The 143638-nt window shown below is 39.4% G+C and overlaps 8 protein-coding genes and 3 long non-coding RNA genes across 11 annotated transcripts; 7 read left to right on the top strand and 4 right to left on the bottom strand.

Annotated features, from left to right (window-relative positions):
- Positions 1-647: 647 nt before the first annotated feature.
- LOC146304504 (cyclic nucleotide-gated channel alpha-3-like) lies at positions 648-7825 on the bottom strand. Its single transcript, XM_084713875.1, has 8 exons — positions 7545-7825; positions 6563-6616; positions 6373-6471; positions 4986-5042; positions 3098-3280; positions 2312-2413; positions 2119-2225; positions 648-2034 (listed from the first exon to the last, which is right to left on the bottom strand). The coding sequence occupies exons 2-8, from the start codon at positions 6610-6612 to the stop codon at positions 677-679; spliced, it is 1956 nt and encodes a 651-aa protein (XP_084570001.1). The 5' UTR covers positions 6613-6616; positions 7545-7825; the 3' UTR covers positions 648-676.
- Positions 7826-18029: 10204 nt separating this feature from the next.
- On the bottom strand, positions 18030-31988 carry atp1b1b (ATPase Na+/K+ transporting subunit beta 1b). Its single transcript, XM_084713337.1, has 6 exons — positions 31803-31988; positions 26886-27014; positions 21661-21816; positions 21334-21518; positions 20351-20434; positions 18030-19713 (listed from the first exon to the last, which is right to left on the bottom strand). The coding sequence occupies exons 1-6, from the start codon at positions 31891-31893 to the stop codon at positions 19453-19455; spliced, it is 906 nt and encodes a 301-aa protein (XP_084569463.1). The 5' UTR covers positions 31894-31988; the 3' UTR covers positions 18030-19452.
- A 21119-nt stretch (positions 31989-53107) lies between these two features.
- On the top strand, positions 53108-58322 carry ddrgk1 (DDRGK domain containing 1). The gene is made up of 8 exons (XM_084713846.1): positions 53108-53299; positions 54295-54450; positions 55084-55235; positions 56558-56659; positions 56745-56867; positions 56953-56991; positions 57096-57201; positions 57917-58322. The coding sequence occupies exons 1-8, from the start codon at positions 53212-53214 to the stop codon at positions 58075-58077; spliced, it is 927 nt and encodes a 308-aa protein (XP_084569972.1). The 5' UTR covers positions 53108-53211; the 3' UTR covers positions 58078-58322.
- Positions 58323-59072: 750 nt separating this feature from the next.
- Positions 59073-65085, bottom strand: cars2 (cysteinyl-tRNA synthetase 2, mitochondrial). The gene is made up of 15 exons (XM_084713847.1): positions 64616-65085; positions 64466-64516; positions 63238-63355; positions 63085-63156; positions 62879-62984; positions 62695-62779; positions 62300-62425; positions 61990-62123; positions 61722-61789; positions 61554-61620; positions 60742-60880; positions 60099-60222; positions 59785-59883; positions 59470-59685; positions 59073-59382 (listed from the first exon to the last, which is right to left on the bottom strand). Exons 1-15 carry the CDS (start codon positions 64825-64827, stop codon positions 59293-59295), a joined length of 1707 nt encoding a protein of 568 aa, XP_084569973.1. The 5' UTR covers positions 64828-65085; the 3' UTR covers positions 59073-59292.
- Positions 65086-65289: 204 nt separating this feature from the next.
- atg3 (autophagy related 3) lies at positions 65290-74570 on the top strand. Its single transcript, XM_084713738.1, has 12 exons — positions 65290-65490; positions 65752-65793; positions 65900-65949; positions 67514-67584; positions 68345-68452; positions 69075-69127; positions 70494-70581; positions 70674-70708; positions 70793-70945; positions 71859-71986; positions 72198-72266; positions 73503-74570. The coding sequence occupies exons 1-12, from the start codon at positions 65419-65421 to the stop codon at positions 73582-73584; spliced, it is 951 nt and encodes a 316-aa protein (XP_084569864.1). The 5' UTR covers positions 65290-65418; the 3' UTR covers positions 73585-74570.
- Positions 74571-76905: 2335 nt separating this feature from the next.
- On the top strand, positions 76906-84714 carry slc19a2 (solute carrier family 19 member 2). Its single transcript, XM_084713598.1, has 6 exons — positions 76906-77092; positions 81108-81668; positions 82093-82339; positions 82503-82695; positions 84046-84187; positions 84526-84714. The coding sequence occupies exons 1-6, from the start codon at positions 76949-76951 to the stop codon at positions 84688-84690; spliced, it is 1452 nt and encodes a 483-aa protein (XP_084569724.1). The 5' UTR covers positions 76906-76948; the 3' UTR covers positions 84691-84714.
- A 5850-nt stretch (positions 84715-90564) lies between these two features.
- On the bottom strand, positions 90565-93590 carry arl6ip6 (ADP-ribosylation factor-like 6 interacting protein 6). The gene is made up of 4 exons (XM_084713757.1): positions 93124-93590; positions 91524-91577; positions 91029-91158; positions 90565-90888 (listed from the first exon to the last, which is right to left on the bottom strand). Exons 1-4 carry the CDS (start codon positions 93380-93382, stop codon positions 90795-90797), a joined length of 537 nt encoding a protein of 178 aa, XP_084569883.1. The 5' UTR covers positions 93383-93590; the 3' UTR covers positions 90565-90794.
- A 1108-nt stretch (positions 93591-94698) lies between these two features.
- On the top strand, positions 94699-114504 carry arhgap1 (Rho GTPase activating protein 1). Its single transcript, XM_084713923.1, has 13 exons — positions 94699-94794; positions 102048-102284; positions 102384-102482; positions 103228-103315; positions 104070-104201; positions 105385-105471; positions 109316-109414; positions 109626-109733; positions 109897-109973; positions 110798-110875; positions 112069-112197; positions 113895-113998; positions 114173-114504. Exons 2-13 carry the CDS (start codon positions 102164-102166, stop codon positions 114338-114340), a joined length of 1290 nt encoding a protein of 429 aa, XP_084570049.1. The 5' UTR covers positions 94699-94794; positions 102048-102163; the 3' UTR covers positions 114341-114504.
- Positions 114505-126549: 12045 nt separating this feature from the next.
- LOC146304496 (uncharacterized) lies at positions 126550-128474 on the top strand. Its single transcript, XR_014769285.1, has 3 exons — positions 126550-126674; positions 127158-127247; positions 128443-128474. It is a non-coding gene; the product is annotated as an uncharacterized LOC146304496 (long non-coding RNA).
- A 2131-nt stretch (positions 128475-130605) lies between these two features.
- LOC146304495 (uncharacterized) lies at positions 130606-132720 on the top strand. The gene is made up of 4 exons (XR_014769336.1): positions 130606-130745; positions 130925-131003; positions 131101-131223; positions 132506-132720. It is a non-coding gene; the product is annotated as an uncharacterized LOC146304495 (long non-coding RNA).
- Positions 132721-133010: 290 nt separating this feature from the next.
- Positions 133011-135618, top strand: LOC146304494 (uncharacterized). The gene is made up of 4 exons (XR_014769335.1): positions 133011-133111; positions 134002-134058; positions 134189-134311; positions 135195-135618. It is a non-coding gene; the product is annotated as an uncharacterized LOC146304494 (long non-coding RNA).
- The last annotated feature ends 8020 nt before the right edge of the window (positions 135619-143638 follow it).

The raw sequence follows: 143638 nt of genomic DNA, 5'->3' as shown, positions 1-143638 counted from the left end.
ATGACAAGGTATGCTATATTTTTTGTCATATACACAGTATACTTGTTAATTTGGAAAGTGTGGGGCAGACAGAAGATCTAGGAAAAGTGGTAGTGATACTGCTGGTAATTTCCCCAATTGCTCTAAATAAACATGGTGCATGTTTTTGTAATTGATCCCAAAAATACTCTAGTAGGGCTGGGCATCATTCAAATAGCTTCATAATCAATTTTAGACCTGATACCAAAATGATACCGTTTTTGATGTCCATTGTTACGCAGTACAAATATTTTTTTTTCTACAAGAAACTTTTCATTTTAATATAACAAAATAAGTCTGTCAACTGCGTCACACAAACGGCTATATTATCAGTAAAAAACAAAGTAAATTATGGTGTAAGTCAGAGAGCATCTCTTTAAAGGACAAGTAAACAGGACTGACAATCTGACAAAGCATTCTGTACACTATTGTGGTACTACACAGTTTTTTGATATTCAGTTATTACTCCTAAAGTATTGAGGTACCCACCCCGATGCATATGTGAGTTTATAAGAATGGTTAACTTTCAAGGCAAGGTTACTATTTGACCAGGGAATAACGAATCAGTCCAGCTGTCCGACAGTACCATGGGATGACCTCAGAATGAGCGTCCTGAAGTGGAAGAGTCCATAAACCCTGACACTGGTAGCACCAGGCTCTACTCAGCGTCAGATCTGAGGGTTCGGACCTGGTTGGACATATTGGTGAGCCGTTGCTTCATTTTACGCTGGGAGGATTCATACTGCTCTGACATCTTTCGAAATTTGGTTGTCATGACTTCCAAACTGGCTTCAATCTCGTTGACTTTGTTCTCCAAGTCTTTGGCATCAGTCGCAGCCATCAGCGACTCATCTATGAGGTTATCTTTCATCAGGATGGCCCTTCCCTTCTCCTCCAGTGCATTTTTAGCATCAGGATACTCGATGAGTGCCTCCATCAGATCGTCTTTGGACAGGGCAAACAGATCAGAGTAGCCCACACTTCGGATGTTGGCGGTTCTTCGATTTCCTGCCTTACTACCCTTGATACCGAGGATGCTGATTTCTCCAAAGTATGCCCCGTCACTGAGGACCACAAACTGGGTGACTCCATCGTCTGCTACTACAGCCAGCTTTCCTTCTTTAATGATATACATTTCCCTGCCAATGTCCCCCTTCTTACAGATGTAGTCGCCAGGACTAAAAACTTGAGGCTGAAGCTTCAGGACCAACTCAACAAGCAAACCTGCTTCACAGTCCTGAAAGATGCGTACTTTTCTCAGGGTCTCCAAATGTACATTGATGGCTATTTCAGCCTTTAGCTTGTCCGGCAGGTTTTTCAGCACCTGCTTCTCATCACAGGTTTTCTCCTCCGTCCACAGGTAGTCGAACCACTTCACCACCCTAATCTCCAGGTCTTTGGTGACCTTTCGAAATTGCATGTACTGCTTGATAGAGTCAATCTTAGCCTGGAACTCTACACGTGCAGCGTTCATGTTGGAAATCATGGCACCAACATTGCCTACAATTGTAGCAAAGATCAGAACCCCAGTGAGGAAGTCAGCTACCACAAAAAAGTATTCTATATCTCGGACTGGGGGTGGTGTCTCTCCAATAGTGGTCAGGGTAAGAGTGGACCAGTAAAAGCAGTAGATGTACTGTCTGGCCAGGCGAGCAAATTCAGGATTCTTCATGTTTGGATATACCCATGTGTCTGAGCCAAAGCCAAGCACCTTGGAGACGGCAAAGTAGAGGCAGGCATTCCAGTGGATAATGATGATGATGTAAAGTACAAGATTACAAATTCGGAAGATGTTGGGGAAATTGGTTCGAGTTTCAGTCCGGTCAAAAAACTCAAAGAGTCGGCCTAACCTGAAGAGACGGTTGAACCTCCATTCTGGGTTGTTGATTCCGATTTTGAGGAATACAATGTCAGTGGGAATTACTGACAGGACGTCTAATTTGAACTGCCGTGTCTTCATGTACCTTTCTTTCAGGACCTTCTCGTCCTTTACAAGCAGTCCTTGCTCCAGAAAACCTGCCAGCACATTAGAATATGATTAGCATTAAAGATTTGTGTCATCACAAGCTGCACACATTCAGCAAAGTTCCCATCACTCACCTGTCCTGGCTCTCACAAAGGTGTCAATGAGGTAGAGGGCGTCTGAGATGTAGTCCAAAACCATCCATGTTGTAGTATTTTTATACTGCAGTTCATTAAAACAAGCCCTGCAGGGAAACAGACAGAACCATGACAAAGACCTCGAAAAGAACAAGAAGGTAAAGAGGAAAGACAGAACGCCATCATTTCAGACCTGGCCACCAGCATCATCAGGTTGTAGAACACTGGGATGGATATCGTGGCCAGCCAGTAGTAGTACATATCTGTGGCAGGGTCCATGATCCATACCTCCTTTCTGAATGAGAAAAAGTTTATTTTTTGATTAAAAAGCACGTTTACACCAAAGTTGTTGATATGCTTATTGAAAGTCAAGTGTTGGTATCAGTATTGAAGAATCTAAATCTAAGTTCAGTCCCACTTTTACTCAGTGTTGCTATTTGAGATTTTCCGTTATTTTTTTCTTTATTTTTAAAGGGACAGTTCAACCAAAAATTAAAATCCTGTCATTATCTATTCATCCTCATGCTGATTGAAAGTCAGGTTTAGGCGTAATCTCCTAAAGGCCTGACATATGGACACCGTCACACCACACACCCAGTTCAGTTGGTGTGCACACGCATGTGAACTTGACTCTAAACTAAGGATCTACAGTGAGTGAGTCAGGCTAAAATCATGGCATAAATACATTTTTTTAGTCAAGTTGGCATGTTGGGACTTGAGGAGACTTGGATTACACCAGATGAGCAGTATGGAGGCATTTTACGTTTTTATTCCTGTGAAACTCCAGCAGTGTTTTGTGGACTAAAAAACTAAACCTGACCTTCAAATGTCATGAGGGCGAGTAGATAATGACTGAATTTACATTTTTGGGTGAACTATCCCTTTAAGGCAAATTGGAGCAAAGATGTCAAAGTTCAATGAGCAGGGTATCTAGAACATTTCCATTTGATATAGAGTTGCAACCCTAGAAAATACTTACGGTTCTTCCTTTTTATCGTCTTTTTTATCATCCTTTTTGGCATCTTTCTTGTCATCCTTTTTGTCGTCTTTCTTTTCATCCTTTTTGTCATCTTTCTTTTCGTCTTTCTTGTCATCCTTTTTGTCGTCTTTCTTCTCATCCTTTTTGTCATCTTTCTTCTCATCCTTTTTGTCATCTTTCTTACTGTAACAAACAGAGGCAGGTCAGGTGAGTGTTGTCCTGCAGTAGTGTCAGAGAGCCTGAGGGGGGCACTGTGACACAGTAGTCACTAGCAGTACCAGTACTATGAGCACTGCATCATCACTGACGTTAACTAACATCAGCTGTGAGATCAGCAGGAGCACGCTGTGTGACCAATGACAGCTTTTACCTGGAAAAAGTCTTTTCTGCAGCCAGTGCAGTGTGTGGCTCACATCACACTGTGTACAAGTAAAGTTTTTTCCAGTTCTCGCTCAGTTTTCCCATCCTTCCCGATTTTAACCTGAACACTATGAATCATGTGAAATTCCCACATCTGTGTGGTTTCACTGAGGGACAGGACGGACTTGTGACTAATCAGGAGCATGTGTCCATGAGTGTGTGTTTCAGTGAGGCTGGACACTGGGACTTGGCACATCGAGAGGTTTTCTGCCATAAATGTGAAGTCTGAGAAATCTGACGATATCATCTGGGCTATTTTCTCAGAAGATAATCCACAGCCACACAAGATATTATACAACTGTTCAAAATGGCGTGGCCCTTTTATGGGGACCAGTGTGTCCAGATTTAAAGAGATCTATTGTCAGAATATGGCAGAAATAGAATATAGAATAAGGGAAGGTGACCTTAGATGTGGATTGTGTTCATAAACACAAAAGAAAATATCTTGCTTTTTATGACAGATATTCAAGTCTAATCTGTAAATCATCTAATGAAGTGTTCAAGAAATGTTTGCAAATAAAAATTATGTTAATAAGTAAAATAAAGCTGTAATGACACCTTGTGTTGGTAAGGAAATTTTAAGCAGAAATGATAATAATATAATATGTGGGACATGAATAAAAGTGGTTGTTGGACCCATAAAATGCTTCATAAATGTTAATAAATCACATCATTTAGTCATTATACATATTTATATTCTAATATATACATATATATATATATACACATATATATATTTCCTATATATCTGTCCAACAATTTGGTCCAGAGTGTCAACCACTGATCAGATTACCATTACATTAATTTACATTTGCTGTTGATATATAATGCCTGGCCCCCCAAAAAAGTCACTCTAATATTTGGTTGGACCTCCTTTAGCTTTGATTTTTCACTAAACTCTTGTATTGATGATGGGAGAGTTGGACCACTGTGTAAAGTCTCTCCAGCACATCTCAAAAACTCTCAGTGGGGTTCAAGTCTGGACTATGTGATGCCCCTATCACTCTGGAACAGGGTAGATCTGGACTCATCAGACCACATGACCTTTTTCCATTGATCCACAGTCCAATCTTTATGTTCCCTCACAAACATTTTTTATTTTTTATCCTCACTAATAAGTAGAAACAGTTTTGGTGACTGTGACCTTTACTCTGTTACAGCAGTGAGGTCAAGATTTCCATTTAACAACACTTTTGCTCAGTAATAAAATATTTTAAAAAGGTCTTTGATAGGCTGCTTTTCTTTGGATGAAGAGATTATCCAAGGGACCCTTCTGATCTGTCTGTACATCTACAGGTCAACTTAAAAATGAACAACTCTTGCATGGACGCTCAGGTGAGGAAACACTGAATCATTCTTGATGGAACTGAATTGCCTCTCATCTCTTAACAGTTTGTATAAATCTACTGGAGCAGATGATCTAAATTAATAATGATGAACGTGTGAGAGGATCCATATTTGATCTTACCCGTCATTGTTGTTGGAGTTGTTCATGTTCTGTGCAGCCAGCGGCCGCAGACCACCACTGAAAGACACAAATAAATAAATACATACATCTGCGACCAAGACACACAACAACACAATATCAGAATATAAGTTTCAGACAACTTTCTAAAAGTGATGATCACAGTCACACACACTTCATCCAGTGATTGGTCAGCTTCTGTCTAAGCTCTCTTTTTTCAGTCTTTACACAATTACTGCTGTCACTTTTCACATGAACACAGTCACTCAACAGTTTGCCTCTTGCTGGAGTCTAAACTGTTGATATCAAGAAACAAATATTTCTATTGTGGCTCACAGTGTTTTGTCCTCTTGTTCTGTAGCACATAGACCAGTGATTCTAAACGTGCGGGACACAGTCCACCAGTAGGACATAAGGGCCCTGCAGGTGGGTCTTGAGAGGTCATGAAAAATACATTTTTAAGTTAATTTTAATAAAACAAGGCCATGAGATTAAAATGATGTGTTATTCTTCTTTGACAGGCTGAATTCAGTGACCTGTTACATTAACATCTGAACGTATCTTAATTCTCAGGTGTCAGTTTGAGTCGTGGCGTTCTTACATTTGGTTCTGACTGATGTAGACAATTGGTGATTAGTTTCCCATCTTTGCTGAATTACTCCCTTTTCTTTGTCTATTCTGCCTAAATCTACACAGCTTGTTATTTAGTGGTGACTTGTTTCCCCTGCTGGACGTTGGATAGCAAAGACGGTGACAGGTTAACCTGCACTTGACCCACGTGTGCACATTCTGAATGACATCAAACACACCTTTCTTCACAGCCATTGGATAAAAGCGTCCTGCATTGGTTTGGATTTTAAAGACTAGAGGCAGTCAAAATGTGGGACATGGTCTCAATACATGGAGCAAGGGACAAAATGCCCTGGTCTAACTGCACTCCTGCTTAATGAAGAGGACTTTCTCTGAATTACCTTAAAGGTAAAATTAAAAATACATATTTTTTCCTCTGGCTTGTAGTGCTGTTTATTCATCTACATAGTTTTGGTGTGAGCTGCAGAGTTTTGGTGATATCAGCTGTAGAGATGTCTGACTTCTCTCCGCTATAATGGAACTAAGTGACACTTGGCTTGTGGTGCTAAAAGACACATTCATCATTAAAATGATTTCATTTTAAAGCTAATGTGTTTCAGAGGCATCTTTTGTAATGTTTGTTGAAGTTCTCTTTACATTCTGACAGCAATCGATAAATAAAAAAACAAGAAAAACATCTGGTCTCTGTGGCTGTTGCAGGCCTGTAAGAAGCCCATCCAATCACGTCATTCGGCCCAAACAAAACCAAACTAAGGTTCAGGTTCAGGGGTCTGGGTGTGGTTGGAGGGGTCCGGCTCACCTGCTCCTGCTCCTCATGTTGTCCTCTGGGCTCTGGCTGCTGAGGCCGGACTCTGCGGGGACAACACTGCCCCTCCCAAAGTGCACCATGTGTGACAACCTGAGAAAAGACATCAGAATGAGCTGAAATCAGTTTATCAGTGGAGACACACGCTGGGGAGAAAAAGATGGACACAATCAGTGAGACTCACCTGGACAGCAGTCCTGTCCCCAATAAAGATGTCTGATTCTGGCTGTCCATCAGCCTGGAGACACAGAGACAGAATGATGAGCTCACAGTCATCAAGAAATACAGGTGTAAAAGGGATAGTTCAGATTATTTGAAGTGTGGTTATATAAAGTATATGAAGCCCAGTGCTCCCACTACAGTCCTCTGTCTTTTAAACCTGTTTGCTCCATCTGATGCTCTAAGAATAAGTAGATCTATATAGAACAGATTCAGGTACAAAAACTATATTTAACAGAATATTTTGCATAGAAGGTTAGGATAAGTGAATATTAACATTAACACAGAATTATAGAATAAAAAAAAGTGTTTACAGTGTGGTACAACGTACTGAGGACGTTTCTAATAAACTTGTAAGCTGAGTTATTATTTTTAACTTTTAAACGTCTAATATCTTGTAATTTCCTCTAAATCTTTTGACTTGAAATGAGTCGAGTGAAGTTACTGTACAGAGTTCAAATCAACCTCCTAAAGAAACATGATCAGCATATTAGACTTCCCAGCATGCACAGTTTAAGACGCAAACAGAGAAAGTACAGTTGAATTAACATTAGATTATTTGACTTGAAAAGTTTATTTGTTTTGAATTGTTACAAATGACACCAGTTTGTCTTTTCAAATTCAGTCAACTTAAATTTGAAGACAGTCAGGACACTAACTGTTTTAAGTTAAAACAAATAGTATTAGAGTGAAGATTCAATATTCGTCCTGCTGATTTTACTGCACACACACACACAGTCAAAGAGCTTGTGTTTGTGTTTAGAGCCATTAGCTCAGCAGGTTTCTTCTTCAGCACTGTTAACTCAAATCCTCTCCCAGATTACATCAGCTAAAATTAGATTTTCAGCCCAGTGTGACATGTTGAGCTCAGGACTTCAGAGTTGTTCTTTTCTTAAAATCACACCGTAACATTAACAGTCACCACCTGCTGTGTGAACTGAGTTTACCTGAATGTGAGTGATGATGACGATGAGCAGCTCAGAGAAGAAGAAGTCAGGGGGAGCTCTGGATCAATCCCATACTGCTCCTCGTTTGTTCTTCCTCCTTCACATCACACATGAGAGTGGCAGGAAAGCCGAAGAAGAGTCATATTCCAATAGAGCCTGCTGTGAAAGAGTTAATATCTGTCCTCTAACACAAGTCACAGGAGCAAACAACACTCATGCTTTACTATGGACAAGATCTTCCCCCTGCTGTGGAGGAGGTCCTGTTCATCCACTCTCCCAACAGAGGATAAGGGAGGAGGAGGAGGAGGAGGAGGAGGAGGAGGAGGAGGAGGGAGGAAAGAATCATTTTCTATGCCTTTAAACTTAAGTCCCAGAGAATCAGCCAGTGTGGGCGGACACAAATAGATCGCAGTGATACAATAAATCAAGATCATGACATCAAAAAAAGATACTGTCCTGGTTTTTGGATATTAAAACATTGTAAAAGTTGTTGTTCACATCAATGGGCCTTATGCAAGAACCAGTTGTACAAACAGATTTGTTCTTACAGGGTGTGAACGAGTGATTTAGGAGAACTTGTCGTATTCACTAATTGTCTTGTATTCTGAATTTTCTTTCAGATACAAACACAACACTGTTTCTTTGCTTTAGCAGGTCTTTTAATTCCACTGCTGATGCTGTTAAAATGACGTCAAAATCAGAAAAAGAAGGAGACCGAGAACGGAGCCCTGAGGAACCCCAGCGGGGAGGCTGCAAGGTTTAGTCAAGTTACCCTGCAAGTTTGGTCCTTGACGTAGGATGTGAAGTTTGTAAGCAAGGTCTACTGAGCAACGTTAACATTACCATGGCAACAGAGGCTGCAGAATTTCTCAATAAAAGCTTTAAATAACATATTGACAGGTTATTAATGCCTGCAGATTGTGTTGGCGATAGGTTCTTGCATTGATTAATATGTGTATATTGTTATGTTATATGTTAATTATCACTGCGTAGATCAGCAGGACTGATTGGGATCTGAGCCTCCTCTATATTTATATCCCTTCCAGTCTGGGCAAATCCTCTTAGTGTGTGGATAGCTAAAGTGAGACATCAGACTCCACCTCCAGCTCTCTCTCAGAGAGGTGCAGGACAATCCCCCAGCAGCCTCAGCTAATCTCAGCTCTGCCTGCACTGCTTCCCTCAGCTGCTCGGACTCTCAGCTCAGAGTGTGACAGCTGGGAGCTCAGGAAACCCTCCGTACTACTGAGAAAGTGAGAGCAGCTGGTCAGGTAGAGGTGCAAACACAGTGTGACAATATGTCTTTTGGTCCGTCTCACTCTGTGAGTTTCACACCGAACACACTGTAATTAGCACTAGTGCAAATCAACAGTTGTGTTTATTTGATGTTTTTTGTGTTTCATGCTGGTGATGCCGACATATATTCAAGCACACTGAACAAACACACCTGCTACACCTGCACACACACAACCTGCAGTACGTCTGGAGAGTTCAGTGTCATAACTCTTCCTATTGACCTAACACTATTAATTTTGATCATTTAGATTGTTAAGTTTTAAACTTTTAAACACAATTTACTTAAACTTAAACTTAAAATATATTGTAAATAAAGTGTCCTCCTTCAGTTTCTTTGGCTTTTAAAAAACATCCCATCAGATAAAAATGTTCTAGACATCATCAGTTCATACACACTTATTATTGGAAACTTTATTCTTCATATATGTTGAGTTGTTTTCTTCCCTGTGAACAAATTTGATATTTTTGTTTTTTTAGCTGAACTGCTGTGCTCTGACTTGCGAACTCTCACTTGAATTACAGCAATTGGAATTGATCAAATTGAAGTGTGCCAAATTGCACTGTTGTTTCCCAAAAATGTCTGAGAATGTATTTGGAAATGATTTGGGGGAAAAAACACAGAAAATAAAGTATAAACAGATCTTCTAGGATTAAAATTGTTGTAAGAGCAACCTGGAAAATGGCTACGTCTAACCAACAGTCATCACACATCAAACTGTTGACTCTCTAATAGTTAACATGGAATGACCTGTGTGTGTGTGTGTGTGTGTGTGTGTGTGTGTGTGTGTGTGTGTGTGTGTGTGATGAGGCTGGACTGCAGCCACACAGCGGTCAGATTAGCTGCTGTAAATGAGATTAGAGTTAATCTGCTGCTGCCTCTTGGTGAGCAGACAGAGAAGAAGTGATGGATCACAGTTCACACTGATCAACACTTGTTAATGTGGCCCAGTCAGCAAATATCTGTCTGATGAACCACAGAGTGCATAATAAAAACCTAATGACAGAGGTGAGCTTTGTCAGTTATTGCTCTATCATGGAAAACGGTCAGTAGGTCAAGTATGAGTGAATGAATCTCTTAATTTACAACTCTGCCCTTAATATTATTCTCATTATTATTATGACTTAAAAAAGCCAGTCATGCATTGAGTGTTTTCAGTTGTATTTAAAGAGCACCCTGTTCTAGAGGGAACACACCACCACCACCTAACAGTACAGGTTTCTTTTGAACAAGGTGGACACACATGTTTAGCAGGGGCTGTTCCACCAGGACATTTTGAGATTTCAAGCATCAAACACTTAATTTCCTGCATCCTGGTGATTTTTCATCAGGCTTGGGAAGTAACTGATTACATGTCGCAGGATTACGTAATCTGGATACCAAAAAAAGTTAACTGTATTGTAAAAAACTGTAAAAATGTGGATTATTAGTGGTATTACAGTTTTAAAATAAAGAATGATATCCTACCATGCACAGTGACACATACAGCTGATAATTCATTATCATGACCTCTAGTTAAAAAATGCTTCACTGGGTGGAAATTTCAACATTTCTGTCTTTAAATCAATCAATCAATAAATTGTGCACAAAGGAAGAAACAGCTGCACAAACTAATAAACTTAACAACCAACATAAGACACTGAGATTAGCTGTTAAATTAATCTGCATCTATTTTGATCATCAATTAATCATCATTTTTTCATAAAAAAAAAAAAAAGTCAAAATCCTCTGATTCCAGCTCCTGAAATGTGAATATTTTCTGGTTTCTTTACTCGTCTCTGACAGTAAACTGAATATCTTTGAGTTGTGGACAAAACAAGACATTTGAGGACGTCATCTTGGACTTCAGGAAACAATGATCACCATTATTGACATTTTATGCATCAAACAACTAATTACACTAAACAATTTCTCCATATTTTATAGTTATGTAATTAAAAACACAAAATCTAATGGAATATAATGCATGAAGAGTCACAGGGAAGTGGTTTATCAAAATAAAAATCCTCTGCTATTTTACAGTGTAAATGCACACGTTCTTATCCAGGAGCAGTCCCTGAACACCCCGCGCCTCCTGAAATCTGCCTCTTTGTCACCGGCCCCCTGTGTGATGACTGCTGCTGAGCTGCTGTCAGCAGTCTCTCCTGCAGGGATCAGATGTGTTGGAGCTGGTCTCCAGGCTGCAGCGCTCACATCATAACGCTGGAGGTCGTCCACAGATAATCACTTCCCCCGTGTGCACTTCTAATCGCCGAGCTGCTCTGGATGAGATGAGTCCCCGGTGTCTCCCAGGATGCACGGCTCATTGAATCACTGAACACAGAATGAGCCACAGACCTGAAGCTGTTCTCCTCATGAAACATGGCTTTAATAGAACAGTATTACTGCTCACATGACTGCTGCTCTGTGAGAAGAACAATTACACTGAAACAGCTGTATTGTTGGTTGCAATGACAACTGAACATATGGGGAGCATCAGGGAGACATTAGACCAGACTGAGGGGACAATACTAAGTAATGAATTGGCCTCCATAATCTAGAAATGTGCAATATCTCCAATCAGTCTAGTAACACTGAATGAAATACTCTAAAATGGACAAACTAGATTTAGTTTGAATGAATCAGCAGTCCAGAATCAGGACTGAACTCTTCATATCAGCAGATCAAACTGTGACATCAATGTGTTATCAACTCCCAGTGCTGCTGATGTGTTAACAAGCTGCTGACAGTCAGCTCTGCTCTGACAATTAAATTCATTACTGCCTCAGTGTCAGCTGTGTCTGCCCCCCCCACCCACAGGAGCAATGAGTCATGGTGGCTCCTGCACCACCCACCTCCGCCTCATACACCTGCTGCAGCCCAGATCAGTTCAGTCCAGCTTCACAGAGACCAAACTAATGGTGCATTCAGGTGATCAGACTCTAAAAATTTGAAAAAAGTTTCTTAGAATGAAAAAAAACCCCCCAAAAAACAAGTTGTCAACAGGGAAGTGCTGACAGGGTGAAAAGTTTGCCTGAGGGGTCAAAGGTCACAGACATTCAGTGTTAGTTTTCAGTCTTGCTCCTTACATGCAGAGATTTCTCTGGATTCTCTGAATCTTTTCATGATATTATGGATTGTAGATGCTGAAATCTATAAATCCCTGCAGCAGTTTTGTGTGGAGAAATGTTCTTAAACGGTTAGACTAGTTGCAGTTTTTCACAAAGTGGTGAATCTCACTCCATCCATGCTTGTAAACCAGTGTAAGCAGACATGTGATATGTTTTTATTTTAAATCTTGTACAAGGATTGTGCAACAACAAATATATTAAAGTAAATATCTGACAGCAGACGACCACAACAGGTGAGCGATCGAGTCTATCCTGTAGAGGTAGATCCTTCTTACACATGCAGCACTGCTGCCCTCTGGAGTCCAGGTGTATCACTGCAAGCGGATAATTATAACCAAATTATTTACTATTCTGTTTTTCTTTTATTTCTCATGCATATTACCATCTAACTGACATTTTACCAGCTGTGGAAATCATATTTCATATTCATAAAAGTACAAGTGCCCAAAAAGACTACTTAATTACAGTAATCTGAGTATTTGTAATTAGTTACTTCCACCTCTGCATTTTACATGAATATAAGTAATAAAATGGACAGCCTCATTATTTTTCTCCCACTCGAGGGGCCGTTACATGACCCGGCTTCAACCACAGGTGCTTTCCATGTACCCATTCAATGTCTGTCGATTACAGAGGGTGATCTGCTCATTTTGCTTTTGTATCTCATTTCTTGTCATGCCAGCTGTAGAGCTTCTGTAGAGGATTTGGCTGCAACACTGTGAACTGGAGATCTTCACCCATCCTCTCATCAGCACAGGGGTGAGTAGATATTGAGTGAAATTTCATTTTTGGGTGAACTGTCGCTTTAATCGTGCCTGAAAAGTTGAGCCTGTCGAGGCCTGATGCAGACAAAATTTGGTCCGGAACTGACCCAATCCTGACCCTCATTAGCATATTTCAGCTTGAACCCAAACAATTACAGCCTGACATTTTTCTTAACAAGCTTCCCTCTGTGTACCAAACAGTAGGAGTTTTCAGTGACAGGGACAATACATGCAGGGAACTGGAATTTACAACAACAAAGGAAAATAGACTTACTGAGGTTTAATTTTTTTTCCACATCATGTCAAAGATCCAAAATAAACCCTGTATGTGATGTACTTGAGAACGGAATGCAGTTTCTTTAAACAGCACTCGTGTAGGAATGATTGAGCTTTTTGTTCCATATAAGAGGCTGATCACTGAGGTCACATTTAAAAAGACAGTGTATGTCTCTGTCCAAAGGGTGGATTCAGAAAAAGTGTTACTTTTTGAGTTTTCTTTTTAAAGATGTGAAATAAGAAGAGAATCAAAAGAGGCCTTGTTAGTGAGTGTGTGGCTGTGTGTTCCCGCAGACAGCTGCAGTCAATCATGTGCATGATATCAGAGTGTGACAGTCGGGAACAAAGCTATCAGAGCTGAGATGACGGACATCCCCGCTCCGTCTGCAGCCCTCCACCTGACAGCCAACCGTGTGTGTGTGTGTGTGTGTGTCACATGATGAAGTGTAATCAGTACAGATGACCTTGTGATGGCTGACAGTGTGTGAACGTGACAGGGGTCAGACTACTCGCTGCCTCCATCTCATCAGATTATGGAGTGTGACTGTGACCCTGCTAACATTAGACAAATCCTCACAGTTGAGCACATTCATCTTTATTTTTATCATTTCATAGGATAAGTGGTTTACATTTCCTTCAAGGCCTCGGTTGTTTTCCTTAGTGTGTTCTCATGTCTGCTCCAATAACCTTCCGCCTGCAGCACTGGGGCTGTGATGTCATTGGGAGTGTGGGTGATGGGCTCAATGTACTCATGTTACATGTGTGGTGGGCCTGGTTTGTTGCCATGGGGATTGTTATTGTTTGCCACACAGGTGTGATCTCAGGTGTGCTGCTGTGCTGTGTGAGCTGAGGCTTTGACCTGCCAGCAGGTGGTGTTGGCTGAGCATCCAGGGTACAGATAGACCGATATGGTTTTTTCAGGGCCAATACCGATAACCGATATTTGGAGCCGATATTCATTTGCAGTAAAAGTGAAAATATTGGCGTCAAAATTTTGAACGATACAAACGCCAACACTTAACTTCGTTTAAATGCCTTTAAGCATATGTTTACTTTTCAGATTTGCAACATGCTAAAGTTTTTGTTTTGTTTTTATCTTAGACAATAGACATCTCTGTTTTAAAATTCTAACAAAAAGTGCAGGGAGCTCCCAGGCTCAGCAGCAGATCTTATAAAGTTAAATGAAAACTTAAACAAATAAATAAACAGCTTCCTGAAGTTTTATAAAGTGAATAAAACAAAATTTGCACAGAAATGTGAGTCCCAAATCAATTAGGAGTCCCAATTGAGCAGCACCAGATGGTGGTGCAAAAAACAGAGCTGTTCAGTGAGACGGCTTGTCTTGCAGAGACGTCACTGAAGACGCGCTCAGTTGGGACTGATAAGGGTGGTGCACAGATGGTGCTGTGGGTGGGACAACGCTGGAGACAGAGAGACAGAGCCAAAATAACTCACTATACATGTGTGATTCCAGTGGATCATTTCCAGGTATAAACATGGAAATTTGGGAATAATTTGTGGTTAATTTCTAAGAAATTTCAAATATATTACTTGGTAATTGCCACCTATTTACCCTGACCTTACAGGACCTGGAAATTAAAGTCTTATCTTACTTTTTAACCACTGATGTTTAATACATTATCAATAGAAGACATCCATTTGTCATTTTTTTTCTCATTTTAAGTTCTAGTTTAGGTTTGAGGTGCAGTTACTGCCATTTCTAGACTACACATCGAGTACTTATTAGTTTTTCATCCATATGTCCTGGTTTTCATTGGCTTGTTTGCAATCAGATCACCTGATTGGCCACAAAAATGCAGATGAAAGGTTTGGACATTAATTCAACTTGTACTCAATTATGATTTGGAAAGTAACCAAGTAGATTACATGGTGTAATAAATACTTAAGTACAAATAAAAGTACAGACTTGTGATTCTACTCATAGATGCACCCTCCAAAAACTGCTTAATTGCAGTAACTTGAGTATTAGTTACTTCCACTCCTGCACAAGTTTTAAATTTGTTCTCATAAAACAAGAAAATGTGAAACAATGTTCGTCCAACATGTCTCAGTGTGGAAGCAGTCAGACAACAGAAGCTTGCCCTGTGTGACCTGTCATGACTTCACACCACTTGCTGCTATTTGAACTCCTGTGAAATCAATCAATCTGCAGTGTTCTGTCAGGACGCGATCAATTATCCATAACCGAGCCGTGGGTTCCCAGGGGGTCAGAGGTGGCTGTGGTGGGATGAAGTTGTTCCTCAGTGTTCACTTGGAGACACTGTGTCCTGACAGCGTGATGCTATCTCACGTCTCCGTTACCGTTATCTGAACCCTGTGAACAGACTCCCCGCTTGTCTCTCCACCACTCCGTCCACACTGTCTTCATCTTGACAAACAGTCCTCTTCAGGGACATTCTGTATTTATCCATCTATCCATTTTCTCCTCCTCCTCTTCAGGATCACGGATGGTTGGTTTGTAGGCACATGTAATCCTTATATTCTTTGTGGCAGCACGCTCACGCCTCAGCCTCAAAATAACTGTTGTTACATGGGGACAGATTCATTTAAATATGATGCAGAGCTCATCACATACAGATTTAGAATGTGGACAGAACATCCCAGTGTTACGTTCCAGTACAGTCCTGTAAGCCTCACACTGTTCGGTTCATCACACACATCACACTGATCACTGATTTTGAAGGTCCCTTCACCTGATGGGAAAAGTAGCTTCTCACCCACATGGTATTTTTGTAACCTGGTTTTTAGGATCCTAGAATTTCTGATGCTGCAACATCAGCTAATGTCCTGTGGGGTTTGCAAGGACACTCATTGTCTTTTGTGTATTTTGTCATCTGATTCAGTAGATTAAGTTAGCTTTTGTTGTGTTTGCTGTACATAACATACACTTAATTTATTCATAAAAAGAACTTTTGTTTGCACTTTTGTCTCAGTTTTCCCTTCTTCCTTTTTCCCTCGTTACTTTTAAATATTGTTACTTCCTCATCCCTTAACCCAGACTTTGGGGGTGGAACATCAGATGTTTAACTCTGACTAGAAACTCTCAAATACATTTCTCCCTTGTGGCCCTAATTCACTCATTCCTTCAAACTCTACCTGCTGATGAAGACCAGAAAATGTGATAGAGGGCTCCAGAAAAAGCTAAAACAAAAAGCAGAAAAGGGGACACTGTTGAGGTTTAGTTTTGAGATATCCAAGATAACACACAACAAAGAACATGAGACTGAACACAGGAGTTCTTGGGTGGAGGGAACACAAAAAGATCCTGGATTATCAAGCAGCTGCTGATTGGTCGGCTGTTGGCCTGCTTGGCTGGCTCCGTTGGCCCCCGTGGCTCCTGGTGACTTGAAACCTGCTCTCTGCTGGTGCCTGAAACAACATCCCTCTGTTAGCGACTACACAGTGGCTTCCTCCTGTAATTACAGAGCCATGCGTCTGCAAGCGATCCAGCAGCCTGGTCCTGGCTGCACTCTGAGAGCTGAATGACTGAACGGTAACAGAAATCGTCCAGTCACTCTGCTCTTCCTGCCGAGCCAACAACAGTTCATTCATTCATTCATGTCCGAGGTCACACAAGAAGACGGTGAGGAGGAAGAGAAAAGGAGGACATTTCTTTAGATTACTGCTGCTGCAGGAGTCTCTGCTTGTCACTGGGTCACAAGGCTGCTCAGAGGAAACACTGTGTACAGCTGGACTCAGAACTGTGTTGACCTCATTTCTCAAGTTCTCAGAACTCAGCTGTGGGGTTTCACTGAGTTGCTGTATTTTTGATGCCAGGGTTTCAGTGCTGGTATTACCTCGAATTAATTTCCCAGTTCTGTGCTTCCTCTGAGTCCACAAATTGGGTACTGGGATGAATTTCATCTGGAACAAAAGACCGAGGATTAAACTTACAACCCTCCCGAGCGAGAAAACAGCTGGAGGAGTTTTAAAGTTTACTACTGGTCTTTTGTACTGTGAACCACAGAACCTTGGTTGAACCCCATGAATTCCACTTCCTGGCGCTCTCTGGAAGGAAATTCAGTCCATGCACACAGATTACAGGATTTTATTTCTGCAGGAGCCCCCCTCAAACAAGCTAAACTGCATTTTGGTCCAATTATTGCAAATGTCATTGCAGCTCTGTTCAGTGCTAAAGGAATCTGTTTTATTTAACGCCTGCAAGGCTGCATGGGTACTTTTAAACTACTGTTTTGGGAATGTTCTGGTGTACAGACATTTTGGTTATAAGTCACTGAATTTTTGTCGTACGTTCTCAGCAAGGAGACTTATAATAAGAATGACCTGCTCACTGTACATTATCCTTTACATGACAATATGTTATCATGTTACAACATTAACATGTCACATCATAACAAGTTATTAATTTATGACATCACACATTTAGCATAACAAGATAAAGACAGTTATAGGAAAGAAGTCTATGACATTATAAGTGTGTATATTATAATAACATGACAATATCTTGTTATAACATACTTTGCATGTTATAGTTTTTTCTTTTTCTTGCATGGCAGCAGTACACTGCTATATATAGTAAATGTGAAGTAAAGCTGCAATGATTAGATTATTAAATTAATCACCAACTATTTTTATAATTGATTATCCTTTGAGTTGTTTTTAAAGTTAAAAAAAAAAAAAGTGATTTCAGCTTCTTAAATGTGAATATTTTCTGCTTTCTTTACTCCTCTCTGACAGTAAACTGAATATCTTTGAATTGTGGACAAAACAAGACATTGACATGTTTGACAGCATCAGCTCTGGGAAACACTGATCAATATATTTTCTGACCTTCTATGGACCAAACCACTAATTGATTAATTAAGGAAATAACAGATTAATCAATAATGAAAATAATCATTAGTTGCAGCCCTAATGTGGCACAGTCTACAGTAAACAGGAGGGACTGAAGTAGCACGGCTTCTCGTCTTCCACCAGGTGCATGCTGGGAAAAGGCCTTGGACAAACACATCATAATCAGAGGTTATGGTCGACAATATGACAGAAAAAGAAAAGACAAGAGAAAGGTCCATTATGATTTTATTTGTTTCTCTCTTTGATTCAGTGACACAGGTGGATGAACTAATGGACAGTTGACTGATGTTAAAGTTCCAGTCGAGTGTTCTACATCAACATGAGATCATATGGAATATTAAAGCCAACATCATTAGTCATCTAAAGTCACCGAGCTCTATGAGAACTCGTATCTTTTTTTGAAATGCATGAACATCAGGTCATCGTGGAATTAACCTGTTCATTGTACACCTAACTACATTCATGGCCAGAACACAAATCAAGAGTTAACTATTCAAAGGTTGCAAGGCGAGACATTGACTTTAGCACTTAACATGATGAGATCCTAAAAACGAGTACTGCATTGCTTCTGATAAAGACTCTCTTCAACTCGTCACTTTGGTATTGCATTTATACATTACAATATTCTGCAAAGAAACAAAATGTACAACTGCATAAATATAAAATTCTTCCACCATGTTTTAATGGCTAAAACATTCAGAGAGCTACACCACAGTGCTGTGATGAATCCAGAAAAAAAAAACAAAAAAAACTTCCTTCTTTAAAAACTCTGTCTGTTAGCACTGTCGCACTTAAAGCAGGCCAGTGTCTAACAGGCTGGACACACGAGTCAGTCGACTACATTCAAGGCAAAATCAAAAGTAAAAGGCATGAAACCAAGTAATAAAACCCCGTCACACATTTAAGTGATTTAACAAAGCACAAAAAGGAAAAAAAAAGGCAAAGTAAAAAGAGTCTCCTGTGATCAGATGTAAAAGACAAATAAAAAGAGGAAAGAAGTTCCCTGGAGTGCAGCCTTTTCCTTACACAGATCAGAAGAGTGTACCATGTCAAACCGTTTATTCAATCGTTAAGAAAGTGGCGGTGTGTGTTCATGTCTGACACACACACACGCCTAGAACTGCTAAAGCTTGCTGGCAGGAGAGAAATGAGGAACAGCGTGGTTTGCAAGGACCAGATTTTGCGACTACTGCACACTCCAAAAATATCTACTGAAACCACACGAGGCAGCGATACGCAGAGGGGACAAACACAGCTCGCTACACATCAGAGATGGAATTTTACTTTACAGTCATCAATGAACAATGTCCCATGGCTTGTGGAAAAGTCTCATTTACAGCAGAATAAATATTTTTTTATTAGGCCTATTGCTACTTTTCCTCTAAATTACATTCTAACGCTAGACAGAAGTGTAGAAGCTAGTGATGAAAGCAGACTGATTACACCATCAGTCCACTGTCAGGTTTTTTCTTTCATTTATTCATTCAAGACTAGATGTGATTGACTTAACCGCTACAGCCTAACCCCCACACTTATCATCTCCTACATTAGATTGGTATTTATTTAAGGACAAAGGGGGGGCATGGGAGGGGGAGGGGCGGTCAGGGAAAGTGCTACGGTCCTGATGTCGGTCATAAATTGTTAACCTGGATCTTGATGTCAAAGCGTCCCTGGTAGCGGTCCTTGTCGCTGTAGTCGATGTTGTCTCCGTACACTTTGCACTCAATGCGCAATTCAGTGTTCTGGGTCAGGTTGGTGAACTGCAGCGCCACCAGCGGCTGCAGGTACTGAGGGTGCAGCAGCTTGCCGTAGTAGGGGTAATACTGCAGGGGGAAGCCGCCGCCGATGCCCCAGTACTTAATCTCTCCGATTTTACCAGCATCCTCCTCTTTCTGGTGGACAAAAACAGCCACATGTATGGAATGAATAAACTACAGAGCAAGAACAAATGTTTCACGGTGCTGGTACACATCATTATTTTGAGATACTATGTCATTTTAAAATACTACTGCATAATCTTGAGATACTACATCATTATCTTGGATAGTACGTCACTTTCTTAGATACTCATTTTAATCCTGGGTCAGTGTTTTAAAATACTAAGTCATTATTTTGAGATATTGAGCCATTATCTAAAGATACTAACCTATTATTTTAAAGGTACTAAGTCATTATCTTTTTGAGCTTCTAAGCCACTCTTTTGTGGTTCCAAGTCATTCTTTTGTGGTTCTAAGTCATTCTTTTGAGGTTTTAAGCCACTCTTTTGAGGTACTAAGTCATTATTTTACGATATGAACTCATTATTTTCAGATTCTAATATATTATTCTGAGATACTAACTCATTTTTTAGATGATCACTATCTTGAGATACTACCTCAACTTGAAATATAAGTCATTATTTTGCATTTTTCTGTCATAGTAAAGTCATTATTTTGAATACCAATTCATTATTTTGACAAACTAACTTATTTTATTGACATACAGGAGAGGGTAAAGTGAAAAAAGCAGACAAAAGAAAGATGTGTGTACCTTGTTGGTGCAGTAGAGAGGGATGATGTTGGGCAGCACCTTGGGTTGAGCCTCTTCAGGGATACTTTCATTAGAGGTAGGAGGCTGAACAAAAAGACAAATTAGAGGTGGACACGTAGATCCAGAGAGACTACTTTGTTTTTCTTCCAGAGATCCCATTTCTACCTGGTGCTTACATGTGATCTGTATCTGGTTCTCTACGCAACATGTTAATACAAGGAAGACGCATGCACAACCTAATGTGACTGGATCAATCAGACCCCTGACTGAAGGATCTCACTGTGATCAGATCTGAGCAGGTGTAAATGACATCTGTACAGTTTGGACACAATCTGAAAAAACCAGCAACATTCAAACCATGAAATTAAAGGTCCCGTGACTCCGCCTCCTCCTGTTATCTCAAGCTGCAGAGGAAACTTAAGCCGAGCCTTTACAGCAATATTGCTCAACGTGTAAGACGAGGGTCACACATGACTGACAGAGGTAACTGAGCTAGCACTAGTGCTAAGCTGCTTCTTCACAGGCTCTGATAACCTTTAAGTGTAAGTAATGTATAACATGGACTGTGGCCGTCTTCAGCTGTGTCCATCACCTTGAGGACATCACTTCCCCTGACCTGAGACACACCATGTCAGCTGACAAGTCCACCAGCATTGCAGGGACCATAATATTTAAAAACGTGGCACCACTGGCCACCGAGCTCCTAAATTCTTTTTGCCAAAGTACATATTTGGTGGCCCAAATGTAAACTTATGTAAAAACATTACAGAAAAAGCATTTAACACAACTTAACACAGCCTTCTTAACTCTGAAACTTGTGTTTTCCACCTTTACCACGAACTGTGATGTGGTGTTTCCTGAGGGCACAGTTTCCGATAAAAAAAACTAAGCTAATGTAAGAGGCTTGGGCATAAAGTTACACTGGAAGAGTGAGTCGCTCTCCTCAGGTGGTATTTAAAAACAAACAGATTATTTGAAATTACCCTTGGGCGGAAGTTGACGATCCTGTTGAGCTTTACAATCATACAGGGCTTGCCCTCCTTGAAACCAAAGTCGGGGTCTGTGAGGCCGGAGCAGGGTCCCAACCAGTCCCTGGAGAAACGACAGGCCTTCCTGATGCCCACGTCGCTCTCCAAGTCACCCCGGTTCTTGTACTCTGCAGGCACCTCTGGAAGGTTGAGTGAGGGAATAACTTGGATTAGGCTTCATGAACAGTGTTGTCGTGGCTGGCACTCTATGTAGCTATTCAGTTTTAGAACGTTCCAAAAAGATAAAGTGAAGCTCCACAGAGACACTGTAGTAAAACCTACCCCCACAGTCCTCGAACTTCATCTGGTCCCTCTGGTGTTCTTCGTCATACTTGGACAGGAACTCCTTCAAGGCCTTGGTGTAAGGCAGGTAGGTCTCCACGTCGTTCAGGCTGAAGGCAACTTCAGCTTTGTCTGATCGTGGGGTGTGTGTAAGGCCTGCAGGGGACAACACATCAGCCGCTTGTCATCAACACTAATACTATCACAAGTCACAAATTTGAGGACTTAGGACTTAAACACCACTGCCTTGAGACTTCACTTGGACTTGAGCCTTTTGATTTGAAATTACTTGATACATTGGGGGACCGAGCCCGAAGATTTAAGTCTGTTGTTTAACATTAACTCCCTTCATGCTCAGCAAGTTGACACCTAATTCTGTAGATCCACCATGTTTGAACCAGTCCAACAGCATCCAGTCAAGTTGCAGGAGAGAACCATGAAGAACTAACGTTACTGAATTCCAGTTGAAAAAAATGGGACCAAAGATAATTTGGTTTGTATAGACAAACTACAATAAAAATTTTTTGCAGTATACAAAACATGTGGGTAAGAAATTAGAGAGGCAGGAGCAACTTGTGCACTCACAACTACTGCAATTTAGTTGTCATCAAAGTCTGAGTTGACTAGTTGCAGGAGATATAGTATTTTTTCACCAAATAACAACAATCAGATCTCACTGAGAAGGTCTAAAATACAACTAATGAGGAACTAATGCAGCCAGGACCAGTCTGGGGGTAGGTGAAATGAGGCTGTTTTCACATGAGCTACAATCTGATTGGAATACACCCCCAGCAAGCTTGTCTGAGCTGGAGATGCAGTTTATCCGCAGTAACAATACAACTGCTCTCTTGCAGGGTTAGCAGGAACGTTCCTTTCTCTAAAACATCTGAAATTCTGCTGAAACCACAGATGAACAATTAGTCGTCAGTGACCACTATTCTTTGAAACCCAATTAACAACTTCCAACTTCGTTTGACATTTGAAGTCGCACAAAGAATGGTAAGTCAAAGCTAAAATGAACATAGCTAGTGAGCTAGTGATTAGCTAACGTTAGCTTGACCACAAAGTAACTTTGTAAATTAATGAGGCTGGAAACTCGCTGTTACATTACGAGTCCAAACTCAAAGTTAATCTGGAACTTGTCAGTCTTGACTTGTGACTTGAGTCTGACTTGTTACTTACCTCTGTTATATTAAACATCATGATGCCAGAGAATAAGCAAATAAGAAGTCATCAGTACCCAGAGAAAAGGAAAATTTTACAAACTTTGACCAATTTTTCACATTTCTTAAATTCGGCACCTGAGAATTATCCTTTGTCTCATCTCAGCCTTGGACTAATTTCAGCCCAACTTTTTTTGTCACACTGCACTGATCTTAAATAACAGTGAGATCTAAAAGAAAACTTGGTTGTCTTAAAATGAGATCTTAAATTCATCTCAGTGGTCGAATTTAAGTTTTACACCTCTGAGACACCTATAAGCTCAGCAAAAGATCTCCTGCTTTTCTTTTGGTCCTTTTTTCCCTTTAAGGAAGGAGAATCTCATTTATTTCTCAAAAGGTGACTGAGAGAAAAAAAACTTCCTTTGGGTAGAACCCTCATATCTTGAATAAGAGAGAGAGAAAGCCTGAAAATTAAGGCATTTGAGTTTAGATGTCTCAGAGTGGACACATTCAGGAACACTGACTATGTTAGAAATACACGTTTTTGCCAACTTCTGCACTTCGGATGAGATATCAATATCACTGTCATGTCTGTGCATCCTGGATACAGATACTGTTTCCTCCTGCTTCCAGTCTTTGTGCTAAGATTAGCTGAACATGCTGAATATGGTCCGGTTCTGCAGTGTCTCTGTACTGGACTCAGATGAAAGTGATAGATCTCATATGACTGAAATAAGTGGGTCTTTAAATGTCAGACTGGTCCTTTAGCGCAGTCACATTCAGACTCTTGACGCGTGTTGCTTTAACTTCGTCAATCAGCTGCATGTTTGGAACACTGTGTCAACTGTAATCAGCTGAGCAGAGATCCGGTCATCGACAGCAGATTTCCCTGTGACACAGTGTGTTTGGATGACCTCAAATGAACACTGATACGCCTCCTGTTTAACCTCCACTGGTTCACTGTGGGCCCCCCCTGACACTGACTCAAACAGCAGTCACACAGTAGCTGGCTGCCAAAGGCCGCCGTGCCGTCCCGTCAACTCAACAGTTGCCCAGTTGACTGTATTCTGCACATGCTCAGTTTGGCCTGATAAACCCCAGCTGGCCTTCTCCTCCATGGAAACCAGGCTGTGGTGTGTACACAGGGGAGGGCTGCCGTCAGTGCCGTCTCTGCACTGGGACCGGGACAGGAAGATAGAGGAAGAGTTCATTTCCAAAACAATCTGCAGCCATGTTACCTGTGGTCATGGTGAACACACGTACCCACTCTGAACATACAGTGTTCTGTGCTGACTTTCAGAAAGAAACGTATCACTGAGGCGGCAGTTACTATCAGATTTGGATAAAACTGTTTATGTTTGTGCAGTGTCAGAAATGTTGATAAGTCCTATCAACACTGTGGCATGTTAACAATATATCTAGGTTTCTGATTACTGCCTGTGCCTCTCAAGTCACCTCAGGGTTTGTCAGTATAAAGTATGGCCGACATTTGTATTATTACATCTCTATAACATCTTAATTATACTTAAAAATCACCCAATTACAGGGATGTAAATATATCCAGAAAAAATAAGCTTAGAAAATGTCTTGATACGGAGTGTGACCAGAGTGTGATGAAATCTACCACAATACAAGTTATTTCATTTTATGATATAAAAGAACTACTACTGACATTGCATTGTTTTTGTTTTGCGGCTATATGTTCATAATTCAAACAGGGCTGCAAGAAACGATTATTTACATAATTATGTCAATAAACTTCTGGATTAACAGTGGTTTGCCTACAAAATAAAAAAAAATACTGATTAAAGTTTCCCAAAGCCCAAGTTGACGTCATCAAATGTTTTGCCCTCAACTCAAAGATATTGAGTTTACGGTCATAAAGGAGTAAAGAAACCAGATAAATAATTGATTAATTGTTGCCAATTTTTTGGAAATGCTTAGGTCACCTCCGCTACTTTTATTTTATATAAAAAAAAAAGGAAAGCAGAGGTGTTTTACATTAAAAATCATCATCAGCATCATTTTTCTTTGTTTGTAATATTGTGATAAATATCATACTGTGGACTTTCTATTGTGGTGTGTATTATCGTACCGTTCTGGTATCTTTACATCTCTGCTTCACTGTGTATCATTACAGTAGGACTACCCCCTGAAAGTTGAAGATTCATGTCCAAACCTGCTCTGACGTGTTGCTTGTTCACCCTGGCTCCATTTTAGCAAAGTTTTGCTCACTTGCTTCACCTTGGACCTGTTTTCTCTAGTTAAAACTGATGCTAACGTTTTTTCTGTTGCCCATCATCAAAGCAGTCAACAAGGAGGACAAGAGATTAATTTAGGTTGAGAAGCGGCAACTTTTATATGATCTACCGCAGTGTTTCCCAACCCTGGTCCTCAGGATCCGCTGCTCCAGCACACCTGATTCAAATGATCAGGGCCCCGTTTCTCAGAGCCTTCGTAGTGCTACGTGCGTCGTAAGTTGTATTTTAAGGTCTTCCCAGAGTTGGGAAACAGCCCGCAAGTTTAAGGGAGACCTTAAGATACAACTTACAACGCACGTAGCACTACGAAGGCTCTGGGAAATGGGGCCCTGGTTGTTATCAGGCTTCTGCAGACGCTTGATGATGAGCTGATCATCTGTGTTGAAGAAGAGAAACACCTTAAACATGCAGGGCAGTGGACCCTGAGGACCAGGGTTGGGAAACGCTAATCTACAGCACTGTTTTTATGGATATATTCTTAAAAGGACAAGGGAGGAAAATGGATTTTTAGGGCTGACTTAAGAATATTACATCGTTTGAATAAAAGACTTACACCTGACACTTACTCATCTGCAAAGGGAGAAATTATAAGACACCATGCTGCACATCACTCAGATTATAGCTGGACAATTTTTCACCGTCTGCTCACTTGCTCACTGTATGTTAGGAAGATGTGTTAATCAACAGATTCTTCACATTGAGCAGTGTTTTTGTTTTGTCTATTTGTCAGGCAGTATGCTGTGTATTTAGGGGGGCAGAGTATCTGCAGAGTTTCTCTGAGGTGAAATCCAATTCCACTATGTCATGTCGCCCATTTGCTCATCGAAGATGCCGGGTGTGACGGGTACAGGCAGCTGTGGACCCGGACGCAGATTCTGACAGCCTGAATATACTCCCAAAAAGATGCGTACATGGACAGCTGCGGACGGCACGGACATGTAGTAGGCAGGCAGCTGCCTGGTCAGACACTGACCACGTTATCTTCAGCATTCTGCTTAGAAGTGGTAAATTTACAGCTTACAGCAACTTAGTATGACTTTTCTTTGATATCTGGTGTTAGCAAAAAATGTTGTCGCTGTTCATTCTTGACCTGACTGAAGGGTCCATTTAGTAGCTGTTCTGGTACTTTTGATAATATCACATGATCTTCATCAACTCAGTTTGTTCTCTTAAACGTATCACTGCTGAATTCAACATGAGAGAAACTCCAGCACTGTGTTCACAAGCTAACTAGTGATGGAAATACAAGAATGAATAAAGAATCAATCTGACTGTACATGAATGCATCATTCTGACTTTGTCATAAAAAGAAAATAAACAAGTAGTTTTGGTGGGGTCTGTTCAGGTGTTCTGCAAAAACAAATTGTGTCACTTGTATATTTGTCTCCACAGACAGAGGTAACCCTGTTTGGAACTGTGCATCATACAAAATAATACTCACTTCACTCAGTCACTTGACCACAATGTTACACACATGCATTCAGCCTGAGACTGACATGAAAAACAATCCTGTCATGTCAACAAGGTCACTGAGGAGGCAGCCTGTGATTCACTGAGTCAGCATCATCTGAAATAAGAGAAGCTCATCCTACACACTCATTCAGGAAGCTGCCATTTGTATTTAGGAAATATTAAAAGATCCTGTCCTGAGCGTGACCCCACTTGGTTGCTTGATTTGACTGTTACTAAGCAGTGTGTTTGTTCTGGCTTTCTTTCGTTGCGTCTACAGACGACCTTTGGACTCAGAGGCACACCTGCATGCCAGCATCCTGACAGATGGGAAGTGGGTGTCACTTCTTACCAGGGGGTGCGACTCTGTCCTGCCAGGTGGGCTTGTAGGGGCTCAGGGTGAGCAGCAAGGCCTGGATGGTGCCGATGAAGATCCCAGCCAGGCATCCGTAGAAAATGACATAGAACAACAGAATTTTGACTGCAGAGGAGAAGAAAAAGAAAGAAGGTGTCAGTCGAGCTGTACAGAGAGACGGAAGGTCAAACAGAAAGGTAGCAGGATTGTAACAATATATCAAATATCACATTATCACACGGAAAAAGTGTCTCAATACTGCACCTGACTGTAACCGTATCTATGCTCGTATTACAGGGTTCAGGGATTTCATTTTATCATATAAAAGGTTGTATACTTTTATTTTATTAAAGTTAAAAGGAAAAAAAATAATTTGATCAGATTTGGTGTTTAATAATAAATAATAATAATAATAATATTATTATTTCTGATATTGCAAAAAATATCCTACTGTGGACTTTTTTCTCTCAATATTATCATATCATGAGTTTCTGGTATGTAGTAGTTTTTAAAAATAACTCAAATTATTGTCTAGACTGCAATCAGTGTATTGCAATCTGATATGCACATATATGATTTTTTACAGAACATAATGCAGATTATTTTAATATATATTTTGTTCCATGTGTTTATTTTATTTGTAGTTATTTATAATGATTTAATACACGAGTGAAAATTTACTGTTTCAGTGCTGCAATGTCATTTTGGACAATATGTATGAAAATTATTCTGCCTCCATTTCATATTCTTTGTCATAACAGCTTGATATCCATATTTAAGGGGTCACTGTACCCCTAAAAGTCCAGTATCATTTGAACTCCACTTATTATGTTCGTTTTTTAAATTCCAGTTAGCTTGGAATAAGTAACTTATGTAACAGATTTTGCAGTAAAAAAGCAAACTACAAGTACAATAAGGCCCAGGCTGATATTATCACCATGTCTACTCTGGTACACACCACAGTGCACAGCTCACTTGTTCTCACTGAGGTATTCATTCTGTAATAACAGGTAAACTATACAAGACCTACGTTACTGTTGAGCAACTACTGATAACAGCAATTACACAACTGTGGAGTAACACTGAACAAAAACTAACATCAAGCTCAATACAAATGTAAAACATAACCGACTGCCTACAGCTGCTCCGCCTGTCTCCACTGACACTGTCAGTTGTTTCAGAAGGGACACAAAAAGCTGGAGGTCACCTGTTTGTAATGAAGGTGTGACAGACCGGTGATCCCAGGTTGGGCTGTTAGTGGACAAACAAAGTGTGTGTTTACAGTAAGAAACAAGTCATCCTGTGAGGGAGGACACTCAGGTGGACAGAAAGCACACAGGAGACTGAGTGAGTGAGTTTTTTGGTCACTGAGCTCCAGCTACAATCGGTTTATGCTAAAAAGTACACATCTGGAGAGACACACCGTCTCCAGTAGGGCTGCACAAAAAAAAAACTTCGTTCAGCTGTGATCTCAAGCATGAAACCTGCTTGCATTGCTGTGGGGAACCTGGTCTGCAAACAAAAGCAACAAAATACAAAGGAGACCCTCCAGCACCAAGAGCAGAACCACACAGGAAGAGCTTCAACCAGGAGCAACCAGGGTCCAGACACAGGATCAACCCACTCCAGTGACTGTAGCGGGACTTGTCCCTCATGTAACTTGACGGAGCTTGAATAGAGCGCAGAGACAAACTGAGGGGACACTGCAGTGTGCTGATGAGCGAAGCTGATACAGACTCAAGGTTATAACTGCTGCCAGTGAGCCCTCTACTGAAACTATGCTTTATAAAAGGGTGAATATTTCTGTGCTTAAACCTACATTAGGGCTCCAACTAACTATTACTTTCATTATCGATTGATCTGTCGATCATTTTCTCAGTTGATCGACTAGTTGTTTGGTCCCTAAAATGCAAGTAAATGGTGAAAAATCACTTTGACTTGTTTTGTCCACAATCCAAAGATATACAGTTTAGGGCTGCAACTAACAATTATTTTCATAGTCGATTAATCGTTTGATTATTTTCACAATTATTGGATTAATAGTTGTTTGCCTATAAAATGTCAGAACATGGTCAAAGTCCAAGATTACGTCCTCAAATGTCTTGTTTTGTCCAGAACCCAAAGATATTCAGCTTATTGTCAGAGAGGAGTGAAGAACCACAAAATTACGTTTTGGTCTTTTTTCCATTTACAGATTACTCAAATTGATAAATCGATTTCAAAATAGTTAGCAATTAATTTAATAATTGATTAATAGATTAACTGTTGTAGTTGTAATTCAGTTTACTGTCAGAGGACTAAAGAAACTAGAAAATATTCACATTTGAGAGACATTTTTCCTCAAAAAGTGACTCAAAATGGAAATTGTTAGTGATCAGTTTAATAGTTGATGACAAATCGATCAATTATTGCTCATATTTATACTTACTTTGTGTAAAATGTTGCTAGGGACAAGAGTGCAATCTACATTCAATTAATCAGCATTTTACTGGATCAAAGGCTTTACGATATCGTAAAATACCGAAATAGCACTTCTGATTCCTTATATATCTGAGCAGAAACACACTGTCCACAAAAGTCAAGTCTCTTCAACATAAAGTAGTCTTTCATCCTGCTGCTCCAGCTCCAAGGACATCTATCTGTCTGTCCGTTCATCTAACAGAGTGGTTGTCTCCACTATGAATGTGAGAACTACAAAGCCAGCATTCATAATACAACAATTCAGCACTGTCTTTACAGATTTACAGGAAGTTAACTGTGAAGCCTGTGTGTGAATACAGGGTGGTCATTGCTTAATCTACTCCTGGCTTCCACTGTCATACATGTTTAGTACGAAGATGCAAGAGAGTAACACACTGTTACAATCCCATTATCTGAGCTGCCGAGCAATGAATAAAGCGCGGCTGAGGTCAACCTTGCAGCTAACTAGCAGCTATTCACTCATCCAGTGAGTCTTTTTGCTGCATGAAGCAATGTCAAAAGGTCACAACAGCATGAAACAATTACTACAGAACATCACTTGAGCTTGTTAGTTGCAAGGACATAAAAAGCTCTTGTCCTCTGGACATCACAGAACTGACATTCCCACATATCTGCTTCACCTTATCTCAGTTACACATGAGTAACAGCAACAAAAGTTATTTTAGCCACTTACAAAAAGGTCCTAAAATCCTACTTAAAAAAAAAAACATTATCAGATTAAGAGTACATTATATTTGGAATATTTTCACCACTTTAACTTGCTGTTAGACAGGCTTTTCTGACGGGAAACTTTAGTTACATAATCAAAATATTATTCTCTCCAAGTCAACCAAACTCCATAGACAAATCAGTGATTTTGCCTCATAGAACATGGGTGTTGCTGGTCTTCCACTGCCTGGATTTGTTAGCTTATTTGTGTTATTGTGTGACTTTGGTGAATCTGAACTAACCCTTTAAAACACCGAAGTCACACAGTAATGCAAGCTAACTAACAGATCGAGGCAGCAGTGGACCAGAAACTGCTGTGTTCTGTGAGATAAAATTACTGCTTTCGCCTGTGGAGTTTGGTTGGTTTGGAGAGAGTGATATTTGGTTTATACAACAGTTTCCTGTTAAAAAAAAAAAAACTCTGGTGGCAAAGTAAAGTGGTGACAATATTCTAAACTGCTGTTGATTTTTTAGGTGGACCTCTTTTTGATTTTTCATACACTCTGTCCACAGCAGGACACTGCTTAGCTCAATCAATTAGTCAATTGACTACTTAATAAATATTTTGATCATCTCTTAATAATTCCAGTCATTTTCCTAGTAGAAATGTGAAACATTTGCTGCTTGCAGCTTCTTAAATGTGAGGATTTATTGCTCTTCTTTGTCATTTATGACAATGAATGAAGAGTCTTTGGGTTATGGACTATTGGATGGACATTGCAAGACATCATTGTGGGTGCTTTAGAATTAAACAATTAATTGTGAAAATAACAATTAGATTAATCAACAATTAAAATTAATTAAAGCATATCATTTTAATATCTTGTGTGTCTACCTGGTGTCCTTTCATCACAACCTTCAGCACAGCACTGCGCATGGCACACTTCCCAAATGCATCAGCATTTTTCAGATGACCTCAGAAGGACAAATCTGAGCCCCTGAGCTTCTCCCACCGCCAGGCTGAGAGACATCATGTCACTGAGACAGGGTTTGTACCCAGGTGTTAGAGTCCAGACAGAGCTGCTGTCTGTGTGACATTGAGAGCAGCAACAAGGACATGCGCAGTGCCGCCCGCCGCCACAGAAACAGGAGAAGAAAGGTCGAACAAGTTAATCAGTTGTATTGTTCAGTAGATTACAGTGACATCTGATCACAGGAACCCGACACGGATCGATAGTCCTCTCGCCGCTTCCGAGCAGGCCCTGTCACCTTGACTCACCTTGGACAGTGATGCATTTTTAACCCTTTGACGGCCCAGTCCACAACTGCTACAAGACAACTTGACGTTTCCCCGACAACAAATGTGGACACATAACGGTCCAATCATTAGTCAGCTTTCCACCGCACCGCTCTCACCGCGCCGCTCTACCGCACCGCACCGCAGCTCTACGCTCTCTGCATGGACAATTAGAAGTTGGAGGAATTCCGTTACAACAACCAAAAAGACATATTTCAACGCCTTATTTCAAGCCATTTAACACAACTAAAGCCAACACATTATGGGCTGTTTGGGGAAGGTCTTTGTCGCTGTCATAGCAACCAGTCAAACTTGTCAGATTGTCGCAGTAATGCCGGTTTGTTCGTGAATGCAGCACAGTTAAATCAAACAGGTGGTTAGAAACACGAGGCGACCGGCGCGCGCTCCTCCATCCGAGAGCGCGCGCATACCGACTGACCGCGAGGAGCCGGCGGTGTGTCGGTCACTTCACAGACATGTATACTCACACCAGCTGCCCCCGGTTCGACCCAGCAGCTCCCCCTTCTCCGAGTTCCACACGAACTGCTTCCAGCCGCCGTCGTCTTTATTAGAAGGCATGGTGATAATTTATGTCCCGTTAAGGTGTTCTTCACTCGGCGGACTCCCTCCGTGTGTCCCTACCCGTCGCACAGACACCCAGCTCGGTCCGCTGTGCGGCTCCCCAATATAAACCTCTCCTCCTCAGCTCCGCCCGAAAACTCCCCACAGGTCACCTAGGAGGAGGGCGGAGCAGCGGCGGCCAATCGAAGAGCGGAGGATCCGTGCGTACTCTCTGACGTCCTGAAGACGGACAGAAAGCCTATAGATGCAGACACTCAGCACTATACATATACTGTATGAGGCTGAGCTGTGCACATATGTCTGCAGGTAGAAAGTTTGTCATTGTCTTCAGGTGTTAATACAGGACGGCCCAAACCTCTGTCAGCCAACAGAGTCATCAGCCACTACATGAAGTAGTTCACAACATGAATATATATAACTTTAGACAGTGTATGTAGCCATACATGTTTCATACATACATGCACATATACTTTTGGAGGATCTATCTATCTATCTATCTATCTATCTATCTATCTATCTATCTATCTATCTATCTATCTATCTATCTGTTTATCTATGACTTGTGCATATTACAGACTATAGCCATGTTTCCACTGCAGGAACCTTTGGCAGAACTCACTGCAACTGACATTGGTTCCACTGCAAGAACCAATGTCTAAAGTCAAAAGAGTCAGTATTTTACCCCCAAACATGTACTATGGTAAGCCTCAACACCACCAACAATGACACTATATAAATTGACAGGAGTACTACAGGAGTAATCAGTATAACAACAGTCTGAAATGTTCAGCAAAGTTCCTGTACTTTTGGAAAATGCTCCCCCCCAGAGCAGGGACTTTTGGTGGGGTAAAATCATGGGAACCCCGGACCTTAATTTAGTCTCTGTTTCCTACAGTGGAAACACACTTCCAAGTTCCTTCAAATGATCATAGTCTCTGGCAAAAGTTCCTGCAGTGGAAACACGACATTGTTCATTTTGCTTTAACATGTCAACCTGGAGTTGTTGTACAGACATGAGCCAAAATGACGTGTAAAACAACCATCATACAGAAAACAACAGGCTGATGGAACCTTTTAGGTCCTTGAGAAAGTAGTTCTTGGGATTAAAAGTTCCAGGTACTTTGGTATATTGGTGTGTAGTGGTGCATATTGCAAAGTTTGGAGAACAAAATAGCAATTAAGTAAATCACTAACCTACAAACCAACACAGTGAACTGAGTCCAGGGCTACTAGATGTTTTTCAAAGCAGTCTGAAGAATTTGCTGTCTGTCATGAGCTTCAGCAAGGAAAGTGTTCAACGGCTCTCACACAGTAAATAGCTCTGGGCCCCAAAATCATTCAAACCCCCACCCCCCCACTGAGCCACTACAGCCCCACCCCTTACCCCCACTCCACAAACAGCACCCCTATTCAAGTGATCCATCAGCCACTTGTCATGAATAGTGAGTGCAGATAAGAACAACACCAGCCTGAGATTTTCCAGGACATGCATCCATCTCAGGGGTTTGTAAAGTGTCACAGACTGCAGAGGGACAATCAGCCGGTCAGACTGTCTGTGCTGCTGTCTGTCACTAGAGGACATTTCCAGGAGAGTCCAGAGAAGTCAATCATGGAGGTTTCAACTTTTTATCAACAGTACACACATGTTGAAGTAACATAAGTCCTACTGGTTGACATCTTTTTGGGTGGTTGGACAGCGTACACTGTAAAAAAAACAATTTGTTTTAGCTGAAAAAAGTCAATGTCTGGGCTGTACAGTGTAAAATGGTGTAAATCAAAGTTTTTGAGTTCTGAGCTCTTGTACAGGTCTAATGGATGTCCATGTGTAGCTAAAGACTTGTAATTCAGCATGACTGTTCAGGTTAAGTCACTGCATGCCAACAATTACAACCAGGCACACAGATTACAGTGCACCAACCTACAATTCTGAATGAAGTCGGCTGCTCTAAAACACTCATTATGACACAAACAATGCAGTCACTTTATCCCCTTCACTAACAGAAGGCAGTTCATTTAGCTGAGGCCTGTGTGCCTCTCGCTCTTGTCTGTTGCCACTTTAACTTAGTGGGTGTCCTGTGTTGTTGTGTGCAGTAGTGGACCCCTCCTCACAGCCACCCCCCCCCCCCCCCCCCCCCCCCCACACCACAGGGGTAATAAGCTCTAGTTACACAGCATTGCCAAGTATAGTTGAAACCTGTATATATCCTGCCTTCTCTCTAAAGCCGGCTCCAAGGGCATTTCTGCTGCCAGTCACGGGGGCCACATGATGACCCAATTCTCTCTCTGAGCTCCGAATAAGAGGTTTTTAATTTCTTCCCTGTTACCTCATACAAAATGACAGAACCTCTTAAATGTCATCTGAATTAATGTTGGACATGGTTTAAAATTGAATTTGCAAGAAATGAACAGAACAGTCACTGCCCTGCCCCTTTACACTGTAAAAAAAACTTACATGAAACTTATATTTGTAGTATTTATTTCACAGCACAATTTATAAACATCAGTTCTTCTAACTTGAGGTCTTTTGACTTGATATAATGAGTTGAATGAATGTACTGTACAGAGTTTAATCAACTAATTAAATTAGTATAAATTATGTAATATGATTGTGATCTATCGCCTTACACATAAAGGTAATAAATTAACAAATAAAGTTCTTTGTGTAAAATAACGAAGCTTATTTAACATGTTTTCTCCAGTACACCTGAATTAATATCAAGTTGATCTGACTAGAAAAGTTTATTTGTTTTGATTAATTACTTTTCCAGGTCAGTCAATCTAAAATGTTAAGACAGCCTGGACACTTTTTGAAGTTCGAACTTTTTTTTTACAGTGTACCCAATAAACCCAGAAACACTCACACACACACACATGACTTTACAAACGTGTGTACATCCTTCAACTTCACATTCTTGTCAGGCTATGTGAGCTGTGTGTAATGTGTGTGTTCATGCGTGCATGTGTGAAATCGCTCAGCAATGTGCTGCCATCTGGGCTCTTTGAGCTGTGTACATTTGTTTGAATGTAAACATGTGTGTGTAGGATTACGCACATGGGGGTTTTGACCTTTAAATGTCACCTCAAGGACAAGAGGGGTCAAATCACCAATGTTGTCCAGCTCTGTGTCACTCCATCATGGAGGACAGACTCACCTGACCCCCCCCCACCGCTCACAGTCAGGTCTCATCTTTCCACATGTCGTGGGCTACTTTAACCCTAACTCTAATCCTAACCAAACATCAACCTTTTTGTTCAGTAATACTAAGACAATATTCCTCAAAAGGATCTGAATTAAAGAGACCAAACCTTATCTTTCTAATTGGCAAGAGTTTTGGAAATGATGGTTGAATTGGCAAATTTATGATTTTAAACTCTGACTTTTAGTATGTCAGGATTCTGACTTTATCCTCAGAATCCTGACTTCAAACTCAGAAGTCTGACTTTATGTGTGGAAGTATGACTCATCTCAAAACTCTGACTTTAGTTTCAGAATAAACTTTTTATTCTGAGAATTCTAACTTCAAACTCAGACTTGTGACTGAAGTCCAGCTTTATTCTTCTGAATGAATGCTGATATATGTGCACATATGGATAAAAAAAACATAACAGAATTTAAACCAAGTGTGGATAATTAGGACATACATAGCTTGAGCTTCAAGCTGATCTGTGAAACATCAATTTGACAAAACAAACACAAAACACAAATTTTGTCCAGACGCTACCTATTTCAGGATTTTTCTTTTTACGAGGAAACCATAAAGTGACCCATCTCCCTCCCAACAGTTTGAGACCAGCTTCTACCCACTTGATCTGATGTTAAAACATCAGAGATCAGTGGTGAGAACACTCTTACACAGAGCACAACATCTGTCAGCGAGGAGGATGCAGAGAGGCAGGTGCAGCAGGTCAGAGGGGCACGCCGGGCCGACAGGTACCAGGAGCCGATGATGAGAATCCTGCCCTAAATTCAAGCAGATGCTGCTTAAACACCAGGGACCACCGGTGGACCTCCATCATGTGGCTGAACTTTAAGAGCATCTGCTAGTCTTCGAGTCTCACTGGGTCTCTGAGCTTGCTGGATCACTTAATAGAAATGGCGCTGGGCCTGAGATGGACCTACTCTGGAGGGGTTCCAAAGCGAGCCAGATCCGCCTCCAAGCAGGCAGTGGTGACGTCTCACCAACCGCAGCCAACCAATCTCAGTGAATTCTGCACAACCATGCAATTTTGTCCAGTCACCACAAATTTTCTCTAAATTTGACCAATCATTGTAGCTTCCTCTAAGTTCCACCAATCATAGCAGTCACCTGTGCAAACACACACGTACGTCTCAATGAACCAATTTGACATTTTATTATTTAATATTTTTTGTAGTTACATTTTTCTTGTCGTGGTTACTAAAATAATGCACGATTTGTCATTGTTATTGGCATTTATCATTCCTCTGTGCACTTTTTTAAAATAATTTTGTGCTTGCTGTTTTGGCTGAGTTGGACTGAGTGCTTCATTGTGGTATACCCTCCATGTGCACAAGTTGAAGAACAAGTTGCCTTTGATTTTTAATGAATTATAAAAAAAAAATTCACATGCAAACATTAAGACATGCATCAAAGTTCTTTAGAAAATCTGGCATTTTAGGCCACAACAACTAGAGGGACTGAGAAGAGATCCCTACATACACTGTACTGCTGTCACACCCTACAGCACCAAATGTGGATTAATACGCCTCTGAAAATAGTCCCAAAAAATGCACTATTTCCAAAAGCCACAATTTAAAAAGTTATTTAGAGCTACACTGATTTTTAGTTCTTTCCCGCAGTGACAGTGGTGAATCCCACCTATCTCCTTATCCAAACATCACGAGACAAGCTTTAATAATTGCTGAGAACTGCTCTGCTACTGTATACTTGTCCTGATCCGGGATTGGTCATAACTTGCACGAGTACAATGCTCATTTCCTGTGTTTATATGATGGAGTTAATGTGAAGGTAAGCAGCGGGGTGGAATCACACGGACAGGGTCTGTGGAGCAGTCAGGGAGATAAAGCCTAGAATTTTGTTAATGATAGAGCCTGGTGTCTGACAGCGACCACACCTAGACAACTGCTGCCTTTTGTCAGCTTGTGTACACAATAAACATGTGTGTTGGTACTATGGGAGGGTGTGTGGGGGGAGGGGGGACTCAAGGTGAAAGTGAATCTTCCTGTTTGAGGCCTGCACAGGTCACACGTTGCCCTTTACATGAATGAAACACGGGTGGCAGCTCAGGGGTGCGCCCAGAGGGAACCGGGGCCCAGGGTGGTGGCTGTACCATGCCGATTTGCATTTCCATCACCACTTTTATCACGCTGAGCTGCACCCGAGGTGAACCTACTCTGGAGTGGGCCCAAAGTGAGCCTGAACAGCCTCCAAGTAGTCCATGGTCGATTTGTGACAACCCTCTTTTTCTCCCCCTTGAAAAAAACATTTGTTGTAATACTCAGCTTGTGTGTGTGCATATCATCCTCAACCGACTTCATACTGTCTACATACTATAGATATGTTGAAATAATGTCCTCCAACTGGCATATTTTTCCACTTTAAGTTTTATTCATTTCATTGAAAACATGCATGTCTAGAAAAGTTATAGTCTCTCTTTGGACCATATGAGAACAGAAAACCAACAGCTGTCTGGAACGTAGGAAAACTAAAACATAAAATCTAAGCTAAACTAAAAAATAATAAATTAGACACTATGATGTATGATGTTAATAATGATGTGTTCTTTATACAATCTGAAGTAAATGAACTAAACAGCATGGTCTGATTTCTACAATCACGTGGAAAACAGTCCACAGAAGATGTGAAGTTTCGAGCTCGGAGCTGCTTGAGTTCACAGTAAATGAGCTGAGCTGCTGTAGTGCTGATAAGCAGACCCAGCCCATAATGCTTTATGATGGCCCATGGCACATGCATGAAATTAATAAGATAACTCCTAATTAATTCAAGTGCTGTGGATAAGGATTAGTTTGAATGATTTGGCATCAGACTTTAATCCAAAAGACATATTTTTCAGGTCTTGTGATCATTTTTTTTTTAGCATTTATTCTCTATATTTTCATCCTGACATGTTGGAAACTTTCCCACCTCCTCTAGAATGTAAAATAGGAGCGTGTCCACTTCACATGAGGTTGTAAAAAGTAACCCAGTGCTGTGCCTGGCAGGGTCACAGAGGTTAATTACTCATTAATTCAGAGCTGTGGATTATAACATTCTATTTCCTGTTGGCTTCCTCTCAGTTTCACAGGCTAATGAAAGCGCTGAACAACAACACATTACATTACTCTGTCTACATGACTGTTATTTTATAAACCACTTCTTTGTAGCATATTATGGTTTATTTATTATTGAACAACTAACTGCTGGGGAAAAACTTATTCTCTTTTCTTCTAAGAGTGAGATGAAAAGACTGAAATCAATCTCATGTTTGTGTCTCTGTCATGTTACCATCATTTACAGTAGAGGATTAGAGCCACATGTGAAAAGTGCATTTGAGTTTAATTGAATAAAGTCAGAATTAAACTCTAATTTTAATTTAAGCTCATGGTATGTTCAGTCTACCAGCAACAAAGCATCAGGCTGCAAGTCATTGCAGCGCTACAAATGAAAGATGAGCTGTCCTCAGCTTTTTTCTGTATGGCAATGATGTAGCAACACGTCAGCCAATCATATGTCTTTGTTTCACCACTTCTGTATCCCATCTCCTGTCTCCCCACGACTCCTGTACTGTGAAAAGAATAGAAGAAGAAGAACGTATCCTTGTCGTTAGCTAATTTCTAGTTTTATTTAACCATTTTTCTTCAATCTATGTTCGCTCCAAGCACAAGAACTCGCTGACGACAACAAGCAGAAAGCAGCACTTTACTGGTGACTAGGTGATAATGTTGTGAACCACATTTGGCTGTTTTGCAGCTGTGTGTGAGGTAATGTGAACAAATGGTCAGAATTAATCTGAGACTAAAGTATTCTCAGAATGCTGAGGTTAAACTCGTGATCCTGACTATATTCTCAGAATTTGGCCCTAATCTAATTCTGACTCAGAATTTTAATCCTGAGTTTAAACTCATAACTCTGACTAGAAACCTGGAACTGGAATTGGAACTTGACTATTTCATTCATAGAATTGTGACTTTTAACTCTTCTCTGACTTTATTCTTTGAATTTAAAACTTAATCTCAAACATCTGACTTTATTCTCAGGATCTCAGAATTCTGAGATTAAATTCAGAGTTTTGAGATTTAACTCAGAATTCTGGGATTAAACTTAATTAATTCTGACTATATTCGCTGAATTTGGTCTTAATCTCAACATTTTGCCTTTAGTCTCAGAATTCTGCCTTTACACATGGAATCTTGAGTCAGAATTCTGACTGTATTCTCAATTTCCGATGTTATCCTCTGAATTCAGTCTTGATCTCAAACTTCTGACTTTATCTCAGAACTCAAATAAATGATTCACATGCGGCCCTAATCCTTTTTAAGTAATAAACATAATTTCCTTTACATTTATATAATTATTCCACATGAGTACAGAGGTGTAGTCAGAACATGGTTATCATAGCATAAACAGGGTGACAGAGGTTTAGGTCTGCACATTTTGCTTCACTAAATGTAGTTAGGAAGAATAATGAAATCCTGGTAACCTCTTTATAATTTATATCTTGAATACAGTAGTAGACAGCCATAGTTCACAATTTAGGCAGAATACAAGAGGATCATGTTTCTGCCTGTATGTGTCCACAGACAAAGCTCCTGACCTTGACCATATCTTGCACTCTGATGGCAGAGTGTACTCTGCAGCTGTTTATAGATGAAACACTGACAGGAATGTCATAGTACGTTTTGTTGCGGGATATTGGCACATGGCATTTCAGCAGGAGTGCAGAGCTGAGGGACAGAGCTGGATTCACTGGCTATGGTTTCCAGTCATCATGCAGTAAACTACAGAAAGATTTAAACAGACCCTTACAGCATCAGTCTGATGTGTTTCTGTAGTTCTTATTATCAAGAAAAGCCCCAAAACAGTGATGTGTAATTCTGTATCTTATTACATCGAGTCCTGGTGGCAGACGACCCTGCACATCCCGCAAGAACGCAGACTGTCGCCTGTTCTTGTACCAAAACAAACATGGACAGCAACCAGCAGCTCGTTTATATGCAGTGACATTTGTACTGAAAAGGCCAAAACTATGGAAACAGAACAGGATAGAAAGAGAGGATGAAAGGAGTGAGAGTCTGGATGGAGAGGCAGGTTGAGTACGACCGACAGCGAGCGGATCTGAAGATTACACTCTTTACATATCACACACCATCTGATTTCATCTGCCAACTGTCAACACCAAACTGACCCAGACTAGAACAAACTTGGTCCCATCAGCTGTCACGCTCAAATTATATTCATCATCAGAGATGTGTGTCGCTGCCTTTCCATGCAAATAGAGAATTTGGATCTGTATGTGTGTGTGTGTGCATGTCTGAGATAGCCTACAGGTTTAACAGAAAAGTCAAATTTCTGTTAATGAGAAGCACATTTGTTTCTTTGTGTGTGTGTGTGTTGAGGCTGAGGGTAAAGAGCACACATGAGCAGCACTGCATGACACAGTAGTAACAGTAGTGATATTTGAAGATAATCACAGGAACATGGTGATAGCCTCCCTTTAACTTCACCAAATGAAATGTCTGAAGTCCTTTTGTGAGTCACAACCCAAGGCCGCACCGTAACGCTCCAGAGGTCAATAATTGACAGAGATCATTATGGAAAGTTTAAATGTCCTCTCTCAAAGACACTGGTTAATGTGTACGAGTTGTGAAAATAATCTGTGTGACGTTTAACTTGTTCAACCCGACGCCCGACGACTGGAACGTCACAGTTCATGAGTGGACGGGACAAAAAGAAAACAAGCAGTTGTACTTTTGTGAACAATGGAATACAAAAGATAGCTTCAGCTAGAACAATTATCATAACTGAGGTTAAAGTCCAAATCTGTGGCTTTCTGTACATTCTGAGTACAGCAAAGACATCTGGTGTGTTTATGGATTCATCTCATCTTGGTGTGTGTTAAGAGATGAAATTATTCTAAAACCAAAACCGTTAGAAACATCCTGTTGGGGCCGTGAGCAACCATACCAAATTTACAATTAACAAATACCAAAAGACTGACATCACCTGCTGCTAGAAGGGCAACAACAAAACACAAGGAAATCTTGATGCTTACAGCCAAGTGCAAAAATACAACTTCACACAGCTTTAAACCACATCAGACTGTCTTCATTCTTGTAAACAATATTAATTATATAATATTTTCAGTTTTTTATTTGCAGCTGTGATGCTGCATCGGATGCTCTTTCAGCAGTATTGGTCATCTTTGGCTGCCACCAGTCAGTTGCACACATACACCATGTTATCTAACACAGTGGAAAATAAACAGTGACGGTTGTGTGACCATGGACAATGTGATCTAAATGAGCTATTTAGATTAGATGCAGTTTTGTGTTTATTTTTGCACAGATATGACACCATAGACTGACCTGAGGCTGTTTTCCTGTTGAGTAACACTGTTATCGTTTACATCCCTTAAAAATAAACGTTATCTATAATTTAATGCTATGTTTTATTAGTTTAAAAGCATGAATTAGTAATTCAAGAGCACATTTTTTTTTATTTGTTCATACAAATGTTTGTTCTCCATGACACCTGCTGCTCCCCATATGTTTGATCAGTTGTAATCTCACAATAGTTTCAAGATGCAAAGTTCTTCTGGGAAACTGCAGGTGGGCTTTGACATGGTTCTTTGGTAATGACAAGCCAGTTTTATGAAGCTTTATTGATGCGGTTGACTGATCCATGTTCTCTTGTGGCAGCTAAAGTCTGTAGGTCTTGTTATATTCTATTCCACAGAACAGCGACACTGAGGCTCATAGTTCCACTGAGCAAACTGTGATGGGAGTGTATGTCATGCAGAAGGAGGGCGCAGTGCCTGGAGATGACCCAGAGGACATCAGTGTCCTGATTAAAGATGTGGAGGTCCTCGGTGGATGAATGAAGACATTTTTCACTCTCGGACTGGGTTGTACAAACAAAACTGAATTTAAGAGTTGTTCTATGTTATGTTGCACAATGAATTACTTGCTTGCTGGATGCTTGCTTATCCAAACTGAAATAAATGAATGAAAATAATAATAATAGTACTAATGAATCTGAATACTTTCTTATCAAAGCGTTACATTGTTTACCAGCTATCTAAAAAAGTTAACAAAATGTTACATTGTTAGCTAGCTAGCCAAAAGTTAAGAAACTGTTACATTGTTTACTACTGGCTAAATAGTTAATAAAATGTTACATTATTTGCTAGCTCACTAAAATAAATAAATAAATAACCAAATGTTAAATCGTTTACTAGCCTGCTAAAAAGTTGCCAAAATATTACATTGTTTGCTAGCTAGCTAAAAAAAAAAGGTAAGAAAATGTTACAATGTTTACTACTGGCTAAAACGTTAAGAAAAAAGTTACGTTGTTTACTAGCCTGGTAAAAAAAAAAAAAAGTTGACAAAATGCTACATTGTTTACAACTGGCTAAAAGTTAGCTACACCTTACATTGTTTACTAGCTCACTAAAAAGTTAACTAAATATTACACTGTTTACTAGCTTGCTAAAAAGTTGACAAAATGTTATATTGTTTACCACTGGTTAAAAGTTAACCAAACATTTCATTGTTACTAGCCGAAGAAAAGGCTAAACTGATTTTAACGAGAAATTTAAATGTAATATTTCATGTTTGGTGCAACATAATTAATAGTTAAACCACGATTTAAGGGTTTAAAAATGAATTCTTGTGGGTGCAACCAAGCCATGGAGATTATATGAATATTAAGGACACATACACAGAGCTGAGTCTGATCTGAAAAGGCACATTATATAATCTACTTCTATGTGTGATGTCCCTCTGTGAGTTATTACTGATCAGCCCGCATTTGCTTCACTCTGTTGCCGATCCCTCAGGTGAATGTTATTCTCTGGACTCTGTTACCCTATCCCCTGAAGGCAGGATATGATGTCACGACAGAAGGTGAAGGTGGGAACTAGATAGGGAGGCTTACATTTCATCAGCTCCTTCACTCCTTCGCTCATTAATATGCATATAAATGATGTATAGAGGACTAATTGCACTGAAGGAAACGTAACAGTGGCAGGTAAAGTGTGTGCAGATGATGAGTATATTTGCTTAGATGATAAACATTTAAATAAACCACAAAACAACCTGTCTGAAACCAAGATTTTTGTCTTATACGGGGCTTTTTTTTTTTTAGCCAGTAATCATCTACCAAGCTTCTGCTTCTGCCCTCCAGTCTACAGCAGAACAGAATACGGCCAGCTGCTGGTGTCCACTGTGTAATAAACACCCTGCCTATTAAACTTTCATTGTTTTTCCCTCTTGTCTGAGCTGTCAGCAGGCTCCAAACCTGTTCAGTGCAGATCACACATTGTGACCGGCCACTCCTGATGCAGTGGTGAAACACACACGCTTGCGAAACTTTGCGCTAGTTACAAATTAATCCACATCTCACTCATATTTAGCTGCTGCTTACCCCAGTACAAAGTTTACTATTCATTCCTTCCAATAATTCAAGTGATGGTTAATATTTGAGCCAGATAGATAACCTGATCTGCGGAATTAGACTACACCTCTTTGAACTGGGAGCAATTTAGCGCTTCACACTCACACTATAAAGGTTATGAAACTTTTTGAGGTGAAGGCCCAGTGCTCAATCTCAGCTCAGAACTGTTTCAGAGGAAACTCACCTCTTCAGCATTTTGGAAAAAGGTAGTCAGCATCTTAAAAATCTTGTTCCAGGTTTGAGCTCTGTCTACACTCCTCTTACCTGATCCTTTCAATGCTTTTCTCCCTGTGCAAACTTTGTGAGTTGTGATATCTTGTTGGAGGATTGGTAGTACTCAATTCGACTTGGTTGAGCCAGCTATGGAAGTACATTAGGCCCACATAACCAGGACAAAATGTCATCTGGATGGTGGTGTTGATGCCAGAAACATGGTAATTGTTCAAAATTAAAGTAAATTATTAAGAACACATTCTTTGAACCAGAAAAGGCCAGTATCATAAATATTGGACTAACTCTCCCACACAGTAGATAACCTCAATTTTTATGGCTTAACAACACATTCTAATTATCAGCATGGAATTGAAATACAGTGTTCAGCGTCTAGAATGGAAACACTCAACTTTGTGTTGTTCAGCTTGATGAATTCTAGTACTTTTTATTCATAAGTCACAGGTAAGCCTGCTGTATTCAAATATAAAAGGCAAAGAAGAAACTACATATTTGCAGTAGGAGCCAGTGGACTTGGAGCTACGACCCAAGATAAAAAAAACAAAATGAACTCAAAAAATGTCAAGAAAGGAAATATTCCCACACCCATTTTCCTTAATAAATACAACCAATCTCCTGAATTCAAGTTTCTCTCTTTTACCAATCTAAGACAAGCTTTAATTTTCTTGTTAACTCTATAAATACACTTCATTTAAATAAAATAAAACTAACCAGAACCATATTGGACAGTCTTTCCACTGTTATAAAAGTCACCAACTCTGGTTTGGTGAGAACAAATCCTTAATTCACCACGTTAGATGTGAAAATATTCTGGCTCTACAGGCTGTTTTCAGGCTCACTCGTTCTCCAGCAACTTGTTCTGAAGTTTCATGTTCAGGTTATATGTAAGATGTTTTATTTCCTCAGTTTTGCATGTTTCTGTTGTCCATAAAAATGAAAATGGAATATCTTTCATTTCACTTTATTTCAGATTCTTGAAAGTTGCACTTTTGTTCTAATTGGAGATCTAAGCTGAAAAAAAACTGTGGTCAGTTACTGTCTGAAGAAACTTAAAATAAGTTTCCCAGTGCTTCTTACAGGATGGGACCATGCGGTAGTTATGGAGTCCTAACCTTGACTTCATGACATTGGTTGGAGTGTTTCCTCTCCTCTGTCTCATACAGGTAATGAAGAATTATCTTTGTCCTGAGTATGTGTGCAGCGGACCTACAGTACCATGTGACCTCATATTAACACCTGGTGAAAGGTAGAACAGAGGATTTGGCCCAACATGAGAGACAAAGGAAACACTGTGAGTCTAGAAGAGGCCATGATGCCCTTGAAGCACAAGGTGAAAGTATCACAACACACCCTGCTGCAGCCTGCAGTCATATAAAACAGACAACCATTAACAGACTCTGCGCTGGATTGATAAGAGACTATTATGCTGTAAATCAGAGAGCAATGACACTGAGTCCTACTCTCTCACAGTCCTCCAGCACTCATTTACATACACTCCTGTGCTCACTATTGTTTATGAAAAACATGGTGAAAATAGAGCCTGACTGACAAGGGATTTCTGAGATTTTAGAGGGGAAAAATTCACACATTACCAATAAAGTGGCTGATATAGTGAATTTTTTGAGCCAAAATGAAACTAGATCTTTTCAGCGTGAATTGTGCACCAATAAGACTATGCAAAGGTACTAAGGAAGTTGTTTTCTTAAAAAAATAACTTTATTATAGAATATTATCTAACATGTTAAATAATTTAACATATACTTATGCCAAACAATCAACTCTTTGCTAAGCCCCACCTTCCTTAGACCCTCCTGCACACCATTAACATGTACAGAAATGGAAAGATTGACAGCTCTAGTTATGATTGCTAAGCTATGATTGGACAGTTGCTGTTTTGAGGTGTTGCTTAGCGAAGGGTCAGTTGTAGACAAGCACAGTGTGATAACTTTCCTGACCCCTAATGCTTAAAACCCATAAAGTCAGAGGTCAGGATCAGGTAAAGTGTTGCCTTTTTGTTCCACTGGAGGTTTCTGTCCTACCTGAGCTGGCCTTAGGACACCTGCATTACTGGTGAACAGGTTTATCACCCCTGTCAAACTCACCACCTGCAATTGCCCCCAAAGAGGTTGCACACACTGACATCAGAAGAGAGAGCCCACTCGAGGCTCATGTTCCCGCCTCACTGGGTAAGAGAAAAAAACAATAAGATAAGGTTGTGGTGGATGGCTGCCCACCATATAGTCTGGTTCCACTTTAGGTTTCTTTAACCGGATTTGTGAGATCATGCAAGAATCCATGTTGCCAGGCTTCAAGTTATCCGTTTGTGTCTGCACCAAAAGTGTTGCAACCAGTCACTGTTTTAGGTGTGACGACAGTGAGACGTGTCCATGGAAGCAACTCATCTCGAACAAACCTCCTGAGGAGTTAGTGTAGATACTGTGATAGCATCAGTTATATCAGAACTGGAGAATATTTTTTCACTGAAAGAAGAGCAAAGAACGACACTGAAGGCTTTTATCCATGGAAAAGATGTTTTCACCCTTTCTACCGACTGGCCGTGGCAAGAGTTTGATCTGATTGGTTGAAGTTAGCCTGTGGTTCATCCAGTCACCTGCCAAGTTTTTTTTTTTCAGTGCTTGCCCTTTTCCAGACAGTTCCTAAGTATAACTTCCCAGATGGTTCTGTGTAACAAACCATCTGGTGTGTCAGGTTCAAGGTTTCTGTCAAAAGAACTTTTTTCTTGCCACTGTTGCCTGAGTGTTTGCTCTTGAAGGGAACTACTGGGTCTCTGTAGATCATATTATCAAAGCACATGGTCTAGACTTGCTTTTTATGAAAAGTGCCCTGAGATAACTTCTGTTGTAGTTTGGCGTTACATAAATAAAATTGACTTGACTTCCTCCTCCTTGACTTTTCCTCTTCTGTATCCATCCAGGGGAGGATGTTGAGGTGATTCACTCCCGTAATTACCTCGGAGTTCACCTGGATGACAGGCTCGAGTGAACCGGGAACCCAGGGGCCCTTTACAAAAAGGACCAGAGCTGGCTCTACTTCCTGCAGAGGTTCAGAGGCTTCAGTGTCTGCAACAAGATGCTACAGATGTTCTACCACTTTGTTGTGGGCAGTGCTGTTTTAACTTAAACTTGAGAGCAAGACACACTAACACCTTCAACAAGCAAGTTCTGCAAGCCTCAGTGATGGAAAGAGTTGAGCTGGACTCTCTGGAGGGAGTGATAAAGAAAACGATACTGCCCAAGTCGGTTAGGATCCTGAACATCTCCCATCCTCTTCGTCCTCTTTGAGAAAAGAAGCATCCTCCATCAAATACTTATACCCCCAAAGGACTATCTATCGATATGTTTAACCAACAGAGACAAGTGGCAGATGAATCAGAGTAGTAGTAGACGTCATTGTGTTCTGTGACGACAATAAACTCAGCGTTACGGATCACCAGTCAGTTGCGCACAATGTCAACAAAGTCTGTTTTTAGAGGAGGACAATCTCCCTCTGGCCTGCCCTTCACCTGTCTGCTGCTGAAATAGGTAGCAGTCATCATGGATATGTGCAGTTAAAGGGGCAATCCAGTGATCAGTGATCCACCTCCAAAAAGTTGAGGTACTCACAAGAGACATTATTGTGACCTTAAAGTGTCTTTATATTCAGATTATATAAAGACACTTAAAGGTCACAATCAAGGCAGCAGAGGCCAAGATATTCACACATTTGGTGCATAGTATGGGTTAAGCTCCAAATCCCCTGGATCTTACATTACCCATAATGCAACTGTTTAGCATCTTCAAAGGGACAATTTACCCCAAAATCAAAACTACTGTACATATTTTTTTCCTGGTCTGTAGTGTTATTTATCTATGTAAATTTTTGGGGACATCTCTAAGGCTGATATCTCCAAACCTCTGCAACTCAAACCAAAAAAAAAAAAAAATCTAGAGAGATAAATAGCACCACAGGCCAAGGAAAACACATGTACTTTGATTTTGGGGAGAACTGTCCCTTTAATTAGACCCTCCCCACTGGCTTTGCACAGTTTTCAGCTGTTTGTCATGGTCTTAATCAGAGAATGAAACTGGCTCAGGTGTAACAAGCTTGACACTTTAATCAAAATATGACACGTGAGGTTATTTTACTCGCTGAAGGAGATCAGGAGAAGCTTAGATGATTTATTACTCAACTCCAGCGAAAGCTCAGGATTTACTAAGTGAGACCGCTGCAGCAGTGCCGAGGAGAAACCGAGCTGCACTGTAATCCCTCTGGGCAACTGCACACCGTCAAACAGAGCAAAGACCCCGCACTCCATATATTGAATTGAATATTTTCTGGTCTTCTCGCGTTAGCGCTTACCCATAGCTTTCTAAGTGAACAGCAATGGAAGCGTGGCTAATACTAGCCAGGTGGAGGGTATACCAGTGTGTCTCACTCTTGAAGTTACGAAACAATTCAATCCTGCTCTGGTATACTTTTTGACATGGCTGACCAATAGCTGAAGTATTATAGATTATTATAACACAAAATACAAATGGATATATAGTAATTAGATCCAATACAGTCACACTGCGTATTCTTTTTCCTCATACTAAAGTAGTTATGTGAAAAACTAACTTGTACTTTACATTATTTTTCACATTTCATGATTCAGAATAAGAAATCAGTAACTCCTGGTGGCATCATAGAGGATATGTGAATATTTTGTTGATTTCATACATACTCTGGTGAATATATGACCAATGTTTTCACAGACCTTCCTCTGCAGGGTTAAGCTCACATCAAGCATGTTGAGGTCTGTCAGTGTTTCAGGAAGAGAACTGTTCCCATCATGCTCTAACTAATCTGCTGTGACTGAATGTTTGCGGTGAGGCTTGGAAACCACACACATAAAATTTCTCCGTCACACTGCATTAAACCTGCAGCTTTTATCTTCAGCGAAGTCCTTGAATGCCGTCTAAGCAAAGCACAGAGAGGCAGACAATAGGAGTGTTTCCCAAGCATCACAGCGCCGTGGCTTCCTGTGCGACACAACATTGCATAACAAAGGAAAGTCAAAGAAGGAGAGGTGGAAGTGGACGGTTGTTTTAGTTCTAAGTACAAGAATGACGAAAATGGGCAAACCAAATGTAGAGTGTAGTTTATGAAGTAGTCTAAACTACTTGGTTAGTTTTAGGAACCACAACTTCTTAGTTGTAACATAACTTCTTGGTTAGGTTTAGACAACAAATCTTTTTGTTTAGATTTAGGCAACAATACATCTTGATTAGGTTTAGGCACCAATTTCCTTGGTTATGGTTGCAGACCTGGGAATACAAATTGACTCCAGTGCAACAGTGTGTTTATAATAATTTTGAACAACAATGGACCTCTATGACACAGAATAAGATATATCATGAAGAATCATTTCCTTTAAGGCCCAACATCATATGCAACTTTCACTAGTGTGTAATACCTGACTGACAATGACATCATGAAATATGAAATTTCATGGTAAAATATATAATACAGTGTTGCGTCTCACTGTTTTGTGTTGCAAGGAAATGGCTAATAATGTGGTGAGCTATTGATCTACAAATTGTGTGTAATGTGTGATACAAACAACCCCTCTGACTGTGCAGGTGTGTATGGACTTTGTTCAGGATTCACTCATAAAAAAAACAGTGGAGTCACCTTGTCCAGGCTGCAGAACATTGCAGCTCTTCTTGCCTTCCTCTTCCTGCCTCTCTGTCCAGCCCCCTCTTTACTACAACTTCCTCTCTACCTCCATGCTACTACTACACCTGCACAGAGCTCATCCTGCCTCTGCTCCCTGCACACGGGACTGAGGCCACACTGACCTCTGGAGGTTTGACACAGAAACAGGGGACATCCGTCATGTTCCCACAACTACTTCTGTGTGGAGTGCAGTTTTCCTCCGCAGGAGGAGCTGCAGTAATCTCCGCCCCCTGTAGATCACCTGAGCGCTGAACCAGGAAATAAGGACTGCGGCAAGTGTAGTGTCCTTCGAGCGCTCACCTTCAACTTTAGACTGTCTCAGCTGTGCATACATTCTCTGCGTACCATAAGATAGCACTGGACAGGTAGATTATAATAAGAACTGGCCAAATACAGTTATGCTTATCTGTGAGCACAGGCACATTTATAACAGACAGTAAAATATACAGAGCAGAGGTCTGCTGACTGTGAGAAGATGAGTCCAGTTCATCTTTTCACATCTCTCCACAGCTTCTCATCAGACAGTGAGTCTGAGGACACACTGCACTGCAGCCACACACACACACAGATCTTGTAACCAGCATGAAAAGTGTTATTAGTAGCAACAAAACATTTCCATATACAAGATGGAACATACACACGTACACAGACAGAAAAAAGAGAAAGAGACATGGTATCAGATTGCAGTGGGTGCTCCAGGAGGAGGCTGTGTCCTCCAGATGTCACCAGTGACGGAAAAGTACCGTCACACCCAGCAGAGCCTCACATCCTTCTGTGGGAGAGGGGATTAAACGATTAGTTCGTCCTCACTTTCATTTGCTCTCTTCTCCCCTCTTCTGGCTGCCGTTCTCTGACTGAGAAAAAAAAAAAAAACTGCTGAGCGTGACATTCTTTCAGCTCCTGCTGCACGAGCACAGAACGAGTTCACGATCCCACATTCAGACATGATGTGTCATGATGAACTCATTACACTCTTACACATAGGCAGAGATTTCAGGGATGGAGGGGACACGAGCATTTGTACCCCCCAAAATAAAAACATGAAAGTAGCAGAGGACTTTTATTCTGCCTTGAATCATCATCAAGCGTCTGAATTGTGTGTTTTCCTTTAAAAAACAAAAAGGGCATTACCACTTACACTGACGCAGAAAAGGCACAAATCCATACATAAAGAATGCAGGTGTTTGATGCTCAAAATGTCCTTAAAAGGATAGGTCTGTTTTTTTAAACAGTGTATGAGGTGCTTATCTGTGTACCATTGTATTACCTACAGTCGATGGCGGTCAACATATGCCCCCAGTTTGGAGTATAAGTCAGTCGTTCCGAAACATTTTCTTTTATGCTATTTTCAATCATTAACAATAATCTGGACAGCAACTGTTAAAAAATAAGGATCTAAATTGAATTTAGTGAAATAGAAAATAGCATGACAGCATCAGCAAGCACTTATTTCTTCCCTCCCCCCACATAAATCATATTTGTTCAACTTTGTTCTCTATATTTTCCCCCTGGTCATCTGCACCCCCGTGCAGAGGCTCTATGTCCCCCCAGGGGAGAGCACCCCTCAGTTTGGGAACCACATATTTAGTCTATTTTCACCACTTAACTTTGCTGCCAGAAAGTCTTTTCTGATGGGAAACCGCTGTCATATCACTCTCTCCAAACCAACCAAACTCCACTGACAAAACCAGTAATTTTACCTCACAGAACACAGACATCTGTTAATCTGTTATTTTGTGTTATTATGTGACTTTGGTGAATCTGAACGAACCTCTAAAAGACCACAGTCACACAAAAGCACAAACCACCTTAGCAACAATGGCAGCAGTAGACCAGCAACTCTCATTTCACCAATGAAGTTTGGTTGCACTGGAGAGAAAGCAATATTTGGCTTACATAACAACAGTTTCCTGGTGGAAAAGGCTGTCTGAGCAAAACTCTGAAAACCTTGATGTTCCACTTAGAGCTCAGGGAAATGCACGTGCATGTTTGGTGCATCATTGGTGGGAGGAGCTCAGCAGAGTGATACAAAGCAGCAGAGAGGCAGGTGGAGGGTTCTGCATTGTGTATGTTCAATTTGCCTATCCTGCAGTTTTGATTAATCTGTTCAAATGACCCTTCTACAAAATCTGGGACAGACTGTATACATCACACAGAGAGCAGGAGGACAGGGGCCCAGCAGCAGCTTCATCTGGCTATGACGTCACTTAACTTTAATGCAGTGTGTCTACTAGTTTCTAAAGTTTTAAGCCAGTCACTGTGTTCATTCTGTAGGCCTACAGTAAGGACTGAAAAGGCTCAGGGGTCAGATTCAGGGGGATCCATGCTTGCTTTCCCTGCAGCCACCACATCTCCAGGATTTTGTTTTATTATAGTAGTTTAGAGTAGTGGAGGATGCTTTCGGGTGTGAATTATTATGGAGAGGAGAGCGCACTGCTGTGAATATGACCTTCTTCTGACTTGATGGATGAGGTGTGTGTATGTGTGCGTGTGTGGGTGAGAGAGAGAAAGAGAGAGAGAGGATGTTTCTTACAGGCTGTTCACACATGTACATATTAGTGAGTCAGCAGTTGTGATGCCTGCAGAGGCAGCATGTCTGCCACCTAGTGAGCGTCAAACTGCACTGCATGTTACCTGGAGGCAGGACAAACTGCTCTGCCGGCTGTACCAGATCTGAGATCTGCAAAGATGGCATTATTTCTGTTCACTCAAACCTGTTTTTATGCATAAATATGCTGATGTAGAAGTAAAATGCTGCTTAGAATTGTAATTTGTATCTCCCCAGGGTACTGCATATTTTACATATATTTTGCATCGATCTGTGTGTGTATATATATTTGTAAAAGCAAGTATCTATATGCAAGTTGGACTTTCATAAGCAAGTGGGCATTTGTGCAGTAAAATGGAGAAATGACTTATGAGTTTATGAGTATTTATCCATCTCTAACATATTCTGATAATACACCCTCCTTTTACACAGTGGATTGGGTGTTTCATACCGGATGCAAGCTGCCCAGCCTGCAGGAACTGTGCACCCAGAGGTGCCTCAGGAACTTCCTGAAAGTCATAAAGGACACATCACACCCCCACAGCAGCCTGCTCTCCCTCTTGCCCCTTGGTAGGAGATACAGGACTCTCAGGACCTGCACCAGCAGACTCAGGAACAGTTTTTCCCCAAGGTATAAGACTACTGAACAAATACCTCACACACAAGTGCAATAAATCTGTGTGCAATATCTCATCACATTCAACACACACACACAACTGTTTCACACATAGACATGTAAGTGCAATACAACCTGTGCAATAACGTTCGAAGTACATATACTTGTCTACTTCTTTTTAAACTTACTCTTCAATGGAGCTTCCCAGCAAGAGTTGCATAATTGCACATGCATAGCCAGTGTGACAATAAACATCTTGAATATTTTTCTTTTTAATCTCCTTTTATTCATGGTTTTAAGTAAAGACAGAACAGCTAAGCAAGAAAAATAACACAGCTCATATAGACACAAAATTTTGTCACACCTGCCTGATAATTCCCACATCCCTTCATGACTTTACACACTCCTGTACAGCAGGGGGCAGTATGCTCCATCTGTAACAGCATCCACCAAAGAAGAAGACCTCCCCTCCACTGTCCACAGCTGGACACTGACAACTGACGTGTACAATACTTCACATGTAGTTAAAGTGTGTGTAGAGAACAGTTATGGATATAGTACTGTATCTGATAGCTGCTGCTCTTCTCATTGTTCTCATCTTGTTCGCGCTGAAGATTCGGAAGAGAACAGAGGAAGGTAAGAACCTCAAAGCTAACATTCGAGCTAATGCTAACTGTTAGCATTAGTGTTCCTCAAGCTGTTGCTTTAACTCAACGTTTGTAATGTCTGCACTTGAATGTTTCCGACACCATGTCATATTTATAACGTCTTAGTAAATGTATAAGCAGGTTATAGAGCAGACAGCTGGAGTTATTTTAATGAAGAGATGTCAGCAGCTGTCAGTCTGTTAGGAACTACAGGAGCTGCAGAGGGACAATCCAACTTGTAACAGCGCACTAAAAACAAATAAACTGGAGGCACAAAAGGAATCTGCTGAATTTTCTGCCTGTCATTGATTTATACCCATAAAAGTGGCTATAAAACGTTCGTCAGACCTACTTTGTTTTAGCTTCATAAATAATAAACTGAGAGCCGTAACCAATAAATTGTCTTTAATGTCGTTATTATTGATGAAAAAAGATAGTCACACTTCTGTTTATGAATAAAAAAAGTTCAGTAAAATGAAATAAAAATTTGCAACTTAAAGATAATAATTAAATAAACCTTATCCTTTTTACAGGCTTTTTTTTATGGTGTAAAATTATTCTGTTTGATGCACAGGCAGTGGTGTAATGTAACTAAGTACTTTTACTCAAGTACTGCACGTGAGTACAGTTTTGAGGTACATGTACTATTTTATATACAGCTCTGAAAAAAATGAAGAGACCACTGCAAAATGATCAGTTTCTCTGGTTTTACTATTTATAGTTATATTTTGAAATTAAAATATTGCAATTTACTGCATTTATTGGCAGAAAATGACAACTGGTCAAAATAATAAAAAAGATGCAGTGTTTTCAGACCTCGAATAATGCAAAGAAAACACGTTCATACTCATTTTGAAACAACACAACCCTAATATTTTAACTTAGGAGGAGTTTAGAAATCAATATTGAAGTCTGCAGTCTTAACGTGTAAAATATGTGTCACAGGCAGTAGTAAGATGTGTTGTGTGTCCTCTTTATCCTCAGCTGATGAGCAGCACCGGAGGGATGTTATCCGGGCAGCGGGCCCCCCTCAGCGGGCGGCAGCAGCAGAGGAGCGAGGGGCCGGCATGCCTCGCAGGAGGAGGAACCTGGCTGCGGTGATGGCTAACAGACGACCACAGATAGACGCTGTGGAGCAGGGTAAACACCGGCATGATGAACATTTGATTATTTTCAGTTAATCTGTCGGTCATTTTCTGCATTTCTCGATTAATTAATCTGTTGATTATTTGCTCCAGTAGTCAGTCAGTTGATTGGTCGATAAAATGTCAGAAAATGTTGATCAAAGTCTAAGATGACGTCCTCAAATGTTTAATTTTGCCCGCAACCCAAAGATATTCAGTTTACTGTCAGAGAGGAGCTAAAAGGTGAGAAATTTGACTTTCTTTGCTGAAAAAATGACACCAAATGATTAGTCAATTATCAAAATAGTTGTCAATTAATTTAATAATCGATTCATAATTGAATTATTGTTACAGCTCTAATTGCTACTGAAGTAAACAGGCTCAGCATCAAATCTCAGCATCCCATTTGGGGCATTTGGCAGACTTGTGAGTCCAGTCTGCTCAGAGAAGAGCCAAACCAAGAGGCAGAACAAAAAAAAAAAAAAATACTGTGATGGAAATCAAAAGCTCCCAATCTGTCTTTAGAAGTTGCCAGTTCATCACTTAAAGAGTAAAATTAGTTTGACGCTCTCATCTGAACAGATTACACTCTTGTGACAGTTGTGTGACGTAAAAGAGCCTGTGTGTGTGTGTGTGCTGCTGATTTCAGAGGAGGTACGTGAGGAGCACCAGCAGCACGGGGAGCGAGAGCAGGGAGAGCAGGGAGAGGAGGCGGAACAGAAGGTCCCGCCCACAGCAAAGATTGGAGCCAAGAAGCAGAAGAAGCTGGAGGAGAAACAGGCCAAGAAAGCCCAGAGAGAGGTGAGAGCTCCACACGGTGCCATACTGACTGACACGGTGTTATTTATTCATTTCACTGTTCTAAACAACTATAATACAATATGATAATAAAACCAGGTAGCTCCATATTTATATTGTGACAATAGAACAGAATAGAATAAATCTTTATTGTCCACCGAGCTCATCAAACAGGACACAGCAGTTAGCAAAAAACAAGTACACAGATCAGATAAAATACACAATAAACATTAAGCACCATCTGTTGCACCTCTCAGAGCTTAAAGGCTCAAACTGGCCTGAGTGAGGATGAGAGCTGTCTGACAGGATGCTCCTTATCTCCTTCCTCATCCTCTCTGTATCTATTGATGCAATCCTAGAAAGTTTATCCTGAAGTCTACAGTTTAGGCGACCGTACGTAGCAGGAGGATGAAAGGTTAAAACTCTTTCCACAATAGTTCTAGTAATATTGTAGGGATGACTATTTGTGTTTTCACAGAATATGAACATGATGAGATTTTCAATCAATAATCATCAGTAATGTTGATATGATGACTAAGTGGGTAAAGATAGAACAGTGTGGTAAGTTCAGAAAGTGACATCGCTTTACTGTAATGCAGCCTGTATGATATATTATGATATATTAATATCCAAAATCTAAGACTTTATTTAGTGTTATATCATTATGTCATTATAAGAGCAATATATTGCAAAGTGAAGAATTTAGTGGTTTACCTGCATGCACAGTTTAAATCCCTGTCACCGGCAGAGGAGCCGGGTGGTAATTTAATTTCATCTGATCGCCTCCTCTGATTAGGCGTGACTGATGATCAAACTATAACAAAAATTGGCTGATAACGATCGGTGGCTGATCAGTTGAAGTGCTTTCAGTATTAAAATGATCCAGTGATGTCACTTAATGATCCTGAATGACCTCTGATTCTCAAGATTTTATGATAAATGATAATTGAAGAGCTGAAATCTCAATGTACATCTCGATTAGTTGATTAATTTGGTCTGTAAGATGTCAGAAAATTCCAAGATGACGTCCTGAAATGTCTTGTTTTGTCCACAAACCAAAGATATTGACTTTACTGTCAGAGAGGAGTAAAGAAACCAGAAAATATTCACATTTAAGAAGCTGAAATCAGAGAATTTATCAATCAGATTAATCAACTACCTAATTAAATGTTGATTAAATTAATAATCCATTCTAAATCGATGAATCATTGCAGCTCTAAAGCGTTGAGTCTTGTGTCTTTGGTGTAAAGACCCTCAGTTGAAGTGTTGAATGAGAACCTTCAGATGTCTTCAGCTCACTGATGATGTTTGAACTCCTCCACCAGGCCGAGATGGAGGAGCGGGAGGAGAGGAAGAGGATGCAGGAGGTCAGAGACCAGGAGAGACGTCAGGAGGAGGAGAGAGAACGACTGCTGGAGCAGAAACAGGTCACACACACTCACACACCTCTGTCAGCAGCTGAGTGTTCGTACTGTGAGGAGACGCTGACTCTCTGTGCTGGTGTGTGTCCAGGAGGAGGACAGGAGGCGGGCTAAAGAGGAGCAGGAGAGACGGGAGGAGGAGGAGTACCTGAGACTGAAAGCCTCCTTCCTCATAGAGGAGCAGGGAGAGGAGCAGCAGCTCACTGAGGACCAGGTCTCATCTCTCTTCAGTTTGTCTCTGTCTTTGTCTCTTGAGTATGATTTAAAATGTAACAAGTGTTTGTGTTGTTTCCTGTCAGTCCCGCAACCTGCTGCAGGAGTTCATCCACTACATCGAGGTGAGGGCTCACACACGCCACACACACACACACACACACACTCTGACCTCGATTCAACCATGTGAATACAGAGTGAATTAACCAGTGTGTCCTGTGTCCTGCAGAGCGCTAAGGTGGTCCTGCTGGAGGACTTGGCGTCCCATTTTGGGATGAGGACACAGGATGCTATCAGCAGACTGCAGGACCTGTTAGCTGAAGGCTCCCTCACAGGTCAGTATGAGCAGGATGAAACACACGGCTCTTAAAAACACTTTTTTAAAGATTAAATTACAGGCCACATCAAACTTGGGCTGCACAATTAACCACAAAGTTGTTGAAATCGCAATACGGCCAAGTGCGATATCCAAATCACAGAGCCAGAACCAATCACTATTTTTTTGAAAATCGCAATTTGTGCTGTTAAAAAGGTAGGTGATATACACTGCAGCTTCAGCCTACATCTTTCAGGCTTTTTTTCACTGTCCAACTTATGTTTAATGACTTTATTGTAATATTTTTCACCTGAAAATTTAGATATCGCCTATTTTCTGTAAGAGGTCATGCATTTATTTCCACGAATTTGTAGATTTATATGTTGTGTTCTTATTTCTATTTGCAGGCCAAAATAAATTCTAAAAAATGTTACCACATGGTGCAGCCCTCGTCCTCATTAAGTCACACTTCACTTCCTTGAACAATGTTAAATATAAACAGCTGGTTTCATGATCATCATTTGACTACCTGCCACTGTCAGTGTATGTTGGATGTAAAGCATGTCCTCACAACTAACAGCTGCATGTCTGTAGATGAACCAGAGTAAATGTGTCAGCAGTTTGTGGTCGAGGTCATAGTTTATTTGATACCTGACTGATTGAGCAGTTTATCTGCCTGTTATTACTCTGTCCTCTGTCATCTAACATGTTATATGTTTGCTGTATGTCTACAGGAGTGATTGATGACAGAGGGAAGTTTATCTCCATCACACCAGAGGAGCTGGACTCAGTGGCCCGCTTCATCAGACAGAGAGGCAGAGTGTCCATCACAGAGCTGGCTCAGGCCAGCAACTCTCTGATCAACCTGATGCCTGAGAGCCGCAGCACCGCCTAACTGATGGACAAATGGACACCTGACTGAGACCTCTGGACGAATAATCACAGTGTGAAGATTTCCCTGAGCTGCTGGTGAACAGCACAGACTGGACTGTTGATCTGCTGCTGGCTGCTGTTTGGTGCCAGCTGATTTCTTTGATTATCTGTTGTACTTTACAGTGACACCACAGCTCAGCAGCCTTTATTCTCCAGTAGGTGTCAGGCTACTCCTGCTTTACTACTGTGTATGACATTAAAGGGATAGTTCACCCAGAAATGAAACTTCAGTCATTATCACCCTCATGCTGATTGAGAGTCGGGTCTTGAGGAGACCTGGATTACACCAGACAAGTAGTATGGAGGCACTTTATATTTTTTTAACATTTAAAAAAAACTGTTGTCAAACTCCAGCAGTGTTTTGTTTTTTGACTAAAAAAACTAAACTGGACCTTCAGTCTGGATGAGCGTGAGAAGATAATGACCAAATTTATTTTTGGGTGAACTATCCCTTTAAATGAACAAGCCCATAAACATGGCAAACAGTGACTCAGCATTGTTATGAAAAAAAAAACAAACTAAAAATGCAAAAAGTTTCAGTTTGAGACTCATATTTTTGTCACGTCTTCTCTGAGTCTGGTCCTGTTTCTCCTCTGGGGATGATGTCATAGAGGAATGTTTAGTTACAGTAATGTGAGTATTTGTAATTAGTTACTTCCACCCCTGAATATACCATACATCAAGGTGTCAGTTAAGACTAGTGTTTGGTAACTGCAGTAGTTACAATGGAAGTGTTATTAAGGGGGAATGACTGTGTGGTACTACCACCTTAAAGGGCCTGTAGTGAGCAAAGCATATTTGTGTAACTCATCTATATCAACTTCCTTACTTAATATCAATAAGCAGTAATTAGGAAGTTGTTGAGGGACAACTCGGTTATTGGCCTGGTAGAATAAGGTCATGCAGAGTAAGACAGTAAAGGGGTAGTGTGCACCATAAAAACACACAACTAATAACTTCAAATAAACATAAAATTTTATTATCTGATCTACCTTCTGACTTGTGAAACAGTTCACACACTGATGAGAGGCACATCAGGTTTTTAACCTGAAGTTAGTTTGTGTTGTTCTGAAGTCAGGACAGTTTGGTCTCTAGTTTCCATGAAGTCTTTCAGTTGAAGTTAAATTGAGTCCACGAGCCTAAAGCAAAGAGTCTGTCTCAGAGGCTGAGGTGGATTTCAGCTGGACGTGTCTTGGTCTTTATCTGTCTGTCCTCTCTGGCTCTGTCTTCCCGCAGTGATCTCCCACGTCGACGTGGCTCCTCTGTCCTGAAAACACCACAACAGAAATGAGTCCAATCTATGTAATGACTAACATCAGGAGCCGCTTTTTCATTTTTGTTGTCATTTCAATACCTTTATCAGCACACCCAGGGGTGCCAGCTCACTCCTGAGGGTGTCACAGGCTTTGAGGAGGGGGACTCTCTCTGGGTACAGTCCAGGTTTGTTGGGGGATCCAGGAGTTGGACCTCCCTGACGAGCGAGCGCGAACGCCCGAACTTCACTTCTGAAACGAGTCAGCTGCTCCACGACGCCCTCCAGACTCCCACCATGACTCAGCACGCCAGACTCCTGCACATGATGAAAAACTCTGATCATGTTCTCCACAATCCTAGTCCTTATATAAACACTGACAAATCTGTGTCTACTGTTCTCCCTCTGAGTTCTGACCTGACTGTGCTGCAGATCGATTCCAAACACGTCCAGGATGTCTCTGATGTAGCTGAGCATCGCTGCAAACACTGCAGGACTCCGAGCTGCTCCATCACTCTGAACAGACACAACACACACACACACACACACACACACACACACACACACACACACAAGAACTCAGAGTTCAGTGTTTCTCTTCAGTCACTCACTGACACCTTTGAACTGACCAACATCTGTAACCTCTTACATCTGGAGCCTCACTGAAAGTCTTTCTGACAGAAATCTAAATCTCTAAATCTTTAGCTGTGCAGTCAGACACAGGGTGTTACCTTAGAAACAGGCTGCAGTTGGCAGTTTCCATGATACACCAGGTTCATCACAGCACTGACGGCTCTCGGGGTGTCGAAGTCTTCTGCCAGAGCTTTCACCACACTGGATTTAGTCTCAGCCAACCTGAAGACACACAACAAGACAAGTTCTCCCAGTCAGCTGAAACACAACTAATATAAAGAAGAAAATAAGATAAATAAGTTTTTAATGTTTTCATCTTGTGTCTTACATTGTTGCATCTTTGTGTTGCTTTTGTCTTTGTCATTTTCACTGTGTTGCATCGTTTTCATTTTATTGTCTTGTTTGCGTTGCTTTTGTTTTGTTGTCGTTTATGCTTTGTTGCATCTTTTATGTTGTTTTCACCTCATTACGTCATTTGTGTCCTTTTCATCCTGTTGTATCTTTTGTGTTGCTTTTGTCTTGTTACATATTTTGCAGTGCTTTAATCTTATTGCATCTTTTATGTCATTCTCACCTTGCTGTGTCTTTTGGACCACTTTCATTTTGTTGCATCCTTTGCGTCACTTTTGTCTTGTTGCATCTTTTACATTGTTTTCATCTCATTACAATTAATGCAACCTGAACATTTCCTTTAACATAAAAAGCATTTAACGAAATGAATGAATCAGACTGTGTTCCTACCTCTCCCACAGCAGAGCTTCATGTACAGGTGAACACTGCAGCTGACCCTTCATGTAGGCCTGAGCATCATGCATGAAGGTGGAGATGGTTCCCAGAGTGGTGCGAGCCTCCAACATGCTGCTGTCACTGTAGTCGATGGCTGTGGAGACATAAATATTGTTATGTTCACTGCTGAAAATTAAACATCTGACTGCAATCAATGTGTCAAACAACACATCTGCTTCAAATGATGAATTAGTTATGCACTTATAAAGATATATTCAAACCAATATAGTTATGGTTAAATGTGCTAATTTGTTTTCTGTCCTCTATGAGCACATTTACTCTTTTATACTGATTACATGGATATTAATGATTTGATTTCCTGATATGTTTGTTTATATCACCCTGCATGGGCAAAATCACAGAGTGATCGAAGAGTATTTGTGCATTAGGAGTAAATAAGAGGATTTCTTTTCATTTTTAGAATAAAGTTGAAATACCATTTTGCCTTAATTCTCAACATTTTCACCTTTCTTTTTTTTGAAAATGCAAAAAAAGGGATTAATTTTCATCTTATGTCTGGCAAAAATGCATTTCAACATTTTATCTATTATTTTCAACGTTTCGACTTTTATTCTCTGCATTTTAACATCATTAACATTTGAACTTTCATTCTCAACATTTCACCTATTATTTTCAACATTTCATCTTTAAAAATCATTTTGCTATTCTATTTTTTTTACCTTATGCCTGACCCTAATGTTGTTCTGTCTTCAGTTTGATGCAAACCAAGACATTCACAAAAAGAGACACTTTATCATTTTTCCCACCTGATCTGTATTTGGTCAAGAGACAAAACATCCTGAATTCATTAGCAGAGTATGACTGCAGAAAATCCTGAAGAAAGATAAAAACACAGAAGGATTATTTTCACCAAATTCAATATAGAACATGTAAAATTTATTTAGTTCATCAGTGTTCTATCATGATGACTTTACCTTGATGGTGATGTAGTTCTTTAAAGATTTAGACATTTTCTCTGCACTGCCTTTTAGGTGTAAATGCCCTAAAACAAGATCAACCAATCAGGTGAACAAATTCAAAAACACAAACACTAAGATGTGCAATCTTTCGAGAGGAGACAACATGACTTGACATGTGCAGAGTTGTGCGGCAGAGGACAGGGATTTACAACCGCAAGACACACTTCAATTCCATTTGTTTCTGATGTGATTAATGAGAACTTTCGGGGGACGTAGGATGTACCTGAGTGGAGGAAGTAATTCGCCCACTGTCCACACTGGTGATAAGCTTCACTCTGAGCCACCTCGTTCTCATGGTGAGGAAAGGCCAGGTCGATCCCTCCAGAGTGGATATCCAGCTGACTGCCAAACACTGAGCTGAGAGCAGCACACAGACAACAACACTGTACACTGAAGAGCATGCAGCATCATTATTCAGCAATCTATTGATTATTTCCATGGACTGATGCGTCTGTAAAATTACAATCACAAGTTCCATGAGCCCAAGTGATCTCTCACAACTGCACATTTTGTAGGTTGCTGTAAATCCAAACCTCGCAACGGTCGAGCATTCAATATGCCAGCCGGGTCTTCCTCTGCCCCACGGAGAGTCCCAGTATGGTTCCTGGGGTTTGGACGGCTTCCAAAGAGCAAAATCCCTTGCGTCTCGTTTATTTGCGCTGCCTGGAAAACAATGCAGTTTGTTGTCAGTTATTAACATAGAGTCTGCCTCATACAGAACAAGCACACTTCAGAACATTAACTGGTATACTGAACTCTGATCAACAATAAAGAAAATTTGAGATTTTTGACCAAAAACAGTCTCTCAAATACAGAAAAGACAATACTCTGCTCTATCCAACTATCAAATGCCTTTTCAGCATCCAAATAATTTTCTTCAGTGACACAGATCTGTCCTTTAATGTGACAAAAAGACCGACAGAAACACTTGCCAGGTTCTCCCTGAGAATCCGCAGCTCCCCCAAACTTTCCATAGCGATCACCAATGGACTGGATGTCAAAATACACATCACCTGTAAACAAGGCACATGACACATGTTGACTTAGTTACTGTGATGATACAGCCATTATTCTAGAAGAGAAATAACAGTCACAAGCTCTTAAATATTCACCTTCTTTTGTGGCGTAAGCGTGTCCATTCTGAATGATCCTCTCAATAAAGGTGACGATATGGTGAACATTGTCAGTGACTCTTAAATACACTGCAGGAGGAATCACCTAAAATACAATGACAGAAGACAAAGACATGTTTATAGATGCAGAATTTATCATTAATCTTTTTAATGAATAAAGACAGTAGCTATAACCTATCACATACCTTTAATGACAACATGTCCCTCTTAAATTCATCCTCATACTTTCTGCTTATGACGGTTGAGGAAACATTTTCCTGCAAAACAAAGGAAATACATTTTTTGGTTTCAGCAAATTAAATAAAAGCAGCCGTCTCTCTGGTCTCTGGTGGTCTCACCTCCCAACTTCTTTTGATGATCTTGTCGTCAATGTCAGTGATGACCATGGCGTGGATGACAGTGATGCCAAACACCTTGGTCAGGATCCTCTGGAGGATGTCAAACCTGACGTAAGAGCTGGGAAAAGACAAACGTTAGTCAGAGCAGCAGACCGTCTTCACAACAATCATACTGATATGAAAAAGTGGGGTAGACACAGCTATAACCAACAGGGATGTAACAACACCAAAAACTCAAGATATGATAATACCTGACTGACTTGTAAAAGAGTACTTTGTTAAACATAATAAATCTGATCAGTTCATATAAAAATCAGTTTTCCTTTTAACTTTTTTCTGGCAATATCAGTCAGAATAATGCCAATTAGATATTCCTTTCAAAATTATTCAGCTCAAGTAGTTACCAATGATACTAATGAAGGTTTCATTCCATTTAGTGTTGCAGAGCCTTTCCAGTGAGTCAACATGCACAGCAGCAGCAGTACCCTGGCTCTGTTTGACCTGTATGGAACAGAACCTTAAAGGGAAAATTCACCACTTTTTATGTGGACGTCCATTCAGTGTCGATGGTAAATGTAGTGGACTGAAGCAATAAATTCCACACTCGTTTTTTGGCTGCTATCGGACTGATATCCGATATCAATATCGGATCAGGACGCCCCTACTTGGAAAACCTAAGCTGGAATAGCCTGTAGATCTTCTTTAACACTGATGACATCACTGTGACATGAGTAGTGCAAGAAGAACAACAGATTTCACTCTGTTGAGTGGACTTCATTTACCATCAGTTCTCACTGGACATCCACATGAAAAGTGCAGAACTTTCCCTTTAATTAGAATCATTGGTAACACCTGTGTGCACTTTCAGGGCTGCAACCGATGAGTATGTTCATGGTCATTTTCACGATTAACTTATTAATTAGTTGCTTGTTTTAAAATGTCAGAAAATGGTGAACAATGTCAACCATTGTATTCCAAAGCCTCAGCTGACATCCTCAAATGTTTAGTTTCACTCACAACCGAAAGATATTCAGTTTACTGTCATAGAGGAGCAAAGAAACAAATAAGTTGTAACATTTAAGAAGCTGAAATCAGAGAATATTGACTTTTTTCTTTAGCAATGGCTCAAACCTATTAACTGATTATCAAAATAATTGGTTGATTAATAGCTGCAGCTCTCCACATGTTAGTCTTAAGCTTGTAGATAAAGAAGTGTTTATATCAGTACCATGCGTGACCCAGGTGGGCATGGTCGTACACGGTGGGTCCACAGCTGTACCTGAGACACAACACATCAACAACACTGTGTCACTCTTACTGTGTTATTATCCTGCTATGAATGTATACAGTGTATATGTCATTTAACTATATTCCTTACCATGTAGCTACTCCCTCTCTTGCCAGAATAAGAGGCTCCTTCTGTCTGGTCAGGCTGTTGTACGTCTTCAGACCCGTGTCAAACCCGCTGGGTCTCACCCATGTCTTCCCTGAGACACCGCTACAGGACCCAGTCAGTCTGGTTCTGACTGACTGAACAGTACGGAAGACCTTTACCCTCTGCAACAGCGACCTGACTGAGCACCTCCACATACTGAAACCTCACTGTGTATGAAGCAGCATGCGCACTGCTAGCTTAGCCTAGCTCCTCCACTCGGACATTACAGTACACACTGTGTGTAAGTTATCTGTGTTAGCACATCAACAGAAATGTTAGCAAATACAATAACGGGCGACCCGCTGTTTCACTTTACATGCGCGTCCCTGTCACTTCCACACTTCTCGTACTTGTGCCCAGATGGGAACCCTACATTTGAGAAACTCACGCGAGATTTGCACTATTTGTTTCGTCAATTTGCTCGTTGAACGAACAAATTATGTTTTATAACGTGACAACGCTGTAATTAGGTTAGACTCTGCGTAGGTTTACGCAAAACACTAGGTCAGGCTTCGGGAAAGATGGTTTGAGTTTACAAAAAAATCACTCTCGCGGGATATTTTGTGGGTCTGGGGTTTCACGCCCCCTCCGCACATCTCGCGAGAGCGTAATTGCGGAAGTCTAGAGACGTATCATGTGACTTGCTCTTGCTGGTACTGTGCTTGAGTAGCTATGTCGAAATAATTGTAATTGTGAGAGGACGGTGTAGAAGAAGCTCCGGGGTTATCGTGAAGGGACTGTAGAAGATGCAGAACGTGATTAACACAGTGAAGGGAACCGCTCTGGGAGTGGCCGAGTTCCTCACTCCTGTGCTGAAGGTAAACTAACACTAACAGCAGCTAGCTTGTTGATAGGTGGTGGCTACTGTGACATGTCAGAAACATATGAACAGCAGCTTACAGCAGCATGAGTCACGGTATTCATGTTTGTTAGTGTCATTTAAAGCGTTAATTTGATATAAGCTAAAAGACCTAAAGGAGTCTTGATGAATACATCTGCACAGCTGTGGTGAATGCGCAGCACTTGTGTTTACAGCTGGATGTTACTGACAGATGTTTTGGTTTTGTTATTAATCACAGGAATCAAAATTCAAAGAGACTGGAGTAATCACACCAGAGGAGGTGGGAACATACTATACATTTTGATTATTATTGTTTTATTATCTTATGCTGAAGACTGTAAATCAGACAGCCTGTGGTTCATACTTGCTCTCTTTTTGTATTTTAGTTTGTAGCAGCTGGAGATCACTTGGTTCACCACTGTCCCACATGGAAATGGTGAGTGTTTGCTTCATGTAAGGACATCTTACAACATAGAAACTATCCCAGGCACCCCTTCGTGTTTGTCCCCTGACGTACTTGACATAGCCTGTTTTTGCATTAGTTATGTGAAAGAACAACATAAGAAAAATGTATTAAAAACATGTTAGACATGTATTAATATAGAGATATATATATATATACACACACACACACACACACACATATTTACTAGAGTTATAGATTGATCAGTTAGAATGCAACCTATGAACTACTTTAGATTTTAAAATTAAAATATTATTAAATTAACTATGAATCCTTTTGTAAGAAAATAAATGCACATAAATAAACCCCTGGGGGTCACAGGACCCTTATTTGAGAGACACTAATACAGGCTGTATGTATTCCTATTTGTAAGATCCCTTTGTGTGAAATGTGATTATTAGCTTTTGGAAGTGTTGTTGATGTTTGGGACAGTGGTCACATGAAGAACAATTCATACTTCAACTTTTAAATAGACTGAGGTCAGCAGTAATTATTATTATGTCAGTGTCTTGTAGCGTTTGTTTTAATTTATATTGTACTACTTTGGTGCGGTTCACTCTTATCATGGATTAGAGGTTGGTTGAATAGTATGGACAGAATTGCTGTTACCTTTAGAGTCTGATATATTGGTCAGCTGATAGTGGCCTATAACAGCTATCTTCCTCTATGTTGGTGTTGTACCAACATAGAGGAAGAAAAAATGAAATTATCAATAAAATACCAAGCAAACTAGTTTGGCATAATCATATATTAGTACTATTTAATATTAACTCAAAGCAACAGAACACCAGTGTTCTGAATGTTCTGATTAATCTGTGGAATCATGTGAGTCAAGTCAACCACAGAGAGTGTCAAGCGGTTGTTGTCAGATGTTTTTCTAAGCTGAAGTCAAATATAACACAAATTCAGCTGATGTTCTTGACTATCAGGCTTCATCTTCAGTGTCATTTTCTTCAAAAAACATTAGACACAACATGGTCAGGTGGTGTAACTGGTTTCAGTGTTTTTCATAAAAACGTGATAATATACAGGAAAAATTAATTGTGAATAAAATATAATCCGCTATTGCAGTGTAATTGCATGCTTTTTTTCCAGCATATGTTTCATGCTCAATATTGCAAAAACATACAATTTAGATTTAGAGATAATCCTAATAAAATCTATTTCCATCACTGTTGGTCTGGCTGCAAAACCAGACAGTGTTCAGTAACTTCACCTGTACCAGCACTGCGTGCAGGTTGTTCATGAAATACTCTTATTGTATCAAAATGTAAAATAAATCTGTGTAAGTGAGGAGAAGGTTTCACAGTATCATCTGACCTTTGCTTTGTGGCTGTTGAATGAGTCTGTCACTGCTCACTTCTCTGTTCTTCTTGTTGAATGTCACTGTTTACTGCAATATTCTTCTTGAACAAACCCAATTTGCATCACACCATTTACTGTCCATGTCACCTTTTTGGCACAGAGTTGTTGAGGTGTTTTAAATTTATTATTGTTATAAAATAATATGTCTTTATGTTTCTCCATTTCCTCTCAGGGCCACAGGGGAGGAGGTGAAGGTGAAGCCATATTTGCCACAGGATAAACAGTTTCTCTTGACACGCAATGGTAAGAAATGGATTTAAAGCAGGAAGTGATGTTCATTTTATCTTTCACTTTTCTCATTGTTCTTAACTGAATTTTAACGTTCACTCTGCTAGAGCTGCAATGATTAATCGACTATTATTTAGCAACTGATCAACATTTTTTATTTTATGGACCAAACAACCAATGGCTTAATTGATAAAATAATCAACAGATTAATTGATAATGAAAATAATCATTGGTTGCAGCCATACACACCACAAAGCTTCTCACTTTGTCACATCACCTAAAAAGCTCTCCAGTTCCTCGTCAGTTCAAAAGTTCCCTGATGAAGCAACTCTGACATTTCCCTCAGTTTGACTTGATTTGCAGTTTGACTCACTGTCTTTGAATTTAAGAGAAGTATGACAGTGTGGATGAAAATGAACTGTAAAGAATAATGAAACTGCAGGACACATGATACAGTGAAAATAATGAAAAGTGAAATGTAATAACCCTGACATGATTTAACTCAGTTTGTAAGAATTGATCATGAAGTTGTGCAACAGCTCTTCATTTTCTGTTTTACAAGGTACTGCTGCTGGTTTCAGCTACATCAGCTGACTGTACAGACTCATTTCTTCTTCTGAATCATCCCATAAATTTATTTTGACAGCTACCAATAAATATCTGTGGGAAAACCCACCATCATTGTTACCATATTTTACCTTGTCTCACTTAGAGCTTTTTTTACATCCTGTTTTTTTGTTTAAGCCAACCTGTCTGTGTGTGCTGACTGTTGCAGTTCCCTGTTACAAGCGCTGTAAACAGATGGAGTATTCAGACGAGCTGGAGGCCATCATAGAGGAGGATGATGGAGACGGGGGCTGGGTGGACACTTACCACAACTCAGGTTGGACACCACACCATCTCTCAACATCTGTACAGTACATATATCCTGCTGAAAATAAAGTGAATATAAATATAAAGAGTATAATAAATAAATGCAAAGAAACAGTGCCTGATAGAATAACAATAGAAGTCAGATAAGTAAAGTACAAAGTGTCAGGAACCCAGTTTGGTTTGATTGATCTGCAGGTGGAGTGTTGGCAGATTTATACAATTAATGTATGAAGTAATTGATATATTAATATTTGTGAAATGCAGCAACTCAAATTCATATCACTTAATGTGATCAGTCTGTGAGCTGAAAAGACATCAGGGTTACAGGAGTAGAAAGTTCTGTCCAGCAGGCACCTACAGAGGAGCACATATCCACAAATACCTCCAGTTATCACACCATGATTCACAGAAGATTATATATGGGAGTGGGAGTTTGTTTATCTGTTGTACAGTACAGTGCGCTTGTTGCAGGTCTTTCAGCAGTTAGAGATGACTGATTCTGAAAGCACCTGCAGGGTTCATTTATTTATCATTTTACAACTCGAGTTGTAAATAAAAAAAGTAAAAATTATACACAGTAAATGGGTGAATTAATAATAGATAATGTGGAGTGTTTGTGACTGTTACTGCAGGTGTGTTAGGAGTCACAGATGCTGTGCGAGAAATCTCACTGGACAATACTAAGGTATGTTTCATATATTATTTGGTATACTACTAACATGTCAATGTGAAAACAAATCTGTAGAGAATGATCAGCTGAATCTGCAGCTCCCCTCAGATGTATGAGGCTTTATTTTGAGTTTCACATCTTTACTGTTTTGGTTCACTCTCACCGCTCTCATAGCGCCATTTTCAGCTGCAGCAGCCGGCCGATCTGTTACCAGCTCAGGGACAAACAGCAGAGAGACAGAGTCAGAGACAGGCCGGTGAAGACAGTGGAACATTTAGCAGACAGATATTTTTCTCAGGAGGTGGTGGAGACCAAAAACAGAGCTAAAAGAGAGTGAATATTAGACTTGTATTGATCATTTGGACACAAAAGAACTCCAAATGAATGATCATGTTGTTTAGTAACTGCTGAATGTTGACAATATCAACTTAAAGGAGCAACCTGTAGGATTTAGTGACATCTAGTGGTGAGATTGTAGATTCCAACTGAATACTGCTCACCTCACTTTCCCATTCATGCTGTGATTTGGTATGAAAAACTTTTGACATTTGGAGGTTTCTGTATAAAGTGCATTTTTCAGTGAATGGATGGTGAGCACGTCTGTTTTGGGAAATCCTCTAAGACCTCTCTGTAGTGTCAGTAAACGTAGGAGAGCCATCCATCCTCTGAATGCTGCAGGTCTCTAGTTTGTGGTTGTGAAGTTTCATGAGGCTGTAATTATCCTAAATGTCACTATAGGTCATTTAATACAGAGAGTTTAAGTTTCAATGAAATGGTCACTATGGAGACTAATATCATCACACATGACACACAACTGGGCTCATTGAATCCACAAGAGTCTCAGCTTTCCACATTTTATGATATTCTAATACTGATAAATATTCAAATAACATATTTATACTGGATGCAAATCTACCCACCTTGCATGGGATTAGCTTGAAGCGAGCATGTCTGTTCCAGGTTTTTCCCTCACCAAAATTAAGCCCAACTTTGGAGTGTTTTTCACCTCTGCCACCTGGCAGGCTGGAATTACATGAAAGACAGTAATGTCGGCCACACATGTGGGTGTCTGGGTGCATTTGCAGAGGAAATGAAAGGGCTCACCGGTGTTTCTGAGAGGAGAATAATGGCGCAGTGCCTCATCCCACACTGGACAGTTTTTAGTACCGAGGTTCATTCCACATTTTAAAACATTTTGAAATTGAGGTACAGCTGCTGGACATGTTACTGAGTGGGTTTTCATTTTACTCCCTAGGTTCATAAAAAGACCTTTTGAAATGATGTGTATGGTTTTAAATGCTCTCATGAATATCAGAATCATTTTGTTTTAGCTGTAGTTGTGCAGTTGCAGAAGGGTCCTGTTTAATTTTAATTTCTTTAGGACAAGAATATGAATGCCACATCTGCAGCGTGCTGTGATGATGACGACGACGATGATGATGAAGATGGAGAAGCAGCAGATATGGAAGGTATTGATCTCTCACTCATATCCTATCAGTGATGAAGCAGTCAGTTAGTTTGTGTACTTGAGCTCATGTTGTTCTTGCTGCTGTCTTTTCAGAATACGAGGAGAGCGGCCTGTTGGAAACAGACGAGGTAGACGACCACTTGTTTATTGTGTGATTTCATGTCAGTTATTGTCAATCCAGTTACCACCTTACACCTGTGTCCTGCGTCTAGGCGACCCTGGACACCAGTAAAATGGTAGAAACTAAAGCCAAAGCAGAACCTGGAAGTGAGGACGCCATCCTTCAGACCAGAACATATGACCTGTACATCACATATGATAAATACTACCAGACCCCTCGACTCTGGCTCTTTGGATATGATGAAGTACGCACCTGCCTGAAATGACACTTCATAAGACACCACTGTTTACTCTAAAAAAGCCTGGAAGAGTCTAAGTTTGAAGTCTGTATCTGTTCTGTTGGAGACGGGAGGCATTTCTACAGCAGCATATTTGGGCCGTTGTGGGTTTAAAACAAAATTGTGGAGTCGAGATTGTGGTAATATTCCAAGGAAAAAAATTTAGAATCCCTGAGATTAAAGTCATAAATTTGCAAGAAAAAAAGATATTCCCTGTGATTAAAATGATAAATTACATTAATAGAAACACAACAAAAAGAAACTGTAATATTCCATGGAATTACAGTCATAAATTAAAAAAAAAAAAAGAGAGAAATTTGCAAGAAAAAAAATTAAATTAAGTGATTAAAGTGATCAATTTCTGTTAAAATTCTCACAAAGTTACAAGAAAAAACACTCAGAATCCTCTTAGATTAAGGTGGTAATTTTACATGAAAATGAAAATTATTCTCTGAGATTAAGTTTAAGATTAAGTCAGAAATACGAGAGAAGAAACTCTCGGAAAAGATTAAAGAGATAAATTCATATGAAAAAACATCAGAAATTTACAGAAAAAAAGGTTTGTTTGTTTGTTTGTTTGTTTAAGTACAGTGGCCCTAATATGCCAACATACACTTGTCATATAGGAAATATTTATTTCAAGCACATTTAGAGAACGTCACATTTTATACAGTTGCCTACAACTTCTTTGCAGGAGTCAAGTGAAATTTATTTTCAGGCACAGATTCAGAGTTTTGATGCAAACCAGTAATGTGCATTTTTGCTTAAAGCTGCAGAGATTTTTGACAAACAGGGTAGAGAAAGACTCTGAAGTAAAGTCCAACAGACTGAAAACAGCACTAATAAACCATCAGCTCATCAGGCTGCTGCTGTTCTCCAGGACAGGCAACCACTGACTGTAGAGCAGATGTACGAGGACATCAGCCAGGACCACGTGAAGAAGACGGTCACCATCGAGAACCACCCACACCTTCCTCCACCTGCCATGTGCTCTGTCCATCCCTGCAGGTGAGAAAGAAAGATTGTCACCATCACTGTTCTGGGTCCTGATGCTGTGTAAAATGTAAAATAAATGACCTATATTTAATTGAATAGAGTTCTAATCTATTGAACATACAGTAATATCTGAATATTTTTGGTGTTGTGATGTCTTAAATCAGAGTGTGTTTTTGTCAGATGCTCTGATTAAAATGTTAGTCTGCTCTAACCTTTATTTCAGACATGCTGAAGTGATGAAAAAGATCATTGAGACTGTGGCAGAAGGAGGAGGAGAGCTGGGAGTGCACATGTATCCTTTCATGGTGAAAACCTGACATGTCTTTCATGTATATATGCAACAGTTTTGCTTGATTGTTATGAAGTTTCTGTGGATTCTTGGCAGGATATTTCCTCAGAATTTGCAGCCTGTTCTGAGGTACTAAACCACCAAATTGTCTGTCATGTAATTTGTATTTTTAGGGACTTGTGGGAAAAGCAGGTGTGAATCGACAGCACTGTTTTATCACAGAGAGAAATGCAAATTAAAACACGCTTTACATTTATTTCAGCAGAGCTCTCAGTCAGCTGAGTGTTAACTGGTAATTTTACAGTTTCCCTCAGGTCCAGTCAGGCGTGTTTTTCCAGGCTTACAGGAACGATCTAAGCTCCCACGGATCTTTACAAACTGGTTCAATCATCTTTTTGTTACGGTGACAACATCAACCTATTTCTCATGTTTCCTCACATGTAGCCTTCCTCTTTCATAATGAATGTACACTCCAGCAGTGTCTTGTCCTCAAACAATACTCCATTATAAACATTTTGTTTTGCAGGTGTGAAAACAGCAGCCATCAGGTCTTCCTCAGTGTCACTTCATGCAAATCACATAAACTGTAGTTGGGCTCATTAACACCTTTTGTCTCAGTGGATATACAGTAAAGTGACACAAAACTTTGTGCCTCTGATGGTAACAAGTTTTTTGCCTGCTGTGTCAAAATCAGATTAGAACATTGAATCATGATTACAGCTGTAGTCACCGTCAGAGCAAAATCTTCACTTTTACATGAGAAAGAATGAATGAATGATCATCTCAGATGGTAATCTGGGATTGGCCAGTGTCACTTTTTCTTTTCTATGTGACATCTTCCTCACATGTCAGATTGTAGAGAACTGTTGAAGGCAACTGATTCAGCAGGACTGATCTATGACAATATGGGATATTTGTGTGATTAATGTGATACATTACATTGATTTAACAGGTGTTGACTTTGCTAGATTATCCAAAAAGTGACATTTGTGTAAAGTCACTTCTTCTAAAAAAAAAAATCAAGATGTAAACAATGAATCAGTGATCCTGAACCACACTGTAGTCTGGACATAGTTCTGCTCTTTCGTGTTATAATTCTACCTCTACATACAGTATCAATATATCTGTGTTTTTAGGTTGTTATTGGCTGTCACTTCCTCTGATGTTATGCTGTGGGTCAGTCGATGTTACTGTGCTGTAATTTCCCTCCTCTGTTTTTTCCTTAACTGACACTTCCAGGTATCTTCTGATTTTCCTCAAGTTCGTCCAGGCTGTCATTCCAACAATAGAATACGACTACACGAGACACTTCACCATGTAGCTTCATCATCTGCTAATGCAACATCTGGATATGGGAAAGATCAGCTCTGCTGCCTCTGTGTTGAGATTATATCTGGTCTGCTCTGATTACAACCGGTTTGTGGAGTGTTGCTCTAAGACACTTTCTGTGTGTGAGGCAGTTGGGGAATGTTGGAGGTATGTGGCAAAACTGTCTGTTAAAGGAACAGTCTGGCGTTTTGGGAAACGGGCTCGTTTTGCATGAAACCCAGAGTCAGATAAGAAGATTCATATCAGTTAAAAAACACAGCTTTTATCAAATCCTTTTACCTCTGAAAAATCAAATATCGAAACAAGTTTGGATAAATTTGTAACTGGCTTGGTGTTTGTCCTAAGCTGTCTCTGCACTACACAAAAACAAAAGTGACGTCCATCTTTTCCTCTGACTCTGTGTAAGACTGCAGACGAGGCTTCACCCCAAAAGTTGGACTGTTCCTCTGATGTTTCTCTACAGGTTTAATGTTGTGACCACAATGTGGTGAGCTCTCACACAGTTCTTGTTAAGAAGATTTTGACGCCGTCACTAAAACTCACCCCATTCCACACTGCTTCACTGCTTCAGATGTCCATTTCAGAAAATAACTTAAACCCTGGTTGGACAAAGTTTTCTATGGAAGCCAAGAACGGTCATAACTGCAGCAGGTTTTTTTTTATGCCATTATCCCGAGATCACAAGTTATTACGAGATAACAAAGCTTGTTTTCTAATGATAACAGGTTCATTAATGTTGTTACCTTGAGAAATCAGCCTTTGGTTTCCTCGATATACCGACATAAACGAAACTTTATCAGAGAAAAGGAGCTTTGTTATCGCAAGATAAATTAACCCGTTATCACGAAAAAACAAACTTTGTCATTTCAAGATAAATGAAACTCTTATAACAAGATAACAAGTTTTGTTATCTCAAGATAAATCAAACCATTATCACCAGAAACAAGATGTGTTGTCTCTAAAAAATAACAAACAAGAAAATAACCCTTATCACAAGTAAAGAAGATTTGGTATCTAAAGATAAGTTAAACCGTAAACTCATAACCTCATATCACAAGAAATGTACTTTATTATCTAAAGATAACGATACAACAAATCCTTTATCGTGAGAAAATGAGCTGTGTTAACGTGGTAAAAATAACTCTCCTGTATCACAGGAAAACGATCTTTGACATCTCAGGATGACAGTAAAATTAACTTTTGATCGTCAAATAATGGCATTAAAAATATTTGCAAATGCAGCTGCTCCTTGAGTTAGTAAGAATAAGATGAATTTTGGAAAACAGTCCTGCCTTCAGTATCAGTAACAGAAATTAAAGCTGTGATTCTGGGCCACTTGAGAGCAGCAGACCGAGCTATAAATATAACATTAATATATTATCACCTAATAAAGGTATGGCTAACATGTTAGCAAACTTATTAAACACACCCAGCAAACACAGAGCAGCATTAGAGTTAACATTTTATTTGCACTTGATGAATGTAATCCAATATTGGCTCTCTTTTGGCTCCATTTTTGTTCTCCACCACCTCCTGAGAAAAACATCTGGCTCTTTAGCTGCTAAATGCTCCGCTGTGTTCACCAGCCAGGCTCTAACTGTGTCTGCTGTTAAGCACATCTGTCTCTTGTACAAGTTTAAATCGTATTCAAAAGGAAATATTTCTAATGTGTGTTTGGACATGGACAGCTATTGGTTCAAAAACGTCTCTGTGACAGCAGCATTGGTGGAAGCTTCTTGACTATAAATACTATAGTTCCCATGCGTCACTGCAGTGGATAATATTGCTTCCATTCTGATGCACTTTGCAGGAGTCACGGCTGAACCTCATTATTGTAAATCAGCTTTTTTTCTGCCACTTTGTCTTAAAACTTCATTCTCTGAATGTGTTGAAGGCCAGGCCCTTTCATTCGCCAATGGTTCTCGTGGTTTCTGTGTTTTATTAAAACTTTGGACAGTTTTCTCTCCTCTGCAGCTTGTGTCAGAACCTTGAGACATTTTTTTTTCAGTTTGTCTTGCTTGTACAAGCGTGGTGTATCACTACCTGTTGTGTCTAAGAGCTTTGTGAAGGTTGGCTGTGACCTCTATCGTGAAGCATTTTCGCAAAACAAATGGAGAATGATTTTATTGTCACAAGGCTCTCGGTGTATTTCAGTAAATCCTTCAAAGAATTTCTGCTCTGTTTTGTTTCTCTGATTCTGAATTACAGTATAAGCTACATTTGGCTCATTACAGTAACATGTTTCTGACAGTACTTACACAACTTAATAAAGTATCAGCTTCAGTAATCCTCGCTTTACTCTCCTTGTTGTCTATTGGTTGGATAAAATACTCACTCTGTACTGCCTGTTGGTCCAGTCTCCTGATGTAACTTGCTCAGTGGCAACACTTGAACATTTTAAAGTAATGTACATTTATCAATAAAGAATTTCCCAAATATTGCAAACAATGCTATTTGTGTCTTTATTTATTCCTGTTAAGAACTAACCTTCCTTTTAGAGCTTAAGTAGGGGAGACCAGGGGCAATTGTAACATTTTTCTTTACATTTTCTTACATCTTACATTTATGTGACTATATACTGCTGTGTTACGTAGCCTGTGGGCTGTTATGTTGTACAACCAGTAAACATAAAGTTTAAAAAAACAAATGAATTCTGACTTTTTGTAGACCATTTGCAGCCATGATAAAATCTTGTATACTGCTAGCAACAACTATATTAGCATAGTTTGTTCAGATTAATTTTTAACCAATATCCCAGGGATAAAATTTTAATTGATTTAAGTTTAAATTTCAGACAACAGGAGAAAATACTGTTCATCCAAACAACAGCTGTCACAATACAACATTTAACAAAAACTTTATTGTCCAACATGACATCAGACCACTGAAACTGGATAAATAAAATATACATAAAACACTGCTTATTAAACTATAGAATAAAAATCCCTATTGTGTTCTGTCAAACAATTTGTATGTTTTGTTGTTGTTGTAGTTGTTATTTGCCTGAAATAATATGCATGGCTAACATAAGCCTGAGAGATTTTTAACCTTGTTTTACTTCATAAAATAAGTCAGTTGTGAATTTTGAAGCTTTTACTTCCCATACGTAAACGTAAAAACACATATGCCATTCTGAAAACCAATCAATACTAGACGATTTTTGCAAAATGATCAGACAAAGAAATGGTTTGTGAGAGACTTTGTGGAGCTGGGACAGTTTCTTCCCCCTGCTGCTGCAGTGCTGGACCAGCAGGTGGCGGTAGTGCACCAACAGGCCGCTCCTGTAACACTGGTTATTAAACGTTAAAGGCACCAGAGAAGAAGCAGAATGCCGACAGTCGCTGTGTGTGGAGGTCATGCGGTGTGAGTCCAACATGCCTGCTGTGGTGTACCCCACTCTGCTGCTCTGTGTGTACGGCTTCTTCTCCAACCTGCGGCCGTCGGAGCCCTTCCTTACCGCCTACCTCCTGGGCCCGGACAAGAACCTGACGGAGCCGCAGGTGGGTTAGCGGTTAGCTTGCTCTGCTAAAAGCTATCTAAGAGCTGTTAGCCCTGACGCTGCTGGCACTATATCTTGCGTCACACTTTAACTTTTGACGTAACCTTAATAAACATTCAGCTGAATTATTATTTAGTTGTTTCTGCATTTATGAGTCAATTTCCTCAGCAGCAGAATGATGTTTGCGCGTCTTCATTAATAATCATCTGTAACTGCTCTGATGGACACTTACATCAGTCATGTCACAAACTGTCCTCGTGCAATTACCCTGTAACATCCACTGACTTCCGTCACACAATATACAGTTTTTTAATCAGCAATTAATCCGTCGATTATTTTCTCGATTGATGGATTACTAATTGATTAACTTAGTGGTTTGTTTCATAAAATGCTGATCACTGTTTTCCAAAGCCCAAGATGATGACCTCAAAATGTCTTGTAATGTCAAAACCCAAAGATATTCAGTTTATTGTCATAACTGAAGTCCGAGAATTTGGACATTTTTTACTGGCAAATATCTCAAAACGATTCATCAATTATCAGAATAGTTGGTGGTCAGTAAATTGTTGCAGCTCTATTTAAATGCACAGTTTCAACATGTACATATCATCATGTTATATAAATCTTGAACATTATACAGTATATTGTATGTAGACATGCACACAGTGGTGAAGCAGACACTCAGATCTTTTACTTAAGTAAAGGTACTAATACCACTCTGTTCCAAGTAGCACTCCTGCATTGAAAATATTTTAATAAAAGTATGTAAGTATTATCAGCAAAATGTAATTAAAGTAAAAGTATGCAAAACCCCCTGTTACTGTTTTGCTCTTCTGTCTGATCACATTAGATGATTGTAGACCTGCAACAATTAATCGATTATTAAATTAATTGTCATCTATTGTGATAACCAATTAATCAGCTTTCAAGGAAAAAAGCCAAATTCTCTCATTTCAGCTTCTTAAATGTGAATATTTTCTGGTTTCTTTACTCCTCTCTGAATATCTTTGAATTGTGGACAAAACAAGACATTTGAAGACGTCATCTTGGACGTTCAGAAACACTGATCTGTATTTTGTGATATTTTATGGACAAAACAACTAATCGATGAGTGGAGAAAATGATCGAAAAATAAATAGACAACGAAAAATAATTGTGCCAGGAAAGACTTGAAAAATTGGACCTGTTTTTCAGCTGACAAGATTGTGACAGGATTAATTAATCGATTAATCAAGAAAATAATTAATAGATTAATAGACAATGAAAATAATCATTAGCTGCAGCCCTAGATGATTATGCCTCATGCAGGATTTGACTTTATTTTGTTTCAGATAGCAATCTAATGATTTTATTTTCATTCTGGATTAATCTGCTGGTTATTTTCTCCACAGATCGAATGATTGTTTGGTTTGTAAAAATTCTGCCGTCACAATGAGTCAAAGTCAAAGTGACACCTTCACAATGTTTGTTTTCCAACTGACAGTCAAAACCTCAACATTTTTATAAAAGCATCACAATTATTACAATCCTCTAAAGGACACACAGAGAATCTCCACATTTGTGAATCTGAAACAATGTAATACTTGATATGAAAATTGACTTAAATAAATAAATAAAATGTTTAACATTACCATAAAATGTTTCTGACTCATTTTAAAAACGTAGTCAGAACTAACAAATCAGCTGTGTGTGTTTTTACATTTCCTGTTATTCTTCACTTATCTGACCTAGTTTAGGCGTTCTCTCACATTAACACCAGAACGCATCTTAAATGTTGTTGTTGGTACGATTAGTGTTGTGTGTTGATCAGTTGTGATTAAAGTTTTGGATCGGCCTCAGGAGATTTTCAGATTTCATTTTGGGAATGGCTGATCTAATTCATTAATTGATTAATGGTTTCAGCTGCACTTGTTCAAAGTTTGAACTATGAAGTGGCATGAAAAGAAGAGACACAAGTAGCTCAAATTTGTACTTAAATTGTAAAGTGTTCCTGAGTTCCTTGCTGTGACAGTTTCTGTTAAAAATACATTGCTGTTTGATGTTTTTAGATTGACTGTAATTTAGAAAATAGTTTTTTGTTCAAGTCATTTCTTTCATCAGTGTGGATGTCTCACATTTTCTGGGACACAGACTAAAATAGTGATGTTTGCATTGCCTTTTTTTCTTGTTGCACCACCACTAGAGCTGCACTGACACTCTTTCCTCATACTGAACATGTTTCCTCATCATGTGGCCCTGCCTCCTCACTGCTGCCCGCCTCGTTACTTCACCCAGCCATCTTTTCTTGGCATGTACTGTTTCACCAAAATCCATATTACGCTCCATATTTTTTACTTCTATAGCAGTGACTCCTGTAGACAACACTGTTGGTGTGTTGGGGATTGTTGATTTAAAATAAAAAATGGACTGCACATCCTCTAATGGCTCGCTCCAACAACAGGCCCATACATAGTTGCCTCAGACAGAATAATCCCTCTTATAAAATGGCCAAATCCTTCGGAATTTTGGCTTAATCCTGAAATAATTACCTCCATCAAGTCTAAGCTGGCCGAGAAAAAATCTTGCGAAAAGAGAAGCAGTGATTAATCTGTTTTTGCCATAAATGGTGCTTCAGGGAAATGTACTCGGGTCACTGATTGATTTGCAAATACTTTTTGACATTCAATTGAATACAGGGCAGAGACAAGATATGTAATGTTCATGGTGATGAACTTAATAGTTTTTTGTAAATATACATTAATTCTGACTTTGATGCCTGTAACATGTTCCAAAAAAGTTGTGACAGCATCGTGTTTACCTCTGTGACACATCGTCTTTTCTTTTGCCAACACTCAGTCAGTGTTTATGAACTGAGGACACTAATTATTGAAGTTTTGAAAGTGAAATTCACGACGTCCATGACTTGTAAAAACCGTCTGAAACGTGGACTCATCAGACCACAGCACACTTTTCCACTTTGTGTCAGTCCATCTCAGATGAGCTCAGGTCCAGAGAAGTCTGCAGTGTTTCTGGATGTTGTTGATATATGTCTTTCTCTTTGCATGGTAGAGTCTTAACTTACATTTGTAGATGCAGAGACAAACTGTCTTTATTGACAACGATTTTCTAAAGTGTTCCTGAGCTCATGTAGTATCGTTTATACAATGATGTGGGTCTTTAATGCAGTTTTTAATGCAGTGCTGCCTGAGGGGTCAAAGGTCACAGACATTCCCTGTTGGTTTTCAGCCTTGCTCCTTACATGCAGAGATTTCTCTGGTTTCTTTGAGTATTTTATTGATATTATGGGTTGCCCACAAAGTGGGAAACCTAGCTCCATCCTTGCTTGTAAACGACCCTTCCCATGGATGCCCCTTTCATATGAGTTTAAACATTAAATATCTTTTCTTTGCACTGTATTCAGTTGAATATGGATCAAAAAGGACTTGCAAACTTTGCAACCTTTTAAGAACCACAGTTGTAATTTAGAGTCAATAAACTGTCCATAAACCCTCAAAAAACCGTTTTACCAAATGCCCCTTCATGATAACAAGTCACTTATCTAACTGTGACATTATTCTGCAGCGAAAGCAGCATATAACTAATGTTCAGAGTCAGCAAGTGATCAATTGAACTCATGACCAGGCTAAATTCATAACAGATGCCTCATACATACTGACAGCATTGTGGACAATATTAAAGTTACTGGAAGTGGTGAGTCACATTCCCCTTGAAGACCGGTAAGACAGAATTGTTTGTGTTGGCACCACCAGCGGTCCAAGGCATAAGGCCTTGGAGAGATGGAATCTACATCTCCTGCAACCAAAAATGCTCTGTTCAAAGCAACTAGCAATATTACAGTGCCAGAGTCTGGAGTCATTTAGACAAAGTCTGCAAGGGAACAAAGTAGTTTGCAGCGTAATATATGTATGTAGGACTAGAAAGTAGCATTGATACTGTGGGGACTGAACTACGTTAGATAAAGTAAATTAAGCAGAACTGAAATCTTCTTGCTGTAAATCTTCATCTGTTACCTGCAGGTGGTCAATGAAATCTTTCCAATATGGACGTATTCCTACCTGGTGTTGCTGTTCCCTGTCTTCCTGGCCACTGACTACCTCTGTTATAAGCCTGTGTTGGTCCTCCAGGCCACCAGCTTAGTAGTGACCTATGTGATGCTGCTGAAGGTTCAGGGCCTCCTGGCGATGCAGCTGCTGGAGTTTTTCTTTGGGCTGGCTACAGCCTCTGACGTGGCCTATTACTCCTACATCTACAGCGTGGTGGAGCCGGCACACTACCAGAGAGTGACGGGCTACTGCCGCAGCATCACTCTGTTTGGATCAGCTGCCGGATCTCTGACAGGCCAGCTCCTGCTCTCTGTGGCCAAAGTCCAGCTGATCCACCTCGTCATCATCACTCTGACGTCGGCCGCCGTGGCCTTTGTAGCTCCGTGGTTTCTACCCATGCCCAAGAGGAGCCTGTTCTTCCACAAGAGTCCAGGAGCGGCGGAGGAGAGGCCACTGAGCAGCAGCCCCGCCCTGCTGGAGAAGAATGAGGATTCGGAGAGTAAAGTGCCTCTGAACGCCCAGAACGACTCGGCGGTGAGTAACAACCTGCTCTGTTCAGGTCACACCAAGGTCATGATGGGGCCTTAAACTTTTTTTCCCCTCAGATTTCAGATTTTTTCCCCAGAATTTTTTTTCTCTGAATTCTGGCCTTGAATGTTTTTATTCTCAGAATTAAGATTTTTTCCCCTCAAAATTCTGACTTAGAATTCTAGCTTTTTTTTCCTGAGAATTCTGACTTAAAACTATTTCTATTTTTATATAACTATTTTTTTTAACAGTTTTTAACTAATTCCAGAATTTATCTAAGAAAAAAAGTCAGAATTATGACTTTTTTTCTTGGAAAATTCTAACTCTCTGTTGGGTTCCTCTCTTGTGTTTTAATGTAAATGACTGTATTTTTGTGAAGAAACATGCTCACTGGCTTGGCCATGTTTGACCTTGCTCGCTGTCCATGCAGATCTCAGGGTCCTCAGAGGCAGGGGGTCATAAGCGGGGTCTTGTGGACGTGTCGCGGATACTGTTCAGAGACTTCCTGCAGTGCTACAGGTGTCGCCCTCTGCTGGCCTGGTCGCTCTGGTGGGCTCTGTCCACTTGCGGTTACTTCCAGATCATCAACTATGCTCAAGCACTGTGGGAGAATGTCCGTCCGTCCCACGACTACGAAATCTACAACGGCTACGTAGAGACACTGTCCACACTGCTGGGTGAGGCTGCCACAAAAGGTTCCTACTTAATCCCATTTAAAAATTATCTGGTGGTATTTTTTTTTTTACACGTATACACTTATTTTCACTGGATGATATGCTCTTTTGGTCTCTGAATGAATAACCAGTATTTCTGACAGTGTTTCTGTGTTCTGGTCCACAGGGGCTCTGGCAGCCCTGCTGGTGGGCTACCTGCCTGTGTGCTGGGCTGTGTGGGGGGAGCTGGCTCTGTGCCTCCTCTCCATGCTCATGGCTGTGTGTGTGTTTGTCATGGACATGATCAGGAACATCTGGGTGTGTTACAGCTCGTACATCCTCTTCAGAGCCACGTACATGCTGCTCATCACGGTGGCCACGTAAGTACAAAGAGGCCCCTGCATATTAAAGGGATAGTTTGGTTTTTTTGAAGGGCTGTATGGTATGATTTTGATAGCCAGTGCATTAACTGCAGAATAGTTAATGACCTGCTGCTGGCTTGATCAGTTAGTTTCTTTGTGTTATTGTGTAACTTCAGCGTTTCATATGGTTAGTTCGGCTTCACTGATGTTTATTTTTGAAATTGGTCCAGTGTTGAAGGAGAACGCTGCAGCCTTCAGCCACAAAACTGGCTTCAATCTAATTCTTACAGGTAATTTGCCCTAAGTGCATCAACTATAAGTGTTTGTTTTGCCACTGACCAGCTCAGATTGTTACTCTAAGTGTCTGACAGCATTAACTAAATGTGTTTTACAATGATAAAATGATCCATGTAAATGGAGTCTGGTGGATTTCAGAGAGATGAAAGAGCAGGTTCTTTTTAAACAAAAAGGATCTTACTGCTTAACAAAAACTCTGTAGGGATCCTTTCCAAAACGTAGTCAGTCGCTCAGTCAGTAACAATCTGAGATTGTCAGTGGCAAAAACAAGAACTTTTAGTGGATGCTCTGTTCACTTTCCCTCAATACTGGACCAGTTTCAAAAATTGTTATCCCCATTAGTCCCTTAGAAACAAAAACATGGGGAAAATATTGAACTTACCCTTAAGTTGATTATCATTTGTACTTTTGTGCAACCATAGAGGGTACATTCATTTGAGTAGGTTTGTTTACCTGGACTACCTGGAAGTTTTTGTTAGTCAGCCTTTGTATTTTAGACACAGATCCAATGTTCAGAGGCGACTGTAAAGAGAAAAGGGAAGAGAGAGAGAACGGAAGGGAAACTGTGGTCTGGATTGCAACAACCATTGATTACATGTAAACATCCAGGGGCTGGTCTCACAGTTTGTATAAACTAGCCCAACTTTTGATGAGAGGTTCAGAAGAAGTAGCACTTTCATCTCCAGGTATCTGAATGTGCTCTGGTATGAAAAGCGTGGGAACACGGTTGTTCCTCCACCTTAATAAAAACCAAACATGATCGCAGAACAAATAGCAGGGGTCTGGATCACGACGGATCATAATGTGCTCCCTCTGTGCTTTACTTTAGCCCTCTGTTTATACTTGAGTAGGTTTTGGGTGGATGAATTCAGCTTTCCTAAACACTTCACTTCAAGGTTTCATTATTAGTTTTATTATTTCAGCTTCCTTATTGCTGCCAAACTGCTCAATGGTCAGCTTTTTATGGTGATCATACAATCATACAGTCAAGCAGAGACACTGTATTCTAGATCTAACCCTTCCTCATGTGTTAACCAAGGTCTCTCTGTTATCTGCCCTCTGACCCATCAGATATCAGATCGCAGCCAGTCTCAACATGCAGCGCTACGCCTTGGTGTTTGGAGTGAACACCTTCATAGCTCTGCTGCTGCAGACTCTGCTCACTGTGGTGGTGGTGGACTCAGTTGGTCTGGGCCTCGACATCTTCACTCAGGTGAGGAAGTACGACAACATACATGACAACATACACGGAGGCACCTATGCTGTACATGCAGCTTATGGAGAAGTTAGACTTCAGGATATTCTGCCAGAAAGCCATTCCTGACAGAAATATTTATGTCAGAAAGCCCAGAAAGTAATCTTAGGTACCAAAAGTACTCAGCTAGATTTGGAAAAGATCAAGGTTTGAGTGAAAATAGCACAGGTTAGAGAAAACAGCACATGTTAGAGATGCTTTCTGCCAGAAAGCCCCAAAGACTAATTTTTCTCATGTGTGTTGCTCCTCCTCTCAGACTGGATTGGACTGATAGCTGTCTTCTTTGCTTCCCTTAGTTCTTCATATATGGCGGCTACTTCGCTGCCATTTCTTTGGTCTTCCTCCTCGCTGGACTTTGCAAACTGGCCTCCAGGAGGCGCTCTGAGCAGGACGTCCTGGCCAACAGCCCCAATGAAACAGAGTCAGACTCTCCTCCAATCAGTGGCACCAGCTCCTGCTGACAGCACATAATGATGAGTATTGATTAACTTAACTAAAGCAGCAAAGGTGAGTGAGCACAGGGAGTCCACAAAGTGAGCTTCAGTCCACTTCACCTGCCAAGTGTCTTCACTGTGTCAAAGCATAGAGTGACACAGTAGAATGTAGAGGTTAGACTACACTGATTAACACACATCAAGCTGTATTCATCCTTTTTTCTTGATAGTGGCTGACGGACACTCAGCCCTGACTTATTATCATGATATTGTTGTTATGTCTAACATGTTGGACTTGCACATCCAGCACATGTGGAACAGAACTGCAGTGGACGACAAACAAGTGTTTACACACTTCAACTTCTGATGGACGAGCAATGTACAGTGTCTTTATTCCAATGTGTCTGCTGCAGACGGCTGCGTGCTGCTGCTGGTAACTTATCATCTGACTGAAAACACTTGATGAGGCACTGAGACTGAACTTTGCCAGGTTCACACATGAATAGAGCCTGAATGATATCGGATTTTTGGGGATAATACTGATATTAGGTTGTAAAAATATTGCCATTTCAACTGATATTCATTCTAAATATTTTTTTCTTGAGAGTTTCTCTGTTATGTGAAGTCCAGGTCTTAGTTTTGCAGCTTAAATATGAACAACATTTGCTTCAGTGACATTACAGCGCTCATGGAAACGGTAAAAATGAGTGGAAGCAGCCTCTATAGTCATTAAAGCAAAATGCTAAAGAAAGCACTGAAACATCAATACAATGTACAATACAGAAATCACTGCTTGACATCATTTAAAAGCTAATATAGCTGACAGGGATGTGTTGAGGTGGAATGAAATGTCCATGTGTTTGCAAGTCTCTAAATCATGAAAATAATTAGTTTGGTTGGGTGGATGATTAACTTAAACTTGAATTAAGATACACAATCAAATGCACATGAAATGCTGCTTAAAACTAAAAAGTCAAAAAGTGTGTTATGTTCCGTAAAAAAAAAAAAAAAAAGATTAATAAATAATATGGATATAAACCAATAAAGCACTGAGAGGCCAATATTTGTCTCATAATAACAGCTGACCAATCTATCTGTGAACTAAACCTGTCACTTACGCACAATATACAAGTTCTGCCACTAGGGGTTTCTCTCGCATCATAACAACAAAAGTCATAGAGTGACATCATGACAGTAGCCTGGGATCGTGGGAGTTGTTGTTTTTATTGTTAAACAAGCACTATTAATGATGAAAATCTGTCTGAGGTGAGCAGAAATCATGTTCACAGACGAGGTAATGTATTAAAGCGTTATTCACATTACATTTAGTCGCATTTGCCAAATTTCTTCCTCACTCTCTGACATATCTGATGTGTTTTCCAGGAGGTTTAGCAACTAGCAGCTAGTAAGAAACGCACATTTCCCTTGAATAAATAATGGATTCCTCTGGGTTGGGCCACTGTCGGAAACATTTGGGATAATGTAAGTAGACGTCAACCAATAGGCTGCTGGATTTCTGGGACTGAGACTGATATTAGGGAGTTGGAAAAAATTATGTCAGAGCGCTATAAATAAAAAAAAAACACACACACACACACAAATAGAGCAACTTGGATTAAGAAAAAGACCTAAATGTACATAAATATGTCGCCTATAAAACTAAAAACATATATAGTAAGAAATAAAATCTATAACGTAGATCTAAGGTTTTTCGACAGTTCATTGTGAAAATGTTACATTTTACAGCTTTAAATGTAGTCAGTTTATTCAGTGTGTATGAAAGTTAAATATAGCTTTAAATCCACACTTTGCTGATCTTATATACAGTACACAATACAATCAGACAAATATGCAGCATTTCATTTCCCTGTTTATTGCAGTTGATGCCTTGGACTTGACTTGAAAGCTGAATAAACACTAGAAATGTACCTGATTAGCACAGGTACAAAACCTCTGCATTACATTTGACACCAGCCAAACAGACATGTTTATATTTTTGTATTATTTCCACCTTTAATATATAGGTTGTGTGTTGCACTTGATCATCATTGATAAGTATTAGTACTGATAGGGAGTATCAGTAGAAGGTTTATCGATGTCTGTTGGAGCTTGAAATGTTACATTGCTCTCCTGCTTCTGTCTGTGCAGGATGGTCTTTACTGCTCCATGATCCCTGAGTAGATTTGGACAAAGTGCCTTAAAAGATCAAAAATACCCAGAGCTGCTTCCCTTTTTTAAAAAATAAATGCCTAAATGTTTTCAGGGAGAGGTTTCTTGCTGTCAGCAAATCCAGTGAAAAGACCAAACCCATCAGTGTGTTAACCCGCCTCTCAAGACTCTACAGTAACTAAACCTTCAAAAACAGCTCACAAAAACATTTGTGCCCTAAAACACCAGGCCACTGTAGTTTGTAGCTCAAACAGGAGGAAATAGTACATTTAGGGACTATTTTCAGAGGCGGATGAATCACATTTGATGTTTTATTGTATTTAACTCTTCGGCAGCAGGGCGGGGTGTGTATGGGTTTTTAGTACAGCCCCAATTCCAAAAAAGTTTGGGTGTCGTGTAAAATGTTATTAAAAACAGAGAGCAGTGATTTGCAATCATTTTTGACCTCTATTCAGTTGAACGCAATACAAAGACCAAATATTTAATGTTCAATCTTTATTGTTTTTTTTGTAAAAAAAAAAAACAAAAAACCATCATTCTGAATTTACTGCCTGCAACATTTTTCAAAAAAGTTGTGACAGGATCAACAAAAGACCGCATTTCAGATTGTTTTCACATGTCATGGACGTTGTGTCCTCCAGGCTGAAGAGGAAAAGGACCATCCAGCTCAGAGGACAGCAGCTGTGATGGTATGGAGGTGTGTTGATAAAAGAAAAGATAATGTATCACAGTAATAAACATAATCCTGAATCAACTTTTTTGGAACATGTTACGGCATCAAATTCAGAATTAGTGTATATTCACAAAGAACTATAATCAGTCTGATTTATTATCTGTCTATTGCATTCATTTTTTTTTACATTTTACACATTGTTCCAACTTTTTTTTTGAATCAAGGTTTTAGTTTTTGGACAACAGTGGAGTTTTAGGCAAGACACTAAACCCCAGATTGCTTCAGATAGTTGTCCAGCACCTTTTCCTGGCAGTTTTCTGTGTGTGTCATGAGTGAATGAGAAGAAAAAATAGCAAAAATCACTCAATAGATGCTGTGCATTTCCCATATTTTTGTAATGCCTCTGTCTTTTCTACTGACCAGATGTTATATGCTATCTACACAAACCACATGACTGTTGATCACTGTGTTTTAGGTCATCATATATTTATGCTATAAAATGTACTGTAAAACTCTGTTAGACGCTGTGCCAGCCTCTAGTTTCTCTTAGTGTCATAAACCAAGTTCACATGTTGCTCAGTATCAACACAAACTAATAACACTGGTCGATTAGCAGCTTTAGAACTGCAGTTGGTGTATAAATAATACTTGCTGGGCTTTACAATCTATTTTTTCATTAAAGGAAACTTGTAAAACTTGCAGGCAGTATCAGTGTTGAGCACATATGAGCCAGGAGCTCCACAGCACATGTATGGAGTCAAATCAGCCTCATTAGTGACAAATGTGTGCTTTATGTTCATGTTTAAGACAATCTGTGAGTAAATGATTTGCACATGTGTTTTCCTGACAACAAACAAAACAGAATAATGCATGTAAAATAATGTGAATGTCAGATGATCCATGCGCACAGCTCGAACAATCTGTTACAGATAATCACAGTGCAATTTCACAGATATTTATAGATGCTTCTACGCACAGTCAGCACTTCAGATGCTGTTTGGTTAATGAACAAAGCTGGTAATCTATATGTAGACTACTGGAATAATACTGAATTATTTAAGTGAGTATATATTTATAAAGTTGTTGGATGAAACACACATTTGTCACTGAGATGATGAATGAATGGATGTGAAACCTTTGGCCTTTGCTATGTGAAACTGTGCCTGAAGATTTCTGTGGATTAAGTGCGTTCATGTCCTCTGATGTCACTTGAGTCACGTAGCGTACTGTATGAGAGCCTGGATTTATGTCAGCGTGTTCTTTCTGGATTTCCGTTACATTCTTTGCACTATTTTTATACTTTGTTTTACATTAAGTTCTCTGTGTGTAGTTTACTTGCCAAAAATGTAAAGGTGTGTTGGGATGGTTGCTATAACTGAAGTCTATTAGGCAAAAAAAGTAGATTTCTTTGTGGTAGAGCCAGTAACTTAGATTTTTTTTGTATCCTCCTTTATCCTTTTGTTGTTTTTTAACCATACTGTATATCTTTAAATAAAGAGAAATGAAATCAAATTACTATCCAATGTGTTTTTTCTCTCGTCAGGCAATTAACAAATTTTCATAAATCCCTGATGCATCAAATGATACAAAAAAAATCATACTGTATATATAGATTATAGACAAAAAAAAAAGATTTTATTACAAAAAAAGTGCTTGAGTAGACTGATAGAAAATGTTTCAGATCTGTAAGAATCATCATGTGAGCACAGTGCTGTTGAGTTTCTCAGCTCCTCTCAGTCTGCTGCACTGGTGAGAGAAATCTGCCATCTACTGGCCAGAAGAGTCAACTGTCCAACAGTGTCCTCTGCTGGAGGCTCCCAGGTCTCGTCCCCACTGTCTGCTGCTGGGTTTAAACTGTCTTCATGTAGTTATTGTTAACATAACAGTATAGTGTATTATTTACACCTGCAACAGTAAAAATGTATTCCTTATTTTCTGTAATAATCAGGCTTAATGTTTTAAACTTTCACATTTTAGTTTGACCTTTAAATCTGACTGTGCTGTACTTGAGGCGAGGACACACCTGAGTGTCCCTGTGTCCCAACATCCATTCACTCTGACTCATGCTTCCTATTTTTAAACTTTTGTGAAGCTGGTTTCAAAATAAAATGTTCTTTGTGTTATCATGCAGTGATTTGAGTGTGTGCACGACCCTGAGCTGTCCTGCAGGAGAGGGTTAGTGTTGCTGCCTGTGTAATTCACTGCAAACATTAATTATTAAAAATCACATGCTGCGTGATGACTGTGAAAAACCCCGCTGCAGAGAATCTGTCTCAAACTGCAGCATGATGGAAATAGTGAGGACTTTGTTTCACTCTTTTATACTTTATTCAGTTTTCAGACATGAATGTGTGAAGTCTTCAAACTTCCAGCCTGTGACGAATAAATGTGTCTCTGGCCGGAATTAATTTGAAATTACTCAGTTTTTCTTTTTTGACTTTCATTTGTTGTTTTTTTTTCTTGATATTATTTTCTACTGATATTGTCTCCACCCTTTTAAGATAAAATAGAATTATATGAGTCCTGAATAAAACACAAAAGAGTCAATATATACAGTTCCTATTATACTATAACAATAAGATCAAGATAAATGTAGTAAAATAAGTAAACTAAAAGTATTTAATAGTTAAATTCTCATCCTCAGTGAACGTGGCTCTAAGCTAAGGATCTACAGTGAAGATTTAGGCTAAAACATGGTGAAAATTAATATGTTTCAAGTCAACTTGGCATTTTTATATTTGAAAACTGGTCATCATTCACTTCCATTGTTTGGGAGATTCTGCAATGCTGTTTTTCTCTGAAACACCAGCAGTGTTTTGTGGACTAAAAAATTAAACCTGACCTTCAATCAGCATGAGGGTGAATAGATAATGACTGAATATTCATTTCTGGGTGAACTATCTCTTCAATATCAGCCACATTTATCCAGTTACAGGCTCAGCTCAGCTGTCGTTGCCACTCTGACAGCACTGACAGTAAAATATAAAATCCCTGCAGTTATGAGCGAAAAACATGGCTGAACCCATCCTGTGTAGACAGAATTCCACTACAGAATTTTATCATTTTAGTTTAAGTTATTGGTTTATTTGTAAAGGGCAAGTACAGAAAAAACAGCCCCTTGATAGACATTGATAGTCCAAACAATTTTGAACATACGGTCTGACTGTTTGGACAAAAAACAGCTGGACATCAATATAAAGTTTTTTAATGTAAAAGTGGGGAATCATACGTTAAAAGCTGCTCACTGCATAGTGTCAGACACCTGTGTGTGTGTGTGTGTGTGTTTGTGTCAGGTGAGACTCCAGACGACGGTCAGCAAGGCCATGACGCCATTAAGGACAGCGACCCCGTAACCCAGGTGGAAACCATGGCCGGATACATCTCTAGAAGAAAACACACACACATACAGGAAGTCCTGTCTTTAATATGTTGACATTGTCTTATAGTGAGGTCAGAGGTCGTGTTGGAACACACGGACCTGATGATGATGTCTTTTGTGACCCAGCGGTGTGTCAGTGTGTACCTGAAGTGGGTCAGCATCAGTTCTGGGGACAGTGTGCCAGGCTGGTGAGAGTTGAGGTAGGTGAGAGTCCACGAGAAGACACAGCAGAGACACCCTGCTAACACCGACAGCACCAGGATGCTCCAGAAACCTGCACAAACACACACACACACACACACACACACACACACACACACACATTTTTCTCTTAAATGTAAGTACAAATACAGTATCCAAACGAACACATTCTTTCATGTTTCATATTTTCAAATAAAGCAAAATACCGGTAAGTCAAACAAAGCAGATGGAACAACAGATAAGTCCTCCCACACAATAAAATGACTATGTCAGACTCTCCTCTGTTTACAGTAGATTACAGACTGACATCATATTAAAGGGATAGTTCATCTAAAAATCAAAATTCAGTCATTATCTACTCGCCCTCATGGTGATTGAGGGTTGGGTTTATTTTGTTAGTCCACAAAACACTGCTGGAGTTTCAGATAGTGTACTCACCCAGCATCCTCTGTTCAGTCCCATCCTGTCCTCTGACTCTCTCTGCCCGCAGCTCTGAAACACACAGTCACAACCAATCAGGACCACTGTTGACACATTCTGATCAGTGTTTGTCAAACCACCAGCACAGGTTGATTTTACTATAATTTAGTTTGGAAATATCAAAAATTAAAAATGTAATAAAAACAATAGATAGAATTTGCTTACTATTTATCAGAGCTTTATTTTGAAATGGGTCTGTGTTGCATTAATTGGTAATGATAATGAACTGTATCTATATTAAACTTGTTCATGTTGTTCTTCTTCTACTTTTGCTGCTCGTTGCAACCTGTATGCAGCATGCATGGTACACTGTAAAACATTCTCAAAGACATAGGTCATAGGAGATTTATTTATTTTTTGGTCCCCAAATAAATAAAAGACTATGGAGAAATGAGAGAAAAAAAACAAGATCCTTTAAATTGCCTAAATATACTTATTTTGTCTCATTTATGAAGTAAGCTACTTGTTTTCCTAATGAGATTAAATAAAAAAGATGAGATGGGCTGATAATTCAGACTAAATTTATTTCTCATTTCTAAAGTTTGAACATGTGTATATGTTTTCAGTAAAGATGGTAGAGGGTGATGTGGAAATGGAAGTAAGCATAGTTAGGAACATTTATTTATGTACAAATTAACTCTTCCCAGAATTGATTGATAGAGCTTATTCTGACTTAGGTTACTATGGTTTGTCTTTTTTTAAAAAGTGGGTCCCCAAGAAAAAAATTGGCTGTAAAAAATCAAGTTTTGAACATTTCTAACAAAATATTAGTCCACAATTCATCACATGACAATTCACAAAGGTGACCAACAGCAGAAGTGCTCTATAAAATATTGTTCTATTTTGGATGATATAATGTTTGCATCTTGAGTGAAACCTTTCATTATCTTTTTTAAAATAAAAATATATATTGATGTGAAGACTCCCAGTGGTGGAATGTAACCAAGTACTGTATTTAGGCACAAATTTAAGGTACTTGTACTCCACTAGAGTATTTCCATTTTATGTAACCATTAGGACTGCAACAAATCACTAGTTTCATAGTTGATTAATCAGTCAATTATTTTCTTGATAAATACTACTACTACTACTACTACTACTAATAATAATAATAATAACTTTATAAATATAAGAGAAAGACACTAAAAGATAGTAAAATAAGACAAAATAGTAAAAGTGATAAGAGGAGGAAAAGAAGAAAAACATGATAATAAGAATAAATGAAAATAGAGGGAGGAGATTACAGAGACATTACATGATGCTGTCTAGTCAATATCAATAAATAAAAGGAATGAAATAGGACAACATCACGTGATGACAATATAAATAAATACATATAAAAGGATAAGATTAAATATATTAAAAAAGAGGCGGTTTATCGATTAATGTTTGGCCTATAAAATGGTGAAAAATGTTTATGATATTATGATTTATTTATTATGATTTATTGATTTATTTATTTACTGTGTTAGCTGACAACAAAGTTTAAGAAAATCAGAAACTTTAAATGAAAAAGTAGCATCGTGTGCGCGAGACACGCACGCAGTCGCGCGCTCACCTCTGAGTATGGGGTAAACGAGCGCGCAGAAGCAGCCCGCAGCGGACACAGCTACAGCCGAGCCCAGCACTGACAGCACCACCGCCGACCACCGCCTGGGTCCACTCCGCCCTGCAGTCCCACCGTGTCCCTGTCCTGACAGAACTGTCCCCCCGGCTCCCGCAGACTGAGACCCTGGATGGTCCATGTCCTCTGACGAATACGATCGAGTCAAACTTTGTGTCAAAGCGTCCCTGTGTGTCTCACTGCTCCGGGGCATTCTGCTACACTTGAGCGTCTCAACTCTGGTTTCCGGGACGTGAGACAACAATGTGTCTTTACACACTTTTTAATGCGTTAGACCGCATATGTTAACCTATATAAAACAAACTGACCGTTTTAAAGTTGTTTCAGGAACTGCTGCACTCTTCTTCTTTTGCCTTATTCCAGGCGCACTTCCGCACACTAAATTGTCCCTCGGGCTCTTCCGTCACTGTAGTTTAATATCTTATTATTTGTGGTCAAGCTTGTCTCTTTATGTCCTTAAGAATAATTTGACGTATTCTATTTCTTTTTTTTTCTTTTTAAAACAGTTCTACTTAGTTGTTTGAAAGAACAGAAGAAGATATTAGACATCGACATAAAATTATTTGTACCATGTCAAAATATATGAATATTATATGTAGTACAGCCAAGCAGAGACTAGAGGTGGGAGGTAACTATGTACAATTATTTAGTTACTGTGCTTGAGTAGATTTTTTAGGTATCTTGACTTGAGTATTTATTTTTCTGACAATTTTTCACTTTTACTCCTCAAATTTGAATACAAATATCTGTACTTTCTACTCCTTACGTGTTCTTAACAGACACTTTAGTTTTAATGTATTTGAAGGGAATTGTTGATTATTTTTACTTTTGAATCATCATCACTTCCAAACATTAAATCTGATTTCAACCCAAATAGATGAGACCATAATACATAGAAAGGATGATTGCTCGGACAAAACATGAAACAAGATGGAATTACATAAAAACATAACAAGACAAAAATTATATAACACGACAAAAATGTCGTAAAAGACACAACAAGTAGAAATGTCCTTCAGATGGCAACTTTCTGCTTTTGTACTTGAGTACATTTCAGGGCCTGTGCTTTTTACTCGAGTAAAGAAGTTGAATCATGACTTCTACTTTTACCAGAGTATTTATTTATTTATTTATTTTGCTACCTCTGGCAGAGACACTGCATTCCATATTTCCTGATGTTTTCCTGTCCTCTGACCCTGCAGATATCAAGTCCCAGCCAGTCTCAACATGCAGCATCTCGTCTTGGTGTTTGGAATGAACTATCAGCCACTGATACAGCGTAAAATGCTGAAAATGTTTTTTTCTTTGCAAATGCATCATTTTCTTTGAATGCATTATTTTCTTTGAACCAAACAACAAAGTGAGAGGTTGGAACTGGAGGGTTCTGCAGTTGTAAGTCTCCTATAAGACCACGAGAGGGCGCAGACATCTTATGGCTGCTTTTATTTTGACATAATGGTTGCAACGTAAGAGAAATGCAAACGTTTATTTTGAAAATACTAAAGCGGAAGAGGTGTTAACGCGGATTGTCAACAGATCGAGTCTATTGCTGCTACAGACGCCACAAAGCCCGTCGGCTGATTTCAGAGCGACTATACATTTACGGTAAGTGAACATTTGTCTGTGCTGTAAGTTAAGTGTGCTGCTGTCTTATCAAACTACATTCAGGGCAGAAATATAACGGCCGTGTGAGGTTTTCATGTCCGTGTGCTATTAGTCGTTCGTTACAGAATCATAATGCTAATATGTTGCGTTAACATTGGTTTATTACGCTGCGTTGATGTGGTTTAGCAAAACATAACTAAGTTTTCCTCTTTATGAATGGATGTCCACAGAGTATACCAACTGCTGGTATAAAATGCCTCTGTATCCATATGTAGACATGCTGCTAAATGAACCTTACTAGCTTGCTAATGCAGTTTGCTAATGTATTTTAGCGCTGTAACATTTCTTAGCTAACTTAAGGTTGCTAGGTTAGCCTGTTTTAGCATCTAAACCAGCAATTCAGACAACTTCAGTGTTTGTCTTTAGCTGTTAGTTGACTTTGACTAAACGTGAAGGAAGCGAGCTGACGCTACCTGAGTGACCTCTCACTTGTTGCTTTTATCAGCAGACATATCAATCAATCGATTCTTAGCTCCAGTACTGCATCTTGTGTGCCAAACTCCACTTAAATATCTGTCACCTTAATGTCGACTGGTTTTTGGTCCATCCTATTTTTTCCTCAAATACAATTAATAAAATTTTCCCGAATCAGATGGTTCCATTTGAAATGTCGGCATGCATAAGCTGTCATATATTTCCTTTTATACACCTCAATGTCTTTTTTAAGCTGTCATTTGGTATAAATTTGACTTACGTTAAAGGGACAGTTCACAAAATATATATTTGCTATATATATGTGATTTCTCGACCTAGATCAGGGGGTTTCAAAGTCTGAGACATTGAGTCTCCCTTTAGACAAAGCTTTTACTAATTTGCTCAGCACATCACTAATATATTGTTTAATCCCACAGACACTTAACAATGAAGCCAAGATAGCCTAATATTGCTGGGTGACATCACTCTAGACCAGTGTTTCCCAATCCTGGTCCTCAGGGCCCACTGCCCTCCATGTTTTAGGGGTTTCTCTGCTCCAACACAGCTGATTCAAATGATTAGATCATTTTCAGGCTTCTGCAGAGGCTTGATTGATGAGCTTATCATTTCAATCACTTGTGTTTGAGCAGGAAAACATCTAAAACATGCAGGATAATGGACCCTGAGGACCAGGATTAAGAAACACTGCTCTAGACTACACCAAATACATAAATAAAGGTCTGTCCAAAGGCATTTATAAGTTTCTGACTGTAGGAAAACAGTGAAATTCCCCAATACTGTATCTCTGAACTATCTCTTTAACCAAATCAAATACATTTAGCATTTTCTATGTTATCTTTTGATAACTAATGAAATCTTTTTCAGTTCCATTCACTGAGCCTCCTGAAACTGTTAAGAGCCCCCTTGAGGAAGCCTGCCTCCCACTTTCTCTGATCCAAATAGTTTTAGTGCGAGTTGCTGAGTTTTGGAGATATTGGCTGTAAAGACATCTGCCTTCACTTCAGTGAAATGGAAGTAGAGCTGTGCAATATGGACAAAATCAAATATCACTATAATTTGGAAATGCCTTAATAATGATATGGTCACAATATTGTGGGGATGCTTGCTGGTGCTTTGACAAAATATGAACACAATTTTTGATCAAGAATCATCAGTGATATGGATATAATGACAAATCTGGATAAGGCAAATAATAGGACAGCTAGAGCAGTTTTGTGAGTTTAGAAAATGACATCACTTAACTGTAAAGCAGCCTTTAAAACCAGGAAAAGACAATGTTTATGTCATATCACAATATAATTATATCTAAAATCTAAGACCATAACTAGTCTTGTTTTGGTATGAGTTGCAGAGTCTTGGAGATATTGGCCATAGAGATGTCTGCTATCGAGTTTCATTATATTGGAGAGAAGGCAGACATCTCTACAGCTGATATCTCCAAAACTCTGCAGCTCACACCAATAAAAATCTAGATGGATAAAAAGCACTACAGATCAGAGGAAAAAATATGTAGCTTTGAGTTTTGGATAAACTGCCCCTTTAACTCAAACTTAGCATTGCCACTTAACAATAAAAGATGAATGTTGACTAGATAATGACTTTGTTGAGAATTAAAAACACAGCAGCTTAGTGTAACATGCTGTACAGTGGATGTTGGAGCTTTTATGGCTCCAGACATGTGTCAGCCTGCTTTCATGTGTGTACAGAGGAACTGAGGCTGCATCAATATCACCATATATACAGTAAATGCAGACATAAAAATTGTGAACAGAAATATTTCAAAACAGGAAGGTGGTGGTGATATAAAAGTTAGAGAAGCAGACTTGAGCAACGCCCTCAGTGCTCATCAGTGGATTTTTGCACTGAGGGTGTGAGAGTACTCAAGGGACTGTATTTCCCTCCAATCTCTTTTTCTTATCATCTCTCTGTGCCTTCAGGAAGTACGTCAGATCAAAGCAGTATCCAGTGCAAGATGTTTATTGATCCTATTAGGTAGCCAGTCAAGTATCAAAGCAGTATCATTTCAGTCTCAAGTATAGTTTTGTTTTTTGTTTTTTTGAGTTTTGAGAACTATTTTCTGCCAATTGGATATGCAAATACAAGAGATTTATTTATTGTTACACACCAAGGTTGTACATGTGTTTCCCAAAGCCCAACATGATGTCCTCTAATGTCTTGTTTTTTCTCTTCTAACCCAAAGATATTTATTTTCTGACATTTTAAAACAAGCAACTATTAAAGTTAATCGAGAAAATAATTGACTGTTTAATCGACTATGAAAATAATTTCCAGTTGCAGTCCTTAACTGTTGCAGCGGAGGTTGAATTATTTTTGGGTTACTAGATTAAGGCCAGCGGTTCGATGTGGCCTTTTTCTTGGCTCAAGCAATCAGGCAGTACTTATTGTTGAGCCCTGACCTCCCCTAAATTTTCCCCACTGGACATTTCAAACTACCCTGGTCAAATAAAGTTAAAAGATGAATCTATTCCTTCTGCTCCCGTCATGTGAAATGTGTTTTTCCTTGTGACTGATATGATTAGTTGGCAACAGCAGCCTGGTCACAAAGCAGGGACAGAATGATTCTCAGGGTTTTTGTCAGCAGTATTTTTCCTGCCTTTTTTTTTTTTCCTGGGAATCTCTTCCCCACCCCCTGGAGGACACTTTGACTAAGCTGCTTTCCTCAGCTACTGCAGTGCTGTGATACAGAGGAGGAATGAAGGGGGGAGGGTGCTGCTGCTGCTGCTGCTGCTGGATCCTTCTGTAAACTGCTCGTATGTGCACACTGTGTGTGTGCACATGTGTGTGTGTATAGGGCTGTATTACAACATGATCCTTAATCATTGACACCTGCAGACAGGTGGTGTGTGTGGGTGGGGCTGGGCAGAGCACCGGATGCTGCTGCTGTGAATCCTGGAGGAAGTAAACAGACTTTTACTGAGTGACTGATGAGCTGACTGCCTGTTTCATCTTCTGGGATGCAGCATAAACATTAGACTGGAGATGTGGGAATGGTTAGAGTGGAGCTAATAGGCTAACAGGGAAGAATCCACTTGTTTTAGCTTCACAGGCAGCACATGCTGGTGCTTTAGCCACATCACATGGTCCTCTTGTTTGCTCAGATGGTGGTGAAACTGTATGACATGTTGACAGCTCCGGAAAAGACTAGTAAAAGGACCTGAAGTCTTGGGACCAGAGCAACAAACGACTCCAAAAACAGCTGTTTGGAACATTTCACAGGTAAACAGGTTAATTGTTTGCGGGTGACAGTGTCATGATTGGGTTTTAAAGGAGCATCCTCAAAAGACTGAGTCATTCAACAGTCCAACAGTTTAAGAACAACTTTTGTCAACACAAAACTGCAGGAATTTATAGATTTCAGCATCTACAATCCATAATATCATGAAAAGATTCAGAGAATCCAGAGAAATCTCTGCATGTAAGGAGCAAGACTGAAAACCAACAGGGAATGTCTGTGACCTTTGACCCCTCAGGCAGCACTGCATTAAAAACTGCATTAAAAACCCACATCATTGTATAAAGGATACTACATGAGCTCAGGAACACTTTGGAAAACTGTTGTCAGTAAACACAGTTTGTCTCTGCATCTACAAATGTAAGTTAAGACTCTACCATGCAAAGAGAAAGACGTATATCAACAACATCCAGAAACACTGCAGGCTTCTCTGGACCAGAGCTCATCTGAGATGGACTGACGCAAAGTGGAAAAGTGTGCTGTGGTCTGACAAGTCCACATTTCACAAATCATGGATGTCGTCATCCTCTGAGCTAAAGAGGAAAAGGACCATCCAGATTGTTACCTGCCCTAACTGTAAAAGACAGCATGCAAAACATCAGTAGGATCTTCTGTTAGCTTCCCCCTCAAAAGGGGCTTGGCTATGACATTTGGGGAACTACTTGTAAGGGCTCGTTTGATGTTTTCGGGGAACTACAGTTTTTGGCACTTCTGCTTTGGCTTCATTTTTCAGCCTGGGAGGTTGCTGATTGATTTCCGCTTGGATTTCGAGTCTCTGCCTCTGGGTGCTTGAGTATTTCTGTCTGATTCTGATTATCAGAATAGATGCAGAATAATTTAATAGTAGATTAATTGTTGCAGCTCTCAGTGTTTTATGTTGTTTGTTAGGTTTATTAGTTTGTCCAGCTGTTCTTTCCTTTGTTGTGTGCAATTGATTGATTGATTGACTGATTGATTGATTTAAATTAATGAAATTTTCTACCTAATGAAACAATTTTTCACTGGAGGCCATGATAACGAATTGGCAGATGTGTGCGTGCACTGTGCATGGTAGGATAGAATTCTTTTTTTTTTTTTTTTTTTTCTTAAATAATCCAACTAGTAATCCCCATTTTAACTAAAGGGAACTGTAATCTGATTTTATTTGTAACTGTAAAAGAATAGTTACCTGGTGTCCACTAGGACTGGGCAATATAATGTTATTATATTGTGTCATGATGTGAGACAAGGAATCATGATAGATTTTGCATATTGTTGTGTTGTGATATGGCAAAAATGTTGTCTTTTCCTGGGTTTGAAGGCCTCATACAGTAAAGTGATGGAATTTTCTGAACTTTGCCCATTTGCCTTTACCCATTTAGTTACTATATCCTCATTACTGATGATTTTTTATCAAAAAATCTCATTAGGTTAATATTTTGTGACAGCACCAATAGTCATCCCTAAGACATTTGGTCAAAAATATTATGGTATTTACTCATTTTATCACCTCAGCTGCTTCCACCCCTTGGAGAACACAACAGTCATCAGTCACAGCCTACATGATCAATAATTATAAATTGACCAGCATGAAACTTCACTGTCGTGATAGATTTTTCAGTTATATCGCCCAGGCCCAGTGTTCACAGAGAGCTGATGTTTTCTTCTGCCTTATACGACTTATCACATGACCCATCCATGTTGTAAGGTCACATGATGACACCTCAGCCAACTCCATTCACTGATGAAGACGTGAATGAAATGTTTTTTCAGCATTATTGCTGCTGTCATCTCTTAAAAATTGACTTTGTTTCTTGCTTGTTTCAGTTTAGAACATGAATCATAGAGCTAAATCATGTATACAGCTGACCTCAGTGACCACAGTCAGGTGGTGCATCCTCAGACTTCTGCTGACCTATACAGGCTGACCTGCTGTGTGAGCACGAATGGCAAGAAAAGGGGAACCTGCTGCTGTCCACATTGTCCAGAATCCTTCCTAGATTCCTCCCTGACAGCTTCTGGTTACTGAGAAACACACTGAGTGCTAACAGTACAGTTTCACTATCTGTGTGTGTGTGTGTGTGTTTTGGTCAGCAGCAGTTGGCTGACTGCGTCTGTTGGTTAGTAGCGATATTTATTTAAAGCAACATGCTGTCAGCCAGCATAACATCACATACTAGAGAGGGAACAGAGGCCCTGCTTGTGTGTGTGTGTATGACAGAGAAAGAAGGGTGAATAAGTGGGGGTTGGGCGATAAAGGAGGAAGTGTGAGCATAGAAAATGGGGAGAGAGTTAATGTGTGAGAAGAGGAAGAGACGAGCATCATTAAATTAAAGCAGTTACATTATGCTACATTGCTACTGGCTCAGGCTCACTGACTTCCTCAGTTTGATGTTAGTACTGCTGGAGGGAGTGTTTGAATGTAAACTAGTCCTCTCAGCAGCAGCCTACACAGCAGAGGAGAGGGCTGTTAACATCCCTCACAAGTACTGTATATAGACAAACATACATATGAATCATTTCTGCACATAAAGACTTTATATTGCTGCTGTTTGTTCTGCTCTACGCAGTCACAAACAGGTGATACATTTGTCCCGTCAATGTGATTTCCAGTCGACAGAGAAGCTGTGGTAGCTGTCACTTGGACGGTTTGTTCCATCAGTCCCAAAAAAGCCTGTCTATGTGTTGTTATTTTATTTGTAGCGGGCGATACAGCTGTGTTGTCATCTGCTTGGTGACATTTAGGTGGCTTTTCTTCTGGTGCAGTCATCCAGAGGACTGCAGGCTAATCCTTCACAGTAGGGCTGCAGCTATCGATTGTCTGGGATAGATGCTGATATTTTTTAAAGCAGTGGCCCCACGTTAGGGCTGCGCAATAGTAATGTTTTTAAATCAAAATTGCAATATGGTTTGCTGCAATTTTCAAATCGCCAGAGGTGCAACACTTGTCAAAGGCAAAATGTATCAAAAAGCTTCGAAATGAATCAACGTGTCAAGGCAGAGATGTCCTGTCCTACATAAAAAAAGTCTTCATTTGGTACAGATTCCTGCAAAACCATCAGTCATTTTAACATGCTTTTCAATCAAAATAAGAATAATGATGTAAACATTATCATTACCTCTTATATTGCAAATCATATTACATTTATAACATCAGTCAGAATAATCACAATTACATTTTTGGGGGTCCAAATGTAAACTTGGTAAAAAATAAATACAAAAAGGACAACACAATGTCACACAGCCTTCCTTAACACTGATACTTGTCCACTTTTCCCATGACTTGTTATGTGATGTTTCTGATTAAAAATGAACTAGACTTGTTGGGTAGCAGAGGAAGCTGGCAGCACACACCACAGTACAATATGTCCTTCCATATTTTCACTTGCCTGGTCAGTGATAAGCTGGAATCAGTTTTGTCTAATTGATAATAAAAGTGTTTCTTGTTTGGTGTGTCAGTATCTTCAACAGTAGATGAAATGTTTTCAGACCTCACTGACCTGAGTGTCTTTGTCTGTCCCTGCAGGACTCTGGCTGCTACTCTGTGGAAGCTGCAGCTTTGTGTGTGTGTGTGTGTATCTGAGACATCACTGTGCAGTGTGTGTGAGTGGGTGTGTGTAGCGCCGTTGTGCAGCGTGTACGATGTCTTCAGACCTGCTGGTAGATTTAAGTGATGACCCTGCCGCACAGTTAGGACAGCTGAAGCTGGCCACGATAGAAGACCAGCAATGGCCTCCTGATGAGTCCACTCTGAGCAAGTCAGGTGAGACACACACAGCGTGTTTTCATTCCTTTGGAAGCCCTTAATAAATAAAGAAACTAATGAGGAGAAGTACTAACAGAGAATGTCCTAATGTTTCAGAGACAGACCTCTCCCAGCGCTTTGATGCTGGCTCTCCCCACCTGCCATGGGACCATCCCTTCTATGACATTGCCAGACATCAGATCATTGAAGTGGCAGGTCAGTCCTCCAATCACAAACCTCTGTTTGTTTCCTCTCTTCACTTCCATCTCCACTGTGACATCAGTCAGTCCTGTAAGGATTTCACAGGCCTTTTTTTGGGGTTATTGCAGCCTAAAATGGCTGATTTCAGGGCAGCTTTTCTAAAACATTGTAATGCATGTTTTGACATTTTTTTGTAATGAAATTGCAGGATCAAGTGAAAATTGCAAAAGAAAGTTTTGATTTTTTTTTGTATAATTCATTAAACCATACTCTGTTCTGAGTGTTCTAACCAACCTTTCCTCAAACACAGTCAAAACCACACAAAATTATAAAATAAATTTGCTTTGAGAAATGCCATCAACAATGACAAATGTTCTTTTCAGCACCCATGGAGGTAAAACAAATCCAGAAAAGTAGTGAATAATAAAACAAAACCATCGAGTCGATGTACATGTATGACATTTGCAGGGATCAAATTTGTGGAAAAGGTACAGAGTTTGGACAAAATTGCAAAGTTGCACACCATTCAAAGGAATTGGTTGAATTTGCATGAATTGTTGTGATTGCAATATTGCAGCCTCCTGGAGGGACTGACCAGTTGTTGAATTTGCCCTTTTCTTTTGCCAGTATTTCTTCAGATGAAGAGTTGCAGTTTAATTTGTAGAATTAGACATTCTTTAACAATAACAACAGTTTTACACAATGAAAGGATTTTAATATAGGTACTGTTGTCTATCTGTGTGTGTGTGTCTGTGTGTAGGTGATGATAACTTTGGCAGGAAGGTGATAGTGTTTAACGCCTGCAGGATGCCTCCACAGCATCAACTGGACCACCACAAGTTGCTCATGTAAGTACCAGTGCTTTAAGGAGAAGTGTGATTATAGAGATGGCAACCTTTTCTGCTTTTTCTAGAGAAGAGAGTGATTCACCATCCAAATCAACTCTATTTATTTATAAAGCCCAATATGCCTCAGGGGGCTGCTTACATAGTTTACACCTTTGGTTGATGTCTCATCAGGACACGTCCATATGATCCAGAATGAAGCAACATGTGTTTCTTTTTTAAGTTTCTCAATAGCTTCCACAAAGGGAACCAGAATCCTCCTTCAGATGTTTCTCTCCCTTTTATGCTGTTTATTTCCCAATATGGCCTGACAGTTTCTTTAACTACTGAACAGGAAGTGACTTTGTGTTTTGTGATGTTTTTGCTTGACAATTCAGACTGGATCTTGAGGTTTTCTAGATTTCTCTGTTGCTGTGTTTATTGTTGTCTATGATTTTCCTCAACACACTTATTTTAATTTAACGCTATCTGCAGTGGCACTGTGTGGTTTGGGGCTGTGTTCGCTTTTGGTTGTGTATTCTTATGGGTTTAAAAAAAGAGTTTTTGTTTGACATGCTCTGATTTTGAACCTTTATATGTGGTTGACAAACTAAAAAAAACACTGACTCACACACACCCTGACCTAACTTACACCCCAAGAATCCACAGTCAGACGGTTACATTCTGAGACACTGAGACAGTTAGTGAAGATGTGGTTGCCAGAGTCCAGTGGATATATCTGTTTCAATGACAGTGACTGTGTTCGATGTGTTCGCAGGTATCTTAAAGGAACACTGGACCAGTATGTTGAAAGTGACTACACTCTGATCTACTTCCATCATGGGCTGACCAGTGAAAACAAACCCTCTCTCAGCTGGCTACGAGACGCCTACAGAGAGTTTGACAGAAAGTAAGATCACAAACATCACAGACATGTGCACTGACTGATCACCACATCAGAACTGCTTCTATGTTTAGTCTGGTTGAAATTCCTTACAGAAACCTGTTTATGTATTACTTTGTGGCAGTGCAGTGACCAACACAATCTGACCGTGCAGTGGCATTTACACATGGTCCTCCACCGTGATCACCTTCATTAAATGCAGAGTGCTGCATATTCAGGCTGTGCATTAGCTGGTTCAACAAAACTTAAAACCACAGTCAGAGATAACAAGTATCACAACAGTGGTTATCAGCTGTCAGTGTTTGACAGGTTTTCTTTCCTCTGTGCACATTCACATCAAAGTGGGTGTTTGACGCTTTATTTGACTTATCCTCTGTACAAAATGGAACGATCACATGCTGCTTACTCCACTCAATAGGAACAGGTTATTATAGTGGTTCTGTGAAGATTATGAAAGAATATGAAGTTAATATATTTATTTTACCACTTAATATATTCTCAATATCTGCAGTTTTTTCTACCTGACAGCTGCACATTAGCAGGGCTGTACGCCAACTTTTTTGCACATAACACTGGTACTACAGAGGCTGAAAGTTTTGTAGCACAGACCACAAAAATGTAGCATGAGTATAAGACAGTCTGTTACCATCCTTAAACCGCCACAAGTAGTTCAGTTCATCATTTAAACAGGCCTGTGGCTGGCAGAGGACATTAATGTTGCATACAGAGCACACAAATCTGACAAATATTATCTGTATTTATCCATAATGAGAAATTGCAGGGACAGAACACCTCTTGCTATAGAAAATATCCATATCCACAGTTCATGTGCCCAAGACCACTTGTGTGATTTAAACAAGGCCCAGAGACTGATTGGCTATCAAATCTGAAACATATAGCTCTTTATGCTTCGTAGGCTGCAATCTTAGAAATAAGGCTTCCAAAAGGGTTCTTCCTGAAGGGCTCTGGATCTACCCAGAATAACTTGCTTCTGAACATTGCCAAAGTTTTCTCAACAGAGGCACAACGGATTATTTCCTAAAGTTAACAAAGCCTCAGTTAAAGGTTCCTCTGGAGGGAAAAATATTGATAATAGCACATGACCTCCTGCTCTAGAGATCTTCTTGTCATCTGTACAGTGCATTTAGATTTTTTTTTTTTTTTGATTTTCATGTTCATGTGATTTCAGGTACAAGAAGAACATCAAGGCTCTGTATATCGTCCATCCCACCATGTTCATCAAGACTCTGCTGATCCTCTTCAAACCAATCATCAGGTTCTCTTTATATGTCAAATTACTCAACATGTTTTCTTGACACACTTGTCATAAACTTGCTAGGATTGGTATTGTTGTACATAACGATTAATGTCTAGTTAAATGGTGTTGATATTAGATAAACCTACACAGAACTTGCAGTTTTACTGGTTAGCCAAAAACTTAGTTCTCTAATTAAGACATGAAGTTTTTCTATAACCCCTTTCACACATGCACTGCAACTCTGTTGTACTTGTGAACACAAATGTTGCATTTTTTGGCCCTGACTTAGCCCTGCCAGCTGCCCGGTCCAAAGTCGAGGTGGGCTGCATGTGTGAACAGAGCAGCTCAGTGTCTGAAGTAAGGACGGGCATTTCAAGCTAAATCGATATTCACAGGGTGCTATTCAACAATTATTCAAAGATCCGGTTCTTGACATTATGATCGCCTGTAACTGTATTTTTTTAAGACCAGGCTGTTTGTTACTTGTGGCTGAACCTATTGGATAATGAAACATAACAAACATAAACACGTACGTTATTTTAATGTTCTAACACAGGACACTTCTTTGGTTCGTTTTTGGCGCATGAGCAGCTGCAGATGGATACAATCCAACCGGCACTCTCTGGATTAAAAGCTGGCGTATGGGAGCATTTTAGGTCCTACAAGGTTGAAGGGAAAAGAGCCACACTGTATGCAAGCTGCGTCTAACTAAACTGAATTATGGCTCATTATAAATTCACTATGTTTTAAAAGTTGCAAGTGGCCACACAGTAAAAATAAAACATTTTGATGCATGGATAATAGTTTTATAACCACGTTGTAGCTTTCTGACTCAGAATTGAATGGTGAGGTGCACCATGATTCCCACCCCTACTGGACACATGAATGCTGTTTACTGTACGTCTGTGCAGCTGCTGTGTGCATCCATGCAGCGATCACTTAGTCAGTTCAGATTATTCACACAAAAAACATAAACTATTCACTCTGAAAACAGTAAAAATAAAAACTAATATTTGGGGAAAAAAAGCCTAATAATGATTCATTAACCTCATAAAACATGACGATACATCACCTGCTTTTAATAATAAAAAGCATCGTTTGAATGGTGGTTGTTCTGACCCTGGTATCACTTGGTGTTATTGCCCAGCCCCTCTTCATGCCCCTTAGAGAGGCACTGACATACAGCACAGTCCAGTATTAGTCTGTGAGTGTCAGATTAGTGCTTCATGTGCTTCCACTGTGGGAAAATCCTGCTGTTGAACAGTCACTGCTATGTTTGCATGTCTGCATTTCTCATAGAGACCAGTCGTTACACTGATAAGAAAACTAAACCAACAAGATGTGAGAAATGCTCAGTAGCTCTCCCTTCATTGGTCAGTGTTTGCAGGATGGAGCAGTGTGTGAATACTTCTGTTACTTTCACATAATATTTGAGCTGCTGTGGTTTCCAGGAAACGTGTATCATCTATTTTACAGAAGCTTCAAGCCTTTGAACTGTGCTTTAAATTCAGAACACACTTGTGTCATATGGATTTAGGGCAAAATAATTAACATAACTTGTGAAATCACCACGACATGGCTCTCTAGTAACATCTAGTGGCAGCTATGGGAACTACAGCAACAACAGCAGCACTGGCCACTGAGAGCAGACTGACTCACACTGCTGCAGGTAGCAGTAAAAGCTAAAGTTAGCACGCCTCGCCCCCATTTACTGCAAGTATTTAATTCCTGTATAACCTGACAAACAACTACATACAGCAAAACACAGCTCTCTTGAGAGAATATACATGTCAGTGAAATGTGACGTGTGGCGGATAGAAGCTCCATGATTATGTGCAACAAATATAATGCCACTGTTATATAATTTATATTGTACTGATGAGGAGGCCTGAAGTAGAAACATCATTTGCAGTTGCAATCACAATGTCAGTCAAAGTAATCACAAATGACTTTTCTAGTCTAAATGCAATCAGCAATACAAGAACTTTGTGTAACTAAAATACAAAGATAAATTGGCAATTGGCAAATTAAATTTAAATTATATAAAATAGCCCTGCCAGGGATTAGGACTGCAACTAACCATTATTTTCATTATCAACCAATTAGCACCTTACTTTTTCATTTAATGTTGAAATTAAAGTTGATATCTTCACATATATTGTTTTGTTTACTATCATGTAAGACAGGAAACAGTGTTATTCTGTCACCCTTGTTTGATCATTTTGCTTATATGAGTAGGAGATTAATTTCCTGTTGACTGACTGAGGAAAAAACACTGCACACTTGCTCCATGCCAATAAATAAATAAATAAATAAATAAATAAAGACAGCATTCCAATCTGCTTTGGATCTTCATCAAATCAGATTGTTTGGACAATGGAAACCACACCCACATTTCTACATCATACAGTTCAGCAGGCTGACAGACTGTGACAGCAGGTGTGGTGAAGCATCCAAACTGCCTGAGGTGATAAACATCCAAAAACCATTAACAAGTCAGAACATTCCATAGAAGAACATACAAAGAGAAAAACAGGAACATAAAAGCATATATGCAGGTGTGGGAAGTAACTAAATACAATACTTTGTTACTGTACTTAAATACATTTTTCAGGTATCTTTGCATCATTGGACTCCACCTTACATCAAGACCACATAGAAAAGATGATTTGTCATCTGTCATCAGTGAATGTGCAAGGAGATGAAAACAACATACAAGATATTACAAGAACAAATCAATATAAGATGACAAATGATTTAACAAGTTGAATCAATACTATAATACTATATACAGGTTAGCCACATCACATCATAGGAAAGTAGAAAAGACACCCCTGTTGTATTAATAAAACTTTTTTTTATCACATTTCACAAATGTGTGTGTCAGGGTGTAGAGCGCATATCTGTTTTTAAAAGTAGTTACAGCTGCCGTCACAGAGCTTGTCATTCTAATGAAGTGCATGATGTCTAATTATGGGTGTGGTTTCAATTGTTCCAACATTATTGTTGCCATTATTACATTTTTGTGGCATGGAGTAAGTATGCAGGCGTTACCTTTTATATTTTTCCTGATAGCCTTGTACCTATACAATGTGAGTATAATTACTCTCCCTTTGATCAGTTAATCAGCCGATCACTGCAGCTGTATCAGGGAGTGTTGACCTTCCTGTCTGTTGAATAAGTCTAATATCACTTTCTCCAAAGCAACCATTGACAAGAACAGTAATTTTACCTCTCAGAATACAGGAGTTGCTGCCTCCATCTTTTAGTTTGTTTGTGTTATTGTGTGACTTCTGTGTTTTAAAGGGTTAGTTCAGCTTCACTAAAGTCCACAATAACACAAACAAGCAAACATATCGAGGCAGCAGTCAACCAGAAACTCCTGTGTCCTGTGAAGTTTTTGTCAATTGAGTCTGGTTGTTTTGGAGAGTGATATTTGACTTATTTAACAGAAAAGGCTGTCTGACAGAAAGATAAAGGTATAATCAATTAATTAATTAGCTTTATTGGCATAACTGCATAACATACAATGTTACCAAGGCATATCAGTACACACATGCATATAGTACACGCAACACAAATGGCAAAAAGGCATGGTATATTTTCTAAATATAGCGTACACTTAAATTAATGTCGTGTTTGACCGTCCATTCTCTGGTCTTCATTGTTATGATAGCAGTGAAAAGGGGAACATTTAACCCAGTTTCAACCCAGCATTTGGTGATATTATCATTACTTACAATTTTAAAGCTAACATGATAATAACAGCTTCTCACAGAATGTGAGTGCAGCAAATAATAACTAAAGTGGGATCATTTGAAGCTGATTGTTTTTTTCTGTGTGTGTGTGTGTGTGTGTGTAGTTTTAAGTTTGGCAGGAAGATCAACTATGTGAGCTATCTGAGTGAGCTGGAGGACGTGGTGAAGTGTGAGCAGCTGCTCATTCCTGCCCGTGTCAAAGAGTAAGAGCTCATTTCACACTTCACATTCTGTTCCACTTTGAAATTATTGATATTTGCATTTGACTTCTTCTGTATCCTGTTAGAAGACATTCCCACAATCAAAACATCTTTACCTTATTTCAGTGTACAGCTTTGTTAACTTTTATAATCCACAGGTTCTCTTTTAAACTCCACAGCGGCTGATAATAATCTGACATTGTTTGTGTATCAGGTACGACAACAAGTTGAGAGCATCTATGAAGCCAACCACCCAGCCTCCCATGTCTCCTCCTCGCAGTCCTCCCCTCCCCAACCAGGTGTTTGGAGTACCACTCTCACTGTAAGTCACTGAATCACTGCTTTTAGGTTCTGCTTTGGCAGAACAAACATTGGCTCTAAATGTTAGAACAGTGATGGTAAATCCCCAGTATACTTACTGTATAATAATGTAGCTGTATTTGGTCTAAGCTTCTTATCCTAACTACTGTATCTGTGTGTGTCAGGCTCAGACAGAGGAGTCCAGATGGTGACTGTGTTCCTGTGGTGATGAGAGACACCATTAGCTTCCTTTCAGAGCAAGGTAATACTGTTCTTTTTGTAGTGGAAACACAATCATAGAGCCTCCTTACACCTGCTATTAACGTGCATCTTAAGCCGAGGCCACACTAGCCAGCAAACCCCTGAGTGAGTGAGGATTGCAATGTGATTCAGAGCTCTGTGAGAGCTCACTGGTGCCTCGCCAACACCCAGACAGATATCAAACAGGTTTAATACGTGGTTGTGTCGGGACAGCTCAAGGAGCCGTGCAGCAGCTTCAGCCAATGAGAGCAGACAGGCTGAGAGCTGCAGACATGGACTGAGAGCAGTGCTCGAGAGGGAAAGACAGGGAGATAGAGATGGAAGAGCCCAGGAGCGTCAAAGCCCAAATATAGAAAAAAGAAGTTTACAATTTTCCACTTTCACACTTACCTCATATCTAATATTACTTTAACAACAATGTCTAGGAAGTCAGGAAGAACCTGTGCAGTTCAGCTGCTCCAACAGTTGTGTCAGACTTCAGCTTTGGAAAAAAAAAAAATGGAAAGCAAAATATACAGACCTTTACTTGAAGAGAGCTGCTGTCTGAGAGCAGAGGTGTTTAGGTTTAACTGCCTCATGTCTGATCTCAGATGCTGTCTGGACAACCACAGACTCTAAGACAGACAGTCTCAACACCGGGAAAGATGTCTGAGTCTTAAAAAATGAAAACATATTAAGAAATGAAGAATCTGTTTGATTAGTGATGTTTCTTTCTTGAGATTAATTGTAAGCTATAATGCTCATGCTGTAAAGTCAAGAAGAACAAGTAAGAACTGCCTTGTTGTTGTTATGTATTGTGTTTGTGTGTGTGTGTGTGTGCGTCAGGTTTGGAGATTGAGGGGATCTTCAGACGGTCTGCCAATGTGACTCTGGTGAAGGAGGTCCAACTCAAATACAACTCAGGTGAGATCAGCGGCCTGTTTAAGCACTCTGTTCACCTCACATGTTTCAAGAACAAAGTGCTTCAACTGGTTTATCTTTTAAATTTTAGCTACAATAATAATAGTGTTAATATCATTATTATTATTCAGTATTTTTAATATGGGCCCTATTTTCCCATGTTTTTGTGTTTAAGTGACTAATGGGGGCAAAAACTTTTGAAATCCAAAATTGAGGGAGAACGCTGCAGCCATCAGCTGTGAAACAGGCTGCAGTGTAATCCTGGTGGGCAGTTGGACGCTGTCTGTTGTTATTCTAAGTTTTAAATGCACACACATAAATGCACTAAAAGTGTAGTAAAATATTGAATGATGATTGAGTAAAATATTGAAATATTAATGATACATGTTTTGATATGTATTTTTGGTAAATTCATTGTTATATAATTGAATAATAACAAAAATAATTGTTAGATTAATCACTAAATTACTCGATAGATTAATTAAAAAAAATAATCGATAGATTAAATGTTTAAAAAATAATTGCTCAGTAGAGCCTAAATGTGAGTGTTGTTCACGAGACGATGCTCAAGTTGTCAAGTGATTTTTAAAAAAAGGGTGATGCACTACTTGCAGCAGAGAGCTGTTATACACACTCATCTCCTCTGTCTCCCTCTTCATCTCCTTCAACTTCTCATGCATTATGATGCATTCAATTTGAACTGTTCTCAAATAGTTTTAAATTGTTGTTAATTACTATAGAAATTAAAAAAAAAACTATTCAAATAAAAAACATAAATAGTTTGATGTCATTTTAACAACTCCAGTGTCCCTGGTAGTAGGAGTGTCTAATTCAATTTAGATTTGTAAAATGTGGAAGAACTGAACGTGAACTAGTTCATTTTGATGTGTGTGAACTGAACTTTTTGCTACTTTGTAAGTGTCTGACATTAATGAGAGGATCCCTACAGAGGTAGAACAGAGTAAGCTTTTTGTTTAACCAGTTTCTTTGCTCTTGTAAAAGCCACTAGACTCCATTTCATCATCGTCATCTTCATTCAAACTCACCAAAAGACAAAAGAAAACTTGCCAGTCTGTGGAGTGTGATATATTAGAGCAGATTATTTAAATGTGCATATGCATATTTAATTGATTTCATTTTTCTTGTGATCATTAGGTTACAGTTTTTTCCTGTGTGTGTGTTTGTGTGTTATGTAGGTGCGACAGTGGACTTCAGAGAGATTGAAGACGTCCACCTGGCTGCAGTGATTCTCAAGACGTTCCTGAGGGAACTACCTGAACCTCTGCTGACCTACCAGCTCTACAACGACATCGTCAACTTCACCTGTACGTCCAGCTCTATTTATATTTTCATGATAACAATACTTTGATTCTTCTCTAGAATAGAATTAGATGGGAAGTACCACAAGTTACCCCCTCCCTGTGTCTGAAAACCTCCTCCTCCTGCTCCTGCGCTAGCTGTTAAACACTGTACTGTATTTGGCAGCACAGCTAAAAGAGCTAACTAGCAAACAGCAGCTACATTTAGCAACCATTTGCAACATCATAAACAACAAACATCAGGACAAAAAACAAAATACATGCATCCAACATGACATTGCAATCACAGAAGTTAAAACAGGAGACAAACAATCCACTATATTCGACAATATAAACACAGAAGATGACATTGAAGGCCCTTTAACATACATTTGATCTTGGATTGAGCTCCATATTTAATTTTAAGATTGACTGATGCACAAAAGAGTTTTTCAGCCTGATGTTATTGAATCATGGGACCTTGTATCTCTGGTTGGATGGTAACAATCTGTATCGACTGCTCAGGACATGGACAGGCTGGGATTAAAAACAATGTTGTTGGCTAATCTTAATACGTTATTATAGTAGGATGATTCATAGAGTTTCTCCAAAGGTTGGCCTAAGACCCTACAGTCTTTGAGCAGATTTTCATTTGGTGGAGCAGTTTTGACTTCATTAAATAGGCTGGAAATGTTAAAATATGCCACCATTATCATTATTCTACAGTATAATGATTCAGTAAAACACTGAAATATTACTGAGACAAGTTTTTGATATTTATTTGGTGTAAATTAATTGTAAAATTAATCGAAATCACAAAAAATGGTCTTTAGAGTAATTGATGATCATTAGATTCTCTTGTGGCCAGTCATTAGATTAATCAGCCAATCAAAAAATAATGGTTGGGCGTGGCCTACTAATTACTGCATCTGTATCCTAAATGAGCTGTAACATCTTGTCCTAACTGCATGTGACACAATCGAGCATCAGTGATAAAATGCATTGCTCTCTGTGAGAGTGTATGAGTGTGTTGTTTGGAGCAGAACTTTTGCCACATGCACCGTTCACATGCAAAACAGCTGATTGATGAAGTAGAGAAAAAGATTTATCTACGCGATACCTCCTTTTTTAACAAGAAAAACCGAAATAAGATGCCAGGCAGCTGATAGGAGATCATTAGGGAGCTGCTTATCAAGCTAAATGCCCTTCACTAATAACAACCTGCAAGTACTCATCCATCTTTTATTTGAAAGGTTACATCTCCAGTGTCTTATTGAAATCTACCTGCCACTGACAGATGTTCACATTCACCTTCATCATCATCATTATTTTCTGTCTGAAATCTTCTTCACTTATATATTTCAACAACATTTTGCTGGTGAATGATCAGAATTTTCCACCCTGAATGTGGTTTTGGTGCGGGAAAACACTGGCACAATCCAGTGAGGAAATAAAATATTTGCAGTTTGCATGATAATAATAATAATAATCTACTTTTAAAGCACTGAAGATCAAATCATCACTAAAGCATGTGGCGCTGATCAGACAGAGTGCAGAGAGACAGACAGAGGGAGCGCTCATCTGGTCTGACTGCTGTGTAATATTCAACATGATGAAAATAGTGATAAAGATATGTTAATGTATTTAGTGTGGACAGAGTGTGTGTGATGTGATGCGATTCAAGGACAAGGTGGTATTTCCTGTTGTTGTTTGTTGTGTTGCAGCTGTATCCAGTGACAGTCAGGTGACAGTGATGAAGACACTGCTGGAGTCTCTGCCAGAGGAGAACTACGCATCACTGAGATACCTCATCACATTCCTGGCACAGGTTCAGCTCTCTCTCTCACACACACACACACACACACACACACACACACACACACACACACACACACACACACACACACACACACACACACTCATACACACACTCCTGAAGCTCTGCATCAGTCTGTGTGTTATCACCTGTAACCTGTCTGTGTGTGTTTGTGTGTGTGTTCAGGTATCAGCCAGCAGTGAGGTGAATAAGATGACCAACAGTAACCTGGCCGTGGTGTTTGGGCCTAACCTGCTCTGGGGGCGGGACAATGCCATGTCACTCAGCGCCATCGGGCCAATCAACAACTTCACCAGAACCCTGCTGGACCAGCAGCATCTGGTCTTTACCTAAATCCCTCCCTCCTTCCTCTGCAGTGTCTCTTCCAGTCCACTGAGACCCCCCCCCCCCTCCCTCTTACAGCATTTAGTGTTTAGCTCTGCCCTGCTCCTGACCAATCAGGGGCTTCATCAGGGTACTTCTCTACCAACAAGACAACTTGATCTGCTTTTCCATTTAAACACTCTAAAAAGATCCCGAGGACCAATTACATTTCATTTGTCTCTAAATAGTCTCCATTCTGATTGGCTCATTAGCAGTGTTTTGTTGTTATGTCAGGCGTGTGGACTGCTGCTGGCCTCCAGACATGAACAGATGTGGATGGAAGTGGTACATACACTTATCTGCAGCCAAATAACCGTTAAACAACTTAGAGCACAAACTTCAACAGCTGATAAGTAGTTAACTGCCTGTTTGTTCACACTGGGACAAATCGTTGCCTGTAGTTTGAGGCAGTGGCTGAGTCTGTGCAGCTTGTCATGTACTTTTGCTGCTTCTGTGTTGGCTTTTGTGCATCATGAAGTTCTCTAATATAATCAGGGATGTATGGAAGCCCTGAGAGGGAAGTGAGAAAAATAATTCTGCTGATCCACTTTCTAAATCTGAACTGAATTGTTCTCTAAATTGTTGCTTGCATTATCTCAGATGTTCCCAACAATGATCAAACCAGAGAAATACATCATTTATTCAAGATAACAGTGTGTTTCCGACTAGCTGCTGATTGGATAGAGAGCTCTAGGAATGAATCCTAAAACCAAGATTTTCATGTTTTCTTGTACAAAATAAAATCCGTCAGGAAAATTCAAAATCTAATGGAAAACTAGAGCAGTGCTAACCTCTGTGGAGTTTTTTTCACTAGGATCAAGTTCCCTAAATGTTTTTTTTTTATCCTGTGAAACAGCTCGAAAAAAATTTCAAATTTTCTTTTGGTTAGAATCGGTGCTAATCTGCCGTTAGTGTTAGCAATACTGCCATTAGCCGACTAGCTATCTGTCAAGTGCAAAAACAGTTAACCAACAGCTGCAGTGATGTTACATAACTCGTTAACGCTCAATATGTAGCTTGTGTTTGAGTGGGTGGAGAAATTAATAGGATAGTTCACCCAAAAATATAAATTCAGTCATTATCTATTCACCCTCATGTCGGTTGAAGTGGTGCAGAATCTCCCAAACAGTGGAAGTGAATGGTGACCAGTTTTCAAATGTAAAAAAATACGGAATAAAAACATAAAATGCCTCCATACTGCTTGTCTGGTGTGATCCAAGTTTTAGCTGAACTATCCCTTTAATGAATTAGTCCTATTTAGATAATGGGGTAGTGGTACATCTCAACCTCTTGTGGCCAAAATGGGTATCACAAAAACAAACTGAAAAATGGTACTGAAAAAAAAAATAAATATATATATATATAAATAATAATAATAAAATAAAATCTACTGCCAAAACTATTTTTCCAGCTGTTTCATGGATGAAAAATTACAGAACCCCTTTTCTCTCCTGTGTTTATAGATATCAAATGTAGAAAATGGATCTCTCAGTTTTTTTCTCACTTGCCTTTCAGGGCGTCCATATTCAGGACATAAATGCACTTGAGTAAAATCTGTATGATGTTGGTCCCAGTGTGAATGCAGGGTTAGTGGCTACAGTACAGACAAACTACAGGACATTTCTGACTCCTTCACCATCCTATTACATCCAACCAGATCTTCAACACTCCAGTCCTGACTGCATGTGTTTATAGCTGTATTTAAGTGTCTCAGGTCTTGCCTGAGCACAGTCTGCTTACCATCTTTTATCTCTGTAGGGAGACATATAGCAGTGGGACGTCCACAGTCTTTCTCTGTATATCTGTACTGTGCTGTTGTCAGTCTCTGTATAGTGCCAAAAACAAACAAAAAAATGGCCTCCAGCTTTCACAGGAAGACACACAGAGAGAAGGATGATAATACAAAATGAAGAATAACAGGAGATAATGAAGCAGTTACCAAACGTCCCCTCTAGAATTCTGATCCCAAACTAAAAACAGGAGAGAAGAAGAGAATGGAGGTGTGAGTTAGTTTGCATCTCCATGAAAGTCTCAGGTTAACTAACAAACGGTGAACTTGGTACCAGATGTTGACAATCTCTGAAATGCTGTAATTAAAGTATAACCAGTAGGTGCATGTGGCTGAAATACTGTGCTATATCCTGATAGTTTATGTATGATTGTTTAGAGCTCTCTCCTGACTTTATTTGACTTAGATATGTATAGAAAATATTATCTCCGGACTTCCAGACTCTTCCCCCGTCACAGCATTGTCACTGACTAAACTCTGTTGTCGTGACTGTGATTTTGGCATTGTAGCTCATCATAGTGTCTATTTTTAATTTTTTTTTTTTTAATGGTACGGGATAAATAGCTCCATACGGTGAATATTCAGTAGTACACAAACAGAAACCACAGAATCTGTTCAGCATGTCATTACTGTCAGTTCTTAAATAGTGGCCTGGGCCTTTATTTACCTCAGTGACACAGAGAACCACATCCTCAGTTTGAGTTTCCCCTGTTCTCACTTAATTCCAGCTCAACATTTCATCCATGTTTACCTGCTGTCATGATAAAAGTCAGTATAATGTACATTTTATAGCATTATTTGTCCCTTAATAAGCCCTACCCCTTTTTTTCTCCAATTGTTGTTGAACAAACTTGGTACCTCGGCCAACTTTCTCCTTTCCTGTAAAAGTGACAAGCTAATGTTAGCAAAACACTAGCTATCTAGCAAGCTAAGGATTGATACCACCTAGTAGGGATGATAACAGTTAATCGATGATTGATTAATCGGTCCGCAGGAATTTGATCGATCACGTGATCAATCTACTATTAAATAAACATCTGAAATATGGGTAAGATGGGTATATATGATGCTTCTACAGTTACCCCATAGTCTATAGTCATGATCCCCCCCCCCCCAGTTTTTCACAGTAAAGGTCTTCCAGTGTTTCCTATATTGGTGGGCTTCTAATGTGATTCTTTTTTTCAAGTATTGTGCAGCAGCTTATATGAGTTAAAAAAAAAAAAAAACAGCAGAAGTGTAAAGACTAGAGGTGATTGGTGAATTAAAGTGGGCGGAGCTGTGAGAATAACTGATAGTTTAGAGTGCAGATTTGACAAACTTAAAATCTAGTGTCAAGTGACGATTTTTAAAAACTGTCTCACCACTCTCTTCAAAGAAAGATGGACACAACAGCAGATCTTTAGCCTGCTTAGTATGGGACATCACATGTAGCATTAGTGTACATATTACTGGCTTCTACCCCTAGGGCTTTCTGGGTATTGAGAGCATTATGTTGACGCACATCTGGTGCTTCTCAGTGCAGCTTTAGCTCTCCTGGTTGTTGTGTGAAGAGATGGGCCTGGTGATGTGACAGTGGTAGAACTGTATGGGTTAGTGTTGGGTACTTAAATTCATTCCAGTCATGGCTTACATGTGTGTTCTGGATCATGTAGTATGTCACAGTGCTAACCTATAAGAGCTGCTGACCAGTCACATTTTAGTATCTGCTGTTGTATTATTTATTCCATCCTGCCAGCACAGTAGCTCTGTAGTCTGAGTTGTGTATTTAGGCATAGGGAGCACATAGCTTAGCATGCTAACCTGCTAACAAATACATTGTTAATGAATTAACCACTCAGTTAATTTATTCATACATTCACTTCAAAGTCATTTATTAGTTGTAATTCACTTCAGTTAACCAAATGTTTGTTGCATGAGCACCCATCAATATTCTCTACTTGCCATTGGTCCAAACTACCAAACAGGCGATGAGAGCATCCAATGGGCTTTATTGTAGAAGGTTGAGTAAAGAGGAGGGGCTCCTTGTTTCAGGGACAGCAACATGTATTAATGTTTCTATGTCGGGACAGTTAGAATATTGATTAAAATGATTGTTATATAGAGATGTTATTTGAACGTTTGGTCTGTCTGTAGGCTGAGCTGTGGTTGGAAGCTGGTCCTACAGGCCTAGGCTTTGTCTTTCCTTCTGCCGACTGCTGGATTTCCTTATATTCTTTTGAGAGGTTTTATAAGTTTCTTTTCTTTTTTTTATTTCTGTATATAGATTTTTCACAACCTCACCAAAACCTGCTTGTTTGCATAGTATGAACTACAAACACTCTGGCCTCATCACTAGGCCAGCCCCCTTATAGAAAGCACCAAGTCATTTTATTTATTTAGATTCCTCTCCTCCTCATAGTCTATCCCTTTAAATAAGTTAAAGTACTGATATTTATACCATTAGTGGAGCTTGTCCAAGTTGTATGGAGGTGTCTAGGTGTCTGCAGGGTCCTCTGCTCTGTTCAGAAGGATCATCCACAGCAAGCCGTGCAGGAAGATGCAGGATTAGAATCAGTCTTTATTGATAGAGGTGTGGACCAAAACAAGACTTGACTTTGACTGGTGATTTGGGCTGTAGCCTTTTGTCTTGGAATGACTCAGTATCCCCCGCAAACCCAAAGATGAATCATTATGTTAGGAAATTGTGGCTGGCGATCGATTCTTCATTCGGAACACAAAGTTTAAGACTTTTGACTTGACGGTATTTTAAAGGGTTAGTTCAGATTTACCAAAGTCACACAGTCTTGTAGATCGAGGCAGCGGGGACTCCTGTTTCTGTGAGGTGAAATGACTGTTTTTGCTAATGGAGTCTGGTTGCTATGGAGACAGTGATATTTGGCAGTTTCCTGTCAGGAAGAGCTGTCTGACAGCAAAGTAAAGCAGTGAACATGCTTTAAATATAGCATACACTACAACATACAAAAAAAAAGGTCTGGACTATCCCTTTAACTCAAGACTTTTAAGCCAAGACTTGCATCTTTGTCCCACCTCTGCTTAGTGAGTGTCTTCACTGCATGCTTGTGTGTAAATGTAGCTTCAGGCAGTGGCTCACAGCTGGAGAGTTAGGACCCTGCAAGATAGTATGTAGCACAGACAGGAAAAAAAAGAGAAAACATTAACATACCTAAAATTGTTTTGATTTCTTCTGGCTTACCTGAATCTCAGACAGAGTATCTTTGACGAGAGTCTGCCTGGTTGTTGAGAACCAGCGGCACACGCAGCTTTCATATGTCACTGTTGTTAAAGCTCTGTGTAGGTCAAGTGTAGCTCCATCATCTGTCCACACTAACAGCGTCCTGAACCAGGGTTTAAATGAGGCTAAAAGAACTGTGTAAATAGAATCCAACATGTCCGACCATTCTTTTCATTTTCTGTCATGTATTGATCACTTGTAATTCCGTTCAGGCCAAATAGTGTTTGTGCAGTTATTATTGTCTGTACTCTGTGGTGCATCTTCAAGCTTTATTCTGGTCTTCATTCAGTTCCCAAAGCCTTAATTTAAACAACTTTTTCTTTTTTTTTTTTTTTGCCACGTTTCTCCAAATTCAGCACATCTAAAGAATTCCACTCTCTGTAAAATGAGTATAATTATTTTGAGTTAAGCAGCTCAGTGTACTTTATGGAGGAGGCTTAGGGCCATGTGTGACAAATCTGAGTTCTGAGCTTACAGCCAGAATTCTGAATTTGAATTCAGAATAATGAGAATAAAGTCAGAATTCTGAGTTTAAAGTCGGAACTCTGAGAGTAAAGTAAGAATTCCTAGTTTTATGCCAGAATTCTAATTTTCAATCCAGAATACAGAGAATAAAATCAGTATTATGAGCATAAAATCAAAATTCTGAGTTTAAATTCTGAATTCTGAGTAAATTCAGAATTATGAGAAATAAGTCAGAATTATACGTTTTAACTCAGAAGAATTCTGAGTTTAAAGTTAGATGTTTAAAAGTTAAAAGTTTAAATTCTGAACTAAAACAAGTTTTGTTTCACTCGGGGCCCTGATCTTCTTGTGTAACTTTTGACTGATAGTTGTTAACGGGTATCATACGTCACATATGACTTTGGAAGTCGCAGGAACAAAACAGAGTTACATGTTGGACCTTTGTGACGCTGATCAGTGGTGTCTCTTTGCTGTAGTCCTCCTGGCCAAAATCTGCTATTGAACCAGTTGTTTTTTACTTTGTCAACAGCCAAAATCCTGTCAGTAGGTAAATATTAATGTTGTAATGTTCATATGATGTGACTGAAAAGCACCAAAAGATCAGAGATTTAGTTTGACTGAAGCTGAAAGCAAAAAAAAAAACAAAAACAAAAACAAAAAAATCTCAACTGTTTACCTGTTGTAACTCCCAGTCATGTCAATGCTATGGTCATTGACATGCTAATGGTGTATAGATGGGTGTGTGTGTAAGTGTGTGTTGTGTTGTGTGTAAATGCTCACTCAGCTGGACCCAACAAAACATGTCAGTTGTTGGGGTTTAAATGTATAGTTAAAACATTTAAAACTAGGGCTCCTTTCAGTTGAGGGCGTGTGTGTGTGCGTGTGTGTGCACGTGTGTGTGTATTATTGTTGTCAGATGAAAACATGGTAACTCCAATTTTGTTGATTTTTATGATTTATGTGATGAGAAAAATCTCTTTAAGCTGACAAAGTTCACTGTGAAAAGACACTAACAGTTAGTGTTCAGGATGCTTTAAACGTTTAAGTTGACTGAATTTGAAAAGACAATTTCAGATCATTTGTACTTGACAAAACATGTTCAATAAGCTTAAAACATTAAGTTGAACAAACAACTCGATTTCATCACGTTTTTTCTTCAAATCGTAAAAAAGAAGAATCTCACAGTGCATGCTGGGAAGTCTGCTAGTATGCTGATCATGTTTCTTTAGAAATGTAATGAAATAAGTTGATTGACTTCTGTTTAATACATTCATTCAACTCAGAAGAGTTCTGAGGTGTTCTGAAAAAAACATTTTAAGTTGACTTGAGTAAATATTGAGTAAACATTCAAAACTTCATTCAAAAAAAAGAAGAATCCAAGTCAGTTTTCCAATTATCTTAGAGATACAAACTTTTCATTTGACAACAGCAGTGTATGTGTGTGTGTGTGTGTGTGTGTGTGTGTGTGTGTGTGCGTGCATGCTCGTGCCTTATTTGTTCTCCCCAAGTGATCATGTGATTAGCCATCCAAGTGCCAGTGTGCCCGTTCTGCCATAGATTAAAACGACGCGAGGTGCGTTCAAACAAAGCTTTGGTGTTTGTGCGTTAGAGCTCAAAGCGTGGCGTTGAACGCAGCTCAGCTGTAATGGATGATCACAGGCTTGAGAAATGTATCCTCATGAATCTAAAATCCATAATCATCAAGCGGATCAAAGCTTTATTAAAGAGTTCTGTAATTCATCTTACTATTCTGCAAAGATTAAAATTTGAATTTAAATACAAAAGATTTAAATAAGGATTTAAGTGAGTTTTTACTTAAAAATCATTTATCTGTCTTCACTCTCAGGACTATCAGATTCATGTGTAATTCTCCTCCAGTACATTATTATGGAGTCCTATGAGTTCCACAAAAAAAAAAGAAGAAGAAATCTGTAAAAGATTAAGGAAATAAGCGTGGATTAAGAGGACTAAATACAAGGAAAATGAGTAAATAAATAAATGTGGAAATGACTCTATACATTTAAATTTTTCCTGAGAAAACTCCATTAATTCAGTATTTATGTTCACTTCTTATTTTAGGTTACCTATTATGCTCAGATTTTCCACAGTATCCACTTAACTAAATGATAATCACAAATATATTCAGATTATTTCCGCAGGATCAGCTGTTCAGATGTATAAAAACTTCGCACAACCAAATTCTCTCTCTACTTTATCTTTCATTTTTACAGTCAGTTCAACCAAGTCCACTTTGTGTTTGTTTCATTTCTATAACCTCAACTCTGCTGATCGATTACAGCCCCGTCTAATCTATGGATCTTTGTACTGTAACTGTTGTCATGGTGACAGTGAACAATATTTCTCTGTGGGAGAAATGATTTGGTTTCCATGCTGATTTATTGATACTTAGTGATCTTATTTTCTTAACTCTTTTTTTTTTCATCCTTTACTTTTGATATGTTGTGGATCTTAGTCTTATATATTGTATGATATGATGGTAATATACTGTAATATCAATGTGTGCAAACAATAAAGAGATGGTGAAAGAAAACTCGGGTCATTAAGATGATGACTGAAAAGTTCTTACATTTTTATAGTTATATGTATTTGATTGTACACAAACACACACAGAGACACACAAAGGAAACACCTCAGGGAAGGAAAAAACAAGGAAATTGTTACTTTTTTAGATGTCTTGTTAAAATACTTTTTTTTAAAAAGAGATGAAATATTTTGAAATTATGCTAATGTTAAAGTTTAAAAACTCAGGTGATCCGTTAAACCTCAGACCCCAAACCTGGAGCAGCTCAAGCCACTGAAGTCACATTTTCAGGGTCCTTTATCACAGATGCATTCTTATAATTTTAACTGATAGGAAGACAATCCTGACAACACGAGTAAAAATTGGCTCATCTTACCTGTTATTTTTTAAAAACACACATTTTTTTCCCAGGATGCTTTGTACAGACACATGAACGCTGAGAACAATCATGTTATCTTTATAATTCAGGATGACCTGATTCTTCTGAGATATCTGATCCAGCATGATTGTCCAGACGAGGACAAAGACGGTTTGTCTGGACGCTTCAGTTTCAAAGTCAATGTTTGTCACAGCACTGTTTTTTTTTATTTATTTATTCATTTTTATTTTATCTTTGTTTAACCAGATAAGGCTGTTGAGAGCCAATTATGATTTACAATGATGACGTGTGATCACACAGAAACAAAGACGGTGTGACCCAGATGTGCTACAGTTACTGTAGGCAGATAATACACCAGGAATTAGCTTCAGTTTCAGGATCTGCCTATTTGGCTGTGCATAAAATGAGATTTCAACAATCAGACTGAGATGAAGTTACAGCCACCGGAGTATAAATTGTTCTACAAGAACACCTGCTGCCAGCAGAGCTTTACATACTGCATCCTACAGGAAACACAAGCAGGTAATTACTAAATACTGATTCATTTTTTGATTTAACATGTTACAGTAAATGAGTTTGAAGCTAAATGAAGGCTGTAGTTGTAGAACATGTTGAGTAAATGACATTTTTTTCATCTGAAAAGTGTCTCAAACAGTGATCAGCGCTCAAAGAAGACAAAAGATGAAGACATCACAGTTTGCTGTCATCCTCCTGATCGTCTGCATCAGCAGCAGTAAGACTGATTCACACCTTTTCATCGCTTAATTAATGAAACTGGAATACTGTGCGTTCCAGTGTTGTGCATGAACGTGCTGAACCTATTACCTAATATTAATTACATATTATTGTAACATAACATGTTTTTCTTTTATCAATTTGATCTAGTTTCCAGTATGCAAATGAAATTCCTAGGATGCAAAAATAATTATTTGCATATTTACTGAACAGTTCAGTATTAGTAGATTTGGTGTCTTTGTTTTCCAGCTGAGGGTCTGAGGTGTAGGCGCTGTGTTCCCCGGTACCCCAGTGGAGGCTGCAGAACATCAGTGGAAACCTGTTTGAGAAGGACTGATCGCTGTGGTGTGGTCTACTTCAATTTTTACCGTAAGTTCAACACAAGTTGCATTTTCACTTTTTTCATGTCTTTCTGAAAAAAAAAAAAAGAAGCACATTCAACAAAGTTAAAGAACAATTAGCTTGTGAGCACAGAAAAACTACAACTCCCATTGTTTTTGTTGATATAGAGAATATCTAATACTTTCCTTTTAATGACATTAATTTTTAATATATTTCAAGGCTGGACGACCCGGATGTCAGTTTCACTGCAGCTCTTTATCAAAATGTTTTTGTAGTTTTCTTGCTCTCTATAAAGATTCTCCTTATGAAATCTTAACCAGACCTGAGCCTGGATTCACAAATATTCTAAGAACGCTCTCAGAGAACTTCTAATTTAGTCTCAAATTTTTAGCAAGGAGTCAGAGCTCAGGAGAGATTTAGGAAATGAAGGGACAGACACTTTTATCTTAGTGAGCAGGTGTAGGCGACCCTGTTGCTATTATGTTTGTGCAGTTCCAACTCTGCTGTGTTTAACAGTTTCTGATGGATTTATCCACTAACTAGTTCTTAATGGGTAAAGTAGCTAATTGCTAACAAAAAAAAGTAAATCTCTGTCCATTAGCAAATCCACAAATCACTGAAATTTGAGGCAGAGCATCTGGAGGACATCACAGAAAAGAAAAAAAGAACAGAAAACATATTCTCTATAAAATATGATCCAGTTTCACTAAAATCATCAAATAAAAATGTGATGTTGCTTGTGTAGAGTTGCCAGTCCCCAGAAATTGGCTGTCATTTCTCCAAGTGCCCCATATCACTATTTTGCACGCATCTGGAGGATTTCACAGAGAAGACCAGAAAATATTTTCTCCATGAACTATGACTCAAAATCAAAAATATGTACCACATATAGATTTGAAGTAGTGGACAGAGGTCACACTTTTGTGTTATATAACTGACTGTTTCATTTGTATGCATATAGTGTTTCACAACATTTTCATATTCTTTTTCTGTGCAGCCTACTCATATTTCAAGAGGTGTGTATCAGCACAGGAGGCCATATATTACCAGTATAGTGACCTTATTCTCAGCTACACTTGTAATACTGACCTGTGCAACTGAAGTGAAGATCTGAAGCTCCATGACGTCTGCTGTCTGCTGGGAAATAATGCACTGAACGCTCTTCTGTTCCATTTTAAATGTCATTATTACACAGCTTTGTTAAATACTCCATTCTGATTGGTCAATTGCAGCATTCTTTTCAGTGGTCTTTTAAGTAGTTAGCATAATAAGCATGTTAATGTACGGTGAGAGTGTCGTTGTTGTGAAATAATCCCCTTTTAGGAGATTAGAAAGACCCTTGATCCTGCACTGTCCTGTCAGGGTTTATTTCACAATAATGAACCGTTACCTGTACATCATAAACTGTAAAATAAACTAACCAAATCAGTTTTAGCTACAGTAGAAAATCACTGTTTGAGTGTGTGTGTGTGTGTGTGTGTGTGTGTGTGTGTGTGTGTGTGTGTGTGTGTGTGTGTGTGTGTGTGTGTGTGTATGTGTGTGTGTCCAATCAGAACTCATGTGCACTTTGACTCACAGACACAATCAATAAAATCTGTTCTACAAATGATATCACTGGTACAAGCGATGATGTAAAAAACATTCCACAGTCTGAAATATAATAATTTCCCATCATGCCTCGTGCTGGACTGAGTAGTCTGTTATTTTATGTTACAAAGTGCAAATGTCACTCTGAACTGGGTGTTCAGGACATTCAGATTTTATCTTGAAAGTTAGCCCTTGACCAAAAGCTCTTTAATTTGGGAATGTACCTGGGTATCCCAAATTTACAGAGAAGTAAACAATCCCGGGTTGACATGTGGCTGTTACAGGCAGGATGTCTGATCGCCCTCTCTTGGAAAAACATTTCCCAACTTCGAACAGGTCCGTGGTTGAGAGAAATGTCCTGTTGTCTTTCAATGGAAAAGATAACTTTTATTCTTAAGGGGAAAATGACCTTTTCAAAGAAATCTTATTTAAAAATATATTTGATGATTGAAAGGTATTAAAAAGAGTTACAAACTTTAGCTAAGCAGCAGTCAGGTAGTTTAAAAACACAGTTTTATTTTATTCATTTCCTGAAAAGTAGCCATTTTGGACATACAAGGTTTCTCTCCGACAGTGATATTTTTGAGAGCTTGTTCGACATTTTTATATTTTTAAGGGGCTGGTAAACAGCAGCTTCCTGGCTCCCAATCTATGCTACTTGCCACAATATTTTATTTTATTCTGCACAACCATTTGGTGACCCCCTGGAACTTATCCGGCGACCTCCTTGGGGGTCCCGACCCCTAGGTTGAGAGCCACAACTTTACATATGGTTTGTCTACAAAAAGTCCAAATTTTTGTCAAAAGCAAATCCCAGTTCAGATCTGAACTCTACTGTGTGACCCACTCTACTATAGCTTCATATGTTTTCTCTGATTTTATATTTTATTCATGTGAATAAAGTTGATCAGTTGGTGTGCAGAGCTTTCAGATGTAGTATCTTGACATTAGAGGAATGAAAGAGGTACATGTGATCCAAGATCCCTCGGGGAGTTAAAATGTTTTGTCATCTTGTGAAATTCTGTGTCATTGTTTGCCTTTGGTCAACCATCGCATAAGCAAAATGTTGTCTGTTGTAGCACATAAGCAAAATGTTCAGACCTGTACCTATGTGGTAAAAATGGTGTTTCCACAGATTGATCAACAGTCAGACTGACCAGGGTATAAATTCATCTGCAAAAACACTTGCTGCTCATGGAACTTGACATCCTCTCCTGAAGGAAACGCAAGCAGGTAATTATTTGATACTCCTTCATTTATTAATTCAAAATGCCATTTGTTGGTCATTTGTTAGGAAAATGTGTGTGATTATTGCTTGTTAAAATATAGGAACATGAGAAAGAGTATTTAAGGTAACAATATTGAAAGAAAAAAGTAAAATAAGAGAAAAGATGGAAGTGGAAGAAGCTCGATGGAGAAATCAAGATTCACAGGTGTAATGAATCAGTTCCAGGACTCTGGTATTATGTGCTCTTTCTGACTTTAAATAAACATCTAAATGAATGGAGACATACTTAATATAAATTATACCTGCTCTTTATTGCTATGGCAACAAATCCATCATCACAGTGACCACACATTTGTTCTGATCTCCTCAGTGTAGAGCTGGAATAAAACTTGGGTATCATCAGTGTAACAGTTTGGATTCATGTTACCTCTCACCTTAACTTTCTACAAACAGCACTTGAACTAAACGATATATTTGAATATTTACAGTGTCTTAACCAGTGATCAGCTGTCCAGAAGAGTCAGACATGAAAGCCACCCAGCTCGCTGTCGTCCTCCTGATCGTCTGCATCAGCAGTGGTGAGTCTGCTTTACACATCGGCTTTGTTCTGTTTAGTTCTCAATTTCTCAGCTGAGGTTTTATTCAAGTTACACAGGTCACTATTACTTTCACAAGTATTACCCTGTAGTTCAGGTTTAGATAATTTAGTTAGCTAAAATGACTTGAGTAAGACTAAGAAGAGAGGTCATCATTGTTAAAAAGAATAGAGTGACTATTTGAACCTGGCTTTTTTTTTTTTAGGCTAAGTTGACTTTTTATTTTCAGTTTTCTTAGATTTTTTTTGAGATTCACTTTGGTTTAAGCAACAAAACTAGTTGGTTTGGTTGAGGAAAAGATGATGGCATGTCTTTGCCATGTGGGTGAAAATAGCTAGTGTGGCTGGATGCAAATAGCATTATAGACTTCAGGCACATGGCTTCTTGTCTCTACCATAAAAAGCTAGATGTAAATAGACACATTGACTATTTACATGGGGCGCAAATAGCATTGCTGGCTGCTGACACCTGGGTTCTTGTCTGTGCTTTGCTAGGCTTTATACACCTCGGTGTAAACGGCCACACTGGCTACTTACACCTCGGGTGTAAATAGCATTGCTGGCTGTGGACACCTTGGTGCGAAAAGTGTCTGCGTTAAAGGTCCACTGTTGTATTTGTTGACAGAAAGTGTCAAATGGGTTGTGTTTGTTTGTTGAACAGACAAACCAAACGCTGGCTCCAGATTTGACCTTTTTCACCAGTTTTGTTGCCACCGTTGGTTCTCCAACACACTTAGAAGGGGAGGGTGAGGCGACATGTTTGCGATCTGCAAGCTCACCGCTGCCACTGAATCTTACACACTGGTCCTTTAACAGAAACCAGCAGTGACTGTTAGTACTGTGGAAGTCAGGAAGTGGACAGCGTCAAAGTCATCCAGTCTTCACTAGAGTCCTCAAGAGGTTTTGTGACACTACTTTCACCTTTGCTCCTCATGACAGTTACACAAGAAAATGTAAAAATAGGTCATTTTAACTGTTTAAATGATGTACAGCCATATTTTGTGGTGAGGACAGTAAGTAAATGTTACTGACAAACAAAAAAAAATGTTTAGCCTTGATACTTTTGTTTGTTTTCTTCTTGTTGCTCAAAGCTCACTCACAGTATATCTGGTCCATCATTTCCCAAAGTGGTAAATGAATAACTGCTGATAAGTTGTATCAACATATTTGTTTTCCAGCGGCGGCTCTGATATGCAACAAATGTACTCCATATTCAAATACTGGAGCGTGCAGGAGCTCATTGCAAACCTGCGCGGGACCGGATGAAGTCTGTGCCGCAATCGTCTGCACATATCCCATAAGTAAGTGATGAAGTTTTCTCTTCAGTGTGTGTGTGGACAGTCAGGCTCACTGTTTCCAGTCTTCACACTGATAGACATTGCAGTAAAAATGGCCAGGGAATTTAATGACGGCTTAAATGAATTCTTTACAACAGGCCCCTTGTTAATTGGGCCGTCATTTTTAAAATAAAAGTCTGAAAAACTCATGCATGTGTAAAAATAAAAGCAGAGTGGAGGGATTATTAAAGTATGCCTTCTTCCTTTTTCGTCTTCTTCTTTAAAAAGGAAACAAAGCGGGCCAGTCGATTATCATCGCGCTCATTTTGTTTTAATTTAAGTGTTCAGCCTTTTCATATTGCTTCTCTGTTCACTGCAGGAACTGTGACTGTGAAGACTTGCATGAAGGGATCAGCCACCTACATGTTTGAGGAAGATCCCAACTGTGAAATCTCCACATGTTCCACTGACCGATGCAACTGAGACGACGGCCTCAAACTTCATCACGTCTGCAGACTTGATAATAACCAGTATTTGAAGTGATTTTTCATGCCTGTCCTTTCAGTTTAATAAAAAATGTTCCAGAGAGGATAAATGTCGAGTGTTTTTAAATACAGAAACATGTATTTGCTTGAGTGACAACTTGACGTCTTACTCAGTTACAGTGCAGCTGAACTCATGTGTGGAGAGACGAAATCTTTTCTCAAATTATGCAAATTAGCTGCAAAACAAACAAACAAAGAAACAGACAAATTAACGAACGTCAACAGCAATTCAGACAATTTGTAGAGATTCATTGAAAACTCATTTGAATGACATCGTAGTTTCATAGTTTGTTGATTTACTTGTGCAAAAGTACCAATACTTTATACAAATACACATAAGTGTAGAAGTCTTATCAGCATTAAAGGGGCAGCAAGTAGCCACCAGGAGCCTGTTTCAGACGGCAGGTTTAGTGAAAACACTGAGTCTGTTAAACCCATTGGGAGGTAATTGATTACATGTAGCAGGATGATGTAATCTGGATTTTAAAAAAGGTAACTGTATTCCATTACAGTTACAGATAAAAGAAAATATACATAATCAGATTACAGATACATTTAGTAAAAATGTGGATTATTAGTGAGATTACAGTTTTAAATTAAAGAATGATGTCCTACCATGCACAGTGCACACACAGCTGACTATTCATTATCATGACCTGTTTTTGTCTTTAAATCAATCAATCAATCAATCAATTGAGCACAACAAAGGAAGGAACAGCTGGATAAACTAATAAACCTAACAACAAACATAAAACACTTAGAGCCACGATGATTTTCTGATTATTAATCAGCTATTAAATCAATCTGCATATATTTTGATAATAATTTCTTTATTAAAAAAACATCCAAATTCTCTGATTTCAGCTTCTGCTGCAACAATTTAATTTGCAGGGCCTAAATAATGATAAATTGTGTTTCTAAAAGTCCAAGTTTCAAGTTCAGTCTACAAAGAAAAGTAAATTATTAAATCAATAAAAGACTGTAGGTCAGCAAAACCTTTTTGAGCTACACTCACTTATTTGACTTTATTTTGAAATGATGAGGGTTTTATTCAGTTCTCAGGACTTTAGGAGAAAAACTGTTCACCATTCACTTTCATTGTTTAGAGATTCTGCAGCACTGTTTTCCTGTGAAACTCCAGCAGTGTTTTGTGGACTAACAAAATAAACCCGACCTAAAATCGGCATGAGGGTGAATAGATAATGCCTTTTTATTTTTCAGTTTTGGATGGATTACCCCTTTAAGGCCTTGATTTTTGGAAAATTACTTAAAAAAAACAAAAAGAATGAGAGTGTATGAAAGCTATTGGGGATTTTTTATTGTTTTCTCCTTGATGTATATTTTATTGTCATTTATCAGCCAACAACAATTGAAAGCACCAGTGTGCAGGGCTTTTAAATGAAGTAATTATTACATTAGAGGAACAAATTGTCTTCATGTGACACATGATCCTTCAGGGAATCAATATATTATCATGACAGGTACTGGGAAAGTTTGGATGTGTCACTGTTTGCCTCTTGCATAACCGATATCATGTTCCAAGTTGGGGTAATAACGGGTTTTCCACTTTTTGATCAACAGGTGGACGGACCAGGCTATAAACTGGTGTGCAAGAACACTTGTTACCTGGTGTGGAGCTTTACTGGGAAACACAAGCTGGTAATTATTTGCCTCATTTTTTATTCCAAACTTTTTTTGGTGGCTGAGCTGTAAACAGATTAAAAAGAATATTTAAAGTGAAAGGAAAGGGAGAGAAAAGACACACGTGGAAGAATATGATTCACAGCTGTAATGAATGAACTGCACTTGAACTAAATGACATTGTTGAATACTTACAGTGTCTTAACCTGTGAGAAGAGTCAGAAATGAAAGCCGTTCAGCTCGCCGTCGTCCTCCTGATCGTCTGCATCAGCAGTGGTGAGTCTGCGCCACAGATAAATGTGTAAATCTGGTTCTTAGTGTTTCATGATGGGAAATGAAACCAGTTGAATCTTTGCACGTGTTTGTTCTGCAGCAGAGGCCCTGAAGTGCAACCGCTGTGTTCCATTTTCACCTGGTGGCTCGTGTTCCACCACAGTGGAAACCTGCTGGAGAAACGACGACGTCTGTGCGTCTGTCTCCTGTTCATATCCGATGCGTAAGTAACAAAAGCTTTCTTCTCCTTGTATCATGTCCTCATGCTGAGAAGACAAACATGTTTTGACTTCGGCTCTGTACTTACAGGCATAGTTCAGGTTTTTTGAAGTGGAGTTGTCTGAGGTACTTATCCATAGTCAGTGTGTGACCTACATTTTTGCTGTTAAAAGCAACATAAGAGGTTGGTTTTGCAATTCAAATACTCCATTATTACTCCATGCATTTTCAGATCGACAGTTTGTTACTGCAGGGTTGCCAGGCCTGTGTGACAAAACCAGCCCAACAGCCAATGAACACAGCACAAGGACATTGTATTTGTGTGTGTGTCCACGTGCTTGATCTATATGTGTTTGGTACAAATGAGCTACTTCATGTACAGCTGTGTATTTATGAAAATGAAAAAATAGGTTCATGCAACCAGCAGACCAAAAAAAAAAAAAAAAAAAAGGAAAATGAGAACCTGGCAGACCTCCATTATGGTTTCACCACCGCAAGGGGTTTGAATGAAAACATGATTGACTAAGACTCTTCTAACTGACTTAGGTTTTTTTTTTTTTAGGTGTCAGCCCTAAACTGTAAACTATACTAAGAATATTTTCACCACTTTACCTCGTTGTTGTGCACTTTTTTAACAGTATGTTTTTTACAGTAAACTGCTGTTATATATATATATATATAAGTCAAATAACACTTCCTTTAAACAATCAGACTCCTTTAGCTAGATGAGTAATTTTACCCTGCAGAACTCAGGTTGCTGGTCTATGACAGCCTAGAGCTTCAGATCTATTTGGGTTGGGCTGTACTTCTCACATATTTCATGGGCTTACGCTGCGTTTTGGGCTGTATTATTATTATTAGTAGTAGTATTTCTTTTTGCTTTTAATTTTTCTCCCCAGTTTTGTTGTTGCCTATTCAAATTCCCCCCATATATTGTCCCTGTCACTGCCAACTCCTGTTGTTTGGTTCATAGAGGGAAGCTTGGTAATAAAAATGCTGGGCTATAATCGGGTTTGGGCTGAATATGCTCATGACGGACAGGCTTCAAAATCATGCAATAACACAAACAAATTAACTGATCAAGGCAGCAGTAGATCAACAACTTCTGTGTTCTGTGAGGTAAAATTACTGTATAGCCAAAGGAGTCTGGCTCAGCAAGATGGACTGATATTTGGCTTATTAAACTACGTTTCCAGTCAGTAAAGTCTGTTGACAGCAAGGTATGAAGCAGTGAATATACTTTGTGATCATATTGTATTGTTTACGTGTTTTTCCATTTACTGCAGGCACGCTATATTTCAGAAGGTGCATGAAAAAAGCGGATGCCTATATCATGGCGTCCGACCGCAACTGCAGAGTCCACACATGTTCCATTGACCGGTGCAACTGAGATGCTGGTTTCAAACTTCATCATGTCTGCAGAAATAACTGGATTATATACATTAATGAGAGTGATTTTCATGTGTGACCTTTCTGTTTAATAAAAAATGCTGCACCCAGAGGATAAATGTTTGTGTAGACTCTCATTTTAGTTTGAATATTCTTCTGTATTCTGATTTTTTAAAAATACTTCTGCTGTTTGTCACTGTATATAGTAAATATTACAGAGTCCTCCTTCAAAAACAGCCTTTTTAAGTGAAATTGATAGCTCTCAGACAGACAACAGCTCTTTCATGTGATTATCAGTTTGTATTGATTGACTTGGTACATTCCCTGGAGATTCCTCTTTTGCAACACAGCTGGAAAGTCAGTTATGTCGCAGTCAGTCTCGACCAATCACAGCCTCCGAGCACCGCCTTGTGGTTGATTGCGCAACTGTTTTAAAAGACAGAGCGGAGCGTCGAGCCAGCACTTCTCTGTTGACACCTTCAGACTGAACCCCTGAGCACAAGGTAAGAACCATCTCTGTGCAGCTGAGGTTCTGATGTGGCAGTAAAGAACTCTGTCATTCAGCTGTCTGGTTAATGTTTTGTTCAAAGTTATCTGTGAAGTTATTTCAAGCTTCTCACATGTGTCAGCTGTAATGTTTATGTGCAGAGGGTCTGTATTTTTGTCTGACACTGAAGATTGATTAACTGTGCTGCCTCACAGACCAGACACTGCAGCTCTGTACAAAGGTTTGATTGTGCAAAGCAGGCTTCAGTTAGCCTGATTATTATATTATTATTACCTCTAACGTCAGTCTGGATCAGTTTGCAAGGTTCATTTATGGTCTGTATCAAGCAGTTCTGCTGCTAAACACACACACACACATACACACAGACTGGAACAGGCACGAGGCCATCATGAGAAGTGAAATAAAGGAAGTGAGGGAGGCCCCCTTCCCTAGTTTTGGGTCCCTTTGTAGTTGTTTTGTGTCTCTATGCAGTAGTTTTGTGTAGGTTTGCAGTTGCTATGTGTTTGTGGTAGTTTTGTGTCTCTCTGTAGTTGTTTTGGGTCTCTTTGTCATAGTTTAGTGTAGCTTTGTCATTGCAAAGGTGGCTTGATGTGTTATAGTGCTTCATAAGGTCCTATGGAGGAGTGTTTGATGTGTGGCACATCCTGATTCCTGCTTCCTGTCAGTATTTAATAGTGAATTTGTTGAGGCCTGTTTTTCTTGGCAGATTAATCCAAGATTTGACATTCTGTGACTATTACTGACTATTTGTTTCCTTCTTCAAAACAGTGTCTTTGCTGTTAGGGGCTTAATTTAATTTCCTGAACATGTTTCGTTTAATTTAACAGATAAGATCACAAAAATTCATTTTCCTTAAAAGTGCTGTTGTATTTTCTTGTACTGTAGAGTAAAAGATGAAGGCTGCAGTGTGCGCTGTCCTGCTCTTGCTGACCCTCTATCAAGGTATGTGTGTTTCTTTTCATACATTAAGAGTCAGTCAGTGCACAGACAGCCAGGCAAACTCTTCTTTTCACTATTTCTTTTCATTTTCTTCAGTGTGTTCGCAAATGCTCATGATGTGTTTTGATCCCAGGTGAGGCCCTGAAGTGTAACTACTGTTTCTCGAAGGGCGGGTCCCTCTGCGTCCCCACCTCCACCCAGACCTGTACAGGCAGAGCCAACGCCTGTGGTGCTGTCATCCTCACAGGCGCTCTGAGTGAGTCCTTTTCCTCACTCTCTTCATTTATTAATATTAAGCAATTTCTATTTAAAAAAATATATATAACAATAGGATGCAAAATTCTGTAGGCTATTGCAAACTCTGCAGCTCATTTTTGCACCACAAGCAGGTTAAAGGAAAGTTGTACAATGTTTTAAATTCTGCCTTGAAACATCAGGTGAAGCTTCAGCAGTTTGAAGCCCCAAATCAATTATCATCACTAAAGTCCAGGTGTTTTACCCCAAAGTGTGGCTCAACCTCAACCAAAATCTTACAAATGTTTAGTGGTCATAAAAGAGTCCACGTGGTGCATCAAAGGTGTTTCTTGACCCTGGCTCCACTTTTTTCCTCCCTCAAGTATTTTACTTTTTATTTTTAAATGAGGAAACATGTAAAAGTTAATTATCAGACAGCTTGTTTTACACCATCTGTGTACACTTAAGCAAAGATAAGCAAAGAGTGAGGGTTCAGAATGTCCTGTTGTACTGTTCTGCATCCAACTTCATGTGTCCTGTAAAACACATCTTGTGGCTGATTGTGGACAACACTGAACCCTTTGTGAGGAGTTTTTAACATGGACAGCAATGGAAAATTGTGGCAACATCAATTTCAATATTTTTCAATACTTTACCCCTGATTGGACTTTTTAACATTTTAACGTAAAACAGCAGAAAAGGTTCCTGTTGCAAATTGTGTGAGGTCATATCATAAAATACCTGCACTATTCCTTTAGAAGTTCTGAATGGACAGTATGAACAAAAGGAACAACTACAGTAACATGAATAATAATGTTAAATGTTTAATGTTTTTTAATTCAATAAAGTTACTGCACATATAAATCTGCTGTAGTGTTAATTCTGTCTCTGTTTTATTATTCCAGACCAGTCTTTCCGTCAGTGCATGAACATGGCTGTGTGTCAGGGCTACATCTCAACACCCGGCGCGTTCGCCACCTGCTGCAGCACCGACCTCTGCAACTGAGCCTGGGACCATATGATGTCTGATCATACATTTCAGTACCACTTTACAAGAAGACTACCTTTATAAATAGGTTATTAATCAGGTTGTAAAGACATGATAAACCATGAATTATCTGTTACAGCATTAGATTAAAAAGGGAAACAGTGAACTGTTGCTCTCCTAACAGTGAACACACATTTATCTGTGCTGTTGAGCCTCAAAGCTCAGAGGAGTTAAAGCATTTAACCACCATCAGCATATCTGATGTATATCTTAAAGGGATAGTTCACCCAAAAATGAAAAATCAGTCATTATCTACTCACCCTCGTGCTGATTGAAGGTTTTGTAGTCCACAAAACACTGCTGGAGTTTCACAGGAAAACAGAGTTGCAAGTAGAGAGCAGACAAAACAAGCCAAAAAAGAACAACCAACACATAAGATGCCTCCATACTGCTCCTAAAACCCCAGCATGCAGTTCACTCGTGCGTGCGCACCGCACACATGAACGTGGCTCCAAGCTGAGGATCTACAGTAAAGATTCAGGCTCAAAACTAAAAAATGGAAATCTTTCAAGTCAGCCTGGCATGTCGAGGCTTTAGGAGACTTATTATTATTAAAGTTAATGTTATAATTGTTTATTAATGATTCATAAAATGCTTACATCCTAATTAATAAGATAATTGCATGTGTTGTATCAGCTCTCACATGTAAGTCTGCTAAATGAAACTGTAAGATAATTATAAGTCATTAATAAATCATTTAAAAAAGGGTCGTGGTAAAGTGGCACTGAGATTTCTGCCTTTCAAGCTGCACTCTGCTGGCTTCATGTTGCTGCTACACTGCAAAGCAAAGCCTGTTTGATTTCTTTTAATGGAATAAAAAAGATGAATGGCATTTGCACTCAGCTAGAATCCCACTGAATCATTTGTGTGAAGTCAAATTGAAGCAGTTAGGATCAGTACTGCTTAATGACACTAGATGGCAGCAGAGCTCTGTGCACATCAGTGAGCTGACTTTGACCACTGCTGCATGCCTGCTTTAATAAAGCGCATCATTGAAAGACAAATAAAGAAAGTGAGTGATAATTTGATATCAGAGTTTTGATTTCTTTCTTCCTCTTATGATGAATTTGAATGATAAGTGTCGAGGCTTATTATTTATTAAAGAGCAGCCATTTCACCCCCAGCTTCATAATGGATCATCTGTTGAGCAGAACATATGCAAATTCCACACATTTGTCAGTCCCAGGCAAAGATCAGCAGAAATAGAGATAGATGTGTTCTCCTTTGTGCGCAGCCTGTCACCTGTAAGAGTCATTGAGGATCCAGAGGCTGTTGGACATTAATCAGTCTGTAAAGCAGAAACGGAGCCAGACACAGTTAATGTGGGGAAAAGGCTCTGTGCCGCAAGAAGTTCCACAAAATCAATGAAAGTGTCAGGCTGTGTTTCACCAATATTCTTATAACTTTTTATCAACACATGGACATGAATTTAAACACAATGTCTAATTGAATCTATAAGGTTTCAGACTAGAGAACAGGCTAATTAGTTAACATAGTAAACAGCTACACAAATACTTAAAGCTAATAAAAATGGTGATAGCAAAATAGGCAGAATTCAAAAGGTTTCACAAGAAAACAGTGTTGCAAGCAGAAAACAGAAAAACAAGTGAAAAAAAGCCCTAAAAGCTCTTAAAGCCCAGACATGCTGTTCACTTGCCGTGGACACCACAACACCACAGACACACAGTTCAACTCAACTTGAACATTGGCGTATTGTTAGATGTTGTAGTGATGAGTAGTGTAATGAGTCAGTTGTGTTTGTCTCCACCAACCAGTCAAGTTACAGCTCACATCATGTCTGTAGTGAAGACTTTGAAGGAATTTAATATGGAGGTTATGACTATATTGACATATGTTTCCAATGAATGAACTGAGATAATTTACTTTCCCTCTGTAGATAAATTAAAATTTTTAAAGTTCTAAAAACCATGAAAAATTATATTAAAAGAAAACTGAGTAAATTCATTGAAGTGGAAGTGAATGATGATTTAAATTTTAATATTTTCAATTAAAACCATGTAAAACCTCTAAGATAATCACAGTCTCATCAAAGTTAACAACTACAAACTCAGTCATTGGATGACTTTCCTTTGTATACTGACAATAAGATCTCTGAGTGCTCGTCAACAAATCACCAAATGTAAATCTTACAAAAAAAAAAGTTCTGTGTCAAATCAGTTCCCCAAAGTCTGGATGGCTTTATAAAGTATTTTGAAGGGATTTTATTTTAATCATTTTTATTAATTCACCAGAGGTCAAAAATTGTTAAATTTTGCACTTAGTCTGTCTAATAAATGGAATCAAATCTGTTCCATGATAATATTTTAAGCCTGTATACATATTTTAAACTTTCAAAATGAAATGAATACAGATTTATCACTAGAAAAACTTAAATTATGCCACTGCTATGTACCTTGTAAATCTGCTTTCTCCACTCAAAGATTCCCTGTCCCCCAACATGGGTGTGTGTTAGGACAGAAGGAGTGGAAGAGGTTAAACCAGAGGAGGGATCACTTCGGGAGCAGCAGCCCAGAACAAACCCCCCTGCTGAACACTGTATACATGTGTAAATACATATCAAACTCCAAGTCAGTATAGATGCTCCTTTGGCAACAGTTCCAGCCTTGAGTCTGTGTGTGTAGGTCTTTATCAGCACTGCACATCTGGATGCAGCTGTCTTTTTTTCCTGTTTCTTTGCAGAACAGCTTTGTCAGGTTACATGGGGATTATGAGAGAAGAGACTTTTTTTTTTTTTTTTTTTACGTCCAGCCATGAATTCTAAATTGGATTGAGATCAGGACTCAGCTGCGCCATTTATATCAATAAGTGCAGGCTAAATAACAGTATACTGCAGTACAATTCAACAGAAGAAGCACAAACTACACCCTCTAAAATCATGGTGAAGTTGAATCAACACCTCTCTGAAACACTGTCAGAAAAAACCTCACACACATGACCTTTGTTACGTGCCAGTCAGGAAAAGAGCTTGTTTCTTGTTTTTCCCTCCTGTCTGCCCTTTCTCCCCTCCCCCTCCCCTCTTGTCTCCAGGTGATAATGGAGAGGCTCCTCATTGGTTCCCTGAGCTTGGAGCTGTCCACTGGCTGACATGGGAGGGTCATCAGCTGATTGAGCTCACCTGGGCCTCTGGGCTTAAAAGCTGGGCCCTTTGCTCACTCTGTCTCTCCCTTCCTCCAGCTAGCATCCACCTTGTGGTCTTTTTGGGTTGTGTTTCATTCTGCGTTAGCTTTCGGTTAACAAATTATTCTTGTTTTTACTTTAACCCCTTGTGTGGACTCCCCTTCTTGTTGCATTCCTTGAGCCGGTTTGTAACACCTTCAAGATGTTTTATTACAGAACTGTTGGTTTAAACTACATTAGCCTTTAACCACATGCTTTGAGTTACTGAAGGAAAACATGCTTCACTTGTCAGAAGTTGATCCTGTAAGAAAAGAAATTTTGCTGATAAATGTAGAATGAAAATTTTGCAACTTTGCAGGAGTGTTCAGTAAAAATCTGAGTCCAGCCCTCACCTACAGTCTGACTGCAAGCTTTGAGAAGTGACTGAAACAATGAGACTGCAAGTATTCAGTGGGGTTTTTGCTCCATGTGCTCATAAATAAATGATAATATAGAATGATTGCCAGTGACTCCAAGAACAATTAATATGACCAGTGTCGTATAGCAGTCTTGAAATTATGTGAGTTACTTTTATTCTTGAATACATAAGTACCTGCAGTATGGTATTACACTTGCTGAGAAAGATTTTCTGCCTCACCCTATGCTGCCAAACCTTTATGTAAGTAAAAATGAAAAAGTACAGACTCTAATATAAAGTAACAAAGTAGTATTCTTTACATTGTTCTACATCCTATTATGTCTTTTTTGTCTTGTCATGTCTTTTTTGTCTTGTTATGGCTTGAATGTACTTTTTGTCTTGTTCCATCTTTTTTTGTGTTATTACGTCTTTTACTTTATTTTTTGTCTTATGTGTTTATCATCTTGTATGTATCTTTTGTCCTGGTATGTCTTTTTCATGTTATAGTGTTTTTTACCTTATCTTTTTCATCTTGTTACGTCGCTTGTCTTGTTATGCCTTTTACACGATTTTTCATCCCATCATGTCTTTTTTGTCTTATGTGTTTTATTTTCTTTTTTGTCTTGTGATGTCTTTTTCATCTTGTCATGTCCTTAATGCTATTTATTGTCTTTTAATCTTTTCTTTTTTTTGTCTTCAGCGTCTTTTGCCTCAATCATCCTCCTGAACCTCAAACTAAGGTAACAGTCTATTTAAAAGTGCAGATATTTGTGTTCAAATGTAGGAAGTAAAAGTACAAAGCAGATTCTCATTTGGAGTGACAGGAGGCTGTGGAGGTGGTTCATGTGATCAGGATGCCTCTGTGTGCAGGTATTCAGGCCACATCCAGTGGGGAGAAGACCCCAGGGCAGAGCTGGAGGGAGTGCACATCCCATCTGTCCTGTGAGGATGTGGCGAGGGGAGATGCACATCTGGTCTGTGCTGCTTTGTTTGCTGCCACTGTGACCAGAAACAAGACAGAAGGATGGATGAACAACCTGGCAACATTTTCATGGTAATGTTTGAGGACTTTTACTTATAATGGAGTATTATTACAGTGTGGTATTTCTAGTTTTACTTAAATTAAGGATATGCAAACGTCCTCCACTGCTGACATTTAAGGAGGAAATAAACAGATGTTAGAGCAAATCAATGACTTTCAGCCAAAAAGCCTTGGACAACGAAAGTCTAATTTCATATTAAATAATAACCTGGAGCTATTTACATGCAACCATCTGAACAGATAATCCTGTGATTGTAACAAACACATTTCCATCAGGACAGTTGCTGGTGAGAAACCCCAGAATGTGGGGTTTCCTCCTCCCCACCACACACTCAGTAAAACCACGGGGAAATGACCAACCTCCTCCTTTATGAGGTGTATCCCATTAAGTGGGGTTCTCCTCAGTAACAAGTGCCTGGGAGCAGTGTGGAAATACCATTCAGCTGTCCGCGTGGAGCCTGAAGGACCCCACAACGAAAACTGGGATTCCACCAGCTCTCATGCAGAGAGGAAGACACGCGCGCTGAAGCAATGGAAAACATCTGATGGGAAATCCACAACACAGTTGGATTCCTAAGGGTTTTTAGGCAGATAACAGTACAGATGTTTCTTTGGATTGATACCAGTGTGATATTCATGCGTCATTTGAGGTAAATTCATACTTGAAGTTCATTGCTGAGGTCTGGGATCAATGACAGTGACATATCATCAAACAGTTTATCCAGATCATCCAAATCACTTTATTTACAGGTGAAAACTAAACCTGAAATGTTGCAGATACTTGTCTGATAACTGTTTATTTTTCTTGACATGCCAGATTTTATTTTAAGATGTCACCACGATCCTGGTTTCCAGCAATTAACTTGTTTAGTCAGGTGTCAGCGTTAGTGACATCCAGTGTTTTTCAGCCCTGGTCCTCAGAGCTCACTGCCCTGCATGTTTTAGATGTTTCTCTGCTCCAACACACCTGATTCAAATGATCAGGTTGATATCAGGCTTCCTTGATGATGAGCTGATCATCTGAATCAGGTGTGTTGCAGCAGGGACACATCTAAAACATGCAGGGCAGTATGTCCTGAGGACCAGGGTTGGGAAACATTGATTTAGACCATCAGTGTGAACAATAATGAGCGATATTCTGCATAAGTCTGATGTAAGGATGTCTTTGTGTTGGCAGGCCTGTCCTCTTGCTCTTCCCAGTGCACAATGGCAGACAGGACATTTAAACACTGAAATTTTGTAGAATTGAAAGAGTCTATTTTCCGCCTAGGAGAAGCATTCTGAATCTGTGAGTGACAAACACTTTAGATCAGAGGTGTGGACACAAGTGTCATGACTCACAAATTTGATGACTTTAGATAGAACATGACAAAATCAAAAAAATACTTGCAGCCGATGACTTGACAATATCCCTCCATGCCCCGATGGAAGAATGTTTAAGATAGACATTCTGGATGTATAAGCAACAAAACACTTGAGACCAGATGTGTGGACTCAAGCATCATCACCTGGACTCACAAATTTGGTGACTTTAGACACGCCTTGACAAAATCAAAAAAGACTTGCAACCACTGACTTGTGACTTCACTACGACTCGAGCCTTTTGACACAAAGAAAATGGGAGTACAGGTCGTCTGTAAGAAGTTTATTATGACTCATTCTTACTTTACTTGAGGATGTGGGATGGATGGATGGCTCAAAGAAACACAGAACTTTGACCCAGATTAAACTTGTAGGGGGAAAAAAGTACAAAACGTTACCTGCATGACAGGACTTTTGTCTTCAGTGATGTCACTTGATGTAAATTACGTAGTTATTGTAACCCCAGACCTGGTCTCATCCTATACCTACCCAACCTAACCTAATAACAGAAACTGTTTTGCAGCATTAACCATGTGTTAAAAGAGACTTTCAGGCTGTGTCTGATGCAGCCACAAAAGAGAGGCGACAAATTCTGTGTTATGAGATAGGGTTGGGTAAACCTGGCTAGCATTAGCAGTGCTAGCACCAGTGGCCTGCTTTCCTCACAGGTTAACGTCCACATTGCCTGTGCTATATGCGGTTATGTTTTGTTCAGTTCAAGTGTAATATGCCAGTTCATTCTGACACAGCCTGCATGCAACCTGATTTTCATTTTATAGAACAAAATACTGCCAAACAACATTGATTTATATACCATGCCTTGCTGGTTTACATCTGGGCTTTAGTGCATCTAGGTGATTATTCCAGCAGACCCTCTAGGGGTATCTAGACAACTAATCGCACACAACTTTACTGTTCACAGGCTTTCCTGAATATTTAAACCACCTTTTGTTTCTCGCTGCTGTCATTGTAATCAATCCAGCTTTGCCTCTCCACCACCACACCACCACCAATGACAAGGGCTAGTCTGTGACTCCCTGGGGTCTGATTGGTTTATAGAGCTCTATTCCCATAGATCTAACTAATCGACACAGTCAACACCAAAGTCTTCATCAAACAAAGCCTCCGCACTCATGTTCACTTGTGTCTATCCTGACTGAACTGTATTTGACATTTGGAAAAAAAAGGCCAATATTCGCCCCAGCAAACTGGCACACACAACTCCACACACAATGAGTCAATTACACTGTCATAGTGTGTTGTTTTTATTTGTGAAACAGTAAGTGAAGCCCTCAGCAGGAGCTCGCAGGGATTTTCTCCTTCCTGTTGTGGGTGGACCACCAGAGCATCAGCTCCACGCAGATCTGGAGACACTGACTTCATTAACACCGTGTTTTAGGAATACCCTGAGCAGCAAAATAAAACAGGAAGCACTTCAGAGATTTGGTTGGGAACTCCATGTCAATTTCTCCAGAGGTTTTGCTGAGAAGGATTCAGGCAATTGGGTCAAACACATGAAATTCTATTGGCTGCTGAGAAGTCCTCTTTGCCTTCCAGTGTGTGAGACTGCACGTGTAGTGGTGAAATGAACCTGACTCCGTCTCTGAATCAGAGACGTAAAAACTCTCAGCTGCAAAGGCTCATTAGGCCGAAGACACAGTACTATAAAACCCAAGTGTGTGTGTTTGTAAATGTAATGCGGCTGGGAAAAATAGGCATCTCGTTAACACTGCAGGATGCTCCAGCAGCGCGAGTGGGGCCCCTTGTGCCAGGCATGAGAGAACCGACAACCTGAGGAGGATCTTTTCAGAGTTTCCGACACGTCATGTTTTCTCCTTTCCCTGGGCAAGGAAAGCAGCAGTGCCCTGCCTGCTTACAAGAGATATGTTTGTGGTTACTTTAATAGAGGAGTCCATAAAAATGTTGTTTTGCAGCTACCAGTGAACATTACAGCTGGGATTCCCTGGAAAATACATTGCCTGTGTCCTCCTGAAATTGGCTGTACGGAGGAGAAAACACTCACTCTCCGGGCAAAAAGTTCCACCTGTGTTTTTAAAATCACAGATTCACCAGCATAAATGTTTCCTCTGCTTTAATAGAACAGTAGAACAGTGGGAGAAGGTTTGCCCCCGTGCTATAACATCTGGTCTTACTGCAAAACAAACCACTGGAAAAATTCTATAAAGCTTATGAAATATTATAACATGACCAGTATTACTGTGGCAGCACTGTTACAAATACAAATTCAGATGATGCTTACAGCGTATTAGCAAATCACAAGTAAGTGCCAAGTCAAAAGTTCTAAATTTACAAAGTTACTTAGCTGTTAAGCTACTGTTAGCTCACTAACTACGTTCACCTT

This window comes from Lutjanus erythropterus, chromosome 24 (assembly GCF_056507025.1).
Source record: "Lutjanus erythropterus isolate fLutEry1 chromosome 24, fLutEry1.hap2, whole genome shotgun sequence".
Lineage (NCBI taxonomy): Eukaryota > Metazoa > Chordata > Actinopteri > Lutjaniformes > Lutjanidae > Lutjanus > Lutjanus erythropterus.
This window is presented reverse-complemented; position numbering and strand designations above follow the sequence as displayed.

Excerpts from the sequence above, each read along its gene's own strand:
- LOC146304504 (XM_084713875.1), bottom strand. The coding sequence starts at position 6,612 with ATGGACAGCCAGAATCAGACATCTTTATTGGGGACAGGACTGCTGTCC. Across the intron at positions 5,043-6,372 it reads AACATGAGGAGCAGGAGCAG|TGGTGGTCTGCGGCCGCTGG; the intron begins GTGAGCCGGACC and ends TGTGTCTTTCAG. Across the intron at positions 2,226-2,311 it reads CTGATGATGCTGGTGGCCAG|GGCTTGTTTTAATGAACTGC; the intron begins GTCTGAAATGAT and ends GTTTCCCTGCAG.
- atp1b1b (XM_084713337.1), bottom strand. The coding sequence starts at position 31,893 with ATGCCTTCTAATAAAGACGACGGCGGCTGGAAGCAGTTCGTGTGGAAC. Across the intron at positions 27,015-31,802 it reads TCGAACCGGGGGCAGCTGGT|TCAAAATTCTGTTGTTCTAT; the intron begins GTGAGTATACAT and ends TCTCCTCTGCAG. Across the intron at positions 21,817-26,885 it reads GGACAGAGTCGCACCCCCTG|GCCTTACACACACCCCACGA; the intron begins GTAAGAAGTGAC and ends TGTCCCCTGCAG.
- ddrgk1 (XM_084713846.1), top strand. The coding sequence starts at position 53,212 with ATGGATATAGTACTGTATCTGATAGCTGCTGCTCTTCTCATTGTTCTC. Across the intron at positions 53,300-54,294 it reads TCGGAAGAGAACAGAGGAAG|CTGATGAGCAGCACCGGAGG; the intron begins GTAAGAACCTCA and ends CTTTATCCTCAG. Across the intron at positions 56,868-56,952 it reads AGCAGCTCACTGAGGACCAG|TCCCGCAACCTGCTGCAGGA; the intron begins GTCTCATCTCTC and ends GTTTCCTGTCAG.
- cars2 (XM_084713847.1), bottom strand. The coding sequence starts at position 64,827 with ATGTGGAGGTGCTCAGTCAGGTCGCTGTTGCAGAGGGTAAAGGTCTTC. Across the intron at positions 64,517-64,615 it reads AGAGAGGGAGTAGCTACATG|GTACAGCTGTGGACCCACCG; the intron begins GTAAGGAATATA and ends GTTGTGTCTCAG. Across the intron at positions 61,621-61,721 it reads AGAACTACATCACCATCAAG|GATTTTCTGCAGTCATACTC; the intron begins GTAAAGTCATCA and ends ATCTTTCTTCAG.
- atg3 (XM_084713738.1), top strand. The coding sequence starts at position 65,419 with ATGCAGAACGTGATTAACACAGTGAAGGGAACCGCTCTGGGAGTGGCC. Across the intron at positions 65,794-65,899 it reads GAGTAATCACACCAGAGGAG|TTTGTAGCAGCTGGAGATCA; the intron begins GTGGGAACATAC and ends TTTGTATTTTAG. Across the intron at positions 69,128-70,493 it reads TCTCACTGGACAATACTAAG|GACAAGAATATGAATGCCAC; the intron begins GTATGTTTCATA and ends TAATTTCTTTAG.
- slc19a2 (XM_084713598.1), top strand. The coding sequence starts at position 76,949 with ATGCGGTGTGAGTCCAACATGCCTGCTGTGGTGTACCCCACTCTGCTG. Across the intron at positions 77,093-81,107 it reads AGAACCTGACGGAGCCGCAG|GTGGTCAATGAAATCTTTCC; the intron begins GTGGGTTAGCGG and ends TGTTACCTGCAG. Across the intron at positions 81,669-82,092 it reads ACGCCCAGAACGACTCGGCG|ATCTCAGGGTCCTCAGAGGC; the intron begins GTGAGTAACAAC and ends CTGTCCATGCAG.
- arl6ip6 (XM_084713757.1), bottom strand. The coding sequence starts at position 93,382 with ATGCCCCGGAGCAGTGAGACACACAGGGACGCTTTGACACAAAGTTTG. Across the intron at positions 91,578-93,123 it reads CGTTTACCCCATACTCAGAG|AGCTGCGGGCAGAGAGAGTC; the intron begins GTGAGCGCGCGA and ends TGTGTGTTTCAG. Across the intron at positions 91,159-91,523 it reads GACTGAACAGAGGATGCTGG|GTTTCTGGAGCATCCTGGTG; the intron begins GTGAGTACACTA and ends GTGTTTGTGCAG.
- arhgap1 (XM_084713923.1), top strand. The coding sequence starts at position 102,164 with ATGTCTTCAGACCTGCTGGTAGATTTAAGTGATGACCCTGCCGCACAG. Across the intron at positions 102,285-102,383 it reads GTCCACTCTGAGCAAGTCAG|AGACAGACCTCTCCCAGCGC; the intron begins GTGAGACACACA and ends CTAATGTTTCAG. Across the intron at positions 102,483-103,227 it reads TCAGATCATTGAAGTGGCAG|GTGATGATAACTTTGGCAGG; the intron begins GTCAGTCCTCCA and ends GTCTGTGTGTAG.